Source organism: Cryptomeria japonica, chromosome 10 (assembly GCF_030272615.1).
Source record: "Cryptomeria japonica chromosome 10, Sugi_1.0, whole genome shotgun sequence".
Classification (NCBI taxonomy): domain Eukaryota; kingdom Viridiplantae; phylum Streptophyta; class Pinopsida; order Cupressales; family Cupressaceae; genus Cryptomeria; species Cryptomeria japonica.
Window position 1 is genome coordinate 204,789,535 of NC_081414.1, and position 144,179 is coordinate 204,933,713.

The window sequence follows — 144,179 nt, forward strand, 5'->3', positions numbered from 1 at the left end:
TGTCACCATGTTGTTGGCAAGGGATGCATTTCTTCACATAGTTGTATGCATCTTCTTCCATTTTAGGCCAATAGTATCTTGTTCTCAAAAAAAATTTAGCCAATGTGAGTCCACTTGAGTGTGCCCCACAGATGCCCTCATGTACTTCGCGTAATGCCCATTCGGCTTCTTGTTTATCTAAACACCTTAGAAGGGAACTATCAAAATGCCTTTTGAACAAGGTGTCTGCAAGGATGGTGTAACGGGCACATTGGCGGATGAAAGTTTGTTGTTGGGTTTTGGTGAGATGTGGGGGAATGGTGTTGTCTTTGAGGAAAGCGAAGGTTTCTTGGTACCAAGGGGACTCTGGACCAACGAGAACACACACCATTTTAGATTCTGGTAGGTCGTATGCCGGTATAAACAATTGCTCGACCAAGAACTCGCACTTCTGACTGTGTGCTTGCATTTGAAGGAGGGAGCCAATGGTGGCCATTGCATCTGCAGTCCTGTTGTTTGTTCGTGGGATTTGATCAAACTTGATTGTCGTGAAATTTTGCTTAAGATCTTCAACCATGGTATGGTAGGGAAGGAGTTTATCATCTTTTGTCTGGTATTCATCATTGACTTGTTTTATGACGAGTTGGGAATCACCATAGACTTGTAATTCCTTTATTTTCTAGTGGATAGCCAAGCGTAAACCTATGATGAGGGCCTCGTATTCTGCTATGTTATTAGTACATGCAAAGGCTATTTTGTATGATTTGAGGATGCCATCTCCTTGAGGTGTGACCAATAATATTTCTGCCCCCGATCCATTTTGAGTGTAGGAGCCATCAAAATACAATTTCCATGTGGAGGATGTGGTAACAGTCATAATGAACTCATTTGGTAATTCTGTGAGAAGAGGATGGTTGCCTGGAAGTGGAGCTTCAGCCAACTGATCTGCAATAACTTGTCCCTTGATTGCCTTTCTGTCCACATATTCGATGTCAAACTCACTTAGAAGCATGACCCATTTAGCCGTTCTGCCAGTGAGAGCAACTTTTGACAGGAGATATTTAAGTGGATCAATTTTAGCAATTAATTTTGTCTTGTTGTTTAGCATATAGTGTCGTAGTTTCTGTGTGCTGAATACTAATGCCAAACATGCTCTTTCAATGGGGGTGTAGTTGAGTTCATATCCTACCAACGTCCGACTGATGTAGTAAATGGCGTGTTCCTTCCCTTGATCATCTATTTGCGCCAGTAATGCCCCCAATGCCACTGTAGTAGCACATATGTACAAAATGAGGGGTTTTCTAGGGGTAGGTGGCATCAAAACTGGAGGTGATGCTAGATATTCTTTTAATTTTTCAAAGGCCTTTTGACAGAGGCAATCCCATTTGAATTTTGTGTCTTTACGTAACAAATGTGCAAATGGATGGCACTTGTCGGCTAGCTGTGAAATGAAACGCCTGATAGACTAGAGTTTTCCTTGGAGACTGCGTAGTTGTCTGAGAGTTTTTGGTGGAGGCATTTCCATAATAGCTTTTACTTTTGTGGGATCAACCTCGATGCCTTTGTGGGAAACAATGAATCCTAGTAGTTTTCCCGATGTGACGCCAAACACACACTTTTTAGGATTTAGGCGCAGCTTGTATTTTTCCAATCTTTCGAAGATCTGTTTTAGAATAGGGATGTGCTCTTGTCTTGTCTTGGATTTGCCTAGCAGATCATCCACACAGTCCTCCATAATTTTGTGCAAGAGGTCATGAAAAATTGTTGTCATTGCCCGTTGATATGTAGCTCCAACATTTTTAAGGCCAAAAGGCATGACCCGGTAACAGAAAGTACCCCATGGTGTTGTGAATGCGGTTTTATGTTGATCCTCATCTGCTATCCTGATTTGGTTGTATCCAGAAAACCCATCCATTAGCGATGGCATTTCATGTCCTGTTGTAAGATCCACAATCATATCTATGTTTGGGAGTGGGAAATCATCTTTAGGACAAGCTATATTTAGATCTCGGCAAATCTGTGCAAATGCGGATGCCCCCAGCAGGTTTGCCGACAGGCAAAATGTTGGAGACCCATTCAACGTAGTCTATGGGTTTGATAAATTCTGCGTCTAACAACTTTTGAAGTTCTGCCTTGACCAAGAGAGCAATATGTGGGTGCATTTTGCGGAGATTTTGTTTTACAGGTTTTGCATTTGGGCGGACGGCGAGCTTGTGAACCACCAAGGCAGGATCCAACCCTGGCATATCGGAATAGGACCATGCAAAATTGATTTTAACCTCTGTAAGGAAGTTGATGAAGTCTTGTTTCTCGATTTCGGTGAGGGATTTGGCAATGAGCACATTTTTCGGAATGACTTTGGTGCCCATGTTGATGTTGTCTGTTTCTTCTATCAACAAATTTGATTTGTCCTGTGGAAGGTAACCAATGGTAGGGAGGTAAAATCCCTCATCGTCAAGTGCCTTTTCCAGGTTTTCACTTTCAGATATGCCATTTGTTTTTATTTCTTGTTCATCCAAAGGCGCCTCGGGGAGGTTTTCACCTAGGAAATCATATCTTTTTCTTTTATTATCTTTTTTGTGGACAAGGGCATTGACTTGACTACCAAAGTATCCCTTTTCGTGTAGTTGAATACCCTCAATTCTATTACAGTCTTCCATATTTTGCGTTGTTAGGAGAGCAATGAGAGCATTATCGTCGACGCAGATATATAAATTGGGTTTGTCTCGTTGGCCCCAGTCAATGAGTTCAGGATGGACAAGATGTAGCTCATGTGAAGTGGGAGGGGTTACGGGGGTGATGGTATTGATGTAAGCATCAAAGAAGGTATCTTTCTCATATTCATAAGGCATTTCATGGAATTCCTCTTCGTCAGCGCTTTCGATATCCAAAGAAGGACTAGAAGGGGCACCGACGATAGTAATCTTAGGCACCGGGGTGTACCCCAAGCCTCTGTTGTATCTGTAGGAGATAGGATTTATGGGTGCTTTTCTTCCTTTCTCCTCTGGTCCCAAACCGTGTCCTTTGTAACCCATTTTTTCAACTATGGCAAATGCTTTTGGATACATTTCTTTGGATATTCTTGTTGGATCATCGTCCTCTTCCCGGTACAGCCATGAAGATATATCTACTTCGAGGTTCTCGTTATCAAGTGGACCCCATTGCTGGAAGGTGGTGTTTTGGCATTGCATGACTGGTTTCGGGTCCTTTTTTAGCTCTTTTGGTTTACCAAATGACTTAGGAGAGAGAGGGAGGTTGCCTATTAATAAGACGTCCTCCAATTTGTATTATCCACAGCCATTGTCCAAGATCTTGATTTGATTATTTGGTTGGGATGATGTGGAGGCAACATTTGATGTGTCAGATGGAGGCGTTGGCGAAGGTCTATTTAGTGGGCAATGATACGAATGCTTCCCCTCTAATAGTTTGCAATATTGAAAAGGTTGGGGATCACCTTTGACAGTGATCGTTTTTCCATTATAGGGGAATTTGATGCATTGGTGATAGGTGGAGGGTACGGCCTGCAAGGAATGAATCCATGGCCTCCCGAGGAGAATGTTGTAGGGGAGATCAAGATCGAGTACTTGGCAAGGGGTTTCAATTGTAATGGGGCCCACTTGAAGAGGTAAGGTGATCATGCCCTTTGAAATTCTTTCCGCATCATCATATGCCTTTATTGTGATCCTTCCTGATGTGTCTATCAGATCCTCAGAAAGTCCCAATTGTTTTATTAATTTGTATGTACACAGATTAAGCCCAGATCCACCGTCTATCAGGATACGTTTGACCTTATGCTTGTGGATGAGAGCTTCGATGTGCAAAGGTTTATTATGGTCCTCATCTGTGGGAGCATCTTGGGAGTTAAATACAATGTGCTGCTGGGCAGCAAGGTTTCCAATGAGGGTTTGAAATTGGGTGGCATTGATGTTATCAGGAACACGTGATTAGAGAAGGGCTTGTTCCAAAATTTCTTTATGGACTGGAGAAGTCTTGAGAAGTTCCAAAATGGAGATCTGCGTGGGTGTCTTCCCAACTTGATCAAGGAGGTCATATCGGCGGGTGGAAGACATGGGTGGGGGTTTGGTGGGGGAGGAACTCCTTGGATGGTGACTCTTCATCGACGTGTAGTTGCATTACAGTCATTCTGGAAATGGGAGGTGGAAGGCATGGCACCTTGAATGACTATTCTAGCTGGATTTGGTCTGCTTTGGGAAGAAGGAGGATTAACTCCTTGGATGGTTATGACATTGACATGATTGTCTGCAGGTTCAATGTGACTTACTAAAAAATCAAAACCGGTTATGTGATTAGCGTAGTCATAATCCATTGCGTTAGATGACGAGCCTTTTCCTTTATCATGCTTTGGGAAGGGTTCCTAGTACATTTTGAGTTTGTCATTGTTATTACCAGGTTTTGCATTTGCTATCTCAATCTCACCTCTATCAATGAGATCTTGTATGTAAATCTTCAGTTTCATACACTTTCGTGTATCATGTCCCTTGATACGATGGTATTCACAATACTCATTTTCATTATACCATCTTGGTTTAGGTTGATTGGGATCAAACGGGCGAGTTATTGGGAAAACCACTATACCTGCTTGGACAAGTTTTTGAAACACCACTTCAATAGGCTCAGCAAGAGGAGTGAAATCTCTTGGAGTCCTATTATTCGATCGGGGTGGTCGTCCTTGGATTGAGACATTGTTGTGAGATTTTTGAGATTGATTTGAATTGTTTTGATTGTTGAATTGATGAATATTGGTGGTGGATTTTGGGGGAGCAGCCACGGTTTGTACCCGTTTTGCATCAATTACACCATCATTGACCACGTTTTTATTTTTAGCCCAAAATTTTGGCTTGTCGTTATGATAAGAGGAAGAACTTTGTGATGACTTATGGTAATGTTTCAAGGTTCCTTCCTCCAACAAGACACGTTCGAGGGCGAGGCCCTTATCGGTCAATTTTTGGAAGGATTTGATACATTGAGATATTAAAGGTCTTGAAAGTTCAGGCACCAAGTTCTTTTGAAATAGTTCAATTTGATGTTGTTCTGGCATGTCCCACTGGAATTTTTTGATAAGATGTCACCATCTTTGTAGGAAATTAGCAAAGGTTTTTCTAGGCCCTTGTTTTGTATTACATAGGCCCATCATAGAAACATCATTACCCATGTTGTATGCATAGTGGGCCACAAATTTTTCTGCCAAGTCTGGAAAAGAGACAATGGAACCTCGTGGTAAATATGAGAACCATGCCAGGGCGTCTCCCGTGAGACTCTTGGGAAAGAGTCTGCGAAGATAAAGGTCACTATAGGAGACTTCTTGGCATAAGATGTGGAATTCTCGGACATGGTCACGGGGGTCTCCTTTGCTTTCATACTTGATGAATTTAGGGATCTCAAATCCCGGGGGATATGGTGCAACTGATATAGATGGGTCGTAAGGACAAGGGCAAAACTCTTCGAATGAGTAAGCTTTCCTTTTATTAGTCTTTTTTTTCATGTTTTTTATGATATTCTTCATGTCTTGAATTTCCTTGATGAGGTCTTGTTGTGGACTTTGATTTTGATGAATTGTATCTGCCCCAAGAATTGGATGAACTAAAGAAGGTGCACCACCACTAATATATTGATATGATGAGGAGGTGGGAACGTGGGATGTGATGACCGATGTTGCTGAGGTTCGTGTGATAGTTGGTTGCAGTCCGCCAATTGTTGTGACGGGATTGAATGCTGTCTGGATAAAATTTGCGACATTGTTGGGAGAAAGGGAAGTTTGTGGAATAGAAATATGTGGTTGAATAGAAGGAGGTGGTATAGAAGTTTGTTGGAGAATGGATGAGATTGGATTTGATAGTGGTATGGATGGTAAGGAGGAAGAAGGCGGGATGGAGACTGTGGTGGGAGGTGTCGCGGGTGGCATTGATTGGGCTTGGATGATTGATGGGGCTGCAATTGATTGAGTTTGAATAGTAGGTGCAACACTTTGTGTGGGAGCAAGGTCTCCTTGTGGTTGTTGGACGAGAGCGGATCTATTAAATTCAAGTGGAAGTTGAGCTCCATGTTCGAGAAGAGTTTTCAGAAGTGCAGTAGGATTGTGTTTAATAAACTTTTCTATCATCTCTTGGTTATAAGAATCTGCTAGGAAAGTTTGCACTTCCGGACAAAGTTCATCTTGGTTAACCATGTCAAGATTTTGGCTTTGATCTTGATCACTTGGTTGCCCACTTTGTGTATGATCTTGTGTGGGATCTTCATATAGGACACCAATGTCTGGCATGCCATATTGTTGATCAACCATCTTTTTCTTTTGGGATCGAGTTGCGACCATATACGATATTTGTGATGAAAAGACTTAGGAAAAATGTGATGAAAAGACTTAGGAAAAATGTGATGAAATGACTTAGAAAATTTGTGACGGAAGGATTTTAGAAACTTGTAATGAAAGGGCTTAAGAAATTTGAGGATGAAAGGACTTAAGAAATTTGTGATGAAAGGACTTAAGAAATTTGAGGATGAAAGGACTTAAGAAATTTGAGTATGAAAAGACTTAAGAAATTTGTGATGAAAGGACTTAAGAAATTTGAGGATGAAAGGACTTAAGAAATTTGTGATGAAAGAACTTAAGAAATTTGAGGATGATTGATGAAGAAGGTATGGTAGTGATGGCTTAGAAGAAAACTTGATGACTAGGTTGTCTTTGGCATGAACATGAAGGATCTATTTAAATGGCAAGTTGTATGAAGGGATATGACCACCCTGATTTGGACGATAGTAGGTGTTTCAAAGGACAAACTTGAATGTTGACGTAGAGGATAAACTCTTAGCTTCTCTCTTAGGCTTATGAAAAATGGGACAGACGGAGTTTTGACACAATTTTGGACTTGGTGTGGGTAATGACTCGGACAATTTGTTTGTGTCTTGACAAATATTTTTGCAAAGTTTTTGGGGATAGTGATGTGTTTTTAGTCTACTCTTGGCAAGTATGTATCAAACAAAGCAAACACAATGATTAAATGCATATTATCTCAAAGACACTCATGCTCATATACAACATTCTTAAGGCTGGCAAGGACAATAGTCATTGAATCCCAATTGGTTTCCCATCTACGCTTACCCAGAGCGGACACTTAGATGCTTGACCCCACTGGCTCCCCTCCACGACACTCACTTCTCGGGGCAGCCAAGCATCAATTCCCATGAAAACTCCTCATGGCGAACTTTGTGTCTCTACTAAGGGCCGTAAGAATATGGGCCGCTTCAGAGGTCCGACCTCCTGCACTAACGACTAGAGGGTTTTTGGCCACTATGAACAAGGTGTTTAGTAAGTCTTCCCGTTAGGAGCTACCCTTCGAAGTTGCGCAAGTGCAATTGAGGCCTATAGCCCAACGAAGCACCAAGAACTTAGTAGTCACGCAAGCATGATTGAGATCTCTAGGATCCTACTAAGCACCCAATGTGAGAGTGAACTCTCATATAGCCCCAACCATTAACCCTTTCGTAGTCAATGGCCTATTTATTATAGTGAGTTGGGAACCCCAAGTCCGGGTGTACTCACTTGGGTCGTTCCACTCTTACCTTCTCAAAGAGCAAGTTGGGAGGGCAGGTCCGCTAGAGGTAAACACACAATCAAACAAGAAAAGGTTGGAGGGTCTGGATTTCTGATCGTCTAGTAAGACGAGAGCATACTTTCCTACCTTTACGCTTTTCTTAAAGACACATAAGACAATGGTTCATTCCATTTTAATTAATATCTAGGTGCCTAATTTAAATAAATGCACAATATTTGGTTGAATCAGCTAGGCAACCTGCAAAAACACTTGATTAGTAGTTTGAAAAATGGAGTCTTCAAAAAGCGTCCTGCAAAACAACTTGATTAATAGTTTGGAAAAATAGTCTTCAACAAGCGTCCTGCAAAAATCAACAAAATGACAAAAATATTAATTTTTTTTATTTTTTGGGAATGAATAGAAAAACATGAATAAAAGCTTTTTTACTAATAACAAATGTGGATTTGAAGAAAGCTTTGATGGGTAAATGGGGTTTGACTAGGTTTTTACCACTTTCTAAGGGATAGGCAAGTGAAAAATGGGGATTTTGGAGGAGAGATGAAGGAATGGGAAAATTTGTCCAAGAGGGACAAAGAAGCAAAAGTTGAAGATGGATAATATGGGAAAAATTTGGAGGTGATTGGATGAAAAGGGAAGAAGTTATGGCAAACCCTAAAAATAGAGAAATATGAGATTTTGGGCTTCAAAAAGTGGATTTTTTAGATAAGGCCTCCAAGGAAGAAAATGTGGAAAATGGCAATGTGGAGAATCTGGTGAAGTTTGAAGGGAAATGGAGTCAAGATAAAGAAGATATGGCGAAAAAACAAAAAAAAAATTACTAAATATTATTATTAATTTTTTTTTAAATTAACCCTAGATTTAATGGAACAGAAACCCTAAATTTAACAGAACAGAAACCCTAAACTTAACAAAACAGAAACCCTAGATTTAACAGAGCAAACAAAAACCTTAGATTTAACAGAGCAAATTGTCGCACTAAACAAAATAAAATAAAAATGTCAAAAGTCTGGATTTCTGATTGTCTAGATAGACGAGCATACTCTCCTACTTTCACACTTTCCTGCAGGCGGACAAATTATATTTAAACAGAGCAAATAACAAGAAATAAATAAATTAAATGCAGACTACAGTTAGCGCTTAAAATTTTCAGACAGATTAACAGAGCAGACAGTAGCACTACACAGATAGAAAAGTGTCAAAGGTCCAGATTTCTGATTGTCTAGATAGAAAGAGCATACTCTCCTATTTTCACACTTTCCTACGGTCAAAGCATACAATCGTACTAAACAGAATAGAAAAGTGAAAGGTCTGGATTTCTGATTGTCTATATAGACAAGAGCATACTCTCCTACTTTGACATAGATTATACTAAAACAGAACAGACAACAAATCAAATAACAAATCAGATAACAGAGTTGTCGTGCTGCAACAGAAACAGAAACATAAAAAAAAAACAGAAACAGAACAGAATAAGGAGGAGTTGTCGCGCAGAAATGCAGAGCCGCGATTCTAGAACCCGCGAAAAAGATATATATATATATATATATATATATATATATATATATATATGTATGTATATATATATATATGTATGTATATATATATCTATATATATATGTATGTATATATATATGTATATATATATATGTATATATATATATGTATATATATATATATGTATATATATATATATGTATATATATATATATATATATATTTTTATTTTTTTTTATTATTTTTTTTTTGCAATCGCTCTATTCTAGAACCTGTGTCTCACAACTCACAAAAACCTAAAAAAAAAAACATTAGTTCTTAGGGACGTGAGTCCCACCGGACGTGCCAAAATGAAGAGGGGAAAACAGATTTGAAAGGTAAACTGATCAAAACATAACGAAATAAACATGCAGACTGCTAAAATATCATAAAAGACCATTTCATCTTCCTATTTTACCTTCTCCTTCGGATTGAGCTTGATGAAGTGAAGGCGCCCCTTGATAATGCTCCACTTGATGTGCTCCTTTGATTGCTGGATGTGGATGACTCTCTAATATTGTGCACAAATGATAAGGATGAGATGATCAAGTTGCCAAGATGATTTCCTGGGCTCAAAAGGGCAGCATAAGCTTACTGGATTTCAAGATATTTTGAATGAAGGGATGGAACCCTATTTTATAGGAAGAGGAGAGGAAAACAGATGGCTAGGATGAATTCGAGATGAAGGGCTAAGATTTACTTGTGAGGTCACACAAGGTCCAAGAGAGGGTGTGGAGACCAAGAAATATGCCTTAAAGGCATTTCGTATCTCCACACTCTACAAGATGCATTGGAGGAATTAAAAATTCTCCAAAAACGGATATTATGGGGATTAGAAGAATAAAAAGGAATTAAAAATTCTTTGGGAGAGGGAAATGCCTAGAGGAATGTGAGATTTCGAAAATCTTACATTCATCTAGAAAAAGAGCATTTAAAGCTAGTGGCTGGATGAAAGGACCAAGAGTTGACTTTGTGGCTAATCATGATGATTAGCCATTAATGACTCATTAAGAGGGGAATTAGAGGAAATGTTAGGTGGGATTTATATTTGTAGGAGAATTTGACTAGGAGAGAGAATGAGTGGAGGGAATAAAAAATTAGAAGAATAATGTTAAGTGAGTTTAGGGAGTTTCTAGAAGAATTTATTAGGTTAACGATGAATTAAGAAGATGATTTGTAGGAATCATGTAGGTTAACTAATTAATTAAAATTAATTAGCTAAGAGGAAGATTTGTGAGGATTTGATTTTTTAGAAGAATAAAGAAAGGGATTGATTTATTAAATAAATCAATCATATGCTATAGTAACAAAATTAATTATATTTAATTAATATTGAGAAGAATTTTAATTAACATAATTAATTAATTAATCCTGTGAGGAATTAAAAATAATTAAAATAATTATTTTTAAGTGTCTACAATATAAATATACATTACAATTATATTTTCTTCCAATCTAAATAACCTTTCTTGACATCGAGTGTCAAGTTCTGTAATTTTTTTGAATTAATTAACTCAAGCTAGCCTATCATAGATAGCCTTTAAGCTACCATTTAGTCTTTGCATTATTGCACACTATTTGGTAAATGATTGAAGAAGATTTCAACTTTTGTGGTTTGCATATGAACTTAAAGTTTGAATTTAATTTGAAATGAAAATTAATGAGAAATCTACAACTTTGCCATGTGTTGTTTATGTTGTTTATGTCTATTCTTGAATTTTCTATAATCTTTAATGAAAAAAATAATAGTAATCGTTTCATTTAAAATTTGAATTCTCCTTTTTAAATATTTTAAATAGATAAATTGCAATTCTAAATTTTAAAAATACATAGATAAATTAAAATTCTCAATCTTATAAATTCAACTATCAGCAAAATAAAATTTGAATTATTTTGGGTTGGGCTTGATCAGGTTATTCTGGATATCAACAAATCATTAGAGGTAACTTAGCAAAAACCAAGGGAAGGTTGGTGTAAAATCAGTTTTGACAGTGCCTCTAAGGGCAATCCTGGTCCTTTGGGTATTGGGTTTCTGGCACAGGATTGGACATGAAATATAATTGTCATTGGTGCTAAAATATTAGAGGATGGTACAAATAATGTGGTAGAGGCAATAGCAGCCCTTGGCAAATGTTTGGGATTGTCGGAATTTCATTTGGAGGATGATTTGTTACTCATCATTAATGCAATCATTTGAGGGGAAGTGCAAGCTTGAAACTTACAGAAGTACATTCATGCAATTCGTAATGAATTGGCAACTTTAAAAAGCTATCAAATTAGTCATGTTTGGTGTATGGGAAATCAAGTAGCGAATGCTCTACCAAAGTGGTCATTATCGTTTAATGATGTTGGGGAATTGAGAATCAAGGACTAATGTACTCTTACCTTGGATGACTAACAAAGTTGGCACGAAGTCGATTGAATGAAGCATTTATGAGACGGTAGGAGAGGATGTGTGATGAGACAAGGGTTTTGAGGTTTCAACAAAAGGAGATGGTGAGTGTCTTTTTCTATAGACTGAAGTTGAAGCGATTGGGAAAAGACAAGGCAATGGAGGTCAATTTCCCTTTGGTAACCTCACGGCAATAAGCAACCTTCTTGGGGCTTGTCTCTGTGAAGCGTTTGAAATGACTCTTCAAATTTGGGGACAATGAACTCATGCAAGTGATGGAGGTGCTTTTATGTAGGTAAAGTATCGCTACATATCAAACATGGACATTATGACAATGGTTGTTGCATGGGGGTTGGACTTGGGCGAGGCCATAGACACCATCAAATGGGTGATGTGAGTGATTTTGGAAGAAGAATGGATGGTTGGGTTGGACTCCATCCTAAAGTGGGATATCTCGGGAGCAGGGTTTGATGTGAGTGAGGGAATTGAGTACGCGAATGTGGTAGAGGTGTATGAATTAGTCTCCTTTATTTGATGGTATACGAGGTGCAATAGGATGAGCGGTGTGCAGAGGCACTCATTGGGTGGGACTTGTTAGAGGCCTACATCAAGCAAAGGGAGGCCTTAGCGGGTGGTGTGTTGGTGGTTGTTGATGAGAAGATTAAGGAAACATGAAACACAGCCTGAAGCGAGCGAAGGTGATGAAATCGAGGAGGCGGAGCACAATAGTGGTGGCTACGGGCATAGAGTAATTTGTTGTATATTTTTTTGTCCTCTACTCTTGTGTATTGTTGATAATACTATTATGTATATAACAAGGTCATGGTGGGTGATTTTTTGAGTCTGATGTAATAGGGATTTTGTTTTTGTTCCTTGAGGTGGTAGGGTGGTGGTGCTGGGTAGTTTCTAGGGTTTGGATGGGGTGGTCAGTTCCTTGTTATTGTAGATTGTTTGCAATTATTTTTGCATGGTATGCAACGAGTGGTCAAGGGTTTCATGGTTGTTGAAGGTTGTGGAGGGGGGTGTGTATTATTTTTTGATTTGATGACTATTAAATGATTTATTATATTAAATTCAAATTTGCTTTAATGACTATTAAATATTTTACTATATTAAATTCATTTTTTCTTCACTGACTATTAAGTGTTTTAATTGTTTGTTTCATGCATATTTTTTACTAAATATTATTTTGTAATAAGGCTAATTTTTACAAACATAATTGTGACACTGATAAGACTTTCATTTCTAATATTCGTTGTTATATATGTGGTTTTTAAAAATGTGTAGCATTAAATATACTTTTTAACTAGGTGTGTGGAAAATATATACGAAATATCAAATGCGTGGTACATATATAAGAATTTTTTTTTGACAAATGTTTACAATTTTTTTACACATTTAATCCAATACTAAATTTAATATTCATTATGAAAACTTCCATAATTTGAACCCTGACATTAATCATTCTCCTCAATATTAAGGATATCTCTACAAGGTAACTAATTGTAATGTTTATATTAGTAGGGTTTGTATTTCTATGACTACCATACTATAAGGGCTAAGATTATTTTATACCAGGGTTAGTGGGATTATTAAAAAATATTATTATAGCAAATACTTATTGTATTATTAAAAGTATTCATTATAACTCTATAAGTGCATGTATTATTTATTTCATGAATAATAGCTAGAGTATTGATTCTTTTGGAGAATGGGTTTTTCCCTAGTGCCAGTTTTCTTAGGGTATATCTTGTGTTATATCATGGCTTGTCTATATAATCTACGCATTATGATAATTTTGTAAGTTTGTATACAATATTTTCTCTCATGGGTTATGTAGGAATTGGATTAAATGAATTGGGTATTGATACATTATTTCCTAGCACATCATAGGATTGGGATGAATGATCAATCTAGGGGCATAAATTATATTTCTAATACTATTGTATCGAGTTTTACACATAGTTCGAAGTACTTATGTAGAGGCTCATCAACTGTACATGAAATATGGGCACCCCACACACATTAACATCACATGGTAAATTTATATATAAGTGGAAATATTCCAACACTAATCCTTCTTTTCTATCTTTAGATTGTTGACAACAAAATTTAGGTTGCAATTATTCTTATTTTTTCTTACACTACATAAGCCACTAATTGATATTTTGAATCTTTATTTGTAGGTTCCTATGGAGAGTGCATGCCAAAGAATGAATTTGTATGATGACATCTTGTTGAGTCCATTTCTTTACATGGACTCCAATAATGTCTTTTTATGTTTGAATATTTATTTTACGTGCATGATTTTGAGTACCAAATGCCTTGAGATGCACAAGCATTTTAGGATTCACATTAACCTCAAAGTGGGAAGAAATGCAATGGTAAAATTTGAACACTCATATTTTTTTTTAGTTTTTTGCCCATTTTTAGGGAGTATTTTGATACATTTAGATACCTAAAAATGATGTAAACTTGAGCAAAGTTAAGCTCCTTTCTCCACATTGTTTACTTTTCTACATACATTTATCCCCATATTTTATCCCTTATCTTATCCATACATACACATACCAATTCAAACTATGCATGGATTATTCTCAATCATGCACATCACAATATACTAGTTTTCCACCTCGTCTTTACCATTTCTTTATACCATGTCGTTCTTGTAAATATATGAATTCAAACTTTGGCATACTTTGTCCTAACGCTAACTTGTCATAAAATTATGTAATTTAACACTATATGATTGTATCCAATATCATTTTAAAAATTAGTTAATATTGAATATCATTCACATTTTGCAAAGGAGCATGCTAGGAAGCACTTCCACGAGTGTAAAAATACTCATCATAGGATCACTTGCACAACTTAATGGTGTTGTCTTTGATCATTTATTTAATTTTTGGGGTTCAACCTAGGTGAACATGTCCCCTTGTAGCATAATGATAATCCTAGAAAGGTATTTTTAAAATCTACTAAATTTAGATAGAAATCAAGGTAAGAGAAATAGAAGCGAATCCGAAAAATATAAGAGAAACAAGACATTGAGAGTGAGGTTAGACATGCTTACAAAGCATATGTTTGTTGATAAACTAGGTGAAAATATTACAATAAAATCTCTTACGAGTGTTTGCAAATCTAAAATATATTTGTTCATATAATATCCTACCATATTATGATTACATGGTTGCATAAAATTAACAGTAAGAATAAAATTAAAAAACCATATGAATAATAGATTTACACAAAGAAACCCTTTTGGGGAAAAATTCCACATGAGAAATGGGAAAATTTTGTATTAGTCATCAATATAGAGATACATCCACCATAATTTAACATTCTCCTCACTTTGACAAGACTTCAATAACACTCATGTTCATATAAAATAAACTTGTGAAACAACTATATCATCCCTCCAATTTATGGAGAAATAGGAGAGGAATACTACAAATAATTTCCTCAAAATATTTTTTTATGAAACCATGTAAAAATGAAAAGCCTCCCACTTCCAAAATGAAGAGTTTATTTTGAAAATAGCAAATGCAACTTCGAATGATCTATAATACAAAAAATGACCTCCATACCAACAATATATAATGTATTTTACTTGCAACTCCTCCATGAGAGTCCATATCCCAAGGTAGGCGTCTAAAATCAAGATCCAAATCATATGGGACCCACCAACATTTTTCAAGATTTTGAACACTACCCAATTCTCATGCCCACTTCATAACTACCACTTGTAGCTCCACATCCTAATGAATGCACATAACAACTAATTCCATGAATGCACATAACAACTAATTCCAGGACTCTCAAGGAACATTAATTTTATAAATTATTTTCCTAATGTACACCTCAAGAATCCATGGATACTTTCCAAGAGTGTTAGAGATACATAAGATTGCAAACTAAACAACACTTTAATCCTAATAAGATTTGTCAACGTAGAAAAATTCATTGACCAACAGACTCAACCTAGTTAGTTTAGTTCCATCACAAGCTTAAAGGCAACACACAAACAAGGGGATCACATTTCTAGTTTAAAAGCATTATAGATTCTATAATATTCACAAGCCACGATTAGACCAACCCGCTACATTTGCACCAAGTCCTTAATGGTGAAAGATATTACATTCATTAACTCCAACTATTCAACATATAAGGCATTACAAATTAATATAAATGCATGTCATGTATTAAGCGAGATTTTTTTGGTCAACAAATTACTTTTAGCATTATTATGAATCCATTATTTTTAGTCAAGAATTCAACCAACAATTTGAATGGTCATACAAAGTGTGAAATCACACTTGATCAAATAACATCTAAAAAATATTTTTTGGAAGTGTTCTCCATGCACGAACACCTTTCAAAATTTTCATTGCATTATGTGTTGCTACTTTTGATATTATTACATCAATTATTCATGCACCACTTTACACACCTAAAAATGCTAGTAGACACTTAAAAATGTCTTCGTGGTTAGGATCTATCAAATTATTGATAAACATGCTAGTAGACACCTAAAAATGTCTCATTAATCGCACACTAATTATTCATCTTATTAATTAAGTAATTCTTTAATTATTTAATTAATCTGATTAATCTTATTTCTTCTAAATTAATTCAATCATCACATTTCACATTACTAATTATTCAATTTTCAATTCTCTATCAATTCATCATTTAACCCTTTCTCAAATATTAATTATTTATTTAATTATGATTTAATTCATTAATTAAATAGTTTTTATTATTTAATTAATCCCATTTCTAATGATTGAATAATTTCATTTAAATTATTTAATTTATTAATTCATCATCAAAATCCCCAAATCTAGATTTCAAGTAATTTCAATTAATTTCATTTTTTCCAAATTCACATTTCACCAAATTTCAAAAGAATGTGCATTTCAATTTCATCATTTGAAAATCAAAATTCAAATAAGAATAAGAATGAAATTGAAATTGAATTTCAATTCAAAAATCCTACAACACATGTTGAAAATTATGACTGATTGATCAAATCAGTTAACTAATTAGTTGACTCAATTAACTCTCCAATCTCCACTTTTAACTACGAAGCACCTTTTTTCGACTAACCAATCTATTCAGTCTTCTCTCAATCAATTTAGTTAACTAGCCAATCTATCTAGTTGACTAATCAATTATTTCAGTTATCTTTCTAATTAATTCACTTAACAGATCAATCAGAATGAGTTGACTGATCAATCTAATCAGTTCAACTATCAATCAACACTTCAATTCTATTTCTCACCCAATCTGTCTCAAAAATCTATAAAAGCAACCTCATTTCTCCATTATCAAAAACCACTATCTTTAGAATTATTGTGCAATCTTTATGCAGGAATCCCAACACGATACTGAGAGCCACACCAACATGATGATGAAGAAGAGCAATGGAAGCCTATCAGATTGACATAAATGGGGTTTTGATACTTCATTTCATTATTTTGCTAATTTGATTAGTTTTCATTGTGCTCAAGGATTTAGCTAGCTAGATTACAACTTTGGTGGCTAGCTTGGATAGTCTAGCTTATTTATGGCTAATTTACACTTAAAACAAATGGTAAACCCGACGTGAATCTATAGCATCTGATTTATTCCATGTGCTTTTTTGACATGATTTTTACAGGTTTTTGCAAATTTTATATGGACAAACATGATTCAACTCACATTCATTTTGACACTGTATCACATTCATCAAAAACATCTCGCACTCATGAAAAGAAAGTCGCATTCATGAATAGAAATTCAAAATTCATGAAAAGAAGGTCGCATTAATGAACATAAATTCACATTCATGAAAAGAAAATCGCATTTGTGAACATAAATTCACATTCATTTTAAATGGTTCGCATTCAACTGTTCAAAAATTGCTTTTACAAAAATGGGCATAACTTTTGCATAACATATCAGATTTTCAAAATTCAAAATGCATTGGAAAGCTGATTCAATGATCTATCATTTTATACAATTATTTTTTTCCATATCTATCATAAGTTTTTTTGTAAAAATTGTTTAAAGTCACACCTTCTTGTTAAAACTTCATTTTCTTGTATCCTTTCCATACAAGATGAGCTTTTAGTAAGCTTTTTTTTTAAATTTATGAGAAAATCATAAGGAATTCACTCAAAAGATGTCTTATATCATTTTTATACTAATAATTTTGGGCTATTATTGGTGTTACTAACCTATCCTCTGTAGCTTGTCCTTCATTTGATGAAGACCCCATAGTTTAGTAGCAATTTTCTTGCAAGAAAAGGGGTGGAGTTGAAACTACTAACAATGCAATATTGGGGACAAATTTGAGATTCTAGTTCTCGGTTTTCTAATCATTATAGGCTAACTCTTTGATATTGTTGTCATCTATTTTTATTTTGCATTCCTTCTTCTATCATTTCACATTAGTTTTGTCTCTATTTCACAATGGTTTTGATAGAAGTTCACATTAGTCTTGTATGCAGGTCGCATTCGTCTTGACAGGTGGTTGCAATCGTTGTCTCAGAAACTCTCTTGCATTCAAACAGAAAATTACATTTGTACTGACATCATTACGCATTTCTTTCTATGTTTTCATTCATATTTTTGGTTTTTTGGTTTTACTAATATTTTGTTTGTAGCATGTGGTGAGGAAGAATAGAGAAGGCACGATCAGTCAGAGATCTTTTTATCAAACTACTAATTTGTGTTTGCAGATTCCTAGATTTAGCTAATCTTTGAATTTGGGTTTAAAATGGACATGTATGGTTCAATATTTTGATTTGGTGTTTAAAAATAACATGCAACACACTCTTGAATGAATAGGCTTAAAATTGAACAGCACAAACTCATCTTTCTATTTGGGTTTAAAATGAACATGAACATGCAGATCTCACATTTTGATTTTAGATTTAAAATGGACATGTTCCTGTTGTATGTTTAGTATAGCTCACATACTGTGATCTTAAAGGAAAATAACTCTAGAGTAACAACATCTGTCTTTTTTTTTCAATAGTGAGGGGTATCTTTGATTGAGGATTTCATCACCCCATAAAGGTACTTTGAATTAGGATGCATTGGGGATATCATCTCTCTCGACGTACTCTCGAGTAGGTTTTTTGAGCTGCTATATAAATATACTGGTCAGGTGGCTGAAGTGTTGAGTGAATTCAATGTATGTGGGGACCGTCCCTGCACCGATAAGCTTAACTAAAGCCTTAAGTGGATTTCTTCGATAATCCTCCGTTGGATCGCTATCCCTCAAAATTACAATAAGAACCAAAGTAGTAGCCCAAATCCCACATTCAATGGTTTCAGGAGTGCAGATCGTACCCCATAGATACCCTTCATGTACCTTTCTCTATGAGACAAAAATCCCTTGGTTATAAGATCTTTGTATCTTCGGGGTCAGAGAGACTAACATGCCTGAGAAGTGTATGTCGTGGAGTGGAGCCAGTGTTGCCAGACTCTCTAGTTGTCCGTCTTGTTTTAGTATTTCGTAAGGGCCTCATTGAACGGTTTCCTCTTTCCAACCTATGCTTTATCTACTGTGATTGTATGTGTATCACATGTTCAGGACCAATATAGAGTCAGTCTTGATATGGGCTAATTCAGGCCTTTCCCTTGTGTAACTCTAATTTTCATAGTTGTAAAAAACAAGTCTAGTTGACCATGTTGTCTTTGCTATCTATATGCAGTGTTTTCAAAGTCTCAAAAAAACAAAATTTATGCTCAAACAAGGTCATAGAAACAACCAATTCAATCAACAACAAAATTGCCAAACAAGGTCCTCAATTCAAAACAAAAACATCTTATTCACATCTTTTGCGATCATAGGTTTGTCCAAAGTTCTTAGTCCTCGTCTTGCATCCAATCCAAAGTCAGAAGAAATGAGTCCTTGCATATATCAAGATCAAGATATTATGAGTCTCCAATCTAATCCAATCTTTGATCAAGATCCCACTTGTGAAGAGTCTTATGATGATACCCTAATCCTTTTGTATTCCATTCACAGTGATACCCTTCCATATTAAGAGCAAAGTGTCTTTCCCAGTCCCATTCAACATCCACTTTCTAAGCAAGATTATGATATCTCTTCTATCCCCTAAAATGGTCCAATTCAAAATCAAGAGCGAAACATAAACTCCAATGATCCTATTCCAAGTCAAGATCAAAGTATCCCTTCTTCTAAATCCAATCATACATAGTCCCTATACTCCAAATCTATTTTAGGTCTTTTATTCCAAAGTCAAAGCCTTCCCCCCTTCCATCCATACCAGGACCCTATGTCCCTCCATCCACTATTCATATGATCCCTCGCTCACTTTTTATTTATTTTATCATTAATCAAGATCAACAAAGGCACACATTTTTGAGCATCTTCCAACCATCTACCTACATCAACCCATCCAAAATACCTCCATATCATTTCTATTCATCCATGAATCCCATTCCCTTTGGAAGAAATTTGGATGTCAAAATAAAATCCACTTTTCCAAAAATCCACATACATCCAAAGATCAACATGTCCAATCTAAAAGACATGTCAAATGTAACAAAAAAATGATCCAAAAGTAAAAATAAATATCCAAAAGGCTACAAAGGCCCATTATGAGAAAATAAAAATAAAAATCAATGTGGATTCCCATAAGAACATTATGTCCCAAAGGAAAATCAAAACTAGCTTCCAGAATTGCTATTCCAAATGCTTCCCTCAATTGCTCATCTACACATCTCACACTTTCCAAATCTATTCTTCCATCATTTACTTCATCTATTTTGGGTCCTTATGTCCTAAATTCCACATCCACTCCTCCATCAAAACCTCAAAAACCAAAATCCACTTTTCCTCCATCACTTCACCACCCCTCAAGGTGTGTGCCAACATTGATCTTAAAAACATTTATGTCCACCCTGTTGGCTAACGGATTGGATTTCTCAAAATTTATAAATAAATACTCCTATTGCCCAAATAGAAAACCAATGAGAACCAACAGTTGGGTAAATAATTATTATTTTACCCTCTGTATAAAGGTACAGCTCCCTATATGATATTCAATGAATTTTGAATAAATTTTATCATGTAATTCACTTTTAACCAAAAAGCAAACAAAAGGTTTCAACATTCACTTGTCAACACAACGTGAATGCTTAATGATAGATAATAAAATTCATAATAAGACATTAGGTTTTGAATGAAGATTAACTCATAAGATGGTCAAAAGTATTTGAACTCTAATTGATACTCACTCATGACTCACAGGACAAGGGGAATCAAAATATTCAAATGCTTTCAGCTAATTTCATTTATCAAATTGATTCACAGACTTCAAATGAAAAATCAGAGAAAGGAATCAGATACATGAACACATAATCATTCCAACAGAAATTTTTACACATTCAAAACACACAGGTTTTCTAAAGCTGTATCATATATTCCATTCCATTCAAAGATGGGTGTTTCACTGAAATTACGAGTAAGACCAGTCTGTTCCTCCAAATTTTTTACAAAATTTTATATATATCGCGCCAAAACATCCATTACTAATATATATAGCCGCCAGGCTAAATTGTCTTTTTAACAAATGAAACTAAAATTCAAGAAACAACCTCCCGTAACTGAAATTAACTAAACGGCCACAAGCCGTAAATAGAGCTATAACGATAAGAACAAAAAATGGCTTAAATTGTTTCTGGGGTGTGCATGGTGCCACATATATTTCGCCACTCCATATGAGCCGTGGAGAAGTTATGAACAACCTGGTAATGTGGGAGCCCAATGTGCAGGATGCGTTGCTTCCAAACTTCTTTGTCCATGCCCACTTGCGTAACTTTAATTTTGTGCACTTCTAAGTGATCTGAACATACAACTAACATAGATTCAATTCGAGCTACCCTGGTGAAGTCATCTCTGGTAAAAGACTTTGATTCTTTAACAGAGTTTGTTTTTCCTTTGAAACTCTGCACCATATCTACTGCCTGCTCGATAGTCTGTCCATCTTCCTTAAGAAGTTGTACATCAATGCACTTTAAGTCTTTTTGCATCACAGCAACAAGTTCTTTCAATTCTTTCAACAACTTAATTTACTCTTCGTGACCTTGCTTTATGATTGAATTTCTCCATTCAATGTTTTCCTTGGCCACATGCAGTACCTTGTCATCCAAATCATTTACTGCCTTTTCTGTGAGGAAGTTCATGACACCATATTTCTGCACATCTTTCATCTGAATTAGTACTGCAGCCCAATTTTTCCTTTCCTTTTCCCACAGCGACACCTTCGTTTCAAGCTCTTGAGTTACAGTAACAACATCCTTGTACACCCTGACCAGGTTAGCAATATACTCTGTTCCTTGCTGAATTATGGATTCAAGCCACTCCTCGAAGGTTTCTGCCAACACATGATTTCTCTGAACATTATCCAACAAATTTTGGTTCATGGGTGATTTAGGATCAAAACTCTGAGAAACCTGTGACAAGGGCTGTGGACTGGGATGATGTATGGCATTGATGTACTCTACCATCTGCTTAACAGTCCGTTTCAACTCCTGTTTGTCCTTCTCATCCTTCCATGTTCTGGACAACATTCTTTTAGCGGAGGACTCTAGGTGTTTTGCATCAGCAGCCCTTGAAGCAGTTCCTAAATCAATCTTTTCAACAGCAAAATCCTACTCAGTAGCATTCTCTGGGTCTTTGTCTGAAATCGGCCTAGCCACTTTAGCTACCCAATGCCCTGTATTCTCATCCACCTCCAGCATAGCTTCTGCTTTTAGCTTCTTAGACTTAGGTGTTTTCCCGAGGCATTTACTCACCATATCCTCCATGGGTACACTGATAGGGACTACATTACATTTCTTACTAATTGACACTCCCAACCACCTTGAAACATTTGGGAATACTTTTGTTGGCGGCGTCTGATATTCAGACGAATCCATGGTAGCTAAAGTAGTCACTTGATTGGGGCTTTCCTCAGGTTGCTCCTTTTCTTTTCCTGCATCTTGAGCTGCAGGGATATTTGCTTCCGGTTCACCTATAATCACTTGCGCCTCTTCACTATCAAGAACTATGATAGTTTATTTTCCTGAAATTTCTGCACCTTTCCTCTTACTTCTAGAATGGGTGACTCGAACTGTTGAGGGGCCAAATAGTGGTTCTTTAAACCTTCTAGTTTGAAACTTCTCACCTTGAGTATCAGTGACACCTACAATATCAACAATAATGTTAGAAGAAGAAATTGGTACAACAGCATGAGATTGCTCAACTGATTTCTCGGCTGAGGTAGTGGTCAGTCTTATTCCAGATCTACGGTCTCTTAACCATTTTTCTGTTCTCCTTATAACATTAAAGGTTTTAGATTGAATATTTTCTTCTTCTCTCATATCCTAGTCAATTTCAGGAATAGGTTGCTCATGAACTCTTTCATTGAACTCCGGGTCCAATACATCTTCACCTTCCTCCTCTTGTATTTCTTCTATGTTCATTGGTAATTTCAAAGTAATGATTTGTCGTAAAGTGAACCTTGACCATAATCTTCTTCAGACTTCAAATTCATCACAACAATCCTCCCAATAATCTTCTAACTGGGGTATATGTGAAAAGTTCACATCAACATTCAGGTGCTTCATTGCATATTCTTTGTTGTCAAACCCCTGCCGAGCAACATAAGGTAGCAAATTCATCTTCTTGAGCTCCACTTCTAAGTTCAATGCATCAGAAACAGTTTTGCAACTATAATATCTGAGTTCAACTGGGAAAATTGCTTCAGACTCACTTTTCATCCCTAATTTCTTATCAACATGAGCTAACTGTCTGCAAACTTCTAAAAGTACATAACTATCAAGAGCATATTTGGGCAATTTGAAAGGTTCATCTTCAAAGCCACCAATTATAATATAAGTAAATATAGGAAATTGAATAAAACAACTCCCATATGTGCTGACCAACTTTAATGCCTCGGGTGACATTCTATTATTCAAATTTCCCTGCAGTTCAAAAGTTAATCTTCCCACAAAGACATCATTCCATCTCAAGAAGTTTTATGTGTACCTCTGTATCTGCAAATGCGGATAGCACTCATAGACCTTCATTCCATTAACCCAAGGTTCTTGATATAATCCTGGTCATTCTCTGATTTAGGCTAAAATATAAAACAGGTATGAAGTCATATGAAAATTAGCTGTTCCAACAAAATTACTCAAACCTTCATGCAATCTCTCAGCAATTGCTTGCGCCCAGTCAAGGTATTTTTCACCAACTAATAATACCTGAATGTAAAAATACATCCAGTCCTCCCAATAGAAGGCATGTGAATTCCCCTTAAGCCTATTCAAAAGAATCACGATATCCCTAACTTCTGTAATGAAATGCTCTCTTGTCAAGGGTTTAGGCAACCTAGAACCTCCCTTCTGTATTTTAAGGAGCCAGTTTCTAGCAATGACGTTTCGATAAACACTTTTCTTCTCAGAGAAAAATGCGTATGAGGTTCCTTTGGACCAATCTTCATACGGCTCTTTGTGAGGAATTCCAATTGCAGCCATTACTGTTTCTCTGTCAATCTGCACTAGCATGTCTCCATTATTGGCTCTAATACACCTATTACTAGCATCATATCTGTTCATGCATGCATATACTAATTATGGGCAGGGAGCAGCAATTGGGAATGCGGCGGCCTCAACAAGACCACTATGAACTATCTTTCCCATCATGGAATTGGTTGTTGGGTTCTTAGCCCTCTCTAGAAAATTATCTAACTCATCTTGAATGAAGGCTGTATCATCTAACTCTAGGAGGGTACTAATCAAGCATGATGTTCGACCCAATTTTGGAAGAGTCGGTCTCATTTTTGCTTAAAATTGCGTCAATCAGACAACATTCAACTCCGAGGCAAAGAATTACACTTTTCCAATTTCAGAACTAAAACAGAGCAAGGGAAAATAAGCAATTGAACTCACTTGTCTTCAACATCAAACTGTGAAACCCTCAGAAAAACTGAGCTAAATTACCTTCCGCATCTCCACTCTTCGCTAACGGCAACAATAATTGTCTTACCTGAGAAGCATCATATTTAAGGACGAAAAATACTGAAAAGAACCAACACACTCTTCGTCCCAACTCATTCATCCATGTAAAACCACTTGTGATTTGATATAGTTTTGACATGCTTATTAATTAGAAATCCACTCCACACAGTCGACATGCCTCCTCATGATTGTTTCCATAATTGTGATTTGAAAACATGAAAACCAAGGAAAATTTTGTTTCGATCGTGCCGCCTTTTCTTCCTAAACACCATCGGGCTGATTTGAAAACACCGCTTTGAACCTTGAACTATTTTAAAAGAAGTTCATTGGTTCAAAGTTCAATGACAAAAGATCAACATTTGCAAACAGGCAGAAAGAGACAAAAGGAACATTCAATCGCACGGGAATGAACCTTGAACCTTGAACCGTTTAAAAAAAAAAAAGGTTCAATGGTTCAAGTTCAAAGTGACCACAAGACTAGTACTAAAGAGACAGCCGCAAAACACAAGACAAAAGACCGATTGAACCTTGAACCTTGAACCGGAAAGGTTCAAAGTTCAAGTTCAATGACTATGCTGATGAAGACTTAGAACTTAATGGATCGCATTTCCTTTGAACCCGAATTTTGAACTTTATAAAAGGTTCAACAGATGAGTACGAAACTCGATTGATGAAGACTTAAACTCTACGAAAATGATGACCCTTATTTTTGATGGGCTATAAGCAGAAAAATAAAAGGGGGTAACACACCCAACCACAAATCTTCCAACATCCTATCTACTATCCAACACCTCTTTTTCATCCTTCCATCCCTCCCATTAAATCCCTTGCATAAATCCTTCATCTATGAAATAGGCATTTGTGTCATTTTGTCACATGCTCACCCATGCTCAATCTTATGTTTGATCCATTTCCTAGATATATATTCTTGAAACACTTTAGAATCCGAGGTTGTTCCTCTTTAACACTATATTTTTGTTGGGAACCGCTCTCGATTTGGAAAATAATCACTTATTGTATCTTGATACTAACATATTTTGATTGCTATATCTCACACACTTAATCAATTGCCATAAGTCATTATGGTTTCTTAGGTGAAGACGCAACTAGTGAAAAATTTAAAATCTTGCTTCAGTGCCACTGTAATTGTCTAACCCACGTAAGCTTCATTGCTCATGAACCAATGCACGAAATAATAAAATACAAGAGCAAAAGCAATATCAAAAGATCAAAACAAAAGTATGAGCACAAAAAGTAATATCAAGAAAAACTTGAAAATGCATGAAATGCAATATCAAAATGCTTAGCTTTGGGAATATGCAAGTAGATCCATCGAGGCTATGGACACTTGGCTGGCGATGGAGTAATATTCATGAGATTACAATGATAACCTTGTCGAGGCTATGGACGCTTGCTGGCAACGAGGCTCTATCCAAGATTCTTTTGAAGTGAGGATAACCCATGTAGCTAATCACGCCAGATTCTAAAGATTACAATGATCATATGGACCTGAATGAACCCACTTGCACACACGTGGGTAATCAAAGACTAAGTACCTTGATCCAATTTGGGACTCTTCTTCCCTTTTGAGTATTCTTCCTAGTCACTAGATATGTTCGGTTGAATTTTTTGAAGATTTTAAGTGTGGATTGGGTCTGTATCTTTGAAATGTTCAAGAACACTTATTCGAGTGGTGCTATATGTTCTATAGATTTCACGCATCACCCTTTTGCAAATGGATACCTCTACACTTGGGGGCAAGTTTCATTCTCTATATCCTTCCTACCACATCTCACCTCTAGTCCATATCCCTTATCATATCCATTCCTTTTGTCATCTATTCCTTCCTTTTATCATCTATTACTACCTATGATCTTGTTTCTCCTATCCATATCCTATCCCCATTTATATCCCCTCTTCCATCCCTTGATCTTGATCAAAACTAAGGACAAAAAGAAAAATGCAAAAAATATGGTTTCAAAAAGCTCTTGACATGTCCCTTCATGTGGATCACACGTCATTCAATGCACCATGCCATTGTCTTACACTATCAAATCCCTTAGCTTGGAAACATGTTATCGGTTGTCCTTGAAAACCAACTCACATCTGATTCCATTATAAGTTACCTCCATCTTCATCCTATCCATCTTCACCTCAACAGTTCATTCAACCATTCATAATATTCCTTGCCTTGCTAGACATTGGGCAAATAAATATATCTTGTTTGAGAATAAATCTTGACATGTCTTTTGCATCAATCAATGAACCAAAAAATCTTTCAAAAAAATAAAAAATAAAAACAATCTTTCAAAAACCAAAAACATAAAAAAAAAAGATCCAAAAAAATAAAATAATAATATTACTAATAAATATTCAAAAAATGATCCTAACAAAAATCCATAAACATTGAAAAAAAAACTCCAAAAATACCCCAAAAATCATAAAAATGTCCTAAACAAATAAATCTAAAAACAAAAATCATAAAAGTCATGAAAAAACTCTAAAAATAAAAAAATAAAAAACAAAAAAAACTAGATAATCCAAGCAAGAAAGCATAGACCATCCATCAAATCAAATCGCCAACAGGAAAACTCTCAAAGTCTACAATCAAATTGATCACGTCTTATTAATCAATCCATCAATCAAACTCTATCAAACATCGACATGTCTTATACAGGGAAGGGCGCACTCGAAACTAGATAGATCGGTCTTATACAGGGTACTCACTCTTTGAAACCAGACATTCTTATCAATCATCGCATCAAGCAATCAAAACAAAGAAACATATCAATACGACTGATGGATTTTGTCCTAGTTAGTCTTATCTTTATCAATTGATGATAGGTCATGTTTCATCTTTCGAAATCCAAGAAAAGCTTTCAAAATTTTAAAAAATCAAATAAAAATTGAAAAACCTATAAATCAGAAAAACAATAAAAAACCCCAACACAATCCATCAATCACAATTCACAATAAATTATCCTTTGCAAACAACAAGCATTTAAACAGACACAAAATGCAAAACAAATCAAAACATTAAGCTTAACGGACGGATCATGTATCAACAGACAAACTACCAAGCTGGTCTACAACCTAACCAATCAAATGCCTATCAGTTAAATGAACATCCTTATCAAAGAACGTGCGTTTACAGATACATCGTTCCTAAAACATGCACCTATCAAATATCATGTCCTAACATATACATCTTTCCTACAATGGACATCTTGTCAAACTATCATCCTATCAAGAAACACTTATCCTTGATAAGAGACCAATATGGTTGTTGGCTCATTTGGTCAAGTTGGTCTTATCTTTTATTTGATTCATCTTTATCATTTTATTATGGATCATGTTCCTATGCAACTCAAGGATGTCCACAAGTGATTAGAGGAGTCAGGATGGTCATGATCTTTTTCTTTGTTTGTTGTTTGTGTTGTGAACCGAGGAAGTTCTCAGGCAATGGTACTTTGGGTGTCTGTGTTGGTACCTTCATTCAACAAGTATCCTATGCAAAAATAAAGTCAAGGATAGATATGTTTGTGACTATCGCACATACCTCGACCTTTCGCGCTACACCCAGAATGGAGGGGTTCACTCCTTGCCTGTTATGTTTTTGTTTCTGCAATGAAATATCATTTACAACTTGGTTCCTTATACCCTTGTGTACAAAGCTCCATTGGAATATAATAAGGCTCAATGATGAATTATGTTACCCTAAAAATAAAGACACAAGAAGTCGTGGTTATATCTTTTTCAATCTCTTTATCTCATCTATAATTCCATCATTTTTTCACATCAACTATTCTATCTATCAATCAATCTTATTTCCTAACATTCTTCACTTCTTTCATAATATATTTATTATTCATCTAACGATCATTTGTCTTATACGGGATGTATCCTTCCTAAAACCAGACGTTTTGATCTATCTTTGTCTTATACAGGATGTATCCTTCCTAAAACTAGACTTGATCTTTGTCAAATCAATCTAATCAATCCAATCAATCTACAAATCGCTCCAATCATTTCTTCTATCCAATCAAACGAATTCATGTCATCAACTAACCATTCTTCCATTTCTCACATAATATTCTTCTTATTTCGAGAGATCATTCATGCCTTTCATACACAAAAAATCTCTCGAGGGGGCTTCCTACCTCCATCTCTTAACATACTAGTGTAATATCAAAAATATTATCCCTTGTAATTAATGTGACAAATGGCTCTTTTCCTCCATGTCATCCGAGGTCAGGATCTGTCATCATATCCTCTTGTCCACTCCAACCATCCATGTTAACTTTGGACGAAGCATTACCAACTCCGCCAACCTGTCACCCTTGGGGACACAAGGACGACGTGGAGACGTCTATGCGGCACACTAGCGTCTCGCAAATCTGATAGTCCCTAGGTGGCCATTTGATTGTTACGCCTACGCCCAAAATAAATCGTAACGCCTCTGCATGCACCCACCAATGTCCGAATTCCTTTCTGGGCCTTTATCTTTCACTTTGGGGGCTTTTTGGAAGGATCCTTTGGCAAGTTGGGCAATCTTCTTGCAGGTTAAGCTCTTGGGAACCACTTTGGATAATATTTCATCAACACCACCATTGTTGCAGCATCTCAAGCACACTACACTAACATTTCCAACAATTGTTTGTGAAAGGGGAGTTTCCTTAATATCTTTCTTTCATTTCTAATACCTTTTTATCAATCTTTTGTTACATCCTTTCAATTATCTTTATCATATTATTATTCTCGTGGCTTCTTGGCTTGTCTGTGGAGATCGAAACACCAAAACAAAGGTCTGACTTAGGCAGGCTACAAAACACAACCCCAACATTTTCTCTTCTTGCTTGTGTGTAGGTTCACGAGGGTGAGAGAATCATCATTTAGAGGGAGGCTTCAATCGTGGACCGATTGTGAGTGTTTTCATCCTCCTCCCTTCCTTTTGTTTTATTTCAGTCATTTCACATCTCACAACTTTTAGCTTGGTCCATTCGTTTTCTATGTTTCATCATATTATCCACGTATTCAAAAAATTTCGTACGCGCTTTTTACTTTGTCCGTATAGGACAACAATGCGTCGCGCTGGTATCCCAACTCCGTGTGCTCGTCCTCGGGACAGACGATTGACAAAGCCGCCTATGAATCCCAAATCATGGGCAATTGTCCTGGTTTGTTATTTTATTCCCTGACTCATCTCAGCGCCAGTTCGTAGAGGTAATCGAAAGGACAATTTGTCCTCAAGGATGCATCATCCTTGAGGTGACAAATTCCTTCCAATACATTTTGGTGAACCCGACGTGAAACAAGACTGTCTTTATTTTCTGTTTCATCTAGTTACATTAATCTTTCAAAAAATTTAAAAGTTCAAAAATCCAATTAAAAAAAAAACAAAAAAAAAGGCATTTGCATCCAATAAAAATTTGTGCATTTTCCTTTTGACATTTGCATCTTACTTAAACCAGCTTTATCATTCCAACTTTTTTGTGTCCCTGTGTCGTGGTCCCAAATGTCATGTGGCTCATCTATGAGCTTTATGACTTAGACTGCAACTGGAGCTATGGTTAGGAGGTCTTCCAGGAGGAGCATTCCCCCTGATCGTTACAATCCTCCTCTACCCGACATAATGAATAAAGATCCTCTCCCTTATCTAAACAAGTTTCTTACTTCCCATACTCTTAGGATCCCTTTCATGGGTGGCTCTTCGGCTGCTAGTTCTTAGAACAATTTCCCAACAAACTCTCTGCCACCTTCTCCTTTTGTTGTTGACCATGATTATGTTGTCACTATCGACTTTGACCGAATTTAGTCTTTAAAGGAGAACCTGAGAGACTTCGAAGGGTTTCTAAACCGAGAGAATGTTCTCCCCCAAGCGGGAAATGCAATTAATACCCTGAGGGATATGCTCATCTTAGATAAGAGAGGCCTAGATATTCTAAGAGTGTTGTCCATAATCGTGAAGTGTCATGTACCCCTATTAGATGCCTCTCCTCGGGATGGTCAATCAGATGTTTGTGGTTCATAGCTGAGTGTCGACATACCTGGTTTGTCAGTGCATATGGTTGACCCTCGACCCACTATTCACAGTATGAATGCCTCTACTACTTTGTTGGGTTATACGGGCATGTCTAGTGGCTCAACCTTTGCTTCTTCCATGACTCAGATATCTACAGTTAGCATTAACACTACATATGCCGGTGGCACTGGTCCTTCTAGAGGTTATAGTGGAGGTGGCGACAGATCTTTTCCACCTCCACCTCCTCTACCTTCTAATCCTATCTTGAATACAATCTTGCAAAACATGAGGCAATTGTATTTATATTTGACAAACTTAGCCTTTTCTTTTGGCCAATCATTTGTACCTGCGTATTACAAGAAGAGTCCCCTTGACATTACCATCCTGAATACTATCCTTCCAACTGCTGTTGAGTCCCTAAAGTTTGATAGATTCAATGGTGATGGAGATCCAAACATACATATAGATTCCTTCATGAGTATGTGTGGTGACTACCATAGTCTGGACTTTGTTTTGCTCAAGTTATTCTCGCATTCCCTCAAAGGGACATTAGAATGGTATAGTTCTCTATCGAACCATTCTATCCGTACCTTCGATTAACTTATGGATCTCTTTCTTAAGTGATTTCAGGCGAACATTGGTAGCAGGGTCACTATCGTTGACCTTCATCATTGTAAACAAAAGCCCAATGAAAAGATCACTAATTTCATTTCAAGATATCAAGCTATCTCCACCAAGATCCCCTTTGCCCTACCAAATAATGATTTGCAGAGGATGTTTATCGGCAATCTACAACCGACATTGATGGATAAACTATCTCTTAACCGATATCAGAACTTCGCTAACATGTGCTTTGCTCTCACCGATTACCAACACACTGTATCACAGTTCAGAGATACTTCTTTGAACCCTCGGGGTGGGTCCTTTGCAGGCATGTCCATAGATGTGTCCCAAAAGAATAAGGTTATCACTAATGTTGTGGCTATTCCTCCAATGGTTGTTGCGCAAGCCCTGCAAACAAAGTAGAGTCTTCACTAAGTTGAATGACTCCTACTTGAGCATAATGCAATGGTTGTTGAAAGACAACCATATTACCCTTTCAGAAATCAAACCATAATCTGATAGTCATCCTTATTTGCGTTGGTATGATGGTTCAAAGTTTTGTCATTATCATCATGTGCCTGGTCACGACACTGAGCGATGTTATCATCTTCGACATGTTGTCCAAGACCACATCAACAGTGGTGCAATAAAGGTGGATGCATGGTAGCACAAATCAAATAAGTTTGTCGACAAAACCAACAGTGACTTGCAGATCTTCACTGATCCCTTCCCTTCGCACTCAAGGAATTTCATTTCTGCATCTTAGCCTTCTTTGAATGATGGTCCATATGTGAACATGGTCACCATCACCCCCATTAGCACACCTCCATCCGAGAAGGGGAAGGTATCTTATTTGTCATTGTCATTTACCCCTATGGATGCCCCGTATTGCAGAGAGCTTGCTCCCCTTTATGTCCCTGCCAAGCTGAACAATCAAACTATCATGGGTGTGATGGTTGACCCATCTAGCAGAGTCAATATTATCACATAGGAGACTCTCTTTGTGAATGTCTGGCATATACCAACGTATGATGAATGTCGCACGAATTTGAGGATGCATGATGGGTTCTCTTTTTGCCCCTTGGGTAGTATCACCTTGATGGTCCTCGTAGGGCCTAAGGCGGTGTCCTTTGTGTTCATCATCATTCTTGAATCAGACCTCTTCCAAGTTAAGCTCAATATTCCTTGGTTGATCACTATGGAAGCAGTCCCCTCAACTGTGTACAAATGTCTCAGGTTTCCCCATGAGGGCATGATGCATGTCATCCTAAACACTGGATACTAACCCCTGATCGCCCATGGGGATTTTTTTGTTGGACCACTTTTGGCTTGCTCTGATGGGGCCCATGCTTCCCTATGGTAATTTAATGTACATCACTTATTATTAGTATAAAACAGGGGAGTTATCCCCTAAATCTGTGCAACCTAGTGTTTCATTTACACCTCCTACATCGACCCCTCCTCCATCGATTTTGATCTTAGAGTGAGTAGTGCCTCATGTCTCCTCATCATCAGGGACCGAAGCTAAGCCCGCTCTGTCAAATAGACCTTCGAATCTGCCTAGGACTGCACAACCTCCAGCGGTGTCTGCTATTCCTGCGATTGTGCCTAGCGTAGCCAAGGGAAAGGTACCCACGTTGTTGAAGTCTGTGACCCGCCCTCCCTTCGAACTCCCAATCATGGATGATATCCCTTGACCATCTCGCTACGAGAAAGGGAAGCACTCTTCTCGTGTTCCATCGTCTCTGCTTGCACCTTCCTCACATCCTGTGCCAACACCCTCTGTTCCTTCAATCACTCCTTGAGTGAAATGAGGTAGGGCGCCCATTGCTATGAATGTGGTGCCTCTCCAGGATGCACCTCTTGTTTCATAGATTGGGCCTTCTCTTGTCCTTGACACAATTCCAGAGGCCTCTCCTATGGAGCATGATGCTCTTGAGTCCTCTTCGACTTTGGTTGGTTGTCCTCACCTCCATCAGGATTAGCATGTGCACGAGTGTAAATGCTTTCAATGAGCCCAATTTTGAGAGTGCAACACTGCCTTACAGTTCGCTAGTGTGGCTCCAACGCCTAGTGCTGTTGTTTCAGAGCCTATTCCCTTGGTTGCTTCCGTCTTTGCACCTGTTTCGGTCTCTCTCCCTGCTGCTTCAGGGGTTTTCAATCAACCTCCCTCTAAACAGGTGCAAGTTTTCATTGCTCTATCTTTGGAGCCGCCTTTTATCACTTCTTTATCGAACATGCCTCCCTTGTCTCGACTCCTTAACATGTCACATACACAAGTGGTGCCTAGTGCAACTTTGTCTACCTCACTTGCTTTGCCACCTCTCCAACATTCTAGTTTTGCTGGAGTCCTTCAGCCTGTTACAGTTGATAGGAGGCTTGACACTCCTATCCCATGTAAATGCAAGTTTGAGCAGGGCCCTATTCTGAAGTTCCGACGGTGCAAGTCTTTGCAAGTATGTTCTTCATCCCTTCCTTTGCTTGTCTCAGGGCCTGTTGGTTTTCTTGTTTCTATTTGTTTGATTGAGAAGGCCTCGCCTTCTCCTGAGTTTGTCATTGCCCCTCTTTTAGAGGTTGGAAATCTTGTTCTTATTTCATCCTCTCCAAGCGAGTCACCTGATTCCTCCACGGAAGCTTGCATGTTCGACTCCTTGGAGGACATCCCGACCTTGTCTACAATCTTCACACAATAGTTGACCCTCGCGTCCTTTGAGCCTAGAGATGAAGATGTTGTTGTTACTTCGTCTCTTGCTCTCGCTACTGGTGAGGCACCTAGTGCAACCCTTGTGATAGTCCCTCTTCGAGCTCACCCCCCTTCTCTCTATGACCTAGATTGGGAAGACAAGGTTCTTCTTAAGGACGATGATCTCCTGCAGTATGATCTCCTCCTAAGGGTGATTGTTAGGACTTTATTTTTCATCTACATCTGTTTGCATGTGTTCATGACTGTGTTCCCTCATACTTGCTTTATCTGTTTGTTCCCTTCCGCAAGACCCAAGTTACTTCATAGGTACTTGGATACGAGAGGTTGCCTATTCTTATTCATTGTGCTCTCTTGAAGGACCCGAGTTACTCCATAGGTGCTTGGAAACAAGAGATTTTTTGTTGTACACATTCCTCTATTTGTCTACCGTCCTTCTTCTATTTGTCGTATCTTGCTTTTCGACATTCGGGGACGATGCAAAGTGTTGTGGGCATCCTTTGCTTTCTTCCATGTTGACCCATATTTTTTTTCTCTTTGTCTTCATGTGCTCTTCTTCAGATCCAAGCAATTTGACACTATGACGATATACCCATCTTGCAGTGATACTATATATCCTTTTGACACTACTATGGGTTCTGATGCGTAACTATCAGATCCCCTTGTCCTCTTGCATTGCATCTCTTCGATATTATGGATATCTATGTGCTACTTGCTCTTGATGGCATTCCATGGAAACATCTTGCCATGTTGACGTGCTACAACTGCTATTCTCCTTAGAATGACATGCCTTTCACGCCTATCATTCTAAGGTGGGGGGGCATTGTATCTGCACTTATCTTTTTAGCTTTAGCATTTATCCTTTTAGCTTTTGTATTGGTGTTTTTTATCGATTGTTTTCCTTGTTTGCCTAGGTAGAGGCCAAACCACTCGATCTTTTTCTTTTCCAAGATTGCCTAGAAGGGGGCCAAACCACTTGATCTTTTCTTTTCCCACGATTGCCTACATGGAGGCCAAACCATTCTTGATTTCCTTTGTAGGGGCCAATCTACTACTTGCTTTGTCCTATCGCATGGCTATCTAGCATTTCACTACCCATGCTGGCAAATTTATCTTCGTCTGCCCTATCGCATGGCTATCTAGCGTGTTGCTACCCATGCTGGCAAAATTTAATCTTTATCTACCCTATCATATGGTTATCCATATAGGCATATCACGCCCTATCATATGGCCATCTAGCATAACACATCTTGCTATCCATATCGACATATCTTATACCAATGATGACTGCTTATCTCATATCTTTCCATAGCCACGAGCTTTCTTCCAGAGCGAGGTTTGTTTCTGTTACACTATCTTATCCATTTATTTATCTTATCATCCATCACGCTAGTGTGCAACTAGTGTGTTCGATATGTACCAAATAGCGATATTTGTACCAAATATCAACATCATCTCATTGGGGGCAACCTCGTCTGATCAATGAAAATCTACCTCCCTATCACGACTGTTCTTTCTCTGTATCTTCCTCTACTTTAGCTTCTCATCCCTCGACAAAGGCATGCTCACTAAAGTGGGGGCAAAATGTAATATCAAAAATATTATCCCTTGTAATTAATGTTACAAATAGTGCTTTTCCTCCATGTCATCGAAGGTTAGGATCCGCCATCATGTCCTCTTGTCCACTTAGACCATCCATGTTAGCTCTGGCCGAAGCATTACCAACTCTGCCAACCTGTCACCTTCAGGGACATAGGCGCGACGCAGAGATGTCCACGTGACGCGCTAGCGTCTTACAAATCTGATAGTCTGTAGGTGGCCATTTGAGCGTTATGCTTGCACCTGGAAGAAATCTTAACGCCTCTGCATGCACCCATCAACGTCCAAATTCCTTCCTGGGCCTTTATCTTTCACTTTGGGGGCATTTTGGAAGTATCCTTTGGCAAGTTAGGCAATCTTCTTGCAGGTTAAGCTCTTGGAAACGCTTTGGACAACATTCCATCAACACCACCAATGTTGTAGCATCTCAAGCACACTACACTAGCATTTCCAACAATTGTTCGTGAAAGGGGAGTTTCCTTAATCTCTTTCTTTCATTTCCAATACCTTTTTATCAATCTTTTGTTGCATCCTTTCAATTATCTTTATGATATTATTATTCCCGTAGCTTCTTGGGTTGTCCGTGGAGGTGGAAACACCAAAACGGGGGTCTGACTTATGCAGTCTCCAAACACAACCCCAACATTTTCCCTTCTTGCTTGTGTGTAGGTTCACGGGGGTGAGAGAATCATCATTTAGAGGGAGGCTTCAATCGTGAACCGATTGTGAGTGTTTTCATCCTTCTCCCTTCCTTTTGTTTTATTTTAGTCATTTCGCATCTCACAACTTTTAGCTTAGTCCATTCATTTTTTTTGTGTTTCATCATATTATCCATGTATTCAGAACTTTCCATATGTGCTTTGTACTTCGTCCGTATAGGACGACAACGCGCCGCGCTGGTGTCCCAGCTTCGTGCGCTCGTCCTTGGGACAAGGACTTGATTGAGCCACCTGTGAATCCTCGATCGTGGGCAATTGTCCTGGTTTGTTATTTTATCCCCTGGCTCATCTCAACACCAGTTCTCAGACGTAATCGAAAGAACAATTTGTCCTCCAGGATGCATCATCCTTCAGGTGGCAAATTCCCTCCATTACAAACGGGGCATGTTTTTCACATGCAAGGACAACAAATTTTGAAATTTTTCTTTGAAACAACGTTGTTCCAACATTGTGTCAAAGAGGGGCAAATGTAGGCACCTCAAAAATGTCTTACTAATCGCACACTAATTATTCGTCTTATTAATTAAGTAATTCTTTAATTATTTAATTAATCTAATTAATCTTATGTCTTATAAATCAATTCAATCATCACCTTTCACATTACTAATTATTCAATTTCCAATTCTCCATCAATTCATCATTTAACTCTTTCTCAAATATTAATTAAATATTAATTATGATTTAATTCATTAATTAAATATTTTGATTTAATTCATTAATTAAATATTTTTTCATTGTTTAATTAATCCCATTTCCAATGATTATATAACTTCATTTAAATTATTTAATTTATTGATTCATCCTCCAAATCCCCAAATTCAGATTTTAACTAGTTTTGATTAATTTCATTTCTTCCAAATTCGCATTTCACCAAATTTCAAAAGAATGTGCATTTTCAGTTTCATCATTCGAAAATCAAAATTTAAATTCAAATAAGAATGAAATTGAATTTCAATTCAAAAAGCCTACAACACATGTTGAAAATCATGACTGATTGATCAAATCAGTTAACTAATTAGTTGACTTGGTTAGCTCTCCAATCTCCACTTTTAACTCCCAATCACCTTTTTTCTGACTAACCAATCTATTTAGTCTTCTCTCAATCAATTCAGTTAAATAACCAATTTATCTAGTTGAATAATCAATCAATTGAGTTATCTTTCCAATCAATCCACTTAACAAATCAATCAAAATGAGTTGACTGATCAATCAAATCAGTTCAACTGTCAATCAACACTTCAGTTCTATTTCTCATCTAATCTGTCTCACAAATCTATAAAAGCAACCTCATTTCTACATTATCAAAAACCACTATTTCAGAATTTTTGTGCAATCTTTATGCAAGAATCCCAGTGTGACACTGAGAGCCACACCAACATGATGATGAAGAAGAGCAATGTAAGCCTATCAGATTGACATAAAGGGGGTTTTGATGCTTCATTTCATTATTATGTTAATTTGATTAATTTTCATTGTGCTTAAAGATTTAGCTAGTTAGATTCCAACTTTGGTGGTTAGCTTGGATAGTCTAGCTTTATTATGGCTAATTTTCCCTCAGAACAATGTGTATTTTATCCATATATTATAATTTATATGAATTTGATTAGAGGAGACTTGTTGAAACACATTTATACTAGGTTGCATGAAACATTCCCATATAATAATAAAACTTAGTTTGGTGGTTTATTAGTTATGCTTATTTCCAACTTAAGACAATTGTCAACTCCTACCTAAATTCCAACTTAGGATAATTGTCAACTGCTGCCTAAATTCCTTTCTCACCTAGGGATCACTTAGCACAAATTTGTATGATTTTTTTATTGTGTTATTATATTTAATGACATTGTATTTATTTTAGACACCACACAACATTTACTAACATTCACATTATATAAATGTGTGCATGTTAGTAAAAAGTTATGTTCTTGATCATTTACCTAATGTTTCTAGGGATCTACCTTAGTGAACATGCACCCTCGTGACATAATGATAATCCTTCAAAGGTTTTTTAAATATTGACAATTTTAGATGGTATAGAAGGTGAAAGAAATAAAAAACAAATCTAGTAAATTTGAGAGCAAGAGGACACAAAAAATGAGTTTAGTTCCTTGCACAAATTCTAGATTTGTGGATGCAAAAAATACCCCGACTCATGAAATTGATCATAGATTATGTAGTTTTGACATAGAATCAAAAGTGATACTCATATATAAAACTCTTTTCGGTTCCAAATCATTGCATACTCCAAAATCTTCACAATGCATAATGGATTTTCACTACATTTGCACCCTCTTTATTGGGAAATATTATTGGTTTAATTTACTTCAACCATTCAACATACCAAGTAGAAAAAATCAAAACAAGTACATGTGTTGCATTGGATGTTTTTATCTAGTGAACAAATTTCTCTTGAAATTATCTCAAACCATTATTCTTAGTTAGGAATGAAACCACCAATTGATTTGTATTATCATATGTGGTATTGTGGAAACAAGGAAAAACACATGATTAATAACATCAAGGCACCACTTTCTACAAATGTTACCAATGCATAAACACCCTTGAAATTGGTTAAAACATAAGGTGTTATTGCTCCAACATCAAAGTATCAACCATTTGTGTAGCACTTCACATACTAATAAAAGATGGATCCTCTTCAAGGTCAATATTTATCAAATTTTGAAAAAAACATATTTTGTTCATAATTGGTTACATGAGCTTTATTGGACCAATGTTATAAAAAAATTTAATAATTGGTTGCGTGAAACATTTCTATATGACAATTGAAGTCCATTCAATGGTTGGTTAGTTGTGCTTGTTGTTGACTTGAGATGATTGCCACGTAGAGTTGACATTCCAATGTATGTTGGGCCATCATATAGGATAAAACTGTGAAGCAACTTCTAGATAGTGGTTACATTGAACATAATTTTTCACCAACATGGGGGGTGAACCTACCCAAGTCAATTTTCATAACATCCTTTCAAATTTAGGGAATACTAATGCAACACTAACATATTGTCAATTCTTTGTGTTATAGTACCTACCTTTTAGATCATGAACAAGATACATTATGTTCATTAATATATCTATTTGCAATAAATGACTTGGTTGCGTTACATAACAATCAAATGTCGAGATCAAAGGCCACACCTTTAAAATGATGTGTTGCTAATCAAATAAGGGGCGACAAAGAAAATTCAAATCTAAATGATGAACAAGTTGATACAAAGATGTTGCACTTGATACCATATTATGCTAAAATTATAATCTGTTGGTTGTAACTAAACTCTTTAATGACGCATTAGGAAAAAACTTATGCTATTGTTTACAATAAATCAAAGCCCACCACATGATACACAACTCTTTGTTGGCATGACATTCAAATATCACTTTAAACAAATTGCCTTAAATATGGCCTCTATACTATCAATCAATAAAAATGAGCATCAATCAACATTGGAACAACAATTTGTCAATGTCTTATCTTCACAATGGTGTCACAAGTTTGAATATTGCCTAAACTATGTATCTCCCCTACGTTCCCTTTCTAACAATATTCCCACACATAAAACAATATGCATGATATCCTTTAGACAAAAAAAAGAGGAAATGTTGATGCAAAATTCTTGAAATCTATTTTCTTACCCTCATCATATAGTGTACAAGAATATTTTTTTAATATTAAGAAAAACCAAAGAACTTCAACCTTTTTTCCCCCTAATACTAGTGATATTAAATAAATAATTCTCATGGGTAACCATAAACAAAACACTTCTCTTGAAATTCTACATTTTCTTCTAAAATAAGTTATTGACAAATTTGTTGAACGATTAGATGTAATTGCTAATCTATTTAATTATTTCTTATATTTTATTTATTAAATACATGTTTATTTTTTCATGTATGTATGTATGTATATATAAATCTCTAGAAATTATTACACATCAAAAAAATTATTTTTAATATTTAATACATTCTTTACTATTCTTTGCACTGTGCAATCTCACTCCAATTTTCTCTTACTCCAATCAATCTTTTTATCCATCATCATCCGAAATTTCCTCTTAAAACAATAAAATAAATTCTTATCAACTAAACTATTTTTAGATCTTTTGAGCCAACTTTGACTATAGAACATAAGCATGGTGCTATATATTAAATATAATGATATTAACATTGTATTTGGAATTAAATTCATGAAATTTCCACATTCCATAATGATTTGTTTTTAATTCTTTTGGATTTGACAACATCAAAATCTACACAATCAGAAGAATTAGAAACAAATCTTTGTATTTGGAAGTTATGGTATCTTTGACCTTAAAACTTTCCTAGCATTTGAATTGTTATATTCCCATTTCCTTTACACCTCCCTTGTGAACTGCAAAATAAAAGTAAAAAAGAATGAAACTTGAAATATTTATTTTGACACCGATTTTTTCACGGGTCGCTCCCGCCGTAGAAAGACAATGATTTTTTTCGAAAAACATGTCGTCCAAATCCAACTGAACGGTTACTTTGAACGTGCGAGGATGAAACATTACCGTTGGCAGGAGCGGAAAGGAAGGGGCAAAGGCAAAGTAGAGGACGTGATAGCGGAGGAAGGAGAGAGGCAGAGCAGAGGCGGTAATAGAGAAGGAACGAGAGACGCAGAGCAATAATGGAGGAGCCAGTGAAGCAGAGCTGAGAAGAAATGGGAGAGGAAGAATTTCTCTTCTTCCAGGTAATGTACATCTGTTTTTTAATATTTATTATCTCATATTTCTTGCAATAGCAAAAATGCCATATATAGACTTTGTTTAGTTATTTTCTTTATACTTCCTGCTGGGGCATTATGATATGTTGAAAAACTTTTCGTGGTGCTTCCTCATGCTTCGCATTCGTTTTAGGAATCTACCATTGCCCGTCTTTGTCATCATCAATTTCCTTGGGTTATGAACTAGTCATCTCTCATTTATCAAGTTCCAGCTTCTCAAATAAGCATTGGCTTAGACAATAAAGTTAGGGCTACACAGGACAAGGAGGATTTCCAGGTTGTCTGTCATCTGGCGGTCTTTGAAAGGTTGTTGCTGTCCGACTGAGATGTTATTGTTATCCACTAACATGGAACGAAGCGTTTTCTGGATTTCGACCCCATGCAAAATAAGAAAAATAACTTAAGAGCATCATGTTTTTTTTAATGACGGATCACTTTGATGTTAACTTTCGTTGTTGTTGTTGCGGCAATATTTTCAAGTAATTTGGGCCTTTCTAATGAATGTTTGAACAATACAAATCTATGTTTACAATTCTCATAAGTTTCATTTAGAATAATGGTTATTTGCCAATGTTAGCTAGAAATTTACCCTACATTTAACTTGAAGTTCAAATCTGAGCTATACTGTTAATTTAGTCACCAGTGTTGTTTTATGAGTGACTAGCTTGATAACAAAGACCAAATGACTATATAAAATATTAGACAAGATTACTAAATGACAGAAAACAACATTATGTTTGAGTTGCTTCAGCTTTTGTGAACATGTTTTTATGTTTTTGAGTCTTCGACAAATGTAGGTATGCAAATGTGGGGTTGTTTGAAAAGCGTAAGGAAATTTGCATGAATAATTCTGTTTGTGTAGGCTTTGGTTACATATTTATAGGGACAAAACTATGTTAATTCAAGTCTCTTACTTATCAGCAGGTCTTTGGCTCATCCTTCTAGTTTATTTGCATCTACATCTGTAATTTCTATAGGTTCATCCTCATCCTAGGCATCTAACTTATTGGATTTTGAGTCTAGAATCTTAGCATGTTCATTCTTGTACTTAGATTTATTGCTTTTACAGTTAGGTATTGGCTTAGGTGAAAGAACAAGAAGGTTGAATTCATTGGAAAGAAGATTAGCTATTACCATAAACTTGCATCATTTACATAGCAAAGGAATGTCTCGTGGAAAATGATGACAAGTATTTTATCGTAACATAGGAAAAAAAAACAAATCTGAAATATGATCATCATTTTCATACTTTAGGCTACAAACTAGGAACTCAACCTCTTTTGCTGAAATAAGAATTGTGGAGATACCTTCAACACTTGTGAATCAAAATATTTTGTTCTAATGCATGTCCTTCCACGATGCTATTTTGAAGATCAATCAATGGCTCACCCTTTGACATGAATTGGCATATCCTCCTCCATCTTCTACCCTTCACTTCTAACAAGTGATACCTTTTCCCCACTATTTTGTTGACATATGCAATCATTAGAATCTTCTTCTGTAAAAAAAATATTTACCTTCAACTTGCTTGTTGGGTCCCTTTTGCTCTGCTCCATGATGTCTCGTGGCTTTGAATTTGATTGTTCCTCTTGCTTCCTAATTACTTCGATAGCTTCTTCTTGTGGTTTTGAATTTGATTTCCTCCTTTCTTCTTCCTCTCTTTGCCCCCTTCTTTGTCATTAATCTACAATAGTTTACAAAAATGATATGTTTTTTTGATGCTGGATCAAGACTCATGTAGGCATTCAAGTCACTTGCAGCTGGGTTTGGCTCCTCTTCTTCCTGTGGTGACTCCAGTCTAGGCAAAAATGTAGTATGGAAGGGTCTGGGTGTTGATCCAATTGGATTCTTGCTATTATATGTTGTGATTTCCAACAGCATTCCAATTCAAATTACTCCCTTTTCCTTCATAATTGTGTAGGCTTGGTGGAGTTGTTAGTATTAATTATGTTCCAAATTATTTGCATGAACATTTGTGTCATTTGTTCCTGTTTTTCGCGTGAAAGCCTTCCAATCCTCCTCCTGATCTGCCATCTTCTTCTTACCTCTGCGGCCAATTCCAATGGTAACCTCTTGTGTTGCTGCCTCTAATCTTCTTCTTTCTCTCTCTAAGGTTCTCTGATCTCATTGTCTTAACTGCATAAACAAAATTAATCCTGTAGGTGAGTAGGACTGCTTGCTTTGATGCCAATGTGATGTCCCTAGGTAATTTGCAGCAAAGCCCACTAATAGATCTTCAGGGAATGACAAAACTTCCTAAAACTGATTTGGCAATCTCACACTAGACTCCGTCCATTCTTGGTCTCCTTTTTGTACCGTATAGCAAGCTGAAAACTCATAAAGATAAAGCAAAAGAAGATATGATGGTGGGCCCTGCCACTCTCAGTCTTTTCCCTTCTAAGTATGGTAGTGGTTTTGTGTCCTATTGTGTGGAACCTTTCAAAGCTAGTTTGTCTTTATCAAAAGCTGTGATTGCATATTAAATTATATCAATTAAATAACAACAGATAATCCATCCAATTTCGTACAGTGGCAACTATCATTTCATCCAATCAGAGTTACAACCTTTTTTTAATACAAATATGCAAAATGTTATTCAGCAGCACTCCAAGTAGCACTTGATTTATGTGAATATGGGATATGGGCAATGCCATTATACAAATTTGATAACAAACCTCCCAACACATTCTTAAAACTAAAATACACCAAACCCTATACTTTCAACATCTTAACAATTTTCTTACAAATCCAAATTCTTCAACACAATAGCGATTCCTTAGTAGAACCGCACGAATGAGTGAGGTTTTCGTCTTTAAGCTTGTAATGGAAATTGAAGGGTTTTTCTCCTTCAATCACTTGCACACCAAGGGTCCTTGAATGCTCCAAAATTCCTAATTGGAAGGAAAGTGAAACTGACATAATTGGATGATTTTCTTTATGCTCTTGCCTCCTTTTTATAGTTGTCTTTTCATTTTTATTTTTTTTATTACATTGGATTTATAATAATATAAAGTGGTTGGGCCCAATTTTACTAATTTTTAATTCTAAAAATGGGGATATGAATGATAGATTTGGGGTGTAGTTGGCTAATATGATAGATAAGAGGTACATTATGTGGAAGGACAATACATTAAGAAAACAAATAAGAGAAGTTCCATGCAGTTGAGCAAATAGACTTGGTTGCATAAAGCCCATACCAATATATTAGCACCGTTATGCATGAAGCTCTAGCCTTCAAGGTTAAGAATGGGAGACAATAGAGCATTGCCCTCGGCCATGGAAACTCTTGCAACTTCAGTTTGTAGCTTTCCAAAATATTATGCGTAAGCCACTCAGCTATGATCCTTATTCATTCTTCCATGTGATTGGCAGCCAAGAGATTGCTCAATGGAGTGTTGATGAGAATGGTGATGATAGTGGTGATCTAGGCCATGATTTGTTGGTAATGCAACGCTCTAAACTGGGACTAAGGCTTTCTTCATGCTATCATTGTGACCTTTCTTCACCTTTCGACTTTGGATTTTTTAAGTAAAGGCGAACGGGGTAGATTTCACATTGACAGTGAGTATGAAAATACAAAATAGAGGTAGAGGTCATGGTGTGAAAGGCTGACAAGAATTATAAGGACCTTTTCTTGAAGTACGAGATTAAAAAGGACCTATATTTTCTTCTTATTTTTTAATCTCTTGTTGTCTAGCTAAACAAACTATATTTTCTTCTTAAGTGCAATGATGATTCTTGTAATTTCACTGAAGCTGTAAATTTTCTTTATTAATACAAACATCGCTAGAAATTGGCTAAGATTAGATCCTTGAATGACCACATAAATTGTCATTTTTGTAACTCATTGTCTTGTAGGCCATTGATACTCTCTTTATGTTGCAGTTTGTTTGATGGACATGTGTTTTGTGTTGCTTGTTGTGCTCTGCACGTCCAAGCCCTATCTCAAATAGGGGCCTTCGTTTTTGAGAGAGGCACTTTGAGGCGCATTCGCAAGTCAAAATCGAACTGTCTGAAGCTCCCGGAAATTAATCCCATGAAACCACACAAAACAAATCTCGACTTTGTCTTTTCGTCCCTAAAATGCTGCTATAATCCCAAAACGCAAATCGCATAGAATTAACCAGGTGTGCAGTGAAGAAGCTGGGTCACAACAACAAAATTTGAAAAACGAGAGGCCGTTTACATATTGCGCCTTTGTAATTGCCGAGAAAAGACCCTAAGCCTGCATAACCCGAGAAAATCCCGACGCTAAAGCATAGTGATAGGGTTCGATTTTCTTCTAAGGTGAAATAAATATTTCTTCCTTGCCAAAATGACTATGAAATCGCCGATAAACTCCCCTTGCATTTGCCTGTAAAATCCCCCTAGAAAATGCGGAAGGTCGAGGGCAAACGTGAAATTGGAAGTTCAAACTTTTTTATGAATCATCTTCCTTGTAGGCAAAATTGCGATTTTTATATAATGCCTTGAATTTGCCGAAAATCTCCCCAAAATAGCCAGGGTCAAAATCAAAGGAAAGTATCGGGTGGCTTTGATGTTGAATGTTCGTATTTTTTTTTAATGATCACCTTATTCCCCGAGAGTGCCCCGAATTCAGGTTAAGATGAGTTGGCACAAATAAAGTAAAGTCAACATTCGCCTCTCCATTTTGCCTTCAATCACCGAAGAAAACATGAGCCTTCTAGGGAGTCGATAAAATATGAAAAGGGGGGTGCGATGAATGTAGGAATTCTAAAATTTAAGATGTTTCTTTTACAAAGGATAGAATACTTAGCATTCTATTCTGTGTTGACTGGAAAGAGTAGCCGTACGATTTCCGCCACATCAACACTGCTGTTGCAATGTATATGTTGTATTGCGCAACTTAGGTTTATATATTTTTTGTTTTCCATTTCAATTTAATTTTAGGCATTATTTGTTCTGCAGTTTTTTGTTTTTTCTGTTTATGTTTGGTCAATAGCTGTGTAATGAAAATAACTATTACATATAAGGAAGATTCTTGCAGACCATCTTGAAAGTTTGCTGTTTCTTGTACATCCATAGTTTCTTAATGGTCTCCTTTTTCGCAATTTCCTTAGCTTTCTTTAAGGTTCTCCATAATTGAGGCTTAGCTCCAAATTTTTATTATAAATGAAGAAATTGAATCAATTACACAAACCTACTACAAATAGTCATTAAACAAGCGCACAAAAATAGTATCTAGCTTTCTGTCTACACATTTTCTTTTCCTGCTCATGATTACTTGGAACCTAATAAATTTATATTTGGTCCTTTGTTGATTAGACTTTCATTCATGATGGTTTTGACATGTGGAAATGAAGAGGATTTTTTGAATTATTGCCTAGCACTCAGGGGTTTAACTTGCCACATGGAGGCCATCTATCTCATGAATTAATGACTGCAAAAAGGGGAGTATCTGCTACATCTGTTTATTTTAAATCCATGCCATATTGTGTAGATGAATCCACAACTGTGCTTATTTTTTGGATACTAGTAATAAATGCAATAAATTTCAAAATTTAGGAATACTCATTGTGATATATCTAATATTGTTTTGTTATTGTATTTGTTTTCTTTTTGGGTGCAATTGTCATTCATTATGAAATGCTTGAGAAGGCTGCTACCCCTTTTAGGCCAAAGCTCATGATTGCTGGTGCCAGTGTATATCCTCAAGACGTTGACTATCCTTACTTTAGGTAAGTATAATAGCTGTGTATTTTCACATATTGTTTGAAGAATGGAACCATTCTTAACTAATTTTCTTCTCTAGAAATCTTTTATTTTCAGGATGGAGACATCTTTTGTAAGTTCATGTTGGATATGAAATATAGCCATGTACAATTGGATGGACTTTTAGGCTTTGCTCAGTAAGGGATTTACTTGTGTAAAGATAGAATATAGAAATTCTTAAAAACTGTGATGAAGTTTGCGTGAATTAATTTGTCGGAAAAACTGTATCAACCAGGCAAATTAGTCAGTTTTGTTTGATTTCTTTTTGATTATCTGTTGATGGTGAAGTCAATTGGATTGGGTATTGGCAATATGTGAGTAAAATTACAAATATAGACCTTTAGGCTTTCTACTGGGACTTCCCTTAGCTCTCGTGGCCTTACTGGTTGCTAATGTTGGTGTTATTCTTTGGATGCTGGAGCAATAAATTTTAGTCTTTACTGATTTTAATGGTTTGAATTTTGATATGTAACATTGTAAACTGCAACCATATATTATTATTGTAAGATTTGTTTGTTATGAACATAGTCTTCTTAACTTCTATTGCAAACGTCAATTAGATAAGACTCTTTTCCTATTACGAAGCATATTCAGCCTATTAAATGGAATTCTTTATGTTTACTGCCTTTTTGACTTTTTGAATTTCTGTTGCAGGGGAGTTGTTATGCCTGCTTGTAATTAACTTTTTGTGATAATTCTTTAACCTTCCACGGTCAATTCCCTTATTCATGTAATTATGATGGGCAATGGACTGATGGAAAATGTCACTTATTTTTAAAAATTTATTGAGAATAACCCGTGCAAGTAAGTTCCTTTGCTGCTTGATGTGAGGTGGTGGCCATGCAAGATGTCACTGCTATCATTTGTATAAGTGTGAATGTCTGAGAGACAGATTATTTATTTCAGGAATTTGCATTGCAGATTGCAATTGATATGGAAGATGTGATTCAACTGGAGTCTTTGATTGCGAATTGGGTTGTATGGGGACTGACTTTTCAACTGGTGTGATCCATTCATTTCTATTTTTTTTCATGACTACTTCCTGTTTAGCATGATCTCTGCCAAATTGTGCATTTACCAGTTAAACCATGTCTTTTATTTTGTGCCAATAAAGTTTTTACAATTTCCAATTAACACTGCCCTCTTTTTCTTACATGAAAAAATTTAGAGCTTTGACAAATTGTGTACATGTTTGTGATAATGGTGTTTGTGAGTATAGGTCCTTGGATGTCTGGAGATGTTATGGTTTGGGTTGTAGGAGGTCAACACTGCTCCAAGTGAACCAACAATTCTGTAGCAATTGTTGTTATGCCACATCATAACAGGCTGGTTCCAAGTAGCCTCGTGTTGTTTGTACAGCAGCAAAGCATGTGCCTTGCTGGGTGAGATTCCACATTTCTTTCCAATTTCTTTACTTGATGTGTTGAGAAGGAGTTTCTTTATGTATAAAATGCTCTTCTTGAGATTTAGCTGAATATTGAGAAATATGGAACAAATATGCTACCTAAAAATATCTGATATAGATGTCAATATGTAAATGTATTTCACTTTTTAAAACAAAAATTCATAGGATTTTCATACCAAAATTATTATTAACCACATAGTTTGCAAAGCTCAACATAAGTCCTTTTCTGTGCATGGTGAAATAACAGGTATGGGAAAGAATACAAGGAATTCATAGTCTTGAAGGTTTTAAAAATTACACGTTCTATTGAATCTCTAACCATGAAAATCAATTGAAATTAATTATTCAATGGTTTTTTTTAGTTAGTTCTATTAATGGGGTCCCTCCCAGAGACTACAAATTGGATACGACTTAAGAAACAAGAAATTGCATTAACTCTTAACCAAGGCATAGCAGGGCTAAAATGAGATAAGGAAAGCATTGACAAACTAACCTAGATGCTTACATAGAGAAATAACAACCATACTTTCAGAACCCCTTAAGGATAAAAACATCAGTGCAACAAATATGATTCCATTGCACACCATATCTTGCAAAATTAGGGTAATTGCAACATGCCCCATCTAGCCATATTAGTGGAAGGAACAGTCAGTCATCTGTCATTAGCATGACTATATGTCCCATTTCTTTAGAAATCAATGAACTCCACTGATGGAACATTTGAACCAACTGCAGTGTCTAGCCCATTAAGTTTGAACCCTTTTATAATTTTTGCTTTTCTGATTCACCTGGGCCCTAACCATGGAAATCAATTGAAATTAATAATTCAATAGGTTTTTTTCTTAAGGTATTAAATGGGTTCTATCAACGGGGTAGCTCCCCAGAGATTGAATCTGCATGCAACTTAAAAACTGAGAAACTGCATGAATTGCCCTTACCTAGGGCATAGCGGAGCTCAAATTAGATAAGAAAACCATTAGCAGACTAACCTAGATGCCTACATGGAGAAAAGACACATAATTTCAAAACCCTCACAGATATAAACAACACATCAAATATGATACTGTTGCACAACATATCTTGTAGAATTAGGGCAAAATTGTGACGCACCCAATCTAACCATGCTAGTGAAAGGAGGAGCAGTCAGTAAGCATGAGTATATACTCCATTTTTGGAGACATCAATGAACTCCACTGATGGAACAATTGAACCATCTGCAATATCCAGCCTATTAAAATCTAAACCCTTTTATAATTGCTGCCCTTTTGACTGCCCTAACAAGCCCACATTTTTCTAAACAACATTATGTAACCACTTGTTATTTTTATAATCTCATTATGTTGTGGAATTACCATTTGTTTCAAGACCATACAAAGGTCTTGAGAAAAATTCTTAGATTTCTTAAGTCTGAACATCCACCATTAATGCCTGGACTGTCTCATCCATGGTCCTTATATCAACCTCCAAATCATTCATAGGTGGCTTGACCTTCACCTTTATTAATGGAGAATTGGGCTTCTAACCCACCATCTCTTCTCGTGCCTTCCTCATTTGAAGCTAAGTGAATCAGAAGATCCAATACATTTTTTCTGATTGCCTCATCAGACGCTGTCATCTTTAGTTTCTTTAGGAAATCATATATTTTTTCCCCCTCAAACACATCCTACCATTGCCCTATAAACCATTGTAACCCAAGATAACTTTGACTATTGTTAGATTCCCTGAATTATTGTAGTTAAATTGTTCTTGAACCTGTGATCCAATATCTTATTGTCCTTGAATGGGTCACGAGAGCATTCAACACTCACCATTAACATTGAAGCAGCAAAGGAACCTAAACAACCTTTAGGAAAAATTAGAGCCAAGACCAACCAAAAATAGCATTACAAGCGTATGCCAACATAATACCCAACCTTCTCCTCATTAAGAATTTAAGATGCATGCATCATGCTAGCTCCTCATTTATTAATTGCTTAGCCATGAAATATGTGTGACAAGATATATCCACCTTAAGCATGACCTTCAATGAATACTTTCATCTCTAGTAGTGTTACAAGACTCAGTCCCTACACAGAATCGATAAGCTGATTTCTGACCCAGAATTGGATTTGGCACTCAGACTTGGCCAAGACTTGACAAATTGAAAAAACCTTGAAATATAGAGATTTTTAAGGATTTAAAACTTTTATCATGCACCTTAAATACACTTTAAATATACAATAAACTAATCAAATAGAAGCTACTTTGATCACATATACAAGTATTCACTGATCACGAGTACAAAAGCGGATTTTGACTGAAGGAAACAACATTTTTAAATATATTAAATATTGTCAAAGTGTTTTAGGTGTACAAAACTTGTAGATTATGATATCCATGGCTTGGAAAACAAAATTCACAATATAAAATCATGAACTATGGTGAAAGGAGCTTGTATCCTCCAACTCATAATTGCTAGCTCTTTGTGGAATCATGTGCTTGTACCTCATACAAGTACAAGCACATGATACAAGTCTACAAATGTTGCTATAGGCTAGGAGAATTTCATAGGATTGGGTTTGACTTAGTAAACGAGAAGTTTAAATGTAATTCAAGTACTCGGAATTTAGTTAGAAAAAAGTTGAAAGTTTAAATGTTGCTATTGTATTCATCATGGCCCAAAATGATTTTCATTATTTATCTTCTAAAATTAGAGTGAGGGTTTGGGGGTGCAGGGGAGTGGGGGTAGCGCCCTTCACAAGTTTGGGGTAGTGTCCCTTGTAAGGCTTTGGGTCAGTGCCTTGGGCATGCTCCCTGTTGTGATACCACATAGATCTTCACGGGGCATGCCATTTTTTATAATTCTATCACTTTTAACTATTCTCCAAACCCTTTAAAGAATTCTAGACTTTCATGCTTTTAAGTTTTAAGTGTTTTTAAAATATCATTCGTTTTTTTTTCTTCTGATTTTTATAGACCTATTTGAGTCTACCCATTAGGACTTGCCGAGTTTGCCAAGTCTAGTAGACTAACTTAGTCTAACTAGATTCGTTGAGTACTTGGGTCATGAGTCTTTGAGCCTCGATTTTGTTGGATTAGCTTGAGACTCACCGAGTCTTGTAAGTTTGTAACTATGATCTCTAGCATTAAGAAAAGCTATGGATAAGATAAACCAACTTGTTTGACATAAAATTTTGTTAAGGGGGACAATCATATTTTAAAGAAGATTGCTAAGGTTAGTTCCATCCTCGTCTTAACGATTTTCATTGTAAGATAGCTCAATTTGATTCACTTAGGTCCATTTGTCAATAAGCTTGTGACCGTATTTTGTTCTTAAATTTTTTCTTTTCCATTTTACAAATTCTTGAAGAATTACTTTGAGCTCCTACTTAGAGTTAAAGTCTCTTGTGTCACATTAACCACAATTTGAGAATCTCATTTGATCTTTACATTTTTATACCCCACAAGGTATAGAGCTTGCATATTCATTACGAGGCTTCCTATTCGGCTTCATTATTGGATTTTACCTCAAAATTTTGAGATCCCAAGCATTAAATTACCATGACCATCTCTTATAACAAAGATAGCCTCTACATGCCCAACCTTCCCTTTCAATGCACCATCAAAGTTAACTTTTACTCCTACCGTTGGCTCTACCAAGATTCATGCCTACTATTAGTTTTCTTGGTAAATAATGCTTGAATGGGAATCCTATAGGCTTTTATTATGGATGTGTAAGTCCAAAATTTATCCCTCCTTATGTCTTATTGTCACATCCCTCCTTATGTCACTTTTAATGCTTTTTACTTACATGCTATTTTGTGATGAATTTACATATAGATGTGGGTTTACGTCAGATGTGTTGATGGCAAAAGGCCGCACTTTCGGTCAACACAGAATAAAATACTGAATGTATCCTATCTTCTTTTCAATAAGGAAATTTCTAATGCTATTTGGATTGATCATAGGAGATAACCTCAAGGTCAATATTGTCAGGTCTTGACTTGCTTGGTATAACTCAGGTTCCATGTGATTTGTTGGTAATCATGAAGGGGAATTTTGCATTTGACAAGCTTGCCTGCATCTGGTATGGCTATCTGATGATACTTTACTTCTCAAGCTGGGGAAAATAAAAGGCAAAGGTATAGGGTTTAGAGCTCCTAGGGACAATGACAGTAACAGTTGGTGCTACAGGTAGACAGATTTCGAATAAAACTATTTCTTGCTCAACTAAAGATAAACTCACAACTCCATAGGAATAGTGCAAGCTCCAAAGGGAATAAAATGATTTTTAGACTATGAATATTTGTTTAGATACCCAATTCCGGTGCAATCAAAACAAACCTTCACAATTGAACTAAGAGCAACGATAGGCTCAAACTAACCATGCGTAGGGACTTACTATCAGCAAGTCTCCAATGGTATGAACATAAATCAAATCAAATAGCCTCACACTTCACCATTAAGATCATTGAACTTTAATCAACTTGATGAAAAGAAACCATGCAAACAATTTAGGGCAAATGGCAAAACACCATGCTTCAATGCTTTATTCATTTGTTTTAATTGCTATTACAACAATTCCTGTCAAACAATTCCTACCCTATTCTAATTCTACTTCTAACTATTGCTACTTTTATTTTCTAAGATTTCAATTGTCTGATTCCTTATAATGAGAGAGGCACTGGTCTTTAATAGATTTTACATTTTGAATCCGTGGCCATGATTCAATCCATTCGATGGCTCTGAATTGCCTTCTAGACATCCTGACAACTTTTGATTAATGGCCCCAACAACCTCCAACCACCTTTTCAGCTACCTTCAACTATTTTCAATTAACTCCACTAGAAGACAAAAGTTCATGGGTCTCAAGGCACAAAAAGGTTAAATTTGGTAGCTAGGGAAATAACTAACTTTTTGGCCCTCTCTTGAATTGCATTAAATTAGGGCCAAAAGTAGTCATTTTACAATAAAATAATTGCCATTACAATAAATTTATTTTTTTGTCATCTCCAACTGTCCTTTTTTTGTTTTTGCATACTCCTATAGCACTCTGTGTTTGCCACTACCTTTCAGGCCCCCAGGAATGACACTAATTGGCCTTGCAACACACTGCCCTGTGATCATGACTTTGATCTTGTGCATTACATCTTCATCCTCTGACTTGATCATGATCATATCTTTAATTTGTGCATTGGGTTTCCTCTTGTCACTTTGTTGGTGGTATCCATCTTTGTGATCATGTCCATCACTTAGGCTTTCTGTGGTGTATTATCCATCTTGCATAGACAAGCGATTCGAAGATCAATCACATTTGTATGGGGATCCATTACTCACCACTCCCACCTTGATCGTTATCACACTATTGAAGACTTTTCCCTTGCAACATCTTAATCTTATTGAACATTATTCAATAATCACACCCCATGAAGACCTAGGAAGGTCATTTTGGGACTAGAGGGGAGAAAGTCTAGTGCCAAGACAAATTTGGGGACTAGAACATCTTGGAGAACAATGTCTATTTTGTTCCAGGCTGTGACCACTGAGCTTTGAGGGCTCCTCTAAAGTTTGGGGAACAAATTTGGTGTTAGGGGCATGCATAGGAAACCTAGTTCTGTTTTTCAGTGTGGTCACCACTTCGGGCCGAACTTCGGCACAGGGAAGTCCTTTAGGAAACTTAGTCTGTCCCTGCATGTCACCACTGAATTGGTGAGGAAAGGCAAACTTCGGCCTAAAGTTTGGCACAGGGAAGGCTAACAGAAACAAGAGCTGATCTGATCCAGTCTACAAATGTTAAAAAGAACAAGACACAGCCTGAATTTGTGAAAATGTCAAACTTTGCTTGGTGTAAGGTGAACTTCAGCCATAAGTTCAGCCTTTTCTTCGGCTTGGGGAAGCACCTTAGGAACAACGTTTGTTACCTTTTCTCTAGCAAGCACCAAAGTTTGGGAGGATTAGATGAACTTCAGCCTTTTCTTCAGCCTTGGAAGCATCTTTGAGAAAAGACATAATTTGACTTTCGAGCTTAAAAAACATTAAATTTTGAGTTGCCTTTGTTCCAATCCGGCTCGGAACTGCCTTGGCTTGGGCTCAAAATGGAACCTATTGAATAATTTTAGCACACAAAATGTTTTAAGCAACAATTCTTATTCCTTTTCCAAAGCCAATCATCGAACTTTGCAGAGTGGAGGGTACAGTTTTTTCCGCTTGATAAGAACCAGTCCTTGAACAATTCTAGAGTGGGATCCTATCTCACTTGTTTAATTTGAGGTTGTCATGAGTCTTAGTGTTTTCATTATATAGCAATCTCTAGATTTGACCCCTTTTAATAATCTTTATACTCCTCATTTTCAACACTCCTCCCTAGATTAGTCACCAACTATTTCAATTATCTATTTTGCGACCTTTTGGCCACACTTGATTTATTGTTGAAATTGTCGACATTTTATGATTTAATGTTGAATTTGAGGACTTTTCCTCTTAAGTTTTCTTTTAATATGATTCTGTCTATTCCAAATGTTTGATGTCGCTGGTGTTGTGTTGTGTTGTGTTAGGTGTTCTCTATCATGTTCACCATGATTGTTGATAAAATGGTCAAGGGGAGTAGATTGCAAAGATCTTTCCAGTATTTTATGTGTATTAAATATCATGATTCAATTATGACTTAAAATTCTTATGAAATGTTTGGCATAGATTGGCATGTGTGTTGCTCTGAATGTTTGACAAGTTGTGTGATGCATTGTTGTGATATTCACGGGATGATGTAAATGTTCTACATGGTAGACTTTGAATTTGTGCTTATGTATTGAACTCAATATATATATTAATATTGGTTGCATTTGAGTTTGTATGAATAAGACATCAATGTTAAGAATTTTTTGTTATAAGAATGATGTGACAAGATACCCATGATGCCTAGGTTAGTGACGAGATGGGCATGGTGCCTAGGTGATTTGAGAATATGCATGGATGACTTATTGACACACATATGCATCACTAGTGAAGGGGTATGTATGAACAATTTATTCACACACACACACACACACACACACACACACACACACACACACACACACACACACACACACACACACACACACACACATAAGTAGTGATCTAGTCTTAAGCTAATATTAGATTGGAGATTGTAGTCCTTATATGCTCATTGATTTCGTAAAAATGTTGAACATCAAAAACGACCTTTCTATAAGGTGTTGATATTTGTGCAAGAGTCAACTCATGAAACTGCCAGGGTATGTTAAGCACAGGTATGTATGCGCATGAATATGATTTTGAAGTTATGGTAAGACATTTGGAAATTGTTTTTGTTTATTTAAGCATTGAGATATGTAAATCTTATTTGGATAAGGAGAAAAGCATGAATCCTTGTTTTAAAATATTAAGGTTCTAGTGATATTTCTTTAAATGCTATGGATAGGATGACACCATGGCAAGGAAAAGGAACAATGTCGGAAACAATTAATCTAGTTTGTGAATGAAAGGGTAGAAATGAAGTTCACCTACTCTCTTTTGTTTTCTTCAATTGAATAGATTAATTTTGATAAATGACGTGTAACCATTAGAAAGTACTACAGGAGATTAGGGTGATGATAGAGATCATTATTACGATTTAGTTTTATATATTTTTATTGCATTAGTAAGAGTTACTATGACATCCGGACGACGTCTCTTCCTAGTGGGGAAGGATGTTACATCCCAACTATTTACTTACTTTAATATGCAATAAACTAGATAAAATTATTAAATGCAAATGAAAAGAAGAATTAATTATGATATTAATATGATTCCTATCGCTTTGGCTATATATTTGAGAGCTAATCTATTAACGTGTGATTGAGTTCATTTGAGTGCAGGTATGAGAAGAAGACGGGAACATGGTCAAGAAGAAGTGATGTAGGCACTTGGTAAATAATGGTTAAGATGGAAACCGGTATGCACACACCATTTAGTTTCATGTAGAACTTGCATTTAAATGATATATGATGTTAGAATACATGTTTAATTCATTTTTATGATTGCCATTTTCTTCTATATGCTTGAAGTGGTATGATAAGAAAAATGAAACTTGCCTTGTATGATTTTTTAATGATTCGTACTTGTACATGGTTGGGAAATAGATACTTTGATATTAAGTGCATAACGCCTTTTCTTTGTAAGTGCTATTCATATGCTGATAAATATATGCTATTATATAAGTTTATTGTAACGCGTATTTAGAAAGCCTTATATATATATAAATAATGCACACACACACAATGGATGCCGAATGTATCAATAAGTTCTTACATGTTTTTAAGCTATTCTCTACCATTAGTTTGATGGTGTGGTATTTAAGGAAAATTATAAGTATAATGCAATTATTTGCATATAACTATTGAACTCAGCGCTGTATAGGGAAACCGCTCCTTTAATAACTTGGAAGGCAAATGACTTGAATGTACATCACAACAAGCTACAATTAGTTCAAATGCTTTTTATGGACTTTCATATAAATTGACTATTAAGGCTATGTTTTAAATATCAATATTCCACACCGTTGTGACCTTTTCACACATTGCCCCATTGCAAATGGGGACTCCCTTTTTTTTTGCTTGGGCGTCTAGTTCCTTTTTAGGGTTTTGTTAATTTGGCTGTAAAATTTGATCTTCAAGAAGCAATTCACTTTTAGAGGTTTGCACTTTGAGCCAGCTTAGATGAAGGATCCTTGTGATTGAAGGGTAAAAGTGAGTGCAATATTGACAAGTTTGTTAAATGTTGTCAATCTTGTAAATATGTTGTAAAGTTGTCAAGTTTGTCATGTTGCAAGGTTGTCAAAAGAGGTCAAGATGAGTGAATTTCCCCAAATTTCCTTCATAGGGTTGTTTTTCCATCGTTCGAAGAATTGATCAAACTTAGTATTGAGCGATGGAGTTTTTTTGACAATAAAATTGGAAATTTCCTTCTACCTATCAAATTTCCACTCTTGTAAATTAAGTGCTAAATATGAGAGAAGGTGAAAATTTTCCTTCTAGAGGTAGGATATCCACTCTAGGCGAAATTTTGCTAGCAAACTAGAACAAAGAAGGATGAAAAACAAGGAAAATCAAATCTTCCTTTTTTACCTTGCAAATTTCCACCCACCCTTGTTGAGGTTGATTTTCCACTCTTTAAGCAAATGTTGAGCAATGCAAGTCAAAAATGGAATGAGGAAGGTCAAATTACAAGGAAATCAAATCTTCCTCCTACAAGTCGATTTTCCCCTCCTTCCTCCTACATGGCACATTTCCACCCTTGCTCTAAATTGTAGGATGAGTAAAGAAGGTGAAGTTTTAAGGCATGAAAAACAAAATCTTCCCAATAGAGTGCGAATTTCTGCTCTTATATTTAAATCAAGCCTTGAGCAAAATTGTGAGAAGGAAAACCTTCCTCCTTCCTAGTGAAATTCTGCACCTTCGTAGTGCATGGTGAATTTCCGCTCCAAGTTTAATGAATTTCCAAGGCAAAATCATCCTTGTGCACCTCAAAATTCCGTACCTTCCTTCTAGGTTGTGTTTTTCCACTCTTCATTTTGGGTGATTGAAGGTGATTGAAATTGAATTTGAATAAAAAACAAAGTCTTCCTTCTTATTATCAAATTTCCACCGTTCATGTGCAATTCAAACTTGAGTGTTTCACATTAATGATTGATTAAGTACAAAATCGCATGAGGAAAAGAAGAATGCTGACTTGGCAATCAAGGAAAGAGTGCGAATTTTAACGCAAAGTAAAAATGTTTTCAAGTCAAAGTCAGCTGGAAGAAAAAGATGAAGGGTTGCGACTCATGTTGCAGGCCACATAAAACAATGGAAAGTGCTCTTCATTTATAATCAAATCCAAATCTGCTAAATAAATTCGCTCTCAGAGAGACATTTCAAATTCACGTTAAGAAAGGAATCTCTTAAGTTCGCATTCAGACAGCAAGAAGAAGGGAATTCAAAATTCAAAGAAGTTTTGCCAAGCATTGAAGGGCGAGATTAAATTCTAATCCTTGGAGGAAAGGAGAGGGCTGATTGAAGATCAAGCTTCAAATTGCTTCTTGCTAGGGAGTGCAATCGAATTTTAAAGCCTAATTCCAGCATTCAGATTTAAAATCAGAACTTTGTAAACAAATTCAAATTACAAACAATTTTATAAACAATTCAAATTTAATTTGCATTTAAATAAAGTACACGAGAATAAAAAGTGATATTTAAATAAAATGCAAGTGTACCTGTAACAACTAAATCAGAAACACGTTTGTAATCAGCTGAATATAGAGGATCATGAATATTTACAATGTCACTATCTTCATAAGGAGGCATTGCGACTAATTGTTTCATCTTCCATTGTGAAACATAGCCATCTCTAATGTCACTATCTTCATAAGGAGGCATTGCGATTAATTGTTTCATATCCCATTGTGAAACATATCCATCTCTAATGTTTTGACATTGTAAAATATTTGCGTTGTTTTCAATGCAATCAACACAAAAAACATGATTTTTCTTTTACTTGAATCATAAGAAGTTTGCTAAGTCTTGTAGTCATGACTTGATGCAAACTTCTAATACCATTAATTGTTTAACAATTATAAGGATAGGATCAATCAATATCTATAACTTCTCAAAAATAACGTTTGTTGTATGTTGTGTCATGAGCACCAAAATGACTTTTGAACCATTCAACTATTTTATTTGAATTTTGTATGTTGTTACCTGCAATAACTCATTTTGGCAATTTAGTGGACCCATAAGATGCATGTAAATTGAGATTTCTAGAACGAAGTATACATTTGTTGAACATGTACCCGCGAGTTCATGTTGGCGAAGTGCACGCTTCACACATGCTCCTGCTCCATCATGCTCTCCTTTTCCATGTCCACTCTCGAAAAAGTTCCCTAAAAACTTTATGTTACGTTTAACATGTGATAACCAATTGAAATCTTTTGCAGACTTAAATTGTCATGTGAAGTTACAATCAAATCCAAAAGATAAGTTTAAAAATCTTATTTATACTAGTTCATTAAAAGACTATGGAAATTGAAATCAATTTGTATGCTTACCAACACATCCATCAAATCAAATCCAATGTTGTGAAGCATTTATCCCACGCTGTATGATATTTTCAAAAAAATTTCCAAAACAATGGGCTACATAGCTCCTATCATGACCAGTATCATCACCAATATAAAAATGAACTTCCTTGATGATAACGCGTCCATCTTTGCCACTTTCTACACCATCCACATGAAACTCTACATGTCTATACAAAACTTGTACAAAGATTGCAACCTGCTCAGAATGATAATATTGGCTTTGAATCTCTGTGAGGACTGAATGTATAGTTCTTAGAGAAGTCTATAATTGAGAGAATACAACCTGGAGGAAAGCAATTTTTGGAGTCACGAAACTATTTAGCTTGCCATCCTGCACCATGACAATGTTGGATATGTGGATATATCATATTCTAATTTCTATGCATAAACTCATTGTAAGGCAACTGACTATCTTTCAACATAATTTTTTTGGATTCAGCTTTTGACTTTGTTTGGTATTTCTCATATTCAAATCTCTTCCGCATAACTTGCATTGAAAGCTCAACATTCTCAATTTGTAAGAATTTCTTCAAATTTCCACCTTTGGCACATGTATTTTTTATACATTGTATGTTAAACCTTTTCATGGATTTGTTTCCTTGGATTGGATGAGTAGACCAAAGAGTTGGTTATGGCACCAAAGGATGTGTCACATTATTTTTGATAATCTGGTGAGGATTAGCTCAATTCAAGTTGTGAGAGATTTGTCGAAGATCACAAAACCTACTAATGCTATCTGCAAAGAATGTCAAGTTGGAAAACAAACAAGGAGAACTTTTAAAATTAAGGAACAATCTTCTACTGGACTGTTGGAATTAGTGCACATTGATCTTTGTGGTTTGACCAAAACAAGAAGTCAACAAGGTGACATATTTCATGCTCTTAATTGATGATTACTCTAGAATGACTTGGGTTACTTTCTTAAAAGAAAAATCTGAGGCTCTAGAAAAGTTAAAGAAATTTAAGGCCATGGTTGAAAATGAGATAGATAGAAGAATCAAATGTTTGAGGTTTGACAGATGTGGAGAGTTTACTTCTGATGAGTTCAATACTTTTTTTAAGAATCATGGGATAAGAAGACATTTGTTTGCTCCTAGGACACCACAATAGAATGGTGTGGTTGAAAGGATGAATAGAACAATTCAAGATGCTTTTTATAAATTTTTGCCCTCTTCAAATCTCCACAATCAGCACAAGTATTAATTTTTGCCATTTCATTGCAGGCAAAATATGCTAAATGCCAAGCGTAAGCAATTGTGTCAATGGGTCACCCTTACTTACGTAATGATTCTATATCCTATTCATTCTTGTGTTGGTTATTTTTTCAATGAATTCACATTTGTCCCTTGGTCAATTGGTCTCTTTTGTGCTCCCTTGCTCTTCGAGTCTCGCAAATTCTCCTTGTTGTCCCTAGTTTGATTATTTTTTATTGCATTTGTGCATAGCTTGGCTGATTTTGCATCTATCTCTTGTTCAATTAGTTTTGTGATTGTCCCTTAGTTTCATGATTGCATTGACCTTGCTAGTTTGATTGGTTGTCGCTTGCCTTGATCGATCACTTGTCACTAGATAAGTTGGCCGTATTGGTCTATTGTTGACCTTGATCAATTTTGCATTGGTCTATCAATCAACCTTGTGTAGCTCCCTTGGTCGATCACCTCATGTACTTACCTTATTCAATTGGCCTTTTGTAGGTTCCTTGTTCGATTTGCTAAAGTTCTTTGGCTTGATCAATGTTGCATGGGTCCCTTAATCAATATATCTTTTTATATTTTTGTTTGTTCATGTACGAGAAACTATCTAAATGTACTCTCTTTTAGATAGAAGTACAATACCTAGGGCACATAATTTTAGCTAAGGAAATAGCAGTAGATCCGGCAAAAATTAAAGCAATTTCCGAGTTGCCAACTCCAATAAACGTACATGAAGGAGTTTCATGGGTCTAGCAAGATATTACAAGAAGTTTGTGATGAACTTTTCACGTATAGCTTATCCCATCACATCATTGCAGAGGAAGGGAAAGAGATTTGAGTGGTTTGAAAAGTGTCAGGCGGTTTTTGAGCTCCTAAAAGAGAAGTTGATCACATCACCAATCTTAAAGGTGTCAAATCTTGACGACAATTTCATGGTAGTAACCGACGCATCAGGGGAAGGACTGGGCAGAGTCCTCATGTAGAACAGACAGGTTATAGCATATGAATCCCGAAAGCTTAAAAAATTTGAGCAGAATTATGCACCTCATGATCAGGATCTCGCGGTAATAGTTCATGCCTTACAAATGTGGCGTCACTATTTGCTGGGCAAATCGTTCGAGCTTCGATCTAATCACTAGGGGTTGAAATATATCTTCACTCAACCCAATCTCAATGCACGACAAAGGCAATGGTTAGAATTGATCTCCGATTATGACTTTGATATTAACTACATCAAGGGTAAAGAAAATTGGATGGCAAACGCCTTGAGCTGTTGGCGCCACATTAGTGCCATTGTTGCAGTGCATACTGATTTTAGAAATTGCATCCTTCAATAGCTAGGGGGGATAGGTATTACTAGCAGGTAAAAGAAGCCCTATGACTTAACCCTCAGGATCCAAGATACAAGGATTTTCGAATAGAAATGGATGGATTATTGAGATACCAAGGCAGGATGTATATACTCGAGTGTTCTGAATTAAGGAGTTTAGACTTTAGTGTGGAAAGAAGTGCACACAACACCCTGCTCCAAACATCCGGGAGTTACTAAACTCCTAGTTGACACTAAAACCCTTGTATTTTTGGAAAGGGATGAAAAAAGATGCCGCAAGGTTTTTGATTAGTTGTTTTGAATGTCGGTGGGTTAAAGCTAAACATCAACACCCATCAGAGTTATTACAACCCAATGCAGTTTCCGATTGGAAATGGCAGATAATCAGCATGGACGTTGGTCAAGAATTGCCCATGTCCAAGAATAAGCACAATGCCAATTTGGTAGTGGTTGACAGATTAACCAAAGTAGCTCACTTTATACCAGGAAACCTAATAGATGGGACTTTATACCATTGCCTACAAGTTTGTTAAAGAGATATTTAGGTTACATGGAATACTAGAGAAAATTACTTTAGATAGGGATGCTAGAATGACATCCAGATTTTGGCAAACTTTGTTTGCAGCCTCAGGGACTTAGTTGAATATCAGCTCTGCATATCATCCAAAAACAAATGGCTAGACAAAAAGGGTGAATCAGGTGTTAGAGGACCTCTTGAGAATGTACTGCATGGATCAACAATACAAGTGGGAAGATTACCTTCCTTTGGTTGAGTTTGCCTACAATAATTCCTATCAATCATCCATTAAGATGGCACCCTTCGAAGCACTATATGAAAGGAGGTGTAGAACTATCCATTAAGATGGCACCCTTCGAAGCACTATATGAAAGGAGGTGTAGAACTATACATTAAGATGGCACCCTTCGAAGCACTATATGAAAGGAGGTGTAGAACTCCTACCAGTTGGGATAAGTTGGAAGACAGGATAACCCTCAGTCCAAAAATGCTCTCAGAAATGGAAGAGCAAGTGAGGGTGCTCAGAAAAAGGTTAGCATAAGCTAACGATCGACAACAAAGCTATGCAGATGCAAAGAGAATTCCCAGGCAATTTGAAGTGGGAGAGAAAGTGCTTCTACAGGTTAAACCCAATAAGAGTGCCATTAGATTTGGAAAGTCTTCCAAACTTGCATTTCGTTATGTAGGATCATTTGAAGTCTTGGAGATCATCAACCCAGTTGCTTATAGGGTTGCTCTACCACCAACTCTCGTTCAGTTGCATGATGATTTCATGTTTCTTATCTGAAAAAGTGTGTATTTGATTTTGAACACATGATTGATTGGAACTCCTTGCAGGTACAGGACCCAGAGGTGGTCATGATCGAGCCAATTAGGGTGCTCAAGGTATGTAAGCATCGCTTGCGTAATAGAGAAGTCACTCAATGCAAGGTCTAGTTGGATCAATACTTCGAGGACAGTGCCACCTGAGAGGATTATAGTGAGATTCATCAAAAATTCCCTCATTTGTTTAATGTTTACAATAGTTGAATTTGTTTCCTTTTTATGCTTGACAAACAATGATGAATTTATGTTTTTCTTAAAATGATACTTTAAATCATTAAGGACAATGATTCACAAGGGGAAGGATATGTTACATCCCACTTGTGCCCTAGATGTTTTTTATGTTATTTTTATGCAATGCTATTTTTGCTCAGTACGATGGAATAATATTTCGCAACATATATGTTGATGATTTGATATTAGTCATGATGGAATATGAGATGTTTTACATTTGTTATTAAATAATGGAATGACAAAGATATGTTAGGATTTCAGACTAACTATTTGAATTGGCCAAGTGTGTGCAGGAGATCGTCGTCCTCCGAGAAGGGAGGGGAAGTATCATCAAGTCGGGAGATAATGAAAGAGGAACTCAATGCCATCTCTAACCCTAACCATTAGTTGAGTCAAGTTGTTGCACATTAACCTTGTTTTCGTCAACCAATTGTGCCACGTAATCTTATTTTAGTCAGTTTTAATGATTAGGGTTTAACCATCCTAATATTGGAGTTGGTAATCTTCTCTTGCGACTAAACCTTTGTGAGATCCGAGTCCTTTCTCCTTAAGTTTCTATAGCTATTGAACTCCTTGGTGATAGATATTTATTATTATTAAAAAAAAAACTCATTCATGCATATGTATAAATATATGTTTGAATATATATTGTATGCATACATGTATATATACGTAAGTATATGTATGTACTCAAGACTTTGAGAGACACATACGTATACATGTGTATATATATGTGTCTATATATATATACATATACTTACCACTCAAAGTTTATTTTAAAATTATTAAGGTTAAGTATGATATGGCCTCGATATGAAAGCCATATGTTCGGGTGTCTTATTTTACATATATAAGAATTATACTTATATATTATCAGGGGACCATCTTTACTTGGTGATATTCGAACCTATATTTTGATATTAGTAACCCCATAGTGGCGGGGCATAAATTGTGGCATGTTTGCATTTTGTATGAGATTCACTCTAAATGGAATTGAAATTGGTTGAAATGAATATAATTGATTCTTTCTGGAGATTATAGGAGTCTTTTGGGAATGGAAAGGTGTATTATTTTTATTACGTTTTGGAAATAGTTGCTCTGAAAAAAAAAACATTATTGAACTTTCTCTTGGAGGAATTACACTGTGATAAGCTTTTGGGTGCTTGCAACGTGTGTTTGAATTCCTTAGGCAAGTAGCGCCTCTGCACAACTACTTGTGGAAGAATAGAAAAGAAACTGTAGTGTGGAATCTCTGCAAGGAAAGGCACATCGAATTCATACTTTCATTTGCTTAACCAGATCATGTTAAAATATCTATATTTAGTATGGCTCTGTTCATTCTTTCTTTTCTTCTTTGCTTCTATTCATGAAAGGAAAGAACCTTTGTTACTTCTTGAATACAGTAAAGTTTTTTTACCAAACTATGGCTGTGATAAAACTCTTAATTGATAATGGCAAATAATATACATCTAATGCATTGTACAACCAGTGTAGTGTTGTTTAGCAGAACTAAGCATGGAACTGCATTAAAACCCTCTTAATTTTGGGTTGCATACGTATTATAACTAATACTCAAGTAGAACATAAATAGATTGTTAAGGCAAAAAAGAATTAGCTCAGCAATTACGAAAATACATAAAATGGGAGCTGGGAATATTATGGCTCAGAAGAATCAAGAGTCACGAATCGCTGGGATATCCTCTTGATATTTTAATCTGTTCTAGAATAGAAGTAATGTGGGAATTTATCCTCAGCTGTGAAAGTTGCACATATAAGCTTGAGAATAACCCCCCAGTTGAGATTGTTAAATTAACCTTAGTATGAAGAAGGATAGATAGGCAAGAGTAGCTCCACAGAGCTCATTAATGCAGATTGGCATATTCAAAAACAATAAGTGCACTTTAGATATTGCAGTGATAGCAGATTCATATAATGCATGCTGGATATAGGAACTTAGAGTGAACATGAGAGCTAGCAGCTCTATGGCCTATCTTACCTTTTTCATACTAAAGTAATAGTTTCAATTCAAGACCATGAAACAATGAATTCAGAGAGGAACAAATTACACTTAAAAACGGTAAGGCCTTCAACCTCAAGATGAGGTAGAATACCAGCCAATATGTTCAAGCTAAGCCCACTCAATAGGGAACTATTGTTTGTTATGTTTATCATGTATCAATCGTGTGTTGAAAATGGTTACCAAGTGTTTGACATAGTGGTCATCCGTTAATTAATATTCTTAGAAGAGAACCTATGTCCTGGAAACCCAAGTTGCAACTGAGTAGGGTGATGAGCATTGACTTCACGCATTAGCGTGATTGCAACTAATTAAAAACCTTTGGCCAAGGTGATGCTCTATTTATGAGCGTTAGTCAGTTTGTTAATCCAGTTATACAACATAGTCAGAGGTCATACTAGTTAGGGGTAGCCTATAGTGTATGACCGACTATGGATTGTGTAGGGTTAAACACCGGTCTCAGATGGCATGAGTTCAACTTCTCGTTACCTCCCTGCTCAAACGACACAAGGGACTTGTTGTGACCTAATCACACATCACCCCATCCCAGATAGGGACCTAATCACGAGATAGTCCCGACACAAAGATATGACCAGACCCTTATTCTAGAGGATTTTAGATTCCTACCTGAATTTGAAGATTTCCCACCAGCATCATCAAATGGCCCTGTGGAGGCACCAATATATCAAGAATCATCAAAGTTTCACCCGACAAACCTCTGGTCAAAGATGGATACATTTTCCCTCCGCTGAATAATAGTGTTCTAGTGGAAGTGGTTGGCGAGGTCCAAGCATTTCAACAATCAAATGGAAATGCTGCTCCAAGGGCGTATCAGAGAAATTATCGGAACCATGAGCCACTAACGTCATCTACCCCTCTGAATAATTTCTCAACTCCTCCAAATCCCAACGCCAACAATGTTCCTGGTCCTTTGAGGGATTCACCAGAGTATAGGCAAGCAAGTGCTCCTTAGAGTGAACGAGTCCAACCATCCGCGCAACCTGCAGAAAGGAGACAGCAAGATAATCCTCCTAGGGAGGAATTGAAAAGATTGAGCTCTTACGTTCTGGAAGAATTCAAGAAAATTAAGAAGCTTGCCTCTGTTTGAACTAATGAGAATTCTTGAAGTAAGAGATTCTTTGTTGGGAAGCCTGAGCGATGCCCCTGTATCAAGAAGTGCTCTGCAAGCTGTGGCAAATGTTCAAAGGAACGCTCCCAATAATTTGAACCTGACATCGAACACACATTGTTCAGGATGTGCCACAAGTCTTTTCCGATGCATTCGACGCTCCGCGTCAGCCCCCGAGCTTTATCGGAATGGTGCAGAATTCTCCTTATACTCCACAAGAGCAGAACCCTACAACAATTCAACTGGCTTTGTAGAGTACCCCTGCGGTAAAGAAAGAAGAAACAAGTCTTTTCCGATGCATTCGACGCTCCGCATCAGCCCCTGAGCTTTATCGAAATGGTGCAGAATTCTCCTTATACTCCACAAGAGCAGAACCCTGCAACAATTCAATCGGCTTTGTAGAGTACCCCTGCGGTAAAGAAAGAAGAAACAATTTAGGAGGTTAGTGAACCTGTGAAGCCAACTTTTACTAAAATCATTCAAGCACCGGCTACGGGTCAAGATTCATAGCAAGAAGCGAGGAGTCATGAATTTAACAATAATGGCGAACAGAGAAGGAAGCCCACAATTTGTTATTCAGGAAGGGATGAACCTGCTCCTTTCTTGGTCTCTGTCAGGATTTTTGGCAAGCTCTTACACAATTGCCTGATAGACTCTGGCGCTTCAAGCAACGTAATGCCATTGGCAGTGTGTTAGAAACTGGGATTAATGCCTCTACATACAAACAAGAAGGTCACCCAGCTTGACAAGAGTGAAGTACTCGTTGCCGGAGAACTCAATAACATCCACATGCAATTAGCTATCGACCCAAGGGTGCAGAGCTGTATTCATATTTCGGTCGTGGACATTCCAGATGGATATGGCATGTTGCTAAGTAGAGATTGGTCAAGGAAGTTGAATGGATATATCTATACTGACTTTTCCCACATGTGGCTTCCATGGAAGGGTGTCCCCAACTAGATCAGAATTGATAGCATGGCCAAACTGTGCCTGATAATCATTAGATATGGAGAAGACAATGAGATCCTATTTCTGGAGACTGATTTGGGTACCTATAGGCCCAAGGTTGAGGAAGTCTTGATGCTGCATGGCTCAACAAAGATTGAGCAGAGGGAAGAGATGCCTAACTCCACAGAGATTCTTATTGAAGATGATCCTCAAGAACAACCGGGTGGAGGCAAGGATATGTTTGATATTTTTTGAGATTTTGTCCTGAGGAGTGTAGAGCAAGAGACTTAGTTGAGTAGAGGCATTGGCACTCGTGATCTGTTGCTACCCAATTGGTGCAAAATTCATAATGCCTTTCACTCAGAGCTTACCTGTGAAATGTGCAAACTTGCTATTGAGGTGGTCCCACCAAACCCAGCAATGGCAAGTATTGCAGAAACCAGTAATGCTGGAGCCTGTTCCCAGGTAGATCTGGAACTCAAGGATGAAAAAGCGAAGATTTCTCAAAAAGAAGAAAAGAAGAAAGAGGCCATTTAGTCGCCCGAAGTTCAAAATGCTGATCAAATTTGGACCTTAAGGTTCCATGGATCCAAATCCAAGAATGGGAGTGGCGTCGGAATTGAATTGATTAGCCCAACTGGAGAGGCTTATCTGGCTGCATACAGACTACAAGGGAATGTTCATCTGACATATCAACTAATTGAATTGATTAGCCCAACCAGAGAGACTTATTTGGCTGCATGTGCTGGGAGACTCACAAATTGTGGTGCGACAAATAAGGAAATTATATGCTTGTCATGACAAAAGGCTGTGCCGCTACTGTAACAGAGTATGGGACTTGATTGAGAGTTTTGATGCATTCAACATCAAGATGATACATAGAGGTGATAATGAGGCCGCGAACGCATTAGCTCAAGCAACCAGTTCCTTGGAGCCCCTCGCCATGGAAGGCTTGAAGAAATTTACAGTTGAATTAACTTCAGTTCCCTCCGTACCAGACAATGTTACAAATTTCCCGCCATGGAAGGCTTGAAGAAATTTACAGTTGAATTAACTTCAGTTCCCTCTGTACCAGACAATGTTACAAATTTCCAAGTGTTCAAAGACGATAAACACATTTTATACTTTCTTACAAACTTAGATGTGTTTACGACATAAATAATTGATGAAGAGGAACTTGAAGAAGCGGATTTTGATGCTGACAGGATAATGAACTTGAAAACAAATACTATCCCTCGTGGAATGATTGAGTTAGAAAGACTCTTTGACCCTGATAGGTTGAGCACGAATCAAACTACAAAAGGTAGTGAGTGTGAAGCTGTGAACCTGGCGGAAGATGGACAGACAAAAAATGTATTCATTGGGAAAGTTTGTACCCGTTGTGACCTTTTTCACACATCGCCCCATTGCAAATGGGGACCCTCTCTTTTCTTGCTTTCTAGGGTTTTGTTAGTGTCTTATGACCTTCCGCTACAGTTTCACCAAGCCTTGTCTAGTTTTGAGCATTTCAGGCCCTGACAATTGAAAGTTAGTTTTTGCAAATTATGTGATTCCAAAATACGAACACCACCAGAGTGCTTAGAAAGGCCAAAGGACGAAGATTGCAATTGATTTGGACAACTTTCTATTTTTAGAAAGTTTGCTTTTTTTGCTTTTTCCTATTTTTTAGGAAGTTTGGTTTTTGGCATTTTCAGCCCGATCCCCAATGTGGCTATTTTTAGAAAGTTTTTCCTAGATTTTAGGGATCCCTGCTTTTTTGCTTTTTTAGGATGCGAACCTAGGGTTTACACTGCTACCACTGACCAGCTTCGACGGGGACTCAAAAATTCCAAGTTTTGACCTAAAAAGCTAAATCCCTAGATTTTAGGCTTTTTTTGCTTTTTCAGGATGCGAACCTAGGGTTTACACTTACGCCACTGACCAGCTTCAATCGGGATTAAAAAATTCCAAGTTTTGACGTAAAAAGCTAAATCGCTAGATTTTAGGGTTCGTATTGGTTCAGATGATCCACCTAGGCATGGATTTCAAATTTCAACTTAATCCGGTTTTTAAAGTATGGTTGCAGGTTCAAATGATGTCATGATGCGGGAGGCCATGAAGAGAAGACCCTTCTAAAGTTCGCCATGTGTTGAAGAGGCCATGATGGCCAACACTCCAAAGTCCGCCATTGTCTTGGAGAAGCTTCGAGAGTGGTCTTCAAAGTCTGCCATACATGTTGGGAAGGCGATGAGAAGCCTTGCTAGAAGTCTTCCCATGAAGGAGGACCCCCTAAAGTTCGTCCAAGTATGTCAAGTGATGGGAGCCTTGCTTAAAGTCCGCCCTAGGGGATGTTGCCTAAAGTACGCCCTGTGAAGGAGATGCCTCAAAACTCGGCCATGAGGGAGCACCTTCCAAAGTTTGCCATGTGTGTGTGGAGTGCATGGGGAGATGCCACCAAAGTCTGCCATGCCTTGAGCCCCCTCCAAAGTCCGCCTTGTGAGTGGTACCCCCCCCAAAGTCTGCCATTGTCTTGGAGAAGCCTTGGGAGGGGTCTTCAAACTCCGCCCAAGCATGTCAAGTAGTGGAAGACCTTCGAAAGTCCGCCCAAGGTCTTCAAGTGGTGGGAGCCTTGCCTAAAGTCCGCCCTAGGGGATGTTGCCTAAAGTCCGCCCTATGTTGGAGACCCATCAAAACTCCACCCGAGGCCTTCAAATGTTGAAAGGGAAAGTAAAGTCCGCCCAAGGGGTGCAATCAAAGTCCGCCTTGTCAGTGGGGTGCAAAAAGTCCGCCAAACATGTTGGGAAGGCTATGAAGAGCAAGCTCCAAAGTCCGCCCAAGGTAGGGAGAGCCTCCAAAGTCCGCTCTAGGAGAAGGTAACACCAAAGTCCGCCTTGGTGGAGCTATCAACAAACTCCGCCATACCTTGGAGAGGTAAGGAAAGTCCGCCAAAACTTGAAGAAGATGAAGGTAAGTCTTCAAAAGTCCGCCTACACATGAAAGTCAAACAAAATCAACACGAAATCAACAAGATGCCAGTGATGTCATCAAAATCCATAAGGATCTTGAACTTGGGAACCAAAATAGAAAGTTTTTTTGGAAGAAAATATTTAAGGATTATTGAATATTTTCAAACTTAAATAAAAAATGGAAAGCTTTTTTTGGAAAAGAATATTGGAAGATTATTAGATATTTTGAAACTTAAATCAAAATGGAAAGTTTTTTTTGAAAGAAAAAAAAACTTGGAAACATGAAGTTAAAATTAGGAAGTATGACTTGGAAGATTTTAAGGGTTTCTACTTGAAGATTTAACCTTGTCTACAAATACTTCATTATCAACTTCATTATTACACCAAGAAGTTTGAAGTTACTAAGGAGAGCTTAGTGAAGTATTTCAGTTTGAAGATCATCTGGAGAAAGTTTTTGACATTGCTGGAAGTGGGATAACTTTTTTGACAAAAGTTTCACGAATTTTTGGAGAAAGGCAACTAGTACGAGGAAGGATTATCTAAACTTTTCTGAATTTTCCGAGTGTTCTGGAGAAAATTCTAGCCTTACTTCTATCCAAGTCAAAGGTGAAATTAAAATTATGAATTTTCTGAATATTTTCTAGAATTTAATAAATGATTTTTTCGAAAATTTTGGAGAAAGAAAATCATTTTTTTTGGCTAAGTATGAATTTTTGAAAGTTTTGACACTTGGTGATAACCACAACCAGCCTTAAGACTGAGGGTTTTTGAGGTGAAAATTCAATTTTTATGGCTAAGTATGGAATTTTTTGAAAGTTTGACACTTGGTGGTAACCGCAACCAGCCTTAAGATTGAGGGTTTTGAGGTGAAAATTCAATTTTTTTGGATAATTATGGGAATAAAATGAAAATTTTCCAACACTTAGCCATTTTGCAGCCCCGTTATTTTCGAAACTTTGCAAATTATTTTCTAACTCAAAATTTCATTGTTTGTCTACAGGCCCTAGACATTAAGAAATTTCAGGTGGATAAAGATGCTCCTCTGGAGTCGAGGATGACTTCAAAATGGAAGAACATCAGCGACACCAACCTCGGATACATCAATCTGAGGGAATTTAAGAAGCGAATGTTTGGTTTGGACAACCTTGTGCCTACCACCATTGCGCGAAAGGTTATGAAGAGTGGCATCGTGCATGTTGCTGGCTTCCTCCCCACCATGCAATGCAATGAACTAGTAGTCGAATGTGCCAAACACTACAACCCCATCAGTAAGGACATTGTTGCACTTGATGGAAGAGTGCTGGCGAATATCAGTGATGAGGCCATCAGAGAGGCCTTCAGGATCCCAGAGTATCACAACACAGTGTATATGACAAAGGACAAAGCTGATAGTCTGTATCAGGATCACCTGGAGGAATATGATGCCATAGTCAACCATTCCTGGCTAGACAAGCCAAGGAAGGGCGCCTCCAAACTTCAGAGGAAGAGCCTAGTACGAGCATACTTCAAGGAAGAAATTGGGGACATGATTGTCCTGCTCAATAGAATAATGGGAAACCCTCAGGGAGCTCCATTCGAACCATGGATGTACTATTTCATTAATGAAATAATCAATGGAGTAAAAATGATAGACTGGGCCAAGATGATCAGTGACAACCTAGACAGCCAACTGAGGAACCTAGAGATGAATAGGACTGTCTTCATGAGTTCTTACCTGTTTTATTCCTTGGCCAGGACCTACAGGTACAAAGGTCTCACTTGTAGAGGAGAAGTTGGGAACAAGGAGAACCAGTTTCCAGTGTATGATTGCTATCCCCAGCTCCACATGGAAGATAAATTTCATTTCAAAAGAGTGAATGATACTTTCCTTATGCACATTACTCGGACACTTCAAGGTGGGCTGCACCAGAGACTCTCAAGAGTCTATGGACTTCATCGGTTGGTTCGGGTATTGGCACATCCAATATCCAAAGTTCACTTACCTCCGAATTTAGGGATTCTCCGGGCCTCCATACAAGCTTCTGGCTTACCTTACCAACCGAGTGGTGTTGCTCGAGGTTGTGTGACAATTGGAGGAGTATATAGTGATTCAAAGGGATAAGCAAAAGAAGGCAGGAACGTCCTCACTTACAATTGGCAATGGGCTGGAAACATGTCTGTCATCACAAGCTGCTGCGACCGCTGACAAGGAGCTAGCCTAGTATCCCTTCTATCAATACAAAACAAGGAGGAATTTCGATCCATTCCATAGGATAAAGAAGGTCGAAGGAACAACGTTTGAGCACAGACTGGATCTAGAAGACTACTGGGCTAATGCAACCGATAGCTTTGAGATCAGGAAGAGATTCTAGTCAAGAATCCCTTTTGATATGAAGGGCTCGTACACTCAAGCAAAGGAGTGGATTTCAGACGCTTCGGTGCGTGCTGACACACTGGTAGAGAATTTAGTATCGACACATGAGTCAGCTTCTTTACTGATCAATCGCATCCAGGATCTAGCCACCAATTGGGAAGAGGTGGATGAAATTCAGAATGAAATACTCCCACATCTGAAGGTTATCCGAGGCATGTCAAAGAGAAGCTTAGTGGATGCAGGTATCATACAGACAGGAGACAGGTACAACTTCAACACATGGTATTACACCTTGGTTACCCGGATTGAGGTTCTGAAGAAATCCGAGACCAAGTGCAGAGGAAAGTGTTAGAGAGATTCTGGGCAAGGTATTCCGTGTGGCGTCAGAGATCTGGAAGAAGGAAAGCCTAAGGGAGAAGCACTTGCAGGCAGAGAACCTGAGAGCCAGGATTCAGGCAAGCTTCTTCAAGGATTCAGGGATGATTGACAAAGGCGATCTTTCAAAGATTGCAAACTTCCTCTCCATCGATGAGAACTTCCTTACCCAAGCAGTTGAGTGGGAAGGCATTCTTGCCACATGTACCGATGTTGTGGACATCATCGACTTCCAGATTGGCAGTTTGCCAAGTGTCACCATGGAGGAGGTCAAGCTCATTGTGTCCAGATACGTTGAATGTAATGTCCCTACTAGTTAGAGATCAAGTTCCTGCAAAACAGATTTGTTAGAATACCACAGACATATAAATATATAACTGATCTGAATTGCAATCTAACTTTAAAATACTTAATTAACATAATCATAATTTTTATCTAATAAAAAGGATACGAATGCCATACGAAAGTATGTCCTTAGGCGGCTGTGAAGCTTGCCTTCTTGGAACCCATCTTGATTCCAAGCCCTTCTTGAAATCCATCTTGATTCCAAGCCCTTCTTGGAACCCATCTTGGTTCCAAGCCATCCAGGAAATCGAAGGTTAATTCGAGTCCTGTCTTGGATGTAACGTCTTACATCCAAGCCATTCGAGGAAGACCCTTGTCAATTCCTCGCCTTGGATGATGCATCCCATCATTCAAGTCCTCAGAGGGGACCGGACAGATCTGTCTCTTCTTAGTTGAATTTAGTCAACCAAGCCATACATATGCATATAGATGTTCAGTATATATACTGCACTAGGGATTATCATAATCCCTCCCTTAGACTAAGAGAGTTTCCCCCCTATAGCCTCCATCATGTAATCACATTTATAATACATTTTTGCATTTTATTACTATTTTCCATTCCACAGTCCACATTTACATATTCCTGATTTACATGTATTTCCTAACATATATTATTATATTCATAAGAATGTTCATTATCCAATATTCACATTTATTTCTTAACATATATATTCCTACTATTCATTGATATGCATTAATCACTTATGGTCATATATATTCATTAACATCTAAGAACCTTACATTAACATATGTATTTAGATGTTCATTATTTATATTCATTAATATATATATTAAGCTATTCATTATTTTTATTCATTAATATATATATTAAAATATTTATTACTTATATTTATTTACATATATATTTTGTGACATCCCTTACCATACTAAACAATTAATCTTGTTCCGATTCATTTATATCATTTATGTATTTATTATTTACAAGTTATTACTAATCTCTAAAAGTATTGTATTAATAGTAGTTATGATATTAATATTTATTGTTATCAATATCCATATTTACAATATTTATATTATTCCTTATTCTGATTTGAATATATATATATATATATGTACAACTTACTATATATATATATATATATATATATAACTTATTGTATACATTATTAACATCCCACTGCCTAAAAACATTAGCTATTATAATTCTGATTGTAAGAGCAGACCAATCTGACATGTGTTAGATCTGGTCTCCCACAATAAGGAACTTAAATGACTGTCATACATATTGCAGTCTACATAAATATTATTATTAAATTCTGCATAATATCATTATCAAACTTCCTATATCCAGCATACGTATTAAGCACCCCCCCCCTTCAAAATGCCCCCCCTTCAAAATGGGATTCGATTCATATAATATATCTTGTAATCCAAATGGCTGTATCCCTTAAATGTGTAAGAGACATGTCTTTCCCTAACCGTGTCTCTCCACAATAGATCTCATCTCTTTAATATCCCCCCTTCAAAATGGGATTCGATTCATATAATATATCTTGTAATCCAAATGGCTGTATCCCTTAAATCTGTAAGAGACATGTCTTTCCCTAACCGTGTCTCTCCACAATAGATCTCATCTCTTTAATATACAAATGACTATTGTATTCCCTTAATCGGTGTCACCCCCTTTACTATTTGCAAATATGGATTTGTATATACCGCTCCTTCCTTTAATTATTATATTATAGTCGCTGTTAATATAATTATCATTCCAAGCTATTTATCGTCCCTTTGACTAATCATTGTTTGAATTGCTTAATACATTTTAAACATAGTCTCTTCCTCCTTTCATGTTATCGCTCCTTTCTTCATATTACCGTACGACGCCCATCACCCAATAGTCTCTATGTTAATTATTAATTATTAATAATAAACATCGGCGTTTCAACTCCTTTCATTCTTCATGCCTATAGCCGAGGGTTGTATTTAAATAATCTCGACTCATTTATATTATATTTTATTATTATTTATATCATTATTATTAAATGTATATATTTACTTTTTTTATTATTATTTTCCTCTTTGTATTTTAATTGTATTATTATTCGTTATAAATTATGTTGATAATATATAATATTTAAATCATGTCCATAAATAATATTTAATTAAAGAATTTTAAATAATCATTCATTGGTAATTATTATATTAATTAATAATAATAGTTTCTTCCGTTTGGATACCTCTCTTTCTCTCCGTATATATATATATATATATATATATAACGATCCAGGAGGGGACATGATAGTCTGCCCTTCTCGAAATTGCTTGTCCTCAAGCAATTGGCAACTTTCTAAAACTGAGTTATCTCCCAATATGAATCAAAACATGAAGCATACGCATGGATAATTTCAAACACGAAGCATGCATTGTCAGATTTTTCTTATTGACTAGAATAATTCAATGATTCATCTTTACCCAGCAGGATGGCAGGATCATTGCTCTGATACCACTGTAATTTCCCTACTAGTTAGAGATCAAGTTCCTGCAAAACAGATTTGTTAGAATACCACAGACATATAAATATATAACTGATCTGAATTGCAATCTAACTTTAAAATACTTAATTAACATAATCATAATTTTTATCTAATAAAAAGGATACGAATGCCATACGAAAGTATGTCCTTAAGCGGCCGTGAAGCTTGCCTTCTTGGAACCCATCTTGGTTCCAAGCCATCCAGGAAATCGAAGGTTAATTCGATTCCTGTCTTGGATGTAACGTCTTACATCCAAGCCATCCGAGGAAGACCCTTGTCAATTCCTCGCCTTGGATGATGCATCCCATCATCCAAGTCCTCAGAGGGGACCAGACAGATCCGTCTCTTCTTACTTGAATTTAGTCAACCAGGCCATACATATGCATATAGATGTTCAGTATATATACTGCCCTAGGGATTATCATAATCCCTCCCTTAGACTAAGGGAGTTTCCCCCCTATAGCCTCCATCATGTAATCACATTTATAATACATTTTTGCATTTTATTACTATTTTCCATTCCACAATCCACATTTACATATTCCTGATTTACATGTATTTCCTAACATATATTCATAAGAATGTTCGTTATCCAATATTCACATTTATTTCTTAACATATATATTCCTACTATTCATTGATATGCATTAATCACTTATGTTCATATATATTCATTAACATCTAAGAACCTTACATTAACATATGTATTTAGATGTTCATTATTTATATTCATTAATATATATATTAAGCTATTCATTATTTTTATTCATTAATATATATATTAAAATATTTATTACTTATATTTATTTACATATATATTCTGTGACATCCCTTACCATACTAAACAATTAATCTTGTTCTGATTCATTTATATATCATTTACGTATTTATTATTTACTAGTTATATGAATTATTACTAATCTCTAAAAGTACTGTATTAATAGTAGTTATGATATTAATATTTATTGTTATCAATATCCATATTTACAATATTTATATTATTCCTTATTCTGATTTGAAAATATATATATATATATATAACTTACTATATATATATATATAACTTATTATATACATTATTAACATCCCACTGCCTAAAAACATTAGCTATTATAATTCTGATTGTAAGAGCAGACCAACCTGACATGTGTCAGATCTGGTCTCCCACATTAAGGAACTTAAATGACTGTCATACATATTGCAGTCTACATAAATATTATTATTAAATTCTGCATAATATCATTATCAAACTTCCTATATCCAGCATACGTATTAAGCACCCCCCCCTTTCAAAATGCCCCCCTTCAAAATGGGATTCGATTCATATAATATATCTTGTAATCCAAATGGCTGTATCCCTTAAATGTGTAAGAGACATGTCTTTCCCTAACCGTGTCTCTCCACAATAGATCTCATCTCTTTAATATACAAATGACTATTGTATTCCCTTAATCGGTGTCACCCCCTTTACTATTTGCAAATATGGATTTGTATATACCGCTCCTTCCTTTAATTATTATATCATAGTCGCTGTTAATATAATTATCATTCCAAGCTATTTATCGTCCCTTTGACTAATCATTGTCTGAATTGCTTAATACATTTTAAACATAGTCTCTTCCTCCTTTCATGTTATCGCTCCTTTCTTCATATTACCGTACGACGCCCATCACCCAATAGTCTCTATGTTAATTATTAATTATTAATAATAAACATCGGCGTTTCAACTCCTTTCATTCTTCATGCCTATAGCCGAGGGTTGTATTTAAATAATCTCGACTCATTTATATTATATTTTATTATTAAATGTATATATTTACTTTTTTTATTATTATTTTCTTCTTTGTATTTTAATTGTATTATTATTCGTTATAAATTATGTTGATAATATATAATATTTAAATCATGTCCATAAATAATATTTAATTAAAGAATTTTAAATAATCATTCATTGGTAATTATTATATTAATTAATAATAATAGTTTCTTCCGTTTGGATACCTCTCTTTCTCTTTGTATATATATATATATATATATATATATAACGATCCAGGAGGGGACATGACATTGAATCTCTGAAAGAAGAAAATGGACACTCATCTCAGTGAAATTAGCAGCTGCACCATGTGTCACTCTTTCATTCATTTAAGCTGATAGTATTTTGGGAAACCCTAATTAGGCTTTAGAACTTTCAATCTTGGCCCTTGATCACTGTTTGATCTCGGCCATTCATTTATTTTGAAAAACTATATAAGGTTGCCTCCTCTCATTTGGAGAGTGTGAGGTTTTTGATGTATTGTTGCTTAAGGTCATTTCCAGATAATATATTGCATGTGCGCTGCTTTGTAATCCCTATTGTTTGAATGATTTGCATGGTTTCAATTTCCTCAACACTTAGTCAGAATTAATTTAGATTTGCTTTCATTGTTGTTAATTTGAATGAAGGATTTGATAAGTGTCAATTGATGGTGTATCTCCGCTCATACTTTTGGTAAATGGATGGTTTCCATCTTACCGTGCAAAGTTAGTCTGAGCCCGTCCTCTGTGCATCCCAACATCTCGATCATAAGCACAACCCATCGAAGATCGCATCGACTTTGTGTAGTTGTCCCTAGTGTGGCGAAGCAAGGTTTGGTTTCTCGAGAGCACCCGATTGATACCGTCTCCAGAATTCGTAGGATTAGATTAGCCTTCTCAAACCCTATCCCTTTTTCCCTTTTTTTTGAAAGTCAATCCCAAAAAATCCAAAAAAAAGAAGAGCCTAAAATTGCTATATCCATCTAAGTCCAGCGGTTCAAAACAGTTGTTAAACGTAAGTCCCCCTTGAGATTTTCAGCATACACTACCCAAGAAGCTATTCCACTAAAGTCGCTTGTTCGCACATATAGACCTTGGAATCAGTAGTGATTTTTCAGGAGAGGATAGAATACCTTCGGGTATCCTATTCTAATGTTTGGTAGATGATAAAACAGACACCAACATAAAATGGCGCTAGAAGGAGGGCTTGATCACTATCAAGTCATAAACAGCTGAACTCAAACTCATATTTACAAAAGTTGTCCACAACTTTTGTTTACCCTCCTCCCACGCGCAACATAAAATGGCGCTAGAAGGAGGGCTGAACAATTGACATCCAGATTTTATAGTAATTTTAAGGACCTTTTAATCCTCCTCCTGCACGCAACATACAAGAGCATTAGGAGGATTTTATCACTATCAAATCCTAAAGTTACTTATTTTTGGATAGTAGATATGAGGCAGCATGGTATTGCCGCATGAATTCCCATTCAATCTGCCTCTTGAGCAACCTGAACAAGGACTGAATCAGTCATACATTGCAGATCAGTTGCGAGCACTTGCTTGGAAATCAAAAGTAAATTATTGCTTGAGGGAGTAATTTTAAGGACCTTTTAATCCTCCTCCCGCACACAACATACAAGAGCATTAGGAGGATTTTATCACTATCAAATCCTAAAGTTACTTATTTTTGGATAGTAGATATGAGGCAGCATGGTATTGCCGCATGAATTCCCATTCAATCTGCCTCTTGAACAACTTGAACAAGGACTGAATCAGTCATACATTGTAGATCAGTTGTGAGCACTTGCCTGGAAATCAAAAGTAAATTATTGCTTGAGGGAGTAATTTTAAGGACCTTTTAATCCTCCTCCCGCATGCAACATACAAGAGCATTAGGAGGATTTTATCACTATCAAATCCTAAAGTTACTTATTTTTGGATAGTAGATATGAGGCAGCATGGTATTGCCGCATGAATTCCCATTCAATCTGCCTCTTGAACAACCTGAACAAGGACTGAATCAGTCATACATTGCAGATCAATTGCGAGCACTTGCTTGGAAATCAAAAGTAAATTATTCTCAGTTCAGACAAGTAAGTAACGTTATTGCCAAAGAAGAAGAAAAAGGTAGACAAATAGAGACTGTGATCAAGGAAAATCTAGAGAGACAAAGGATTTCTACCCTTCACAAGCAAGTTCTTAAAGAAATCCGACAATTTCCTTTCCAGTCCACTAACATGGTAAGAGATGGGTCTGCCCATCACTCCTCCTGAACCAGGAAGAGACCCCGAACCAGTGATACAACTAGATTTGGGCTTCAATGACGAACAAGAAAACATCATCATTGAGTTATATAGCTTGGCCTGGTCTGTGAAAAGAAATTATCCTGACTGGTGTCGAATGTGCTTCATCCTCGAAGAAGAAGAAGAGATTGCTAACTGCATCAACGCACAAAATCAGAGAGAACAAGAGGAAGTTAATCCAGCTCCTGAATTTGCTCCTGCACTACCTCAGCAAGAATAAACGCTACGCTAGATTGCATAAGTTCTTTCTCCTCGGATAAATTTCAGAGAATCCTCAAATCAGCACAAAATTCATCCAAATAATTCATGGAGTTGGAACGACCCACAAGATCTAGACAAAAGAGAAGTTTCACCAGAGAAAGGAGAGAGTCGAGCAGAAGAGGATAGGCCAGAGGTGGAAGGCATTACCAAATTATTCCAAAACCCTGCCTCTCAAATCCCAAACACTTCGCTTTCAGTGTCCTTTACACCAATTATCCAACAAGTTCAGCCAGTAGTTTCCCAAACGAACATCCCAATGGCATGGCGTCCAGCCAATGCATCCCCTATGGTCTTCACAGCCTAAAATGCGATGCCAAAAAGTCCTGAGCATTTCTGTTCTAGGTTTCATAGTTGTGACCTCAGTCACTCAGCTGATGAGCATATCAAGATTTTTGAAGATCTCCTACATAATATAGATATCCAGCATGAAGATGTGGCTTGTAGGTTGTTTCCTTACACCTTTGATGAAGAAGCCTCTCACTAGTATATTCACCTGCCAGCTGACTCCATCCATAATTGGCAAGAGATGAAAGATATCTTCTTAGAAAAATTCAGATCGCCAATCTCTCCATCTGAATTATATTGACAGTTTGTGGAAATAAGAAGACAAGAACATGAGCCTATCAGCACTTTCAATAATAGATTCCACAAGGCTTATACAAGGTTAAGAGATCCCTACAATTTGAATAATGCTACTGTATTGCATGTTTACTATGCAGCATTGGATCGCCTCACTTCCATGTTTGTAAAAACAAAAGGCACCCCCAACCAATTTAAAAGAAGCATATGCTTCAGCTATTTCAGTTAGCAATGATCTGGAAGTAGGTACTGCTATAGGACCTTTGAACTATCTAGGAAATCCCGTTGCACAAGGACAGATTCAAAATATCAACATAGCATTGTCTCAAAATACTCCGGTGATGAACCCAATTCCCATAGCCAGTAATCAGTTAGTTCTTCACCCTGGAAATCCTGTCTCGCAAGTACCTCCGCCGCAATTGGTATATCTCCAAAACGCGACAACTTCAAGTAGAACCTCGGAGGAGAAAGAAGAAATGAGGGAATTAATTAATCAAGTAAAGAAACTGTCGACAGAGGTAACCTATTTGAAAGGACAAAACAACCAAATGCAGAGAAATTATCAAGGGAATCATCAAGCACAAGGTTCTTCTGGATATATAAGAGATGGTCAAAATTTCCAAAGAGACAATCAAAACTACCAAGGGAATAATCAGAATTTCCGGAATAACAATCAGGTTCCTGATGCAGCTGTGAAGACTTTATTGAGAAAGCAAGGTGTTCGCCATTGTTCTTGATGCGGCTGTGAAGACTTTATTGATGCAAAATGAATTGGGTGAAAGAAGAGGCAAGTGGATCATCATGATCGAAGAATATGACATTGAAATACAATCGATGAAGATAGTCCGAGGGCAAGCATAGCACAGACAATTGCCACAACAGGGCCTGGACTAGTACAACAGACTTATGTTTTTGAAGTGGTATCTCCTTGAGAATGGTACGATGAAGTTGTTTTCTATTTACTGAACCACAGATGCCCTTCACATTTGAATCCTGTCCAGAAGAGGGCGTTAAAGGATGAAGAGCCAGAGATACATGTTACAAGGAGCTGTGCTATACAAGAAAAATCATGAAGGGATATACTTAAGATGTGTGGGGAAAGAAGATGCCAAACAAATTATGGAGCATTTTCATGGTAGATTTGAGACTAGTCACGAAGGTAGTTTGGCTACAACACATCAGATTGCCAGAGCAGGATATTATTGGCCCACATTGTTTAAAGATGCATATGGACATGTGAAAGCATGTCACACGTGTTAGGTGGCCACTATTCGAGAAAAGAATCCTGCTATGCCACTTTATCCGGTTATTGAAGTGAGGCCATTTGGTCAATGGGGATTGGATTTTATTGGAGCAATCAATCCTCCTTCTTCAGCTCAACAAAAGTACATCCTTATTGCTACAGACTACCGCACCAGGTGGTCCGAAGCCCAAGCTCTAAAACTGTGCAGCACTGATGTAGTGATCGAATTTCTCGGGGAGAACCTTATTACAAGATTTGGATGTCCACACGCTTTGGTGTGCGACAATGGCCCTGCGTTCTCATCATTAAAGTTTTCCAATTGGGCCTTTGAGTATGGGATCACATTGAAATTCTCTTCTAATTACTATCCCTAGGGAAATGGGCTGGCGGAATCAACAAATAAGAATCTGTTGAGTGCTATCAAGAAGCTGTTGGATAAGAATCCCAAGGATAGTCATACACAGCTGAGGTTTGCTCTTTGGGCAGACAGGACACGGATGAAGAACTCCTTGGAAACATCTCCCTATCATCTAGTCTACGGACAGGATCCAGTGTTCCCCATCTAGCTGAGAATCCCAACTTTGCAGTTCCTGCAAGAATATTTGGATGGTGAAGATGCGGTTCAGACATGTCTTTCACAGTTGCTACACCTTGAGGAGAAAAGGGATCAAGCATTAGACAACTTTGCGAAGAATCAGGGAGTGGTCAAATGGTGTTTTGACAAACAGGCCAAGGTCAAGTGTTTTAGGATTTCTGACTTGGTTTTGTACTGGGATAAGGCCCACGAAAGAGGAGGTGATCATGACAAGTTCGACAAGTTATGGATGGGTCCTTATCAAATTTTCGAAATCCTCAGAGATAAAGCGTTCAGATTAAAGGCCTTGACAGGGGACGATGTTCCCTTGCCTGTCAATGGGCAATTCCTTAAGCATTATTTCCAATCACAGGTCTCTCCATGAGGCCTGCTTTGTACTATATTAGATTAAGTTTTGTTTCCCCCCCCCTTGTGGGTTTTGGGTTTCTTCTTTTTTGTTGTGCTTCGTTTGCTTTGGGTTTTGCTTTGGTTTTGGTTTGCGGCTTTCGGTGCCGGTTTCCCTCGAGCTTGTCCGCTCATGTGGTTTTGCTTAGGTCTAGGGTTTTTGGGTGTTCGAAGTCTCTGTCTATTGGTGGGGTGGTGATGTTGTTTTGCCTATCTTTTCCACGGTACCCGGACCTTTGCTCTGAGCCATCCAGATCTTTTAGGAGAAGTTATGGTTGGTGAAAAATTTACATCTTGCTTCAGCGCCACTGGAATCTCCAAACCCATAGTAGGCTTCATTGCTTACAAGCCAAAGGAATCGACGGAAATAGAATGAAATACCAAAAGAGAAAGAAAGAAAGATGAAAAATGAAAGAATTATCAAAATATTGGTTTTGGGAATGTGTGGATAAGTCCACTGAGGCTATGGATGCCCGATCGACAGTGGAGCAATATTCGTGGAATTCCAGAGACAACCTCATCGGGGCTATGGACGCTTGATTGGCAGCGAGGCAATGTCTCAGATGCTTTTGAAGTATAGATACCATTAGCTTGCATTAACTGATTTTAAGAGTTTTGGGTGATCTCTTGGAACAAGGTTGATATCCATGCACTTGAATTTTACCCCGGATTCAAACACTGAAGTGTTTCTCAACACTCGAAGTGTATTTTTTCAACACTTCACCCATGGAGTCGCCAGATGTTGTGACCTAATCACATATCACCCCATCCCAGATAGGGACCCCCTAACTTTTAGGCCCTTTTGGTCGTTTGGTCTTGGTTTTTTGTGGGTTTTGGTGGCAGTCTCATCAATCTCTCCGCTTTGCAAGTGTTCAAGGGTCATTTGGAGTTAATTTGCTTTTCGTTTGAGCGAGTTTGGTGAAATCTAGGGCCTGTTTTGTCCTTTTTAGGGTTTCTGCCTTTTGTCCTAGATTTTAGGGGTTTCTGTTAGGGTTTTGGAAAAACTGAACATATGACTGGAATCAAGACCCTTCAAGGAACCTCCTAGTAAAATTTTTCTCGAAACAGAGCAACTTTCTATTTTTAGAAAGTTCCTATTTTTTAGGGATTTTACCGAGTCCCGGAATGTCGCCATTTTGCCAAAAATCAAACTTACTATTTTTAGTAAGTTTCTATTTATAGTAAGTCATCCCTGTATCGTATCTAGGGGTCTAACGCTGACACTTTGAAGGTTTCTATTTTTGGAAAATTTGCTCTGACAGGACCATTCGGGCAAGGTGACATAGATCAAGCATATGCGAATATTTCTAATTCTGGAAAGTCAGAAAGCAGACAGAGAAAGCCAGAAGATGGTTATATGCTGGAAGCCCACTCCTGAAATGGAAAGCTCGGGAAAATTCTCTAAGTCTGGAAAAATAAAGAAGGCATGGAGGATTCACAAATTCACTGAATCCTCCACCATCAAGTCAAAATTCCGCCCTAGGCCAGAGATAGATGCCAAAATGGAGGTCCCATGGAGGATTCACAAATTCATTGAATCCTCCACCAATGAAGAATGCCGCCTTGTTACCCATGAAGGCGCCAGAGTTGATGCATCATGGAATTCACTCCACAGTCTGTGAATCCTTCACCAAGGCAAAAATCCACCCTAGGAGTTGAAAGGGCGCTCAAGGAGAAGTGTCATGGAAAAGCACAAAGCAAAGAAATTCCACGCCCAAGTCCAGATAGCGCCCAAAGGGAGTAAAGGGCGCCAGATCGATGAAGGCATGGAAGAATGCAAAATCACGAAAATCCTTCCCCAAGTCAATTCAACGCCCAAGTTTGGCCCAGGGCGCCAAACAAAGGAGTCCATGGATAACGTGGAGAATGTGAAATTCCTTGCCTAGGTGGTTTTAGCGCCCATACTTCACCAAGGGCGCCAAAATGGCATGCTTAGGGTGAAATAGCGCCCAAGAGAGGGAAAGAGCGCCAAATTGGGAGATGCAAGAAATCCATGGAAGTGAAGAAATTCCCCACCAAGTGCAAAATGCCGCCTAGGAACATAGGAGGGTGCTAAAAGAGTCTTCTAATGGATAGTGCACTAGATGATGAATTCCTTTCCATAGGCAAATTTATGCCCTAACGAGGAGGAAGGCGCCAAAATGGTATGTTCATGGATAACGGACAAAATGATGAATTCCACCTTCAAGAAGGAATTGCGCCAAACAAGGATGTTCATGGAGAGTATGAAATGAATGAATATCATCCACCAAGTCAAAATTCCGCCCTACTCTCCAACTGGGCGCCAAAATCAAGCATCTATGGAAGATTCACGAAATTGATGGAATTCCCCTTCCAGTGAAAATCCACGCTCAAGCTTGAAAATTAAAAAAATTGTCTAAGGCATGAAAGTCAAAGGTCAAGGAGGAATAAAAAAAATCAAAATCCCCTCGGGCAAATTTTTGAATTTTCTATTTTTAGACACCGAATCTTGTCAGAATGTGGGAAATTTTATAGATTCAGAATCGTGGTGAAATTCTCTATCCATGAACCTAGCTCCTAAATTTTAGGGGAATCCCTAAAAAATAGGGGATGTTGAAAAGGGCATGAAAATTCCTTCAAAAGCAGAAGACAACAAGTTATAATGAAATCAAGCAAATCCTAAAAAAATCCTTCAATTTCCCTCCAAAGTTGGAAAGAACGGAAATTAATGAGGTGGCGAGGAGAATCTTCCAAGTATGACGCATGACTTAGTGCATTTAATGAAAGTTCTAAATTCAAACTCACTCGCATGGGAAGTTTCTTTTGCAGGAAAGTATGACGCATCATGAATGCAATTGCTAATTTAGTGCCTCCTAACTTAGCAAGACGTTTTGAAGAATTCTATATAAGCATGGAGAGGCATTTCATTTCTCACGTGGAGGATTCAAGAAAGAAGAGTTGGAGAAGTGAAGGGTGGTCATACTTAGTCTCTATTTTCATCATTTCCAAAGTGCTTCCCAGATGGCAGAATCAAGCAAGGCAGCTACCCTCTCCAGGTAGGCATTGATTAAGGCAGAAATGAAAGGTTTCCTTCCTCATTCCCGATTGAATTCAAGGTGGGAAGAAATCAGTGATACTAATTTAGGCACATTCAATTTGGCTGCATTCAAGATCAGAATGTTCGGGACAACAGGGCACAGTCCATCACCAACAGCTGTCAAAAGCGGAATTATTGCGGCAACTGGTTTTCCTCTCGCTATTCAGTGCCCAGACTTGGTCCTGGAATGTGCAACACATTATAATTTGGAACGGAAGACAATCTCAACGCCAGATGGCATGTTGCTGGCAACATTGACTCCGGAGTCAATTAGTGAGGCTTTCGGAATTCCTTCGCACTAGTCCATGACATACAGGACCAGCATCGGAGCTCAGGCAGTATATGAAGTAGGTCCTGCCAGATGTGCTGATTTGATTAATAAATAGTGGTTGCTGAAGGCTAGGGTGCATGCCTCCAAATGCCAAAGACTCACTATTTTCGAGTTCAAGCAGTAGTATGCTAACTTGATAAAGATGCTGAGCAGAGTAATGGGGTGTTCACATTCTGTGAACTTTGAGGCCTGGATGTTCTTCTACATAGGCGAGATCATGAATTCAAATGGGCTAATCAACCGGGCTAGATTGATCAGTCACTACTTGCATGAGCAGTTGAAAAACTTAAACGAAAAAAGGTCCCAGTCCTTTTTCATGAGCTCTTACCTGATCTATATGCTTGCGCGAAGGGGAGGATTTGATGGTCTGCCAGCAAGAGGAATTATGGGTTGCGGATCAGCTCAACTGAAAGTACATGAGTGTTATCCCCAACTGCATCTTCACAATGTTAATTCTTATAGGTTGGCGAATGACACCTCAACTATGTACTTGACACAACTTATGCAGAAGAAGTTGCACGTAAGGGTGTCGCCGCAAGAAAGTGCCTTGGTCCAGAAGTATGGAGCTGCGTTCTTGCAATTTCCTAAATTCACCTACATCAGGACGTAAGGATTCTCATTCCAACCATACAAATTGCCAAGATATCCATTAGACAAGCTCGTATTGCTGGAGCTCATGAGACAGTTAACTGCCTATGATCAATTGCAGAAGAAGAAGAAAAAGCAATCAATTGAATTCCCAGTTGTCTTGGGTGACTTCATGGAAATATGCCCAGGCTTGGAAGCCGCTGAAAGTGCAGCAGGGGATTGGCATTCTATCACCTGCCGTTTTATACATCCAGGGCCCAGTATGGTCCTTACCGCCAAATCAGAAAGGTTGCGGGCGTCAAATTCATACACAAGTTTCACTTAGAAGATTATTTGGCAGATGCCGAGGATGACCTTGAGGTTCGGAAGAGAATGCATTCCAGATTGCCCCTCGACACCATCAGGTTAAGTGAAATTTATCAGATGTCGGATCAGGTGAAGGAGGATTCAGATTTGGTACAACTTGAATTTGAGAAAGTGAAAGATCAGCCCATTCAGTTGCCAAATTGGTCAGAGCTCGAAATGGATGATTTGAGTGTCTTAGCTAGGCCAGTGCTGAAATTCACTAAGCACTGGATTGACAGGCAGATAAGGAAGTTGGCGGAAGGGAATGTTCATCTGACATATCAGCTAATGGGAAGTCTAGATTCCCACAGTGAGGCAACCGAGGCCTCTTCATAGGTTTAGGCAGGAGGGGAAGTTCGGATGGATAAAAGAAAAAATGCCCCAAAGAGACCAAGGACAACAAAGAAGAAGGATATCCAACAGGAAATCCCACAAGAGGTTCAACAGGTAGTCCAGCAGGAAGAACCTCCACAAAAGAAAGAAAGGACAAAGAGGGAGCATTCACCAGCAAGTTCCTCGAGTGTGCAGGAGGTAGAGATGTTTCCATATCCAACAGGTCGACTTCCAGAGAGCATTCCGACACCAGATATACTCAACATTAACGCTTCACAGGGACACCATCAACCAAGAAGTCAAAGGCAAGAAAGTCCCCCACATTGTGGAAGCTATCCTTGGTGAAATGGAGGAAGAGTCACAGGAACAGGAGCACGTAGAGGAGCATAGTCACTCCATCCCCGCTCCAGATTGGTTGGTGGCAAGGCTGAGAAGGGAAACTGATCCAGCTCTGGAGTTGGAAGAATTGTTGAAAAGGATGGATCAGCCAGCAGAAAGGAAGGTTACTCGAAAATTTTCCAAGGTTGTCAGGGAAGAATTTGGATCCCGGACCCTGCACATTGCTGAGCCTGCAGTAGATAAAGACAAAAACGAAATCAGGCAGGAGGATTATGTTATCAGACAAATTGATCTTGGCCATGCTTCCACAGGTCAAGTAATGGGAGACTTTGAAGAATCTTGCTTAGCCATGAGGGAAAAGATGCTGAAATCAAAGGCGAAATGTAAGCGGCTGAGGGAAGAAAATGGAGCCCTATGCGAGTACATCAGGAGTTTCAAAAGACCCCTCAGGAAGGCAGGTCCTTCATTCACTCCTCCTTCCTCCCTTCCTAAGGAAATTGTTGATGATGCGGAAGTTATCAGAGCGATGGCACAAAATTCTAGGGAATGGATAGAAGATGTTTACATTGAAGCGGGAAAATTCATTGAGGACCTAGCTCAGCTTCATTCAAAGTTCGTGGCCCTCCTGAGCAAATTAGAGACAACAGAAGGATTATGGGAGGATGTGCACATATACCAGGACTTGACCATTCCGCGGCTCAAGGCTCTGACAAAGATTCCAAGGCAAATTCTGATTGATGGTAAAGTAATTCACGAGAATGAAGCTTATGACTTTCCTCGATGGTTTTATGCCATTTGTTCAAGAAAGAACACCTTTGATAAATTCAGCGTAGAATCCTTTGCTCTGAAAGATTCCATCATAGGGGTGCAGGAGGAAATCATCAGTGCAATTGAGGCATTATTCATAAGGAAACTCAATGACGGTGGAATAACAGTAAACTCCCTAAAATCTCAATTGCACGAGTTCTTCTTCGTAGGTTCATTCCCTAAGGAACATTTTGCAAATGTTTCTTCATTTTCCGGTATAATGAAGAAGACGCAGGAAATCATGGAGTGGGAAAACATCTTTTCCAGAAGCGAGGAGGAAATTGCCTTGATGGAATTCGACATTGAAAATGTGCCAAGTGTCTCCATCGGAGAGCTAGAAGCCGTCGTCAACAAATTCATTGCATATGCCATAAATGAGCGGGATAATGGTCGTCCATTCTTGGACGAGAATCTTTTAGTTGAATAGTGGTGGCGTATTTCCAGTCAATGCATGTCGCTGTCGGATGAGGAATCTTCTTGCATGCAGCCTCCTCATTTATGGTTTTATGACAGATTCTCCGTGCATGTCACCATCACATGAAGAATGATGGACATTTATTCCTTGCATGGAGGTGTTTATTATATTTTGGGCATAATCAACATCATGGAGCACATTTAATGCAAAGCATCATCTTCAACACCAAAGCTGAAAAGCATCTGCAAGCTGATTTGAAAAACACTGAAAATACTGTCAAATCTGAAACATATCAACAAAGCACCATCCTCGCTGAACTTGACATCAATGACAAAAGCATTCTAACAATCTCCCCCTTTGGCATTGATGTTAAACTCCAACCTGCAACAAAGCAGAATCATCTGAAAGCACTGTTATCTGAAATATAGCAAAACACTGTCAAATCCGAAACATATCAACAAAGCATCATCTTTGACACCAAAGCTAAAAAGCATCTGCAAGCTGATATGAAAAACACTGAAAATACTGTCAAATCTGAAACATATCAACAAAGCAGCATCTTCGCTGAACTTGAGATCAATGACAAAGCACTCTAACACATATGAATGTCTTGACAAAAGTTCTTAGTTTTCTAAAGTTTGAACATCCACCATTAATGCTTGGACTATCTCATTGATGACGCATATATCAACCGCCAAATCATCCATAGGTGCCTTAATGTTCAGCTTCCCTAATGGAGAATTTGGCTGCAAACCCACCATCGCTTCTTGTGCCAAATCCTCCTTTAATGCTGGGTGAACTAAAAGATCCATTTTTCCGATTGCTTAATCATGCACCATCACCTTTGGTTTCTTTAAGACATCATCTATGTGCTGCTCAAACACACCTTAAGATTGACCTCTTAACCATTCGAACCCTAGATAACTTTGACTACCTTTTGAATCCCTGCATTGTTGTGGTTAAATTTTTTCTTGAACCCGTGATCTGATACCTCAACATCCATGAATGATTCACGAGAACATCCAACACTCACTGTTAACGCTAAACTATGGTAGAAACCTAAACAACCTTAAGAGAAAACTAGAACCAAACCCAACAAATAAACATCATTATAGGCATACATCGACATAACACCTAACATTTTCTTGAAAAACTTGTATGCATCATGCTAGGTCCTTATTTTCCAATTGCTTAGCCTTAAAAAGAGTTTATGATATTCAAGGCATGAAAAAAATTTCACCATATGGAGTTGCGAACTATGGTAGCTAGGAGCTTGTATCCCTCAACACATAATTGCCAGCTCTATGTGAAATCACGCTCTTATATCTCAGACGTCTACAAATGTTGCTATAGTCATAGGGGCATTACTTAGGATAGGATTTAATGTGACAAACAAAAAGTATAATTGTAATTCAAATGCTAGGAATTTAATTGGGAAAAATTTGAAATACTTCATGCTGCATGCCCTTTTTCATAATTTTATCGCTTTTAGTTGTCCTCCAAAAGTCATCCCAAACCCTTCTAACAAATGGTCTTTCATGCTTTTATGCTTGAGCATTTTAATTTTTTATTTCTTTTTTTCTCAATATTCATAAATTTTGCCCAGTCTACCCATTAGGACTCATGGAGTTTGTTGAGTTTGATCAAACTCATTGAGCTTGTTCAGTTTGACCAGACTCATTGGGTATTCAAGTCACAAGTCCTTGAGCCTTAGATTTGTCAGGTTGGCTTGAGACTTTTCGAGTTTGGGTGAGTCCCGATGAGTCTTTTAATTATGATCTCTAGCATTTAGAAAAACTATAGGTGAGGTTAACCAACTTGATTAACATAATACTTTAAGGGGCATAGTCATATTTTAGAAGATTGGTAAGGTCAGGCCAATACTTAGCTTGGTGACTTTCAATGTATGATATCTCTCTTTGTTTCACTCCTACGTTTGCCAATATATCTGCCACCCTATTTTGTTCTCCAAAATTATGATGACTTGAAATGATCCAAACATTTCTTTCCATTTTATGACTTGAAGAATTACCCTAATTTTCCAATTAAGGCTAAAGCCTCTTATGCCACATTAACCACAATTTGAGAATTGCCTTTGATCTTTACATTTTAATGCCACACAACGTATAGAGCTTGAATACTAGTAGGTGGTCTTCCTGTTTAGCTTCATTATTGGATTTTACCCTAAAAAGATTTGAGACCCCAAGGATGAAATTACCATGAACATCTCTATTAACAAAGACAACCCCTACATCTCTAGGCTTCCTTTTGATGCACCATCAAAGTTAACTTTTACTCCTATTGTTGGCACTATCCACTTTCATGCGTACTATTAATTTTTTTTGGTTGCAAACACTTGAATGGGAATCTAATAGGTTTTTTTATTGTGGTTTTATGCTTGGAAAAATTTAAAACTATTAACCTTAATAATATAAACCTTCAACCTTAACAATTTATTTTCATCTTCCTGCTACTGTTGGGCTTTGTTGTTGTATAAAATGGGAGGTTTTATGTATGGATATTTATAGTTTATGGCAGAGGCTTGTATTGATGTAATGTCCCCATCCTTCTGACAAGCAAACGACATTCAAACTCTAGCCTCATAATTCCCTGGGTTAGAGTTAATTAAATTAAGAAGGGAATAATTTATTACTGGCCAAAAAGCTATAGTAATGAATAATTATTATAATTGTTCATTAAGTCATTAAAAGGGGGCCATTTAAGACTTAACATTTAATGTCTAGGCAATAACATCATGGGGGCCATATAATAATTAATGCTATCAATGAAAATCAGGCCTAAGTCGAAGCTGGAGAATTGTCTAGAAGAGTTCGATAGCTTTTTTTGTGTTGATGAAGCCTATAATAAGGTGGATCGATGCAACAAGGAGGGCATTCATGACAAACTTTTTTATAATTTTGTCTCTGCAGATTGTGTTCTCTCGCTCAGGACGAAAACCTGAGGCGAACTTGTCAGCAAATTAATCTGGCGCTGCATGCAAATCTTCAGTTTGAGGGCGATACGGGTGAACTCAGCCTTCCTCTGCTATCTCGGCTTCAATCATCACTCCAGGTTTCATCTACAACGACCTCCCATAGTCTTGAGACGAAGCTGCTGGGTAGTGAAGGCGCAAAAGTTGAAGAAAATCGCAATAGATTAGATAAATAAAATTCTTCCATGCTGTGAGGTATCTGTCTGATCAACTTTTCCAGAATACGTGGCATGATCATATTTTCAAGGTTGATCAGAAATTGAGATGCCTGATTGAGAATGCTTTTTCATAGGGTATGTGAAGAATGTTTAATTTACTCAAAATCTGAAATAAAAGAGATCAGATTTCGATATCTATTCAAGAGTAATTGAATTGCTTGCAAAATATTGTTAAGGAAATAAATTAAGTCTTGATACTATAATTTTTGTGGCTATCTATTATTGCATGACAGACCATTTAATATTTGCTAGGTTAAAAGAAAATTAAGAATTTCCCTACTTTAAGCAATCAAACTTTAGACTCTTAGATCTCCAAGAGGATTAGATCATTACAGTGGTATTAGAGCCATCTTTCCTACCAGCCTGTGTGGGGAAATTATATGCATGTCAGTTTCCTGGTGAATTTGGTGGTTGCATGTCAGAATAAAGAAATTCTATGCACAGATATAACACCAGAAGTAGGTTCGGGCATCGGGAGGAATCTGAAATCAGACCAGCTGAAGGTGAAATGGGCGAGAGAAGAGAAGGATCACCACCCAGAAATTTAAACAACCAAATGGATCAGTTCTTAACAGCCTTTGCCCAACAACATCAGCAGATGATGCAACAATTCTAAGATCGAATGATCACTGCTATGGGTCAGCTTAGGATGGATCATTCTAGGTCCTGAAGATCGAGTAGTGTACCCAGCCGGGCCAATAGTAGTCATGAAAAACAGGACAGAGCAGGGTCTAATGCTATTAGAACAACAACTACGCAATCAGATAGACCCCTGCGTCCTTCCTTCTACAAAATGAAGAAGAGACGATTCCGGAGCAACCAGAGGTAGAAACTCATACAACAGATGATGTGATGGCTGCATATGCTGATTACATCATGCTTCCGAAACAGGTTAGAGCGTTAATGAACTTGAATCAGTTCATGGATCAGTGAAAGGACAAAGCTAGATACCGTATGAACAGGCAAGATGGAAGGACTAGAGGACAGGGTAGACTTGGTGTTCAATCGACATAATATAAGGATGCACTGAACAAAATCCCTTTACCTACTTTTGATGTCAGTGGACAAATGAGTGCCAGATCTTGGGTACACAAACTTGACACCTTCTTGTCTCTCAAACCGATGGAAGAAGATAAGACCATTCAATTTGCAACAATGGATTTGGAAGGAGTAGCGTATGACTAGTGGCATCATGGGCTAGTCTCTCAAGATCAGGCACTAATTCACTCTTATGAAGAATTTGTTAACAAATTGATTGCTTGGTTTGACAGAAAAGATGTGGAAGTCTATTAAAGGGAGCTGGCTTAGCTTAAGCAGACTGGCCATGTTGAGGCATACATCAATGAATTTAAGAAAATTGCAGTTATGGTTCCTGATATGAGAGAAAGGCATGTTACAATGCTATTTGTTGAGGGCCCGAGTGACAAATTGCATGGGTTGGTGAAGGCTCACAAGCCTAGCACATTACACAATGCCATAGGTCTAGCATTGGATTTGGAGACTACACCTCCCTTCCAACCACAGTTCTTTAGCGGTTCTCAGTCAAGGGAAAAGAATTTCAAACCACAAAAGAACTTCCCACCAAAATCAGATCAGGAGTCCAGGAATGAACTTCACAGGAAGAAGTTATGTTTTAACTGCAAAGAAACATGGGAGCCTGGCCATCATTGCCTTGGTAAAGGCAAGGTGCATCTGATTGAGGTGATTTCTAAGGATGAAGAACAAGAAGAACAGGATTGTAGCACGAATGAGGGTTCTAATCAGGGAGATCAGCCACAAATAGAATTGGAGGATTCAACAGCTAAGGAAACTCCACGTGTTGTTACTCTATCTGGAGTTCCACGTAGCAGACCTTTTAGGTTGAAGGGTGTTCTTAAGGGACAAAGAATGGTATGTTCGGTTGATAGTGGAGCCACGCATAACTTCATTGATGAGGGATTAGTAATGAGGCGTGGGCTTCAGGCTGAGTAGTTTCTTGGATTCGACGTCATAGTGGTTGACGGTTACCCGTTGACATGCACTAAGGTAATTCCTCAGCTCAACGTACAGTTTGGTGACTACACTTTAACAAGGGATTTCTATGTGATTAATCTCAGTATCATAGATGCTGTGTTGGGGTTGGAGTCACTTGACCGTTATGTTCAAGACTTCAAACAAATGCAATTGGAGTTCATGGTAAATGGGAAAAAGACAATACTTAAGGCAATGGCAAATGGTGGACCTAGGGTGGTGTCAGCTAGAAGGATGGAGGCCCTTATTAGACATGGTGATGTAGATTGGGCAGCATAGTGCTTTCTTTCTTCTAAACTAGCCTCCAGCGGAAAACCAGAGTACCATGTGGACTTACAGACAGTGTTAGATAAACATAGTGCAGTTTTTGGAGACATACCTCCTAGATGGCCACCAAACAGAGGATTTGAACATGTGATTGAGATGGAAGAGGGCTCAAAGCCCATGATCACCACACCTTATCGACACCTGCGACACTTTTAGGAGGAGATTGAGAAGACAATCAAAGAGCTTCTCAGTATGGGACATATCAGGCCCAGTTCGAGCCCATTTGCCTCATTGGTAGTGCTAGTTTGCTAGTTAAGAAGAAAGATGGAACGATGCGTATGTGTATAGATTACAGGGCATTAAATAAGAAGATCATAGAAAACAAGTAGCCCATACCCAGGATCGATGAGTTGATCGATGAACTACACGGGGCCGTGTACTTCTCCAAAATATATTTACGCTTTGGTTATCATTAGATATGTGTCAGAGAAGAGGACATTCACAAAACTGCCTTTCGTTGTCATTACGGGCATTTTGAGTTCATGGTCATGCTCTTTTGACTCACAAATGATCCGACAACATTTCAATCCTGTATGAATCATGTGTTTTGGGAGCAGTTGAGAAAATTTGTTTTGGTCTTCTTCGATGACATCCTGATTTACAGAAGAACTTGGAGTGACCATTTGCAACATTTGGACATGGGATTGGGTATTATGGAGGTACAGTTAGTTTATGCAAAAGCCTCTTAAGTGTGAATTTGGGTTGACAGAGATCTTGTATCTTGGACATATTATGGAGCTGATGGTGTGAAAGTGCATCAATAGAAGATTCAAGCAATCTTAGACTGGCCACCACCTAAAAACATATTTGAGTTGAGATCTTTCTTGGGGCTGTGTTCATATTACGAAAAGGTTTGTGCGTGGTTTCTCACAACCTCTCCACTGACAGACTTGACTAAGAAGGGTGTGTTCTCATGGTCAGAAAGTGCACAGATAGCTTTTGACAAGCTTAAGGATGCTATGAGTTCGTGTCCAGTGTTGGCATTACTGGACTTCTCGCAACCATTTGTTTTGGAGTGTGATGCATCGAGACAAGGAATTGGTGTAGTGCTAATGCAAAACCGACATCTGATCGCTTATGAGAGCAGAAAATTGATGGACAATGAGAGACTTTATTCCACATATGATAGGAGATGCTAGCAATCATGCATGCGCTAGCTAAGTTCAGGCAGTACTTGGTTGGGACTCGTTTCATAGTGCGTATAGATCATAACAGTCTCAAGTATTTCCCGGAGCAAAAAGATTTGAATGAGCGGCAACAAAAATGGGTAAGCAAGATTAAAGTTTACGATTTTGATGTGGAGTATGTAAAAGGAAAGAAAAATGTTGTTGCAGATGCTCTCCCTAGGAAACCCACTCTTTGTTCCCTCACTGAGATCTCAATTGACTGGAAGACACAGTTATTGGTTGCGTATTCAAAGGATTCTTTTTCTTGTGATCTTATTGATGGTAAGGTGCAGAATATTAGATATGCAGTGATGGATGACATTATCTATTTTAAAAACAAAATCTATCTTGTACCTAGTTCCAAATTGAAGAAGAAAATATTGGAGGCACTACATGATTCACCTGCGGCAGGGCATTCGGGTTTCTTCAAAACCTATCACTAGATTCGCGAGAGGTTTTACCTGGAAAGGTTTAAAGGATGATGTGCTCCAACATGTTAGAGAATGTCTGACTTTCCAGTATAACAAGTCAGAGCACACATTTCCTGCAGATCTTCTACAACCTTTGCCGATTCCTGAGCAGAAATGGGAAGGGATATCAATGGATTTTATCACAGGGCTATCGCTTGTGCAGGGGAAAGATTGTATCTTTGTGGTAGTTGATCGGCTTACTAAATATGCACACTTCCTTGTTGTTCCTACCGACTCCTCAGCATTGGAGATTGCGGAATTATTTTTCAGGGAAATCTTCAGATTGCACAGATTGCCCAAAACAATTGTAAGTGATAGAGATAGCAAGTTTATGAGTATGTTTTGGCAAGAGTTGTTCAGATTGGTAGGAACGGAATTGACACCCACCACCAGCTACCATCCTCAAATGGATGGGCAAACATAAATAGTTAACAAGTGGATTGAAGGCTATTTGCAAAACTATGTTTCAGGGCAGCAACGTGCTTGGGTGAGGTGGCTCTATCTTGGTGCGTATTTCTACAATACCACCTATCGCATGTCCATTGGCATGTCACCTTTCAAAGCTCTGTATGGAAATGAAGCTTTATCATTTATGGATTTAGCATTCAATGACAACAAGGTACCACGGGCTAAAGAGACTGTGCAGATCTACCAGGACATTCTCAAGGCGCTCAGAGAAAACATACAACATGCTTAGAAGCAACAAAAGATATATGCTGATAGGCATCGAGTTGAGCGGTCTTTTGAAGTGGGAGACTTAGTGTTCCTACGTTTGCAGCCATATAGACCAACCACATTGAAGATGAGTGGGGCAGAAAAGCTGAAACCTCGATTTTATGGGCCCTACAAGATTCTGAAGAGAATAGGAGAGGTTGCATATGAGCTGGAGTTACCTGAGGGCAGCAAAATACACAACGTGTTTCATGTCTCCTGTCTTATAAAGGTTTTGGGTTAGCATATAGTTGCTTCTCCTGAATTGCCACCTCTAGATGAAGAGGGCAAGTTGGTCTTGGTTCTAGAAGGCATTGCAGATTGGAGAGAGAGGAAGTTGAGAAACAAAATGGTGCGAAAATATTTGATTAAATGGAAGAATTTGCCACTTGAGGACGCAACTTGGGAAGGAGAACAGATATTGCAGCATCCTAGCTTGAAATTGCTGGAGGACCAGCAATTCCAGGAAGGGAGGATTGTAATGTCCCCGTCCTTTTGACAGGCAAACGACATTCAAACTCTAGCCTCATAATTCCCTGGGTTAGAGTTAATTAAATTAAGAAGGGAATAATTTATTATTGGCCAAAAAGCTATCTATAGTAATGAATAATTATTATTATTGTTCATTAAGTCATTAAAAGGGGGCCATCGAAGACTTAACATTTAATGTCTAGGCAATAACATCATGGGGGCCATATAATAGTTAATGCTATCAATGAAAATCAGGCCTAAGTCGAAGCTGAAGATTGTCTAGAAGAGTTCGATAGCTTTTTTTGTGTTGATGAAGCCTATAATAAGGTGGATCGATGCAACAAGGAGGGCATTGATGACAAACATTTTTTTTTTTTCTCTCTGCAGATTGTGTTCTCTCGCTCAGGACGAAAACCCTGTGCTTCCTAGCCTTGGACGAAAACCTGAGGCGAACTTGTCAGCGGAATTAACCTGGTGCTGCATGCAAATCTTCAGTTTGAGGGTGATAAGGGTGAACTCAGCCTTACTCTGCTATCTCGGGTTCAATCATCACTCCAGGTTTCATCTACAGCGACCTCCCATAGTCTTGAGACGAAGCTGCTGGGTAGTGAAGGCGCAGAAGTTAAGGAAAATTGCAATAGATCAGATAAATAAAATTCTTCCATACTGTGAGGTATCTGTCTGATCAACTTTTCCAGAATACGCGGCATGATCATATTTTCAAGGCATGATCTGAAATCGAGATGCCTGATTGAGAATGCTTTTTCATAGGGTATGTGAATAATGTTTAATTTACTCAGGATCAGAAATAAAAGAGATCAGATTTTGATATCTAGTCAAGAGTAATTGAATTGCTTGCAAAATATTGTTAAGGAAATAAATTCAGTCTTGATACTATAATTTCTGTGGCTATCTGTTATTGCATGCCAGACCATTTAATATTTGCTAGGTTAAAAGAAAATTAAGAATTTCCTTACTTTAAACAATCAAACTTTAGACTCTTAGATCATTACAATTGAGAAAAGCATAGACAGAGGTAGAGAATGAATTTGGTGGAGCCTCTTTAAGGGGGCTAGGAATGAATGTTAGTGGAGTGCAGGGCTAAGCCTGTGGCCATATGTTGCTGGAGGATTGTGCAGTTTGAGATTTTTAAGGCTAGGGCCCTTTGGGCAATTTGGAGGTAAGGGGCTATGACTTCTGATTGCTGGTTTGTCCTAAGTTGGATTTACAGGCGCTTTGAGGCTACCTTTCAATATATTTACGAGTCATTGACCCTAGGGAGTTGTAAGCTTAGAATAGATACAAGTTGTAAATTGTAATCATGAATGCTTTCAAGTTTTTTATATTTATGGGTTGGTTATGTAGTAAATGACTCATGATATAAAGTCCATTTTTCTAGCAACCAAAGATTTGGAAGATACACAAATTTACAGCCTGGCCATGTTTCACTATATTTACAGGTAATGGTCCCTAGGGGATCCTGGTCTTAAAGTAGACACAAGGTTTGATCATGAGTGTTTTAAGTATTCAATATTTATGGGTTAGTTATGTAGTATATGATTCACTATGTATTTTCCATCTTTCTAGTAATGAGAGAATCACAAGTGACAAATTTAATGTTTTGCAATTTATTTAAATTAATCATTGGAAACTAATTAATGAATTTTTGTTTGAGTCAGTTGAAAACCATTAAGTTTTATCACAATTAAGCCAGTGTTTCCTCAAGGGATCCTCAGTTACCAAGAATAAAAACTTCAACTTGACTGAATAATTGTTGCTTTTATTTCCCATTTTGGGCAACAAAGATTCGTAAAGCAAGATCAATAATGTTTTCAAGTCAGTTGGCTATTTGGATGGTCTCATCAGATGTGCCTTATTGGATGACTAACAAACTTCCAAGTAGTACAAATTAGCTTTCTTGATGAGATTGTCTTTTACATCAACAAGCAACAACATCCAACAAGGTCTATTTTTTTCCTGTTAATTATTTATCATTGTGATCATTTCTCATTGCAGAAAGATGGTAATGAAACAGTGGCAATTTTGAATAAATCCCCAGCTTGTAAGACAGTTAATTATTTTTAAGTTCCCAGCAATCCAAAATAAGTCCAGAAAAATAAAAATTAAGTTAACGAATTTGGAAGACATTTACTGGATTTTAAAAAGATAATATTGCTACTGTGGTATGATCTAAGGGAAGATGGTAAAGGAAGACTATCAAAGAATTTAGAATTTGAGCTTTACGAATACGTAAAACACAGAAGTATTTAATGATGTATTATTTCAAAGCTTCTTTTGCAAGTACTGGTGGAATTTTAATTTGAGAAATGTCAGAGCATAGGCTTCCCTAATCTTTTCTCTCAGTCCAGCAGGTCCTTTCCCTAGCTTCAGCTCATAGATTTTAGACATTTAAAGTGATCCATGTTAATGGATTTATGGTTTTAGATTGTTGGATTTTAATAAACCTTTGGCAGCAATTTTATAATTATTTTTAAATGGATGCATAGCCTTCTTTCAGCTCCGTGCCCTTGCTGTAGCTTAGATGGTGACACCATGGCCCTATCTCCCACTTTCATCTATTAGACTAAAATGACGTGAAGTGTATTTTAGCCTTGATCCATTGAAATCAATTCCTTGTTTACGTTATACACAAGGACTTCAATTTGGTTTGATTGGTATTTTTGTTGATTTGTCATAGTCCATGTAATTGAATTGTTTTTCTGACATGAGACAGGCAAAATTCCTACCATGAAGAAAGGTATTAATGCATATTTGGGCCTACATTATCAGTCTTTTTTAGAGCTCTCTTGTCTTAAAAAAAAAATGTTTCTGTGACAGGAATTGTGACCTTTTTTCCTAATATAGTCATTGCTCTTGTTGCACATATATAATTTAAATCTATGAGAAATTGGTGTTACTGATCACATCGTTTTATATTATCAGTATTACTTTTTTCGAATGCTTGTCTTCTATTATTATTGTAATGTTCCCTTTTTGGGCTTTTCACTATCTTTGCTATTTTGATGAGATAATTATGCTTATAATGATTATGGTCCCGATTGAAATTGTATAATGACTGTAGACAAGACTCCTCATATGAATATTAGATGTTCTTCTTGACTATAATTTAATCTGATGTAGATTCTAATATATCGTTCCAAAAGAAATCTGTTATGTGATCAGTAAGAGGTCTGATAATTATAGATGTGCGCAGAATTATCTTGTGATTGCTACATTTGCCACTTTGATTATCGATGCCTATATATCCCTTGACCTTCTGATAATGAGACAGATCACTGTGCCTAGACAGTTTCTTTATATCATGCGATTTGAATGTCTCCGAGTCTGGATTCTGATCCCTCATCTCTCTATTTGTTATGTCTCCTTGTAAGCATGCACCTTTGATGCTGTTTCTGAATAATGGCCTTAAGTTTATGTCATTTTATGTGAGATGCTTATGCCTTAGTCTGATCACTATGTCTGATTATAATCCTTTTGTTCATGCGAGAATCGTAGACACTGTCTCTGTTTATCAATCCCTTCATTTCATGCGTCTATGGTCTGCAAAAGGGTCAATTCACCACCTTTAATGCTCTTCTTAGCAATCTACTAAGAATCGAATAAAAATAACAAAATCTTCACACCCATCAAAACAATGAATTGAATCTCTTTTTATGTCCTTCATATAACCATTCATTAATAGTTGTGTCTCCTTAATAATGAAATTGCATTTACTTAACAAATCGTTGTTCCTTAATCATAATTGCACCACACAAAACACTTCGTTTTAACTAATAGCACTTAATAATGGATCACATAAGGAAATGAAATTACTTCCAATCTGACTAAGATCCTACTTCTTCAAATGCTGTATTATAATCTGTTCATATTGTCTATACTTGATCAACACTTGACTTGGAGGAATCGCTGTTTAATCAAATGGAACTGATCCTTATTGCTGTCTATTTTCATTGGTTGCTATTATTGAAGGGAGATCATTTGTCGTAAGGAAGATCGCTGTTCATATGAGGAGATCGCTGTCCATAGCATGCTGTTTGTTTAGTCACTGATTATCAATTGTTTGGGTGCCCTTAGAGAGTCTTAAACCTTTGCATGCATGATCAACTAATAAGTAATTTGTTGATTGACTAATGCCTTGCACAGAACCCTTGCATACTGTCATTGCTTCCTTCATTCTTCAGATAATCATTGCATTTATATCTTGTTTGGTATTGGAAGCTATCTTCGTTTGTAAAGATAATACAAGGAGCTTTCTCGAGTTATTCTTATAACTGTTTGGTCTCATAAACTTAGCGTTTTACTATTCTAACTAGTCTATTATTTTTTTAACTATTGACTATCATAAAAGTGCCCTAGGCCTGCCATGCCTGGACCATAAAATGTTTCTTTCGCTTGTTCAGTTTTGGATATTAGATGGGGATATTACAATTATGTACTTCAAAAATATATATTTCTTGGTTAACGTGTACAAATAGTGTTCATCAGCTTATCTCTTTCATCTTTCTGAAATTCATATCAATTGGGAACTTCTAAAGAGTCAAGAGGAAGAGCTTAAAAAAATAGCTTTTTTGCATGCCAATATTTATAGGCTATATTTTTATTGATCTGCTAATGATGTGCTGTACTGATACAAACTTTTGTCTTTTGACAGATTTAAGGTTAAATTGTTGTCTCTACATCTAGCATGAGTTGTGTTTTGAACATTGTCTTGTCCATATATGTTTTTGTTGTGTCATTGCAGTATTGATGCCGAAGGATTTCACATGAATTCATGAAATGGAAAGACAAAATTGAAAGGATAAAGAGGTAGCTCATAGTGGCCAAAGTGTGACTAAATCTGGTTTGATTCTTATCAAGTTTGGGGGTAAATCTGCTATGGGAAGGAACCTGAAAAATCTGCTTATGTTTGATATGAAATCCCTCATGTGGCTTCCTCTTCAAACAAGGGTGGTGGATCTTCTTGGAGATCAAGGCATGTAGCTGCATTATATGATGATAGGTTTTTGCTGATTTTTGCTGGAGTAGCAAAATCCAAGGCATTGAATGATCTTTTGTGTCTCAATTTTGAAACAATGGGATGGTCCAAAATTACAACTAGAGGATCAAGTCCTTCATCTAGGGTTGGTTGCATTGCAGTTCTATTTGGTAATAATTTGTGCCTTCGAGGAGGGAAGGGACGTGTTGTGCGTTGCACACGCTCCCTATCGCCGACAGGGTCCCCCTTCCCTTTTTTGAGCCTTTCGTCTTCGCCCTGTTGAGTTTCGCGCAGAGTGTCTCGCGTCCTTTTGAGCGAGCCCGCGACTGGTCCATGAAGTGATGATGTTGAAAGAAGAGAGCCAGTGATTCCATTAGGCTAGTCTAGCCCTCGGGCACGAATTCCAAGAGATTGTTCAAAATTGTGAAATCGCCTTGAATAGGCATAAGATGATAGAGGTTGGCGAAGCCCGCCAAGCAAAGAACAGCGTTTGAAGGTCGCATGACGACCCAAAATTGCCATTTTTCGCATAAGAGCGATGAGATAGATTGCATGAGGTCTATTTTTGCGGAGTTTACAAGATTTGAATGAAGGATGATTTTCGCCTACTGGTGGAGAAGGAGGAGCGAATTTCGTGGCAAAAGGCCAAGGTTGACAAACTTGCCCAAGTGCCCAAGCTTGCACTTCTCGAGGAGAAAAGTTAAAAATCGCCAAAATACCCAGGAAGGGCGAATTTCGGACTTTCAGGCCTAAGGTCCGAAATTTGTAAAAAACTGGCAAAATGGGCCAAAGGTCTGAAATTTGTAAAAAACTAGCAAAATGGGCCAAAGGTCCGAAATTCGGAAAAGTTGGCAAAATTGCCCAGAGGGCCGAATTTCGGACCCTGGGGCCAAAATTTCAGAAAAGTTTAAAAAATTGACAAAAACCTCTAGAGGTCCGAAAATGCTTTAAATTGACAAAAACCTCTAAAGGTCCGAATCTCACTTTAAATTCGCAAAATCGCCCAAAGGGCCGAATTTTGGACCCTAAGGGCAAAATGAAAAAAAATGATAAAGTTGCCAAAAGCGTTAAAAGGTTCGAAGTTTGTTTAGAATTGCCAAAACGTCCAAATCCTCTGAAAATGCAGACATCCGAAATTCACATTGCAGCGTAGTAAGTGCATTGGGCGACAAAACGTGAAAAACACGAAGTTCGCGATTTAGGCAAAGGGAGGCGTGAAGTTTAAAAGCCTGCAAAACCCCCCCATACCACGCGAAAATTTTCAAAAACCCTCATAGCTCCGAAAATCGCATTTTAGGGTAAAAGTGCAAAGTGTTTAAATTGGTAAAACGCCTAAGAGTGCCGAAAATCGCGATTTAGGGTGAATGCGAAAGATGGTTTAAAGTTTTAAATGGTCTTCAAACTCTCCGATTCACCGAAGTTTGCCATCCGCAGCCCCTCTTCAGAATCATGTTCAACTAAATCGCCCAAGGTAAAAGATCGCTTAGTCTAAAAAATGACAAACTCTTTTCAAACCACAGCCGCGAAAATTTGAATTAGAGAGATAACTGTTGAAATTCCAAAATTTGTAGAACTATCCATTCGTTTTTGCACAGCAAGTCAGGCAATTGCTCGCTGTCCATTTTCGTCAGGTAAGTACGCTTTGTCTCTCTTGATTGTCTAAAATATTTACAAATTGGATGCATGCCTGTGCAAAATTGATTAAAAAACTTAAATCTTCAAAATTCGCATCTTTTTTCTGATTATTAAAACGTCATGCAAAGCAATCAAAATTAGAATTTGCTCCTAAGGATCAGCTAGAAATTGCATTTTCAAACTTAGGAGAATTTTTCGAGCTTTGTCCCTTTTGAAAATTAATCCCGAAAATGCTTAAGTATAAATTCGCGATCAAAAGCTTCATGAATAAATGTTTTTCTCAATCAAGCTCTTAGCTAGCAATATCACTCTGTTTCCAATCTAAATTTTGAATTAATCCTTGAATGCTGGCGTATTCTCTATCTAACCCGCCTTACTTCTTTTATATCGCCTCGTAATCCGCATCCGACTGTGCAGGATAAATGCCTAAATCGGCGGTGGAATCATCAAAGACGCCCTCTACAGCCGAGACATCGCAAGCATCCAAATCAGATATCCCACGCAAAGTCGAAAGAATGAAGTACCAGTATCAAAGAGGGGGATTGAGGGAGTCAAAAGTTCAAAGCGTCTGGGACAATGTCGGTGATACTGACCTAGGCCATATCGATATCCAAGATTTCAGGAGCCGAGTCTTCTCCCCTAATGCCTACGGCAGGCCTAGGCAGAAAGTTAGTGGTAGAGGCTGCTCGACATTATCAACGAGGTTCCAGATTGGTGCTTCTTGAGAATATGACCCTCGCCAACTTCACTCCTGAGGCCATTGGCGACGCATTCGACATTCCCTTCCATAACAATCCCACGGCCACAACTATAGACGAAGCACAGGGGGCGTATGATATGAATCCGGCCAGATGCAGAACACTGATCAACGAAGAGTGGTACAAGGAGAGAAGGCCTCCAAGCGTCAGAATTGGGAAAAAGACCCCAAGAAGTGACTTTCACAATGAGCATGGGGATATGGTCACATTACTCAGCAGGGTTATGGGACTTCCTAAATCCAACTACTTTGAAGAGTGGATGTTTTATTTCACAGAGCAAGTCTTCGCTGGGAAGTCTAAGTTTGACTAGGCCTAGATTATAAGCGACAACATCCACACTCAGCTAATTGAACTCGAGAGCAAAAGGTACTTCACTATGACCTCTTATTTGGTCTATATGTTCGCCAAGAACCAGCCACTGCTAGGTTTAATAATGAAAGGAGAAATCGGGAATGGGCCTGGTCAGGTGAAGGTATATGATTGTTACCCACAGCTTCACTATCAGGATATAGCTCAGAGAGAAAAGAACAGCCCGGCTTACGCAGTTGGCCAGTATGAGCGCGTTAATGACGCCTTTACAATGCGCCTGGTCAGGCTAATGTAGGGAGGATTACACATAAGACTCTCAGAGCAAGCTACTATTCTAGTACAGAGATACGGGGCCTGGTTCATCCAGTTCCCAAGGTTCTCCTATATCCAGATAGCTGGCTTTGACGGTGCCCCTCTCCGACTTCCACGGTACCCAACCGACAAGATAGTTCTTATGGAGGTCACAAGGTAGTCACGTCCGGCCGACATCTTACTCAGAGACATCAAGCAGGCTGGATTCGCGTTCCCCATGATTATAGGCAACCAGGATGTCCATCTAAAGACCCCCACCCTAGCAGAGGAATCCTTTGCAGAGCTGGCTTCCTATGGCCTACAAGAGCATTTTCCAAGGAAATGCTTTGATCACGATAATCTGACAAAGAGAGCCTATGGCAGGCGGTACAGAGCAAAGGAATCAGTTGAAGATTATTGGAAAAACTGCTTTGATGACTATGAGGTCCAAAGGGGTGAATATTCTAGGCCGAGTGTGCAACAGATGCGTCTCTTTGAATACCGCTGGGTCCCAGATCAGCTCGCAGATTTAGGGAATTGTTTGCAGGTCCGGGAATTTGAGGCGGTAAGGCATCTTTTGCCAGGCGTTGATTGCTCGCAAGACCCGATCACTAATTTTGAGGCAGTCATGGCAGCCCCAACAAGATATACAGACCTATGGTTGCATCAGCAGATTGAAAGACTAATCCATGAAGGAGTCCAGTTCACCTACCACCTAATGGGTAGCCGTGATTCTCAGTCTTCCGAAGATGAGGGAACTTCCAGTGCACCCAGAGAAGAAATTGAGAAACCTGAAAAGAGAAAGAAGGCTAAGGCTTGCAGAGGGACTTAGACGTCCAAGAGAACAAGAAGGGAAAAGATTCCTATAAGAAGATCAGAGGTCACTTCATCGTCAAAGGACCCCAGTTCGTCCGACGATGTGGTAGAATTAGATTATATACCTGCTCCGCCTTCTCAAAGTGACATTGATGCGTTTGGAACTGATGATCCTCCCGCACCCGACATGCTAGATGCCGAGCTAAGAGCTATTGAATCAGCCGAGCCGGGTAACCAAATTGAGGAAGGATAAATTCCATCCATCCAGGCGATCGAAGTGCATGAACCCACCCAACAGAGCCGCCATGAACTGCTGCTCCATAATACAACCAAAGATGACTCTACTGTTGAAGGAGAGCAAAAGATAGAGGGGACCCACGAGCTCGAAAGGACTGAAGAGCAACCATCACACGAAGGCACCAGACAATTGTTCAGTGAAGTGGGAGAAAATTCAGTTGCAAGCAAGGAACTTGGCACCTCCTCCACCCCTCCAGTAATAGAACAGCTACAAATTTGTGGTGAGACGGCTGAAAATATCAAAGAACAGAGTGAAAATTTAACCATAGCATCAGCCCAGACTGTGCCTCAGGAATGGTTAATTGCCAGAGCCCAGCGCAAGGCCGCCACCAAACCCCCTATTGATTTGGAGGACATCTTCTCACGTGTAGATCTAGCTAAAGCCAAGGGGAAGAAAAAGCCAACCGCACTCTTCACATTGCCACCCCGCCTGTAGACAAGCCAGCAGATTAGATTACACTGGCAGATTATAGCATCACGACCGTCCCCATCGGACGAGCCACCAAGGAATAGGAAAAGGAGGAATTCAAGGATTCAGTACAGAACATGCTCAGGCAACTTGAAGAGATAACAGCTGAAAAGGACATGTATCGAGCTCGTGCCGAGCAGGCCGAGGGATACATCAATCAACTCCTGAGACCACTACACAATGCTTCCGAATCCCACATTCCCCCGACAACATTGGCACAGAGGACCACAACAGAATTTGAAGGAGTACGGGACACTGCAAGGGCCGTCAAGGAATGGATACAAGGCATCAAAGGGAGGGGAGAACGAATCCTCGAAGAAGTAAAAGAGATGGCCCACCATCGAGAGACCACCCTGGTCCGGCTATTAGAGGTAAAGAGGGAACCCCTTAGAATGCATGAAGTGGCTGCCACTACTCTTCCCCTCATGAGAGCTCTCTTCTGGACCCATGCACAGATTCCTACATTACCCACCATCCTAGATCCTTATAACATCAACACTCTTAAGGAATGGTACTGGACTATCACCATGAAGAATGACACAAGAGAAATCATTGATAAAGAACACGATGCGTGCGAGACAATTCTGAACACCATGCAAGAACTCGGCAAAATGATCCTCCGATCAATGGTCTCGGGATGGCAAAATGCCTTGTCCGATAAAGTGATACGGCCAGACTGGGAAGAAAGACTAGGGACGGATAGGATCACCTATTCCGTTAAGGACCTAAGTTTTGCTGGTCAATTCCAGTCAGACATGTGCTTGGAACGTAATCGTTCCAGTTGGAAGGATGGTTTGAAGCACGTGGACCAATATCTCGAGGGCATGCAATATAAAATTCGTCATCCTCCTATGCCTCCATTCAGTCTGCTATTCCAATTATGCATTAGGTTCCAGGAGTATGTTCGTGAGGAACGTGCAGTAGGTCGGAATCTTAGGTGGGAATATTTGCATAGTGAAGATGAGTTCTTGGAAAAGGAATCTACAAATGGAAAAGAGAAAGTGCTTTTTCCTTTTAAATCTTGAAAAGTGCACTTTTGGACCAAAAGGTCATGTTTGACTTCCAAGTCAACTAAAATGTAAAATTTTATGTATGCACCTTTTTGGGATTATTTCTGGATATGTTCTAATTACCTTTTTGGGTAGTTATTGCTCCCTTTGGGGTGGTTGTTGATATTTGCCTCCCATTTATGGGTATGGGCAGCCATGTTTTATGGATGAATCTGGGCCACTTGTTTAGATTAGATCTTGGCCATTCATCCATTTTGGAAGCCTATTTAAGGGACTGGTTTTCCCTCATTTTGTAAGAAGTTCTTGGATTGTTGTTGAAGCTCTGGCGAAATTTACAGGATTTAATGCCAAGTCAAGACTGTTTCCAAGTTTCCTTGTGAGTGCATGGTCTCCTTCTTCATTAATTTAGAAATTTTCAGTTATGTTTCTTTCCTTTACATAGCATTTTCAAATAAATATTCGATAGAATCCTCGCTGTTCACACCATTAGGGAATGGCTGATTGCCTTTCCTTCTGCATGGTTAATCTGAACCTTTCATATATTTAGTTCGGCTATTGAATGCTCACTGAATGAACGTAAAAGTTCTGATGTTGTATTTGATAGCATGAAAATCCTATTTTCCTTTGAAGATCGCACTAGATTGATGCAAGTATTGTGCTTAAATAGCTGGTGATGCTTAGTCTAGTCATTTGGAGGTGTCCGTTTGTTTACTGAATCTACTATTTTAGTTAAAATTTATATTTTATGTATCTCTCTCTCTCCCTACCCTTCCCTCCTTTTTCCCCCTTTTTTTACCGAGAAAATCTGCAGTCCTATTCAAAACAGTATCGACCCGACTAAAATCATTTGATAAGAAAGACCTTTAAAATTCCAGGGAACTCATCCATCAATTACCTATCATACCGTAAGTCCCCTTGTGTTTCCAGCATAAACACATCAAACCACTGAGTAATCCTGCAGTCAAGACCTGACAAACGAAACCTTGAGGTTGTCCCCTTTGATCAAACGTAGAAAATAGCACTAGGGATTTCCTTATTTCAAGAGAGGATAGGATACTCAGCAAGGTTATTCTATTCTGCATTGGCCGTATGGAGTTTGCAGCAATGCGATTTCAGACACATCAACAGGACGAAAGACACGGTACTCAGAAATGTTGGTTTTTGACATTCAAACAATGACATGGTCCAATGGTTTAACATCAGTGAACAACTCCATTTTTAGCATTCAAGGTTTAATTTAGAGGGGTAATGGGAAGGAATGAACATTTCTTGTGGCATTTGGCTCAAAAGGAATTGGCACACAGGGAAGATCCCTCATGAAGCAAATGAGTGTACTCCATGTGGGCTTGCACCTATGGTGGCAAGTGGGAAATATTCTCCTGGGGTATCAATTTTGCAAAGCATAACTTGACATCTGATACAGAGTGCCATAGCTCTAGCCAAAGATCTTTTCTGGAGGCTTCTGCTGGGATCCATACCTCTGACATTGCAAATATTTTATCACCGTGTAAGCTAGTTCAGGGAAGAGGACTTAAGTGCAGAATCAATAGCTCAAAAGACCTCTTGTGAAAGTAAATGAAACAAATTTTCAAGTCGTTTGTGAAGGAAAGCACAAGTCTACAGGGAAGTAGACATTTTGTAGAGATGGAAAATACTAGGCAGACAATTTTAATGCTATCTCTTCCTGAAGCTGACTCCTAAGTTCTTCATGAACTTGATAATTGTGAAATATTCAAACAAATGTGAGTGCTAGTAGATAAAGAGAGGAACAATTAGATTGGTAGGGAACGTGAAAATATGTGGATCCAAGTTTAAGAATTCAATGCTTGTCTGGAAGATGTGCACTGCTTCCTTTAGAGAAGGTATCCAGGAATAGGACCCGGTTAGCTCATGATTCATGAGATGGTAATTTTGAGTCAGAAATTGATGTCGACGCAAACAATGTAATATATCCAGAAAGAGGATGAGATCATTGTTGGATATCCATGGGCAGTATGAAATAATGCTAGTAACTGCATTGAAGAAGAATGCTGTAGCTAAAAATTGATAAAGAAGGATCTGAAAATAGTCTCTCTGCTATTTGAATCTCCAGCCAAAATCTGAGACAATAATATCAAAAGCCTTAAAGAAGATTTCAATTTAAAAATTCTGTGTTGTGATGTTACAGTCTCATTTCAAGTTTAATTGGTGGGTCTAGAGGTATGCACATGGGCAGAAAGATGCAGGAAAATGAATTTTCAAGTTAGCATGTTGGCATGACTTTAAATTAAAGAAAAACATAAATCACATATAGGCTCACCTGAAGAGAAATGTGTGGCTAAATATCAATTTAAATAAAAAACAAAATTTCAGGCCTTTGAATAGGTGTGTGTGTGGCAAAAAGCATGTTCCTGTTTAAAGGATGAGTCATTTTCAGGTTTGTTTCTTTTCTGTCAATTGTTCATTACTATCAATCCTTTTTCAATCCATGGAGATGTTAATCGAAGAGTGACAATTTTGAATAAAATTATAAAATCCATCTTGCAAGACAGGTATATTATTTCAAGTTCCCAGCAATTCAAAATAAGTCCAACAATATAAAAGTTAAGTTAATAAATTTGGACGTTATTTAGTGAACTTGAAATAGAAACATTGATACTGTCATAGGATCGGAGGGATGACGGTAAAGGAAGTCTATCAAAGAATTTAGTATTTGAACTTAACCAATACATAAAAATAGAAGTATTTAATAACCTTTTTTGTCAAAGCTTCCTTTGCAAGTGTTGGTGAAATTTCAATTTCAGAATGGGCATATGTCAGAGCATTTGCTTCTATATTTAAGAGAAATGAACTCTTCCCTTGCTTGTAATAGCTATCAAATTTCATCTACATAATGCCTATCTAGAATTTGTGATTCTTGTGCAAATGTTTTTCAATTGTCTTTCCTCGCTAATTTGTCTTATTTCTAAGTGAAATTACAATGTTATTTTTGCTTGTTAAACTTCTACTCTTATGAACTGCTAAGGTACACTAGTGAGGTTCATATAATTTTGGGGGGATTCAAATACTGCGATTCATCCCTACTTGTAAGTACTCTTTAGGCAGGCTTCAAATTCTTGATGGTTTTGAAGGTCATATATTCTGACTTTGTTTTACAGGTTTTTGCAATGAATATTCTCTTAAACGTTATTGCTACATTTCTTAATAATTAGGATACAAGGGGTCGTTCCTGGAAATTTCTTGATTTGAAATCAACTAGCATGGAGTATGTGTTATGTTGTTTTTCATGCATTTGGCTCAACTTCGAAGGGGATAAACAACTGTCATAAACTTGATACCACAATCTTGTGGCAGAGTAAATTTTTTGGGGATTCATAAACTTGGCTCTACTCTTGATACACTTGATACCACAATCTTGTGCCAGAGTAAACTTGGCTCTACCCTTATGAACTGCTAAGGTACGCTAGTGAGGTTCATAAATTTTTTTTGGGATTCAAATAGTGCGATTCATCCCTACTTGTAAGTACTGCTTAGGCAGGCTTCAAATTCTTGATGGTTTTGAAGGTCATATATTCTGACATTGTTATACAGGTTTTTGCAATGAATATTCTCTTAAATGTTATTGCTACATTTCTTATAATTAGGATACAAGGGTGTGTTCCTGGAAATTTCTTGATTTGAAATCAAATAGCATGGAGTATGTGTTATGTTGTTTTTCATGCATCAGGCTCAACTTCGAAGGGGGTAAACAACTGTCATAAGCTTGATACCACAATCTTGTGCCAGAGTAAATTTAATTTGGAAATATTTCTAGCTTATTTTTCTTAAAGTTGTTTCTCAGATTTTGCTGAATAATGCTTAAGTAGACTTCTTGTGATGTTTCCAAGTACTTGTTTTGTACTGCTGGGCCTATTTGCACTTTAACCATAAGGTACACAATGGGCGTGTTTCATGTTTGCATTGATTATCGGATATAATATTCAAATTACAAATTCTGACTTATATTAGTGTCATCAACAAGGTTTGCACCCTTTACTAAGCTATCAACTCAGCAACCTGTTGACACATGGGAACACCTCCAAGTTGTGGGTAACCTGTAAGGGAGGTGGACCTCCAGAGAAGGCTTGTTCTTAATGATGCCTCACCTAAAACTTGCTCTAAACTACTGACTTTTGCTAGAAAAGGGAAAGAAACTTTGAAAATGATTTCTAAATGCTTAAAAGATGAACCTACAGCTGTGACAGTGATGCACAAAACTTGTATTAGACATGTGCTACTTTGGAGCTCCCTGAGATCTATAAAAGGGTGCCCACTATTCATTGGAATGCATTCAAGAAGAAACGAGTTGCAATTTCTTTGTGAGTGGAGCAAGGTCTAAGTAAGGTAGAGTACTTAGGATTCTTGAACATTGTGGCTCGTATCATTAGGGTTAATGTAGCAGAGAACGAGTGCTCCATGGGGTAAATTAATTGTTGCAGTTATTTGGCCAGGCACTGTTGGCTTTTCCCGACCTGCACCATTGCTAGATCCGAGTTATTGTAATTGGTGTTGCGAATCAATGGATGATAAGCAGTTCCTTGCCCCTATCTTTGGTGTTCTTTACATTTCTCTTAGTCTTTACAATTGTTAATTTTGTTCATCATATTCTTGTGCTTAGTTTGTTGGAATTGCATTGCTTTGGTTTTCTGTGTTGTGCCTAACTTGTAGTTGTGATCTGAATTCTACTAAGACATAGACTATGCTGTATGCTCCCTAAGTCTCCTTGAGTTGGGTGAGCCGTAGTGGCAGTGCTAGAGTTGGCTGTGCACAGCGTGGCCCCCTCACAATGGATGTGTATGTTTTGATATGTAGGGCTTCTTATCTTTGTGGCTTATACAAAAGTACACATTAGGATTTATTGCAAGTTTTCTTTCCTTAACTAGTTTTGACACTACTTACCCAATATAATAGGCACTAGTCCAGGTGGTGAGAGATCAACAATACCTCAAGCTAATCTCATCTTACTTGGTATTATAGGAGTAGTTTATGTTCAATCATTCTCTTATAGTCCATTGACACAACTTGTGCCTCATTTTATATAGGCTAGAATTGGTAAAATGGTAGAGGGTCATGATAGTTTCTCTCTCTCTTGTATGTATGCACAATTACTAGGATTGCTGTAATCGTTTGGTGCATATGCAACAATGTGTCTATCTATTTATTGAAGGTTTTATAGGCCTGTTTGCAGCCAGTGTTGACATGAATTTGTTGGAAATCTAAGAGATCCATAGCACATTGGGTGGGTGGTTAAGAACTTGTCTCTATTATTCATTTCTTTTTAAAATTGTCCGGTTAAGAATACTATAGAGAGCCCCCCTCTTGGCCTATCAAAGTCTATAGAAAAAGGAAAGTTCACCCACTTTAATCAATTGGTCCTTAATTATCCACACTTTGTTGATGAGTCCTAGTCTTGTCCTCTTAATGACATGTTCTTGAGGATTGGTCTTGCCTCTAGAAATGTGGAGATACAACTTTGATAGCCAACAAACCTGTTTGATCCAATCAATTATGTTGCCACTCTTTTCTAGTATATGATTGAGGGAGTGGATGGCACACTATGTGTGAATAATGTTCCTTAACCAACAAACTGACTGCTAAGAGGATGTCAACAATGAATTGCATATCTATCACTTGTGTGTAACAATCTATAGTTTTAAATTTTGCCTTTTTAAGGGACACTACAATCACATTGATCAAGAGTTGATTTTTGACATCCTTCCATCCATTAGAAATGATGGGCACATATATATCTTTCCATGTATCCTTGATGGTTTGCAATGGATCTTCTATAAGTTTCACTTCATTTTCCATGTAGCTCCTTTTCACAACCTAGGCTTGTGTACCCTTTTGCAGCTTCATTAATTTTTCTCATCATTTCTTGCCAATATGGCGAGTGAACAACATTGGAAGCCAATCTATTCGCCTAGAAACATCTTGCGATGTGTTGATTGGAAATCTTGGTTCATTTTGAAACGCCATTTCTAATGGTTCATTTGGTTTCTTATTGAAGTGAGTATTTTTAGAAGTATTGTAGAAAAATGGGCGGCTTTCACTGGATTGTATGAGCCCGTATACTTCAAATCACATCAATTGCAAACCCAAACATATATTCCAACACTTGTAAGCTGCTATAGCATTTTAACAAGCTTCCAAAGCAAACAATTTGGGTCTGTTTCGAAGTGGGATTGGCCTATAGAGCTAGAGCTGGCTGATGTTGTTATCCCTATCTGCTATCTCAACAAATTTGGTATACAACACATTTCAAACAAATCAAAAGATTTTGTGTGTATATTATATATGTAGTTGAAGCATATAATCATAGAAGAATGAAAACAAAAGTGAAGAAAATAATTAAAAACAAAAAAGCCTGCCTCTTTCCTAATAAGCTTCCCATATGATCTCCTTGACAGCAAATTGGCTCTTTTACACAAGTAGGAATATAAAACATAGCACTTTGGACCTTCAATGAACAATGATCAGCTTTATTCATGTAATGGCAAAGCAAGAATGAATGGTTTTTGTATTTTGCATTCAGAATGAGGTAAAATGAGTTTTTTAAGTGTTTCAAATACTTTACAAGTCACTTTATGGGTTCGAAATTCCAATTTAGTCATTGTTGAAGTCAAGAAAACACTAAAATGTGAAAAAAAAACTTTCCTGTCTGCTGTGATGTTACATAAATTCACCCAGGGCAAATCTGCAGGTAGAAAACAAAACCTTGGATGAATGCCGAGGTGAATCAATTCAAGACCCGTATCTGATTCAAATCTTAACACAGGGTCTTCCAGGGCTGAATTGGCAATACCGGATCATTTTGCTTTGTTTTGAATACAATATCAGGATTTTGCTGTGCTCTATCCTCATTTACCTTTCATTTGCCTTTTATATCATTCATATTTTAGCTCCTGAGCTTTGACCTCATGAAACTGCATGGCCTAGCTTTGGATTAAATTGAACCTTCAACTTTTGTAGGTTTTATTTGCAAATTTAATGTTTGACAGTATATTCTAGAAAAGTTACGTAATACAAACATTTCTAGTCAAGTAGTGGACTTATTATCAGTGAGCAAAGTTGGTGCTTCCATTATGTGGCTCCAACATATTTAAGCAGTTTTCTAGAATATACTCAAATTAAATCAATCGTGATTATCCACCTATGCCAGGAGACTAGTAAAGTGAATGATGTGCTTGCTCTTCCTTGGGGCTGTCATAGGTGACTGGCATCTTGTCTAGTTTGGGACCTTAAAAAGTTGCCAATGCTATTTTTATTTTTTGTTTTAGTTTGAGGATTATATGTGCTTTCGAGTGTGGTGTTTGTTATTTTGTGTCGGCCTTGCCTTATTCTGTCACTTTTATCACTTTCATAAACCCCTTTTATGGTTGAATAATTTTTTTGTGGTTGCATAATATTTTTCTCTGAGGGTTTTTACAACTTTCTTCCTTGCAACTTGTTTATGCCTTTGTTTAGTCCTAAGTGTATAGTTGGTGAATAATCAGATAACACAGTATCTCCTGCACGTACCAAGTATTCATGGAGCAGAACGATTGTACATCATAACATAAATGACAAATGATAATAATTAGACCAGAAAGTTTAAAAAATTTAGGAGTTTAAAAAATTTAAAAAATTTAAAAAATTTTGGAGTTTAAAAAATTTAGGAGTTTAAAAAATTTAAAAAATTTAGGAGTTTAAAAAATTTATGAGTTTAAAAAATTTTAGGAGTTTAAAAAATTTTAAAAAATTTAGGAGTTTAAAAAATTTAGGAGTTTAAAAAATTTAAAAAATTTAAAAAATTTAGGAGTTTAAAAAATTTAAACTGTCACTTGCAGCTCCAATGAATGTTACAACAGAAAAGAAAGAAAGATAGATAGAGAGAACCCACGAAATGAGAAAAACAGAATTTTCATTCATACAAAAAACTTATTCCAAAACATGTTTTAGGGCAATACCCCTCATTAGTTGGATTTACAATGTATGATGCCGTGGGTAAGCATAGAATAAATACTAAGAGACTCAAGCGGCAGAAAGAAACATGCCGAAAAGATGAGTCAGAAGGAACTCATGTGGCGAAAAGAAACATGCCAAAACGATGAGTCCGAAAAAAGAAAGGAAAGAACAGAAAAAGCAGGTTTCCAGAAACGAAAAAGCAAGTTTCTGGAAAACGAAAAACTTTTCTTCTCAGAAGTTAATTATAGAAAGAGCAGACTCTACGAGTCAACTCCTTTCTATAATTGACCCACAGGGTCCCTACCGGCACTTCCCGGGAGGTCACCCTTCCCGGTACTACTTTGGCCAGAGCGCGCTTAACCTGGAGGTTGCACACGTATCGAGGCCAACTAAGCAGCTAAGGATTTTGAGAAGGATTACAAAATAGGAAATACAAGAAGTACAAGAATTATCAGAAGTACAAGAATTATCCTTTGGAAAGGAATCTGCTCCTGAGCATAAAATATCCTAGTTTCTTAGGATTGCGCCAACAGACTCTCGGAGGGGAAATGTATTGCAGTGTAGGGACTTCTTGGCAGAGCCGATGAAGTGTAGGGTTTAGGGTGGCCCCGAGATTTAAAGCTTTAGTGGCAGAGCAATAGTCCAGCTTAAGAATCAGGGGAGCCCCTCTCCTCTTGAAGGGCTGAAGCTGAAGCTTGTTGAGGAGCACTGTCTTGTCTGTCCGGGAGACCTTGTTGAAGCAGTTGAGCCGGAAATTCTTTGGGTAACCGCGAGCCCGAAGTCTGAGATAAAACATTTTCTTCAGCTGAATAAAACCGAAGGGATTGGATTCCCGAAGTAGATATCTGCTCAGTTCGCTGATAATGAAAGACTTCTTTTGGTGCTGAGGGTGCCAGGATCCAAAAGGGATGTACTGGTAGGCGTTCAGAGGCTTCTGGAAACAACAAGTGTCTAAAATACCAGAAGCAGAGAAGCGTTCTCCCTTGAAAAAAGTAATATCCAGGATGTTCACCGAAGAAGAAGAAACACAAGTAGTGATCTTAATTTCGGGATAGAAGCTCTGGCAGTGCTGAAAAAAGAGAGATAGAGTCTCTTCTGAACCGATCCAGACACCAACTGCATCATCAATATACCGCTTGAAAAACAGGAGCTCAGAACAATCAAAACGGGCAAACAGACGGTTTTCTAGATGGCAGAGGAAGAGGCAAGCATAGACAACTGCGAAGTTGCTTCCCATGGCAGTTCTTCTGACTTGCTTGTAAGTAATGCCATCAAAATCCAGGTAGTGAAAAGTGAGCACAAGAGTAGCCAATCTGACAATCAGATCAATAAGCCGAGAATCTGAAGATTTCTCTCTAAAGTAATCTGAGACCATCTTTTTCAGAGCTGCAATACCCGCAGGAATAGGGATGCTAGGGTAAAGAGATTCCACATCGAAGGTGAAAAGGATGCAGTTGGCAGGGAGATGGAGAGAACCAAGATCTCGCAGGAGTGCACGAGAGTCAGATAGGTGGGACTTCTGTTCAAGCAGGATGGGAAACAACAGATGGTGTAAAAGCTGAGAAGCAGGCTCTAAGATATATCCTGAGTAATTGCAGATAGGTCGACCAACCAAAGCGGGTTTGTGAATCTTCGGGAGAAGATAGAAAGCACAGGGACGCGCAGAGGAAGGTGGAAATTTAGTGAGAAAAGCAGATACAGGATCAAGAAAGAACTTGAAGTCCTTAGTGATTACAGAGAGTCGTTTCCAGATAATGTGCCAAGGAACAGAGTCAACATGCTCATAAACCAGAGAGTCAGAAAGTTGTCTAAGGCCTTCTGAGCGGTACCAAGAAGAATCTAGGATGACAAGCCCAAGATTCTTATCAGCAGGCTTGATGATAATAGACTTATCCCATTTCAGAGTTTTGAGACTCTTGAGGAGTCTAGAAGGCAGCATGGGCCGAGCAGAAAATGAAACGGAAGCCAACTGTTTTTGGAGGATTGCTTCGCCTTGTTGTAGAATGTTTTCCAGCGGATAGCACCGATCAGGTGGATTCCAGAAGGGGTTGCGCTTTTTGAACTTTGGTGGGAATGAGGCTCTGACAAAAGGGGAAGTAGGAGCAAGAGCAGCCGAGTCCGGACCAAAGAAAGCGCGAAGACGAAACAAACGGGCAAAAGATCTAAATTCTTGAGCAATAAGAGAAGGAGACATAGGGGGAGGCCTGGGAATGTACTTGATGCCGAGACCCAGTAGCTTTCGTTCTTCGTAAGAGAGGTGCCGGGAGGAGAAGTTGTGGATGGCAATATTCGAGATACGGTTGTTCACATCTGCAGCAGTCTTTCTGTAGAAGAAAAATAAAGCCATGTAGGCCTGGTCAACAACAGGCCCCCAGTAGTTTAGGCGGTGTCTTGACCTAAGCCTTGGCCCCGATCTTGACCCCGAAGATTGTTTGTCCTGCGAAAGTTGTTCTGACGAAAAGGAGGAGGACAACCCAGAATAGAAGTGTTATGGGGAATATCTGCAATGTTTTTGCCTCTCAATAATGATTCTGGATGTTCTGCAAATTGTGCATTCATTTTTTGTCTTTTGTGGGGTTTTGATTTTGCTTTTGAGGGCAACGGACCAGAGACAGTCGACGTGGAGTTCTTCCCGACTGCCAGAACCCCGTTTTTTGAAAAGACACCATCGGTGGAGGCAGGAGAATGTTTCTGAGCGGAATTCTTTTGAGCAGAACCTTTCTGTGTAGAACCTTTCTGTGGAGGACCTTTCTCTGCAGAACCTTTCTGTGCAGAACCTTTCTGTGCAGAACAAGAAGTTTTCATTGATTTCCTCTTTTGAGGCTTTCCATTGTTAAGAAGAGAATCTTCCGGAGATGCTTCAATGGCTGAAGCCGACGAACTCCCTCTCTTCTTAACAATGGAAAGCCTCAAAAGAGGATATCAATGAAAACTTCTTGTTTTGCACAGAAAGGTCCTCCACAGAAAGGTTCTACACAGAAAGGTTCTGCTCAAAAGAATTCCGCTCAGAAACATTCTCCTGCCTCCACCGATGGTGTCTTTTCAAAAAACGGGGGTTCCGACAGTCAGGAAGAACTTCACGTCGACTGCCTCTGGTCCGTTGCCCTCAAAAGCAAAATCAAACCCCCATAGAAGACAAAAGATGAATGCGCAATTTGCAGAACATCCAGAATCATTATTGAGAGGCAAAAACATTGCAGATCTTCCCCAGAACACTTCTATTCTGGGTCGTCCTCCTCCTTTTCGTCAGAACAACTTTCGCAGGACAAACAATCTTCGGGGTCAAGATCGAGGCCAAGGCTTAGGTCAAGACACCGCCTAAACTACTGGGGGCCTGCTGTTGACCAGGCCTACATGGCTTTATTTTTCTTCTACAGAAAGACTGCTGCAGATGTGGACAACCGTATCTCAAATATTGCCATCCACAACTTCTCCTCCCGGTGCCTCTCTTACGAAGAACAAAAGCTACTGGGTCTCGGCATCAAGTACATTCCCAGGCCTCCCCCTATGTCTCCTTCTCTTATTGCTCAAGAATTCAGATCTTTTGCCCGTTTGTTTCGTCTTCGCGCTTTCTTTGGTTCGGACTCGGCTGCTCCTGCTCCTGCTTCCCCTTTTGTCAGAGCCTCGTTCCCACCAAAGTTCAAAAAGCGCAACCCCTTCTGGAATCCACCTGATCGGTGCTATCTGCTGGAAGACATTCTACAACAAGGCGAAGCAATCCTCCAAAAACAGTTGGCTTCCGTTTCATTTTCTGCTCGGCCCATGCTGCCTTCCAGACTCCTCAAGAGTCTCAAAACTCTGAAATGAGATAAGTCTATTATCATCAAGCCTGCTGATAAGAATCTTAGGCTTGTCATCCTGGATTCTTCTTGGTACCGCTCAGAAGGCCTTAGACAACTTTCTGACTCTCTGGTTTATGAGCATGTTGACTCTGTTCCTTGGCACATTATGTGGAAACGACTCTATGTAATCATTAAGGACTTCAAGTTCTTTCTTGATCCTGTATCTGCTTTTCTCACTAAATTTCCACCTTCCTCTGCGCGTCTCTGTGCTTTCTATCTTCTCCCGAAGATTCACAAACCCGCTTTGGTTGGTCGACCTATCTGCAGTTACTCAGGATATATCTTAGAGCCTGCTTCTCAGCTTTTACACCATCTGTTGTTTCCCATCCTGCTTGAACAGAAGTCCCACCTATCTAACTCTCGTGCACTCCTGCGAGATCTTGGTTCTCTCCATCTCCCTGCCAACTGCATCCTTTTCACCTTCGATGTGGAATCTCTTTACCCTAGCATCCCTATTCCTGCAGGTATTGCAGCTCTGAAAGAGATGGTCTCAGATTACTTTAGAGAGAAATCTTCAGGTTCTCGGCTTATTGATCTGATTGTCAGATTGGCTACTCTTGTGCTCACTTTTCACTACTTGGATTTTGATGGCATTACTTACAAGCAAGTCAGAGGAACTGCCATGGGAAGCAACTTCGCAGTTGTCTATGCTTGCCTCTTCCTCTGCCATCTGGAAAACCGTCTGTTTGCCCGTTTTGATTGTTCTGAGCTCCTGTTTTTCAAGCGGTATATTGATGATGCAGTTGGTGTCTGGATCGGTTCAGAAGAGACTCTATCTCTCTTTTTTCAGCACTACCAGAGCTTCTATCCCGAAATTAAGATCACTACTTGTGTTTCTTCTTCTTCGGTGAACATCCTGGAATTACATTTTTCAAGGGAGAACGCTTCTCTGCTTCTGGTATTTTAGACACTTGTTGTTTCCAGAAGCCTCTGAACGCCTACCAGTACATCCCTTTTGGATCCTGGCACCCTCAGCACCAAAAGAAGTCTTTCATTATCAGCGAACTGCGCAGATATCTACTTCAGGAATCCAGTCCCTTCGGTTTTATTTAGCTGAAGAAAATGTTTTATCTCAGACTTCGGGCTCGCAGTTACCCAAAGAATTTCCTGCTCAACTGCTTCAACAAGGTCTCTCGGACAGACAAGACAGTGCTCCTCAACAAGCTTCAGCTTCAGCCCTTCAAGAGGAGAGGGCCCCCCTTGATTCTTAAACTGGACTATTGCTCTGCCACTAAAGCTTTAAATCTCGGGGCCACCCTAAACCCTACACTTCATCGGCTCTGCCAAGAAGTCCCTGCACTGCAACACATTTCCCCTCTGAGAGTCTATTGGCGCAATCCTAGGAAACTAGGATCTTTTCTGCTCAGGAGCAGATTCCTTTCCAGAGGATAATTCTTGTACTTTTGATAATTCTTGTACTTCTTGTATTTCCTATTTTGTAATCCTTCTCAAAATCCTTAGTTGCTTAGTTGGCCTCGATACGTGTGCAACCTCTGGGTTAAGCGCGCTCCGGCCAGAGTAGTGCCGGGAAGGGTGACCTTCCGGGAAGTGCCGGTAGGGACCCCGTGGGTCAATTATAGAAAGGAGCTGACTCGTAGAGTCTGCTCTTTCTATAATTAACTTCTGAGAAGGAAAGTTTTTCGTTTTCCAGAAACTTGCTTTTTTGTTTCTGGAAATCTGTTTTTTTTGTTCTTTCCTTTCTTTTTTTGGACTCATCGTTTTGGCATGTTTCTTTTCGCCACATGAGTTCCTTCTGACTCATCTTTTCGGCATGTTTCTTTCTGCCGCTTGAGTCTCTTAGTATTTATTCTATGCTTACCCACGACATCATACATTGTAAATCCAACTGATGAGGGGTATTGCCCCGAAACATGTTTTGGAATAAGTTTTTTGTATGAATGAAAATTCTGTTTTTCTCATTTCGTGGGTTCTCTCTATCTATCTTTCTTTCTTTTCTGTTGTATCATTCATTGGAGCTGCAAGTGACAGTTTAAATTTTTTAAACTCTTAAATTTTTTAAATTTTTTAAACTCCTAAATTTTTTAATCTCCCCTGCTGAGGTTCCTACCAAACAATATAAAGACCTGACGGTTGGTCAAGTTGCCAACCGTCACCAACTCCCAACTACCCGTTTATGTGTCTTTTGTACACATACAAACACAAAATAAAATACCTAAAGGTACCTTATCCTCTCTTGAAGAAAGTTTCCTGACTGCTGAAGATTTCGCCGAAGGATCAATCAAGGCAACTCCAAGGTTCTTGTATGTAGGTTCTCTACGTGTAGATAAGCTTCTCGTGGTATGATGTGATTTTGCTGGAATCACAAGGGGACTTACGTTTGATTGCCTGAACGTCTGATTTGCTTTGGATATTGCTAGAACGTGAGATTTTATTGGCCGTTGATTTTGAAAAAAAAAAGGAAAAAGGAGAAAGGTTGAAACGGGATCTATTTCTAATACTAAGAATGTAAGAGCAATGAATGACCTTTGATGAAATTCTAACTAAGTCTTGCTTTGACATCCCAGGACCATCTCCACAAGGTTAGTGCGATCTTCTGAGGAAAGCTTTATGATGTTCAGATCACCGCCACAGGCAAAGACACCATCAGGCTGACGCATATCAATGAAGAAGCGACAATTGAAGTTAAGCTTAAGCTGAATGATTCCAGTTGACTACACGAGGCAAGTCTGCAATCAACAAACTGCTAGTAGTATGGATATACATATTTCACCATCGATCATACACATTTCTTGCTTTCATCTAATAACATGAAATGAAATTTGAGAAGTATAGAGACCATGCAAATTGTTGAATCGACCCATAGAATTCACCATTTCTTCAATGAAGTTTACAAGTCCTTTACAACAACATCTTGGCAACAATCTTTGCCTTCTCTTTCTATTCTACTCTAACTATTTCTTACTCTGACTATTCACTACTAGCTATTCTAACCTCTATGAACTAACTATTAACTATTAACTCACTATTATTCACCAACTATTAACCTTTACAAATGAGGAGCCAAGGGTTTATATAGGGAAACCCTTTACAAATAGACGGCTTTGATTGATTTAGAATCAATGGGTAGGATTACAAGATAGAAACCCTAATTAGGGTTTGTTACAACAAACTTCCTTAGCCAATTAGAAAATTACATTCCAAGGGTGAGGACCAATAGGAAGCAGGGGTAGGTGCCTCGAAGTTTGTGCCGCTTCCGGTGAATTAGGTACATTGAATCTGGACATGCTGAGGTGGACCAATCCGACTGGAGGAGTGATGACTGGGATGCCACCTTGTCTGACACTTGTAACTTGGTTGATGTTCAATTTGATGATGTTGAGAAGATAACTTTAATTAACTCTTCTGAAACTATCTGCTTCTTCAACGGACCCTTGCTTTGACCTTCTTTGTCTTTGATGTGCTGGATGGATGGTGTACCTTTCCTTGAAATGCTGGCATGCCTTTCTTTGTCATCTTGTGGTTCCTTAGTGTGGCGAAGTGATGGTTCTAGAGGTAGCCGACAATTCCTTGAACACCTTGAATCTTCCCTTTTGCCTGTGGAACGTCCTTGACGATGATGGACTGGAATTGGTCGTCCTTGCCCTGGCCTGGTTTTCTCCATCTGCAAAATAAACCAAAAGGTGATTAAGTACATATGACATGTTCATTTCAACAAAGCATTTTCCACCTTAAATCATCAACAAGAATACTTCAAAATAAAGTTCGTTCAAAATCCTTCCCAGGGACAGGGCCTATAAGAATTTCGCCCTGGACCTTTTGGAAGGGTCAGGAGCGATTTTTGCATTGCTGGCCAATTTAGACCTCATTTCAACATTATCTCACAACTAGCTCTTCGCCTGGCCCAAACAAGGTGAAAAATAGGAGTTTCAAAAGATTTTGCCCTGGACCCTCTAGAAGGGTCAGGAGCTAAATTCAAGTCTTAGCTCAAAATCCTTACCTCTTGGACCCAAAACTTACTCAAATGCATGATTGTGGCAATCTCCAAGTCCAATCCTCCTTGACCACTATTCTGGCTTAGCTCAAACTTGAAGGAAAAAAGGACATTTTGTGAATTTCGCTCCTGACCCTAAAGCTCAAAATCCTTACCTCTTGGACCCAAAACTTACTCAAATGCATGATTGTGGCAATCTCCAAGTCCAATCCTCCTTGATCACTATTCTGGCTTAGCTCAAACTTGAAGGAAAAAAGGACATTTTGTGAATTTTGCCCTAGATCCTTTGGAAGGGTCAGGAGCGAAATTCAAGTCTTAGGCTTGATTCTTCATCTCCTTCACTTCACTTCATCTTGCAAGGCAAATTAACATCATTTCAACCTCAACCACGCCTTAAGACTCAGAGTCTTGACTTGACACAAGGAGGAAATAGGTAGTTTGAAGAATTTCGCTCTGGACCCTTTGGAAGGGTCAGGAGCGAAATTCATGTTTTGCTTGTCTTCTCGTACCTAGCTCCATTCTTTTCACTTTGTTTCCTCTAAACTCCTTCACTTGAATCCATTTCTCAACCTGGCAACATTTTGCTTGATCCTAAAAAGGCTTGAAAAGGAAAATTCGCTCAAAATCCTAGCCAGGGACAAGACCTATCCAGAATTTAGCTCTGGACCCTTTGGAAGGGTCATGAGCGAAATTCATGTTTTAGCTCAAAACTTGCATTTTTGGTGATCAAAAATCATTCAAAGGCAATCCAAAGGGCTTCTCTCACCTAGATCTAGGCCTGACTTAGCACAAAATTTGAAGGATAAGATGGATTTTAGGGTTTTCGCTCTGGACCCTTTGGAAGGGTCAGGAGCGAAAATCTTGTTTTGAGCTTATTTCCTCATTCTTTCAACTCCAATCCACCTCCAAGACCAAGGAAACATCACCTCACTCCTATCTAGGCCATAAAATCCAAAACTTAACTTGTCTTGCAAAGAAAATAGGTGATCCTAGGATTTTCGCTCTGGACCCTTTCAAAGGGTCAGGAGCGAAATTCATGTTTTTGGCTAAAATCCTTCACATTCTTACATCCCATCACTTCAAAACTAGAATGTAGGTCCAAACAAGGAAGGAAATGAAGTTTATGGGAAATTTCGCTCTGGGCCCTTCCCTTTGGAAGGGTCAGGAGCGAAATTTCCATTCTTGGACAAAATCCTCACTTTTCAACGCTTTCAATCATCCCCCAAGGCAAGAACACATCAATCCACCTTCCAACATGCCTTAGAGACCAACACTTAGCCAAAATTAGGAAGGAAATGAGGGTTATGAGGATTTTCGCTCTGGACCCTTTGGAAGGGTCAGGAGCAAAAATCTTGATTTATCCAATTCTCTCTCAAACTTGATCAATTTCAAGGTCCTTTCAAACTCTATTCATCATTTTAGGCAAGATAGAAGGTAAAATGGAAGATTTAGCTCTGGACCCTTTGGAAGGGTCAAGAGCGAAATTTCCATTCTAGGTTGATTTTCATCATTTTGTAGTCTTAAACCTCCTCTCCAAGGCAAACATGCATCCAAGCCTCCTCAACTATGCCTCAAAAATCCAAAACTTGGCCATATGAAAGAGCAAAATAGAGGAAAAGGTGAATTTCACTCTGGACCCTTTGGAAGGGTCAGGAGCGAAATTCATGTTTTAGACAAAATCCACACTCTCCAACTCCTTCAATCACTCCCTAGGGCTAGAACATATCAAATTGCCTTTACCATGCCCAAGGAACAAGGTTTTTCAGTGCAAACAAGGGGAAAAAGGTGACTTCTAAGAATTTCGCTCTGGAGTCAGGAGCGAAATTCATTTTTTGAGCTAATTTCTCATTTATTTTCTCCTCTTCATATCTTGGACAAACTTCGTTAGGCTTCCTTCCATCATGATCACATGAATTTTCTCTTCAAGTTGACATCTAGCCCAAGAATTTGGTAAAAAATAGGGTTTTACATGAATTTCGCTCTGGACCCTTTGGAAGGGTCAGGAGCGAAATTCTTCCTTGGGCTCAAATCCTGACTTCATTTTCACATTTCTTCACTCCAAATAAGTGTTTTGCCTTCACAAATGCCTGGGAATGAGCTAGTTCATGACTTTGGGCAATGTAGAATGTCTTATGGAGAATTTCGCTCTGGACCCTTTTGAAGGTTCAGGAGCAAAATTCGAGCGAAATTTGACATTTTGGTCTCTCCGTCAGGATTCATGTATGGAATATAACATTTAAGTATAAGAAAGAAGAAACTTATACTTTAAGTTATATTCCATATATACTGTCAGGATGTTTGAGAGTGGTTTCGGACCTCTAGGAGTTATAATGCAAAATCTAGTTTTTGGAGGATTCTTTAGTTTTCCAAAGTTAGTCAAATTTCAGGATTAGGAAGACATTCCAGACAGCCAAATTTCGGGGCATTTGAAGATCAGGATGACATTCCAGACTTCATCACTCACCCACTTGACCTAGCTCAGACCTTCAAGGATGATACTCACTCACCAAGCAAGACACAATTAGCAACAAGAGCAAAACCAGGCCCTAAGGAAGACTCTCAAAGAAACCCTAATTCTGGGGCCCCGTGGACTCACCCTAGCTCAAGCAGAGCCTGCCATCCTAATGATCCCTCTGGCAACACTCAGCATGCAAAGGCTAACAGACAAACCCTAAAAACCTAGAAAGCAAACCCCAGAAAGCAAAAAATTAGGGGTCCCCATTTGCAATGGGGCGATGCAAATTGGGCGTTGTGTGAATACGTCACAACACTACCCGACAGGAACCTCTCAGCAACAACCATAAACATAACACAACATAACACACTTATAAATATTATTCTTACTAACATATGTTATTTACCCCTAACATTAGCCTCCCAAAAACGTAGTCGTCTTCCAAACGACTCAGACAAGAAACTGAATTATATAAAACATAGCTAAGACCGAGAAGGGGGAGGAGGCGTCCCTGTAGTGGCCGCAGGAGGAGGTTGCTGTCCAACTTGAAGTTTCAGGTTCTTTTCCGCTAGCAGCTGCCGTTCCCGTGCTTTCTTTACCACAGAGCAACTTCTTGTAGCTTTTTATCTTTCTATTCCAGTTGTAAGGTGAGCTCTGCCACTTGGGTTGCTAATGCCTCCAAGTCACCCGTACCAGTTTTTGCTGGTACCGTACTGGTTTGTGCCTCCAAGTCACCCGTACCAGTTTATGCTGGCATCGTACCAGTTCTTGTTGGCACCATACCAACTCCTGTCGTACCAGTACATGTTGGCACCATACCAGTTCCTGTTGGCATCATACTAGTACAGTTTTAGTTCTTGTTCTACCAGTTCCTATTGGTACTGTACCAGTACTTGCTGGAGCTGTACAAGTACCTGCTAGTACCATACCACTTCCTACTGGTACTGTACCAGTACTTGTTGGAACCGTACCAGTACCTATTGACACTGTACCAGTACCTGTTGATGTTGTACAAGTACCTACTGGTATCGTACCAATGTCTTCTGTACTAGAACCTGGATATGCCACACCAATTCCTTGCTCGACCATTCTGTCTTTTCCTGGTACGACCTCCCCTGCCACTGTCTGGTCTACCGTACTGGTACCCTCCATGGTTTCTGACGCCAGTACTGGTTTTTGTGGTAATGATACCCGCCGCTGCGTTGGTGGTTCCCTTTCATTGATTTTTTGGAACAACACCCCTACTGGTCGTACGTCCTCTACAGGGCTGACCACCATAAGTGCTTCCTATGGTACCAAGTGTGCCGAAGATAATATCGAGGGTGTGAATTTTACCCTCGTACTTTTCCATTGAGTCCGCAATCTTCCCTGTTGCTTCTCTTCCTCTTCTTCCTGCTGCCACGACTCTGTTTCCTCTTCCTCCTCCACAGCTGTGTCCTGACAGATGGAATCCCTCATCACCGCTTTCCTGCTCTTCCGTCTCGTCCACCTCCTCCGAATCCTCTGCGCTGCTAACCTCTTCAATCTCCATGGATGTGTCTAGTTTCCTCCTTTTTCTTGTCGGTTGCGCTGTGTAGTGTACCTGCCAAATCAAATGGGGGTTTGGGGCAACATCTCCAACGGGGTGAAGGGGCAGTGCCCCCAACGGAGTCAAGGGGCAGAGCCCCTTGCGGGGTCGAGGGGCAGCGCCCCTCGCAGGGTCCCAGGGCAGCGCCCATGGCGCACGCCAACACCAAATTACAACCTTCAAACCCACACGAAACTCCATGGCGTGCATCAATTTTCTGCTTTTTAAGACGTCAAGAACAATGCCAAAGAAGTCAAAATTTTGATCAAGGTGCATTCTCCCGTACAGGAATTGTGTTTTCTGACTTGTTCTTTCGTACAGACTTGTGCTTCTCTCTTGGTTGTGGGGGTTTGGGGGCAGCACCCCCAACGGAGCCAAGGGGCAGAGCCCCTTGCGGGGTCGAGGGGCAGCGCCCCTCGCAGGGTCCCGGGGCTGCGCCCATGGCACACGCCAACACCAAATTACAACCTTCAAACCCAAACGAAACTCCATGGCGTGCATCAATTTTCTGCTATTTAAAGACGTCAAGAACAAGGCCAAAGAAGTCAAAATTCTGATCAAGGTGCATTCTCCCGTACGGGAATTGTGTTTTCTGACTTGTTCTTTCGTACAGACTTGTGCTTCTCTCTTGGTTGTACGATGCATAGGTGTGTGGCTTGAGACTCCCTTCATCCAACTCAAAGCTGATGCCTTCGAGTTTTTGATATATTGCTTCCTTGACCGTACAGTATTTCTCCTGTGGTCCGTACGAATTTCTCTTGGTTGTCGTACGGCATCCGCCTTTATTTGCCGTACTTGTAGCGTGGTCGAACGACCTCTCCCTGATTGCATGCCTATATACCATACGATGCCTCATGTACGATGTCAGTACGTTTTTCATGCATGTTGTATGATGTCTCCTATGCCATATCCGCCGTACGGTTTCACCATACATCGTACCCTTTTCTCTATGTAGTTTATGCTGTATGATGTATGGATCAAATGAACAGACTACACCGTACGGAATGGTTGGATGTGGTACACCGTACGGGTTGATGCTCTGTCATGTGGCATACGGAATGGTGCTCTGTCGTATGCCGTACAGACTCCTCACCTTGTCGTATGGAATGGTGCTCTACGCCTGTGTTTCGACCGTACTTGTTGACCGTGCAATGTACGGTATTTCTGCTTCTAACATTTTATTGATCTCCTCATTTACTTTGGTTGCGTAATTTTTGTTCATCTTGTACGACCTTCTTCATACCGGTTGGGCTCTTGGTACAAGGGTTATGTGATGCATGCGTAGCTTCGGCGGTATGTTGTGCGTTGCACACGCTCCCTGTCGCCGACAGGGTCCCCCTTCCCTTTTTTGGGCCTTTCCGTCTTCGTCTTGTTGAGTTCGGCACAGGGCCTCTCACGTCCTTTCAAGCGAGCCTGCAATTAGTCTGTGAGATAATGATGTTGAGCGAAGGAGCCGGTGATCCCCTCGGGAACGAATCCCAAGAGATTGTTCAAGCTTGTGAAATCGCCTTAAATAGGCGTGGGATGATAGAGACTGGCGAAGTCCGCCAAGTAAAAGAACAGAGCATCTGAAGGTCACATGAGGACCCAAAGTTGCCGATTTTCGCATAAGAATAATGAGAGGGATTACATGATGTTTTAAAGGTTTGCAGGACTTGTATGAATGTCGATTTTCGCCATCCGGAAGGTGAAGGAGGGGTGAAAGCCTCAAAACTCACCCAAGTGCCGAAGCTCGTGCCTTTCAGCCAAAAGGTTCGAAAATATAGAAAAATTGGCAAAAAGACCAAAAGGGCTGAATTTCGGACCCTTTAAGATAAATGTTAGAATGTTGAAAAATTGGCAAAAAGGCCCACAGGGCCGAATTTCGGACCCTTGAAGAGAAATGTTAGAAAGTTGAAAAATTGGCAAAAAGGCCAAAAGGGTCGAATTTTGGACCCTTAAGAGAAATGTTAGAAAATTGAAAAATTGGCAAAAAGGCCAAAAGGGCCGAATTTCGGGCCTTTTAAGTGAAATGCTGAAAAGTAAAAAGTTGACAAAACTCCTAAAAAGGCCGACATTCGGAGCTTTATGTTAAAATAACAAAAGGCGAAGTTGGTGAAGTTGTAAAAAGGTCCGAAAATTAGAAAATGTTGACAAAATGGCCAAAAGGGCCGAAATTTGGACCTTTAAGCCGAAATGCCAAAAAGAAGAAAGTCCGCAAATACCTAAAAAGGTCCGAAAATATTGAAAGTTGACAAAGTGTCATAAAATGCCGAAAATCACGATCCAAGGCGATAGGTAAGTATTTCGAAAGGTTTAAAAAATTACCCAAGGCACCGAATTTCGCATAGAGACATAAACGCCTGAGAAAGGAAATTGGCGAATTGCCCCAGTTCGCCGAAGTTTGGATGAAGCGTGAAAATCGCGAAATATGGGACCATTGGAAAGTTTTCGAAAACTCTCATACTGCCGAAAATCGCGATTTAGGGTAAATATGAAAGAAGGTTTAAAGTTTTAAATGGTTTTCAAAACTCTCTGATTCATCGAAGTTTTCCATCCACAACCCCTTTTCAGAATCACGTTTCAACTAGGTTACCCAGGTTAAACTTGCAAACTCGCCCAAGGTAAATTGCTAAGTCTGTATAAAATTGCAAGTTCTTTTCGAACCATAGGCACGAAAGTTTGGATTAAAAGTTAACCGTTGAAATTCAAAATTGCAGAACTCTTCCCTTCAAATTTGCAAATCGTGCAATTTCTCGCCATTCATTTTCACCAGGTAAGTACGCTTTACCTCTCTCGATCCTTTGAAATATTTACAAATTGAATGGATGTGTGTGCAAGAAAATTGATTGAAATGCTTAAGTCTTCAAAATCGCATCTTTTTACGTTTATAAGGCGTCATGCAAAGCGATTGAAATCAGAGCTTACTCCTAAGAATCAGTTAGAAAATGCATTTTCAAAACTTAGGAAAATTTCTTAAGCTTTATCCATTTTTGAAATTAATGCCTAAATATAAATTCGCAATCGAAAAGCTTCATAACTATTCATGTTTAAATCAATCAAGCTTTTGGCCAGCAATATCATATTGTTCTTTCAATTCAATTTTTGAATTAATCTTGGTATGCTGGTATGTCCTGTATCTAACCTGCTTTACTTCCCTTTTTATCGTCTCGTAATCTGCGTCCGACTGTGCAGGATAAATGCCTAAATCGGCGGTAGAATCATCAAAGACGAAACTTTGAGGTTGTCCCCTTTGATCAAACGTAAGAAATAGCATTAGGGATTTCCTTATCTCAAGAGAGGATAGGATACTCAACGAGTACATTCTATCTTGTGTTGGCCATACGGGGTTTGCAGCAATGCAATTTCAGACATGTCAACAGAATTGGCGCTAGAAGGAGGGCCATTAATAATGCAGTATGGTATTGCTGCATGAATTCTCACTCAACCTTCCTCTTGTACAACCTGGTCAAGGATTGAACCAGTCATATATTGCAGATCAGTTACGAGCACTTGCTTGGAAATCCGAAGCAAATCGCCCTCATTTCAGACAAGTAAGTCACACTATTAATCAAGAAGAAGAAAGGGGTCTACAAATAGAAATTGTGATCAAGGAAGATTTAGACAGACAAAGGATCGCTGCCCTTCACAAGCAAGTTCTTAAAGAGGTCCAAGAGTTTTTCCTCCAGCCTGCAAACATGGTAAGTGATGGGCCTGCCTGTTAATCCTCCTCAGCCAGGAAGGGACCTCGAACCAGTGATACAGCCAGACTTAGATTTCAGCGACGAACAAGAAAAGCTCATCACAGAGCTGTACAGTTTGGCCTGGTCTGTGAAAAGAAATTATCTAGACTGGTCTCGGATGTGTTTTATCCTTGAGGAAGAACAGGAGATTGCTGATCGCATCAACGCACAGAATCAGAGAGATCAAGAAGAAGGTAATTTAGCTCCTGCACCTGCTCCCGCACTACATCAGCAGATTTGATATTGGAAATAACTCACGCTGGAACGAATTGGATCTTTCTCTCCGGAGAGATTCGAAAGAGTCCTAAAATCTAGCGCGGAGCAGGAAAGATTTGCTGGATTTCACTTCTACAGGCACAAAAGTTATCGCCGGGCTGCAGACCCCAGTGAGCCCAATTCGTCGGACCAGCAGTTTGCTGTCCCAGCAAGTGCAGTCTTCGCAGTTCCAGCGGTTATAACTCCGGTAGTCCCGTTAAATCAGCCACAGATGGTGCACAATCCACCTGCTCCAAATGGTGCCACTTGGTTGGTAGATAATCCGTCACCACTAATTTTTACAGCTTACCATGATATGCCCAAGAGCCCGGACAGGTTCTGTTCCATTTTTCACGCAAATGATCCAAACAGAACAGCAGAAGAACATATTAAAATATTTGAAGATGCGTTACGCAATAGACAAATTGAGTATGCAGACGTCGCATGTAGACTTTTCCCTTATTCATTGGGGGAAGACGCATTTTATTGGTTTATCCACTTGCCGGTATCTTCTATTGACTCTTGGGAGAAGCTGAAGACAACTTTTACGGGAAAGTATGGTATCCCTATAACCCCCACGGAGCTATACAGACAGTTTGTAGAAGTCAAAAGACAGGGACATGAGCCAATCAGTTCCTTCAACAACAGGTTCCATAAAGCCTGTACCCGATTGCAAGGCCCGTACGTGGTAAGTGATGCTTCGGCAAGAGAGATCTACTACTCAGCTCTAGACTATTTGACAGATATGTTTGTCTGACAGTCACACCCCGCACCGACCACTTTAACTGAATCCTATGCTGAGGCTATGGAGATCAGTAAGGGACTAGGCCAAAACATCGCTGGACCATTGATGCAATGAGCACCCCCTGCTATGCCTAGCCAAATTCAAGAAATCAGCCAGGCTTTGGCTCACCAAACGCCTATTATGAATCCAATTCCACAATTGGCATATCAGCCTCAACAACCTACAAATCAATTGGTGCTCCACCCAGGACCACCTAAACAACCCATATATCTGCAAAATGCTATAGTATTGTCTAGAACCCAAGAGGAGAAGGATGAGATGCGAGAGCTGACCGAGCAAATGAAGAAGCTTTCTTTTGAAGTCACCTACCTCCGAAATCAGAATAACCAATTGCAAAATAGCCAGAGAAATCAATAAGGTTAGCACCAGAATCAATATCAGAACCAAGGATATTAAAGACCCACAAGGACATGGAACACCCGTCCTAACAACGGAGGAGTCCCTACTCCACTTGATAACCCACCAGCATCAGAAACACAGGCCGACAGATAGGGTATTCCTAGCAGAGGCAGCTCTATCTAATTGGTGCAGGTTGCATAATACTAACCAACACTCAAAGTTGCAATGTGACGAGTTTCAAGTGGCAGCAAATATATTCCAGCGAGAAGTTGAGAACACAATGCCTCAACCAGTGCTTCCTCCCATCGGGTTTGAAATAGTGCCGTCATCGAGGTATGATATAGTGCTTGTTTTAGAGACCTACATTCCCCCGTTCTTCTTCCCTAGTTAGGATGAAAATGAGGTGGCAGACCCAAACTAGCCCGCTGATGTGAATGCATTTTAGCAGTACCAACGCGGCAATCGAGGGTATTACAACAACAACAACCAGAACCACAATAGTGGCCCTTATACTACTTCCATGCCTCCCAAAGATATTCAAGTTCCTCCAGATCAGAATGCGAATAACAACCCAAGTTATCCTAAGGCATCGCAGCAGTATGCAGGGCAAAGTCAACCGCAAAAGACGCAAGCCCCTCCGAGAATACTTGTTTCTCAAAATCAGCCGACTGCTGTCACAAATCAGGGCTCCAGTGATAAGCCATCTAGCAATGTAGAAATTACTAAACTAGGCCAGTTGGTAGCAGATGAATTCAAGAAGATTAAAATCAGTTTATCCCTTGGTGAGCTGATTAAAGTTTCCGAGGTCAGGGATATGGTCTTGGGCAGCCTTAAGGAACCCTTGCCGGTTCAGTCTAAGGGAACCGATGAGAACTCCGGACAGAGAATGCCACCAGGGCAGCCCCAAAAGGTAGCAATGAGATAAGAGGACCAACGAATCCTAGGGGTGCAACAGTAAATTATGCCGCACCGCTTGAGTTCTCAAATGATTATACCATGGAAAATGGTTTTGGAGTACGTGCACGAGGAAGAACTCAAGATATCTCAATCATGAACAATGACACCCTCCCATCCGAGCCAACTATCAATTTGTTTATTGATAAGCTAGAACCTCCACCTTTCCTATTGACTCTCAGAATCTTTGGTAAGAACCTGCACAATTGTCTAATAGATTCAGGAGCTTCAGCTAATGTTATGCCTCTATCGGTATGCACTGCTCTAGGCCTAACCCCCACCAAGACTAACCGAAAGGTTACTCAATTAGATAAATCTAAAGTGACAGTAGTGGGAGAGTTAAATAATATACATATGCAGTTGACAGCAGACCCGCGTATCCAGATGTATATTGATATCCAGGTAGTGGACATCCCAGGAGCATATGGCATGTTGCTTAGCCGAGATTGGACTCGTGTCCTTAAGGGTTGGCTGCATTCCAATTTTACGCATATGTGGTTGCCATGGAGAGGCGTAGCAAATCAAATCCGGATCGAGTCCGAACCTAGGCTCAAATTGATGATTACAGAATATTACTGGCAACGAACAAGGAAGACCAAATAAGCTGAATACAACCCTTCAAGCCAACTTACAAACAAGGCGTGGTTGCAAAGGAGGCGTGGAAGTTGCTGCAAATCACGTGCCAGCTGAAATAGACCAGCCACCCTGTTGAAACCCCCAATATGCACGCTGAATCTTCAGGCCAAGAAGATGTGTCTTCTACCTTTGACAATCTCTGTGCAATCTTGGATAAATCCACTATCAACTCCTGTTGAGGGCTACGTCCCAACAAGCTCAGACTTGGGGTTTGCGTCCCAAACCAAAATCACTCTTTTAGAGCAATTCCCGAATTTGCAAGTTTCAAAATGATCAAAGATGCTATCAATTAGGTTTTCATCTCCTTATAACTCCTTTCCCTTTGCAAATCGAACCCTAAAGAATAATAAAGCTTGCGCTTTATAATTAAAGTGACACTTTCCCAATTATGGCGTCAAACTATAGAAAAATATCACTTTATTGCAAATAAATAGCTTCAAGCATCCAAAAAGACTTTGAGGGGTGAGAATCATGTAGCAAAGTTCAAGACCTTTCCAACGAGCTATAACACATAGGCATATCAAACCAGATGAAGCCAAAAACCCCTTATTACTCCGAAATGGCTATATACATAGCCTTATTTTAATTTATTTAATCGCTAACTTAGGAAATATTTATATATATTAAAATATTTCCATAGATCCAATAATAGCCCAAAATAACCAACCAAACATGAATCTGACTTTGTCACTTGTTTGTGACTGATGCCGGACAAGATGGCCCAACTGGCAGTCACATCCCTAAAATCTAGGGATGCTGCTAGAAACTAGGAAACGCACGCAATCTTCCTGAAACTGAAACCATGGTATGGTCCCGTGGAACCTCAAATATGGAAACTACCACAACCTCCTAAAAAGTAGGGAATCTCCCTAAAATCAAGGAACTGCTCCCAACGGCCCACAAACTGCCTGAAACACCAACTCCGGATATTGAATACCCCTTGTGAGTCTCTATCCACCACTGCCAGCCTACGAGATCCAAATAATAGACCATCCCACTACGCTTCTCCTATCACCTAGAAAGGGGACATTACAATGCGAGGCAATTCTGAAAGGCATGCAAGAACTCGGCAAGACGATCCTCCGATCAATGGTCTCAAGATGGTGAAATGACCTGTCAGATGACGTAATACAGCCAAACTGGGAAGAAAGACTAGGGACGGATAGGATCACCTATTCCGCTAAGGACGTGAGTTTTGCTGGTCAATTCCATTCAGACATGTTATGCTTTGAGCGTAATCGTTCTAGCTGGAAAGATGGTTTGAAGCACGTGGACCAGTACCTTGAGGGCATGCAGTATAAAATCCGCCATCCTCCTGTGCCTCCATTCAGTTTGCTATTCCAATTATGCATCAGGTTCCAGGAATATGTTCGTAAAGAACGTACAGCGGGTCGAGACCTTTGGCAAGAATATTTGCATGATGAGGATGAATTTCTAGAAAAGGGGTGTGAAGCTGAAAAAGAAAAATTGCTCCCCTAAAGTGTTTTTCCTTTTTAATTTTGAAAAGTGCACTTTTTGGCCAAAGGGTCATGTTTGACTTCCAAGTCAACTAAATGCAAAACTTTATGTCTATGCACCTTTTTGGATTATTTTGGATAAGTTCTAATTACCTTTTTGGGCAGTTATTACTCCCTTTGGAGTAGTTGCTGATATTTACCCTCCATTTATGGGTATGGGTACTCTTTTATAAGGATGAATCTGGGCCATTTGTTTAGATTAAATCTTGGCCATTCATCCATTTTTGAAGCCTATTTAAGGGACTGGTTTTCCCTCATTTTGTAAGAAGTTCTTGGATTGTTGTTGAAGCTCTGGCGAAATTTACAGGATTTAATGCAAAGTTAAGACTGTTTCAAGTTTCCTTGTGAGTGCATGGTCTACTTCTTCATTAATTTAGAATTTTCAGTTATGTTTCTTTCCTTTATATAGCATTTTCTAAGTAAACATCCGATAGAATCCTTACTATTCATACCATTAGGGAATGGCTGATTGTCTTTCCTTCTGCATGGTTAATCTGAACCTTTCATATGCTTAGTTCGGTTATTGAATGCTTACTGAATGAATGTCAAAGTTCTGATGTTGTATTTAATAGCATGAAAACTCAATTTTCCCTTGAAGATCGCACTAGATTGATGCAAGTATTGTGCTTAAATGGCTGGTAATGCTTAATCTAGTTATTTGGAGAGGTCTGTCTGTTTACTGAATTTGCTATCTTAGTTAATTTACATTTTTTGTATCTCTCTCTCTCTCTCTCTCTCTATCCCTCTTTTTCCTTCTTTTACCAAGAGAATCCGCAGTCCTGCTGAAAACAGTATCAACCCAACTTAAACCATTCGATAAGCAACACTATTGAAGTCCTAGGGAACTCATCTAGCAATTGCCTATTTCACCGGAAGTTCCCTTGTGTTTCCAGCAAAAAACACATCAAACCACTGAGTAATCCTGTAGTTAAAACCTGACAAACGAAACCTTGAGGTTGTCCCCTTTGATCAAACGTAAGAAATAACATTAGGGATTTCCTTATCTCAAGAGAGGATAGGATACTTAGCGAGTACATTCTATTCTGTGTTGGCCGTATGGGGTTTGCAGCAATGCGATTTCAGACACGTCAACACGGTACCCCCTTCAAGTCCTTGTAGGTCCAGGCAAAGACGTCTTTATATTCCAGAAATATCTAGAAGGCTGCTGCCTCTATCATGGGGTTCCAGTCATCTCCTACAAGTATCACCTATGGTTCTGCCTCATTGCCCAGATTAACCTTCTCCACACCTCGTTCCTCGTACTTGATGGGTTTATCCCGTTCAAACTGGTGGGCTGGCGTGTCGTCCATCCGTGCCATTCCCTCTTGGTATCTACCGTACTCTGGGGGAAAGGATTGTTCTTCCATCCTGCCGCTTGATTCTCCTATCTGACATATTTGAAGCATGTGACACTCCGGGTGGAAGACCTCATAGTCCTCCATTTGCTAATGAAAAAGTCTCGCCAGTGAACTGGTTCCATCCTTGGAACATCCGTCCAGTTCCAACACTCCTTCCTTGTTGGGTTCTTTCCCTCCTCTGTCTCCCTTAGAACCCCACTCCCATCTATGTGAATCTTTTGAGTTGGAGTCCGATGATGCGAGCTCTTTGCTAACGGACTGGTTCCTTAGATCAATTACATACTTATAACTGTCACTCTCAATCACTCTCGATTGAGAGTGTATTCCTTTTCCAGTTATGATTAGCTTTGGCCATGATCAGCCACCCCCTTCCTAGAAGAGCGTTGTACGCTTTCCTTTTCAGCGGAATGACTACAAAATCCAGAAGGAATTGCTGTGTCCCAATTACCACCTTTTGTGCCATGAGGGTACCGAGGGGTTTGATATCGTGTTGATCCGCACCAACCAGGTGGAAGGTTGGTGGCCAAAGTGTAGGCTTGCCGAGGCTTCGCCAAGTTTCCTCCGGTAGTATGTTGACTCCGGACCCACCATCAACAATGGTGTTTGAAAGCTTTTGTCTCATTATATCCATCTCTACTACTGCTGGCTTCCGTTCGACACCCATTGCGAGTAGCATATTATTCATGGCATCTGTACCAGATTCCTTCACCGAATCCGTACTACATGATTCCGCCATCGTTTGGTGTTCCTGACTGAGGGTAGTGTCCCGGGTTATATTTGTCAGAGCCATCCTTGACTGTGGCATGGTCTGCAGAAGGTCAGACGTACGAGCATTGTGGTTTGTAACATCTGCTTGATGATAGTTTTCTTCGGTTCTGACCGGACTGGTGCATCGGTAGCCAGGTGCAAGGCCCTCCGCTCTCCAGCCATCGCCCGCTCGATATCCGCCCTTCCCTCCTAGAGCCTTTCTTTTTCTGTGCGAGGGTTAGGGTACATGGCTTTCTTGTTTTGCAACCTTGTGATTGCCAGTACATCTTCTCCTGATCCCTCCACGTCGAGCATGTTCACCCCTTTTTGCTTTGGACAATCTATGTCCTCGTGATTTCCTGGACCACAGCATCTGCTCAACAAACTTCCTGCATCACCTCCATTTTGGCATTCTCGGGCAAAGTGACCCCATTCGTTGCACTTTTTGCATTGAATCATGGGTCGCCCCTTCCTGTCTTATTGAATTCTGCTCCTTGTGTTATTATTGGATCTATTCTTACCCCGCCGATTGTTTCCGTACCCTCCAGGTGAGGCGTCAGAGTTTGCTGTTGGCTTCGGCGGTGTCGCCGGCGGTGTGGCTTGGTCGGGTTGGGCGTAGAGCACTTGTGTGCTCCATGCTTTCAAGTTGTACAGGCATTCCTTAGTGGAATGTCCCATTACTTGGCAGATGTCACAGAAAACTTTGCAGGGACTACTTCCTTTAGTGTGTCCTTCAGTCTTGCAGTTAGTACACCATAGTTCTTTTCCTTCCCTACCACTTTCCTTGTCACCTTTTAACTCCTTCATCATCCTCGTCATATCCTTCCGGAGTACTTGCACGGTTTTGGATCCCCCATCGCTGTCTTCGTCCGTGCTGTCACCATCGCTGGCCTGTTGCTTCCCCCGGGATGTCTTGTTTTCACTTTCAATATCCATGGCACGGTTGTATGCTTCGTCGTACGATGGCGGAGGGACCACTTTCATCGTCCTTCTCAGGGATGGTACCAATCCTTCCACGAACCACCACTTCTTGAGGTCATCTGCCGACTAGTTCTCCACTTTGTTAAGTAGTTCCCTCAGCGTTCTGTTATATGCGCGCACACTTTCGTTTTTTCCTTGTTTGGTGTTGTAAATTTCTGCCACAATTTCGTTGTCATCTCGTAGGAGTTTGAATTCTTCCTCGAAGGCCTTCCTCAGATTGCTCCAAAACGTTTTATGCTGAGCATTGAGGTCTGTGTACCAGTCGATAGCTATTCCTCGTAGAGTGGCCGGAAATGCCTTCATCTAGTAGTGTCGGTCGTCCTGGCCATTTGCTTCCCAGATGGTGACGCATGTCTTGCAATGCTGTACCGGGTCCTCTGACCCGTTGCCCATGAATTTTGGGAGTTTCTGCTTCTCCGGGGTGTGTGCCATCGTTCTATTCTGTACGGTTTTATGTAGTGCCTGAAAATGGCTATATGCCAGAAAGGTACTATGTGTCCGGGAGGTACTGTATGCTCCTGGTCTGGTCGGGCCCCTGCCAACTGGGCTTTGGTCACCTTCGCTTCTATAGTCCCTCCTCCTCGGGGTTTCTGGAGCTGGTCACCTTCGCTTCTATTTTGATGCCCTCTAACAAGGACAAATTTTTAATGCCAGACAACTTTGCTTCAAAAATAGTGGCGATTTCCTCATGCAGGTCTCATACCGCCTCCTCTCCTTGTTCGGAAAATTCCGATTGGGTTCTTTGTGATTCGGCTCTGGAGTTTGCTTCACTTGACGTCGAGTGTGGGGCCTGGTCGGCGAGATCTTCCTCCGCTACGTCTGGAAGTGGCAGGTTTCTGGTGACCTCGGCCAACTCCTTCCACGTACACAGTTTTTGCCTCTCCCGACTAGGACTCCGACTCACACTCCGACTTCTGCTGTGTTTCTCCGAACTCCTCAAGTCGGCAACCTCCCTTAGTCGCTGTCTCCTGTCGGCCTGTTCTTTTATGCGGAGAGATCTCCGTACAGTTCCCTCGTTTACTCCTTTAGTAGCAGTGGTACATCTGTCTTTGTTCGGCTGCAGGGGGATCAAGTGCCAGAGGTACGACGCCGACTAGCCTCCCTCTCCTCTTCCTCCCTACGACTCCGTTCCTCGTACCGTTGGAGAACTTGTTGCCGCCGAAGTTCCTTTGCCATTTCCTCCCTTTGGTTTTGGAGTGCAATCAAATTTCTGGTGAGTAACCTTGTAATACTCTCGAGTAGGTCAAACACAGGGGTGCTGACAGTGAGTTCACCACGTATCGTGCCTTCCGAGACGGCTCTCTCCTAAGCCTCTCGCTGCACGTACTGCGTGACCGACACGTCCTACAACTCCACCAAGTCTGCCATCAACTGATCCTCTCGTTCCTCTTCCGCGGTACTCTCTTCGTGTGTGTCGTTGTCCATGACAATTAATTGCTGGTTAAACGGTCGGCCCATTAATTGCTTCCGCCTGTCGCCATAGTTATCTCCAGGTTCGTTTAGGCAACGGGGCCAAAATGTTTAGTCGTAAATGTATAGTTGGTGAATAATCAGATAACACAGTATCTCCTGCGTACCAAGTATTCATGGAACAGAACAATTGTACATCATAACATAAATGACAAATGATAATAATTAGACCAGAAAGTTGTATCTTTATTCCAATGTCCAGAATTGTCCATACATAATCTCCCTTGCCGAGGTTCCAACCAAACAATATAAAGACCCGACGGTTGGTCAAGTTGCCAACCGTCACCAACTCCCAACTACCCGACGGGAACCTCTCGGCAACAACCATAAACATAACACACTTATAAATATTATTCTTACTAACATACTGTATCTGTTATCATGCGTTTGGTTGTTTAACGTTTGTTTATATACTCTAACTGACTATTGTTTGTCTTGTCAAATAGTCAATTGGGAAAACTTTTGTGGCTAAGGTAATGTTCCCACGGATAGGACTATAGTATATTTCTCAGTGGGTGCTCTTTCTAATATTTTTAGGAAAATAATCCAATGAAAGATAAACATTGATCTCTCTGCTACAGATTTTTAAGACTGTTAAAATTGTGGGCAATGTATTTTTCTGAAATAATTTACCTTACAATCTCTACCACTTGGGAATTTTTTTTCTGAAGTATCTGACTATGTGCTGCAAAAGCTCAATCCTTTCTCTCACTGCTCAAGGGTACAGATTGATTGTTTTCCAGTTCCTGGCAAAGCATAGGTTTTGTTGGTGCATGTTTCAAGTGTAATGTGTTGGTATTTTCCTCTCTAGTATTAATGGTACTTAGAATTGCTTTTGTGGCTTATAGTCCTAATTACAAGTATTTAAACATTGATCTCTCTGCTACAGATTTTTAAGACTCTTAAAATTATGGGCAATGTATTTTTCTGAAATAATTTACCTTACAATCTCTACCATTTGGGAATTTTTTTTCTCAAGTATCTGACTATGTGCTGCAAAAGCTCAATCCTTTCTCTCACTGCTCAAGGGTACAGATTGATTGTTTTCCTGGCAAAGCATAGGTTTTGTTGGCGCATGTTTCAAGTGTAATTTGTTGGTATTTTCCTCTCTAGTATTAATGGTACTTAGAATTGCTTGTGTGGCTTATAGTCCTAATTATAAGTTATAAATATGTTGACATGCCTTCTAATTGGCTGTTCTCATCAAATTCTGTTTGTGATTTTAAAAAAAACAAAATATCCAGTCTTTAAGAGTGCTCCTATTCTTTCTATAAAATATATAAAATTTTAAGGACATTGGAGGGAATTATTTCAGATTATCACCAAACATAGAAAAATGAAAATTCGATATGATAAGATGGTAAGAAAGAATAGGGTAAGAGCTCAAATTGAATTATCACCAAGTGTTGAAAAATGAAAATTCTGTAGATACAGTTACATAAGAATAGCAAAGATTTCTGATTCGATTATAATTATGCACATATTGGAGTTTAATATGAATGTTGTTAGTTTAATAACTAACTTTTGCAGTATGCTGACTACTTCGACAGAGCAATATGTTTTTGATACCATATAATGATGCTGTAAATTTCTACAATAACAATTGCATTAATATACCCACAGTAATGGCCTTAGAATCACCTACAAGGTCCTGGGATAGGCAGAAAGATTTCCCTAGGGGCATGAGGGAGGAGTATGGAAGAAGATAGGCTATCTTGATCTCAATCAAGATGTGACAAAAGATGAGGGAGATGATTATGATTACCAACCTTACAAAGAGAAGCCTTGGCAGGAGGATACAACTGGAGGTGGCCTTTATATGCAGATGGAAACTGACAATCCCTGAGAATATGCAATACACCCATTCGTTCACTAAGCCAATATTAAAGTGATAACCAATTTAGCATGATGGCTGACTAATTTATAAAAAGTGAAGTAAATGCTGGGCGAATTAACATTTTGGTGCATGGTGTTAACTAACAAGCTTTATAACAGCGGCTTCTTTGAAGAAAGACAAAGCAGTAATATCAGAAGTTGTTCTATGACAAACCTGACTCATTGATAAACCAAATGTATCAAAGACAATTTAAAAGATTTGTTTATATTAAACAAACGATCAATGCAAGGATCAGAAGATTAGTTTGATGGAATCATTATGGTTGATATTGATATTACAAGACAAGCAGCAAACTATGACAAAGACAAACAAAGCATTTAGGTCATTACTAAGAGATCGATCGTCTATGAGCATTCACTAACAGCGATCAGACTATATGGATGATAGACAGCGATTACCAAGAAGAGGTGCCGTTTACTATGGAAATATTAATATAAACAAAGTCAGGGATCAAGAATGAAGAGGATTATGGAGCATTATAGAATCGACTTCACAACAAGACAAACACAGCAGTATGGAATCTATACAAGCAATCGATAATAAATAAGATTATGACAAGGGAACGATAATGAAGAACATTTGAAAAGTCACTGCTGGTTGTGTTGTTCGAGATAAGCGGTGAGATTTCTTCAGACTTTGTTTACATTTAAGAAATTTTGTATCTTTTTCATGCAGGGTGCTAATTTGGACATTTTCAATTTAGTTTGGATACCAAAGTTGATTTTGTCATGTTGAGATTTCCCTTGCATCTTTTGAAGTATATTTTTGGGGTTGGCTATTTGTTCTGTCATGAATTCTCTAACTTTCTCTTTTTCCATAGCCTTCATGCAACAATTTCAGTATTTCTTACTCATTTGTTGACCGCTTGTATGTTGGAAGCTATGTTAGAAGTATGGAACTTGCATATATGCAATTCCTAGTTAACAATCTATCTTTCTCTCTTGTCCTCATCTCATTATAAATCACTTATAAGACACTAGTGGTTGACCTTTTAGAATGATCTTTTAAAATTCGATTACCTATCAATTTTGAGTTTGGTGTTGTGAGTTGAAAGGGCCATTTAGCTAGCTTTGCTTGTTTGTAGGTGCTCAAGATATGCTTTTAAAGTTGTTACACCCTTACATATTCACTCTCTTATTTTGCAAGTTTGGGGATTCTAAAGGTTTAGGGTTTCTAACACTCAAGAGAGTTGAGGATGTAGATGCTGCGTTAAGGGCACTTGATCAAATTGAGTAGAAATGTCGAATTGTTCTCATCGAGAAGGCAAAGACCCTAACAACATATTGAATAAGCTTGAGAGCTTATCCTAGATTATGTTTTACTAATTGCTTGTATTGGCATTTAATTTCTTATCAGAGCAATTTAAAGAGTTCAACTTGAGAGAAAACTCAAAGTTCTACTGGTTATGACCTATGATATGTGGCATTCAATGATCGTCTGTTCAACTACCTAGCACCAGAAGTACACAGATGCGTGGTAGTTTCTAAATTATGTAATGTTGTGTTTCATGTTAATTTCTAAGATTCTGAATATTTTTTATATTTTAGCAACCA

The 144,179-nt window shown here is 38.6% G+C and overlaps 1 protein-coding gene and 1 long non-coding RNA gene across 4 annotated transcripts; one reads left to right on the forward strand and one right to left on the reverse strand.

Annotated features, from left to right (window-relative positions):
* Nucleotides 1-40,639: 40,639 nt before the first annotated feature.
* LOC131031445 (uncharacterized) lies at nucleotides 40,640-112,020 on the forward strand. Of its 3 annotated transcripts, none has more exons than XR_009359264.1 (7): nucleotides 40,640-40,871; nucleotides 46,229-46,603; nucleotides 47,559-47,639; nucleotides 47,857-48,019; nucleotides 55,896-55,972; nucleotides 111,169-111,229; nucleotides 111,356-112,020. It is a non-coding gene; the product is annotated as an uncharacterized LOC131031445 (long non-coding RNA). The 3 variants fall into 3 exon arrangements; XR_009359263.1 differs by lacking the exon at nucleotides 40,640-40,871 and adding an exon at nucleotides 44,480-45,191; XR_009359262.1 differs by lacking the exon at nucleotides 40,640-40,871 and having other exon boundaries at nucleotides 44,480-46,603.
* A 4,575-nt stretch (nucleotides 112,021-116,595) lies between these two features.
* Nucleotides 116,596-118,476, reverse strand: LOC131031460 (uncharacterized). Its single transcript, XM_059212322.1, has one exon. It carries the CDS (start codon nucleotides 118,474-118,476, stop codon nucleotides 116,596-116,598), a length of 1,881 nt encoding a protein of 626 aa, XP_059068305.1.
* Between the last annotated feature and the right edge of the window lie 25,703 nt (nucleotides 118,477-144,179).

Coding starts and splice junctions, on each gene's coding strand:
- LOC131031460 (XM_059212322.1), bottom strand. CDS start 118,476: ATGGCTTTATTTTTCTTCTACAGAAAGACTGCTGCAGATGTGAACAAC.